General features: G+C 44.5%; 2 protein-coding genes across 2 annotated transcripts; one reads left to right on the forward strand and one right to left on the reverse strand.

Annotated features, from left to right (window-relative positions):
* The first annotated feature begins 18,626 nt into the window (after positions 1–18,626).
* Positions 18,627–57,110, forward strand: NAGS (N-acetylglutamate synthase). Its single transcript, XM_073607789.1, has 7 exons — positions 18,627–19,122; positions 30,864–31,126; positions 35,345–35,558; positions 35,636–35,816; positions 40,214–40,385; positions 46,466–46,648; positions 52,938–57,110. Exons 1-7 carry the CDS (start codon positions 18,796–18,798, stop codon positions 53,080–53,082), a joined length of 1,485 nt encoding a protein of 494 aa, XP_073463890.1. The 5' UTR covers positions 18,627–18,795; the 3' UTR covers positions 53,083–57,110.
* Positions 57,111–64,510: 7,400 nt separating this feature from the next.
* TMEM101 (transmembrane protein 101) lies at positions 64,511–87,876 on the reverse strand. The gene is made up of 4 exons (XM_073607790.1): positions 87,583–87,876; positions 85,187–85,367; positions 76,213–76,359; positions 64,511–75,361 (listed from the first exon to the last, which is right to left on the reverse strand). Exons 1-4 carry the CDS (start codon positions 87,711–87,713, stop codon positions 75,053–75,055), a joined length of 768 nt encoding a protein of 255 aa, XP_073463891.1. The 5' UTR covers positions 87,714–87,876; the 3' UTR covers positions 64,511–75,052.
* Between the last annotated feature and the right edge of the window lie 56,303 nt (positions 87,877–144,179).

Here is a 144,179-nt window from a genome sequence, read left to right on the forward strand (position 1 = left end):
TTATTTTTTGGGGCACTATTGGTTAATGCACACTTAGTTTATATAAATTATATAATTTATTGGATATCATTCACAGCAGCTTATTTAGCTCATATGTTTGCAATTTATACCAGTGTTGTTTGACAGGTATTATTCACATCAGCTGATGCTATTTATTCATTGACTGTATCTCTTTATACACACCTTCACATACATATTCTAGATTTTTGCACTTTTTTATCTTTTACCTTTTGCATATTATAATTTAAGCACATGTCACCTTTTCACGTGCTAGGGAGTACGTGGTTTCTGCTATTGATACACAGTTTGTACACGTTATGTATATGATTATATGCATATAATTATACATATATATGTTTATTTGGGGGTGAACACACCATCAATAGTTACATACACATAGTTTTTGTCAGTAAGTACAGTGCCATTTCCCTTTCTACGTTTTTATAGATATCAGATATTCCAACCGCTCACAAGCACAAAACAAGACAATACTTGTTTATTTGCTGAACATGGACTGTTTTATTAGAACCAAAATACAAGTCTTATATACAGTAGAAGAGGAGGTCCCTACTCCTGCTCATATTACTCTAACAATACACCTGTAACCAGAAACAGAATTAACAGGAGCTAATTAACTAATCCCTTAAAGCAGCCGATGTGACTCCGTGCCCTCCTGAACATTGTTATGATTAATCAGGATTTCACTACAGGTCAGACTTGTTGTCACCGAGCTTCACACAGTAGATTATACATTATCATAAGTATAACACAGGATACCTTCTCACAATAGCAGGAGCTCCAGCAGGAGTTGGCCCGTCTCCTACATTGTACAGAGGCCAATGTGATCAGCTCTCTCAACTAACATGTTGAGTTCAGAATCAAACAAACCAAGAATATTCTTTACATATATCCTGGGAGATATTGTAGATAATAATTACTGTCCCATTTTAAGTAATCCAAGATATATTTTTTCAGTCACTCTGTGCCAGGATGGCACAGGGTGACTTAGACATAAGAGGTGCATGGGGAGCTGAAACATGGGTTTCCAAGGGATTCTTGGTTCCACGGGCCCTCCCGTCACAGCAAGTAATAGGACTAATGCATTATATGCATTCCTGAAGTGGGTAAGTTCCAGGATTATGATATTGCAGATAATAGTACTCGTGCTCTATATCTTTGCCTGAAGTAGGTACTTTCCAGGATCATCCGATTGCAGGTAATAGGAATATATCTATACCTGAATGAAAACTGTACTGACAAGGCAGATGAATAGGTTGCTTATGCGGGTCCTTTTGTTACATAGTTTTGGTAAATATAAAGGAGATTGTGCATCACATTTTAATATGTTTGGCCATGTAAAATCTCCTTTAGATCTACCAACAACTGCAATGCAAGGCCTGTCTGGTTGGATACATATTTAATAGATTGTTTAGGATGGTCATCAGATTACATAGTTGTTTGTCAATCTAAAGGAGTTTACGAAGAGATTGTAGGATCAGATTGTAACATGTATGGCCAACCTAAAGCCAGCCATACACGGTTCGAATCGCGGCCGGTTCAGCAGGAACCAGCTGAAATTTGAACCATTAATAGGCAGGCTGAATGTACCAAGTTGATTGAGTGACCAACTTGGGTACAACCAGCCTGCTGGATTCGCTTGCAATTATCGCAGACAGCTGCTATAGCCGCTAGCGATAATCACGGTGTTCTCCCAGTGGGGACGGCTTAGCCTGCCTGCTCCCGCTGGGAGAGGACAATTGCTCGGCAGGAGGAATTCCCCTATCAGGACTGTCTGTGTTTTATTGGGGAATCATGTGAATTTCTTTCTTGCAACCCGTGGCTGCAGGAAGAAATTTGCACCGTCTATGGCCTGCCTAAGACTTTCCATTCTCTGGCAGTTACACCACTATGAAGGTAATTGAGTACAATTTTTTTCTCTGTGTGAACTCCATGGATTATTATAAACTATTATAGGAGATTGTGAGTGGTGAGAACTTAATCTGAGTTACTATACCTAGTGTTCCCAATCAGATTGGGTGAGGGGAATTCTGGGACCTTCTTTCCTTTGTGGTGGGGTGGGGCGGGGGTAGGGGGGGGAATGGTGAGCGGTGGACGGCGTACACTTATTTGAAGTTGAGAATTGAACAGGAATATAACGTTCCGTTTTATCTCCTCCCAATCCCTTTTCATGTCCTGTTACATCCTCTACATTCCCCAATAACCTGACATCCAGCCAAAATCTATTTGTTTATACGCAACTTGGAGCGAATTCTGTGTGACCAGGGCCCCAGCGCGTGACTGTGTAATCATATGTTGTTGTATCAGCAAATACCATGGGAGGGTACATGGAGGAGGGGGGTGCCAGGATAGAGACGGGTAGAGAGGACAACAAAAATGTCCTTCTAATTGAGGAACCAAATTACTTTACTTTAAGGGATCACAGACACAGGTGGTGTAGTCTTGGGTTTGAAACGCACGTCAGACGCGGGTCAGAAAATTGCTGTTGACTTTAATGGAGCATTTCTCATAGCAGGTCAGAAGCTGTGTTTGACATGCTTTGGGTTGGGCTGCTTTTCTTTGGATGCAGCATGACCTACTGAGGTGGGTCTGAAATACGAAAGCTGATCTGTTCCACCTATATGTATTGAACTGTATCAAGTTACCTTTGTGTTGATGTGTGGTGACATCTACTGGCGGCTTTGAACCACCTACAGCTTTTTTGGTTTCTTCTTCTGTCCTCCCATACTGTTTAGTGCTAGTTAATGTAGTCCTAGCTAGACCTTCATTTTTTTCCCTATGTTCCATTAGGCTGTATTCACACCTGAGCGTATCGTTTTCAGGTGGAAAGTCACGCTATTGTACTGCGATTTTGTACAGGTCAAAAGGTCACCAATGTAGAAAAGCAGTAAAACCCAAAGAGAAGCTCATGTACTTTTAGGAGCTTCAGGCGTTTTGCTTCAGGCGACAGAACGCTCAGATGTAAACAGGGGCCATTTAAATGAATTGGATTTTGCTTGTTGGGCGTTTTGGAACTTTTGAGATGAGCATTTTCCGAGCTGAAAACTCTCAGGTGTGAATGGGCCCTTAGTGTCAATTCTTTGCAGAGACCAGGTATATGAATTTGTTATGGTGATTGTCTTTTTATGCTTCAGATGACTGTATTGTGAAAGAAGGACTGATGATGTGAAGGGGGGCTAAGGACACTGATGTGAAGTAGGAGGCTGTGACAAGAAAGGGGGACTGAGGACACAGATGTAAAGGGGGCTGTGATGTAAAGGGATAGGATTGTGATTTGAAGGGGGCACTGAGGATAATGGTTTAAAGGAGGGGGGGGCTGTGATGTGAAGGGGCATCTGACTACATTGATATAAAGGAGGACTGTGATTTTAGGTGGGGTGGGGGGCTGCGATGAAAAGTGAGGGGATTGTGATGTGGAGGGGGGACTGAGGCACGCCGATATACATCCTAACTTTGAAGAGGAATATCGTTGTTATGGCAGCAGCTAGCTGCCATAACCCCCGGTATCTTATTCTTCGGCCGGCGGTCCGCTTTCAGATAAAAGTGGTCTCCGCGGCGGATTCGCCGCGAGATCACTTTTATCGGCGATGGGAGAGGGGCCCCTCCCGCTGTGCTCCGGTGCCCTCCGCCGCTTACCGGAGCCGTCGGCAGCGGCGGAGGCGATCGGATGTTGCTCCTTCCTTGGCATGGAGACGAGTGAGGGGAAGATGACCCCGACCCATCTCCATACCATTGCAGTGCGAAAGCGACATCAAAACGTCACTTCCGCCCATAGCTCTTAAAGAGCCCATTTTTCATATCTATTTTTTTAATGACAATTTTTTTTTTTGTTTTTTTTTTTTACTATTGCATTTTAGTGTGAATACAAGATCTGAGGTCTTTTTGACCCCAGATCTCATATTTAAGAGGTCCTGTCATGCTTTTTTTCTATTACAAAGGATGTTTACATTCCTTGTAATAGGAATAAAAGTGATAGATTTATTTTTTTTCTAAAAGAACATTGTAAAAATAAAAAGGTAAAATAAATAATGACATTTTTTTTTTAAATGCGCCCAGTCCCGCCGAGCTCGTGTGCAGAAGTGAACGCATACGTGAGTAGCACCCGCATATCAAACCAAACATGTGAGGTATCGCTGCGATCGGTAGAGCGAGAGCAATAATTCTAGCCCTAGACCTCCTCTGTAACTCAAAACATGCAACATGTAGAATTTTTTAAACGTCGCCTATGGAGATTTTTAAGGGTAAAAGTTTGTCGCCATTCCACGAGCGGGCGCAATTTTGAAGCGTGACATGTCGGGTATCACTTTACTCGGCGTAACATTATCTTTCACAATATAAAAAAAACTGGGCTAACTTTACTGTTGTCTTATTTTTTTAATTCAAAAGTGTATTTTTTCCGAAAAACTTGTAAGACCGCTGTGCAAATATGGTGTGACAGAAAGTATTGCAACGACCGCCATTTTATTCTCTAGGGTGTTAGAAAAAAAATATATAATGTTTGGGGGTTCTAAGTAATTTTCTAGAAAAAAAAACAGTTTTTAACTTGTAAACAACAAATCTCAGGAAAGAGGCTCGGGCCTTAAGTGGTTAAAAGGGGGGGGGGGCTGTGATGTGAAGGGGCATCTGACTAAATTGATATAAAGGAGGACTATGATTTTAGGTGGGGTGGGGGGGGGGCTGCGATGAAAAGTGAGGGAATTGTGATGTGGAGGGGAGACTCAGGATATTGGGGAGGGGGGTGTAATGGGGGGGCACTAATGTGAAAGGGAGACTGAGGACACTGATGTGAAGGAGGGCTGAGAATACTGCTGTAAAGTGAAGGGGCAAGGGACACTTTGTAAAAGGGGGGGGTGGGCTTTGGTGTACAGAGAGGACTGAGGACACTGATGTAATAGGGGACTGTGATGTGAATGCAATGATATGAAAAGGGGACTGAGGACACTGATGTAAAGAGGGGACTGTAATGTAAAGGAAGGCTAGGAATACTGATGTAAAGGGGAGCCTGTAATGAGAGGGGGCAAGAGACACTTTGTAAAGGGGGGGGGGGGCTTTGGTGTGCAGAGGAAACTGATGTAATTGGGGACTGATGAGAAGGTAGTGATATGAAAGGGGGACTGAGGACATTTAATGTGGGGGTGTAATGTGAGGGGTGGGGATGTGATGTTAAAGGAGGGGGATCTGAGTCATAGCACAAACGTTTGATTTGGACCTCTGCTGAAAGAAAATGTTACTGACTGGACCTCCTTGAATTTCATTCAATACCCCTGTACTACAGGAGGGGGCGGAGACAAGATCAGTCACCCTGCACAAGGAGAGAGCAGAGCAGTGAGCGGTCTTTATTACAGGAAGGTAAAGTCTCACACCGGATCTGGAAGAAATACACAAAGCTCACCAAGATTCATGCAAGAATACACTTGAATGCATTTAGAATATGTTTGTTTTGCCTGGAGATCAGCATTAAAGAGAAATTTTTTATGCTATTCTGTCCCTGTTGAGGAAGATTTCTCCTCTCGTACTGTCTAAATTCCAGAGCTTTTAACTTCTCTCGAAAATTCTCTTTGACTGGAGTTCAGCCTACTGAAAAAGAGCACTCCTGTAAGTCGGGAGGGAAGACGTGTGGGGTAAAAGTTATGAGGATCTATGTAGGGGGGTTAACAGATGGGGATGTTTGTTGCTAGGAATTAGGGATGCTATGTTTGGAACAGTGAGAATTTGACTGAATGTATGGGGTTCTGATTTGTCTTATTTTGGGGTCCAGGTGTTTGACGCTACACCCTGGTCACATATTGGTTCATATACAATAATATACAGTGCAAATATATAAACCATAATATCCTCCAGTGACCAAAAAGATCAATACAAATGCATAAAAGGCCACGTGCAAAAATGAAAATCCTTCTCTTAAGTGTTATCATACACATGTTTATAAACATCCATCACCCACATACAAATATATTCCGTGAAGCCACCACCTCTTATGGAAAAAGTGTGAGCTTTCCAACTGTGTATGATCCTCTGATTTAAAGAGGGGTCATCAGTGCTTAGAACGAACAGCCCAGCTTGGATCAACAAAGAGCAGTTCCAAGGCAGATGGTTGTGGGATAGTTGTCAGCTCAGCATCATCTCATAAAGTTTGTATTCGGGACATAAAAAGAAACGCTCCAATAGTGTAAAACCTTACTATTGAATTTATTGCAATTAGAATCACACTTGCATCATATCGCTATACAATATGTTCCTCGCTGGCCAAACACGAACATAGCACCCGCACTTCTGGGAATTCGAACACGCAATGACTTCAGCATGTCGCTCCGCCCTACGTGCTTTGTCACGCGTGGCGTCGTTTGTGCCCCGAAATGCGTCGGTCCCTGTTCAGTAGCCAACTACATCATCTTTCTTTGGGTTAGGTGTTCAGATAAAGCAGAGAGGGTGGAACACATTTCAGGAACCAGACCCTCCCAAAACACTTGCTGGATATACTTAATGTTCATTCCCCAAATTTACCTGTCCAGTATTATTGTACATAATTGCCAGTATACAAGCCCTAATAAACATGGATCTGAAATGCGTTGGACTATACTTTGTATAGAACGCATAGACTCTATGATAGAGGCCACATGGCAACTCCCCTCCACTGATGCAGCTGAAATATGGTGTTGTCATCAGTTATTCAGTGTATTTTGGCCCTTAGGCCCACTTCCATTGTTTTAACATTATGGTCATATATCTTCACAATTTTTTGTAATTTACTGCCATTAATGTAGGGGGAAAAAAATGTAAATCTGTATATGCCAAACCTTTTAATTAAAACCTGCAGAACAAATTGAGATCCAAGGTTCAATTGCAGGACCTGCCAAGCGGCATCTCCCCCTCCCTGCTGGGACCTTGCAGCCATTTATCTCTGTTGACAGTAAATCATTATCAGTTTTATACTGATAAGGAAAAAGGGTTATTTTCATGTGAAGCTCTAACAGATGCTTGTTTTAGGGCTTTTTGCTGTGATTTTCCGTGACAAGGCAAATATACGTATGAGCACAACACCTACAAATGTACATAGTGTTTATATACATAATAGGAGCAATTGATGCCGAAATACGCTTTTTTTTTTTTTTTTTTTAATGGTTCACTACGTAATTGTATAATAAACTCTGGGAACACACTCCGCATACTGAGTACTTCGGTATTTAAGCAAATATTGCTGTAGTGTGGCAAAACTATAGCATACGTTGCTCCTAAGGCCGGCCATACACGGTTCAAATCTTGGCTGGTTCAGCAGGAACCGGCCGAGATTTGAACCCTTAATGGGCAGGCTGAATGTATCAAGTTGATCGATTGATTAACTCGGCTACAACCAGCCTGTCAGATTCTCTTGGGGTAGTCACTGAAGACAATTGCCGATTCCCCTATCATCACTGTCTGTGTTGATGGAGGAACCATGCAAATTTGCAGTGTATGGCTGGCCTGAATCAGTTCACCTCTAGGCTTCATTCACACGGGTGTACTAATCTATACACCCGAGGCAAAGGGCCATCTTCCCCCGAGCAGGATGTATAGGTGTTCTGTCTAGGCAGCCTGTGCAAGTCAAATGCGTGCGGCTGCACGGGTCTTCAAACGCATCCCTGACTCTACATCCGTGCAGGGCCAATCCATGGATCAGAATACAGTCTGTGTTCTGATTCAAGCATCAATCCTGCAGGGATGTACAGTTTGGGATGCGCTTGGAGATCTGCGCAGGTCCGTGCAGCCACCTGCCTGTCATTGATGAGTGAACAAGCTATAAAAAAAAAAATATCCAAAAATAAGTCCTAGGAGTGGAAAAACTACACCCGCTTCACGGGAAGTGCATCCAAAAAAAACATGCATATAAAAATAGACCTTTTCCCTTTAATCAATTGCATTTTTTCCAGCCTGGCCAGGTTTATTGGGCTCACTGCCCTCTTTTTTCGAATGTTTTTGAAAGTTTCCACTGGCCAGTGGAGGGGAAGACTGGGTTTTTAGGGGAGATTAGGTGATTGGGCTCACTTTTGGGACATTGGAGTGGGGGGAGGGTCCTCTGGGTGGGGGAGCTGCTTGGGTGGGATGGGGGGTCGGGTCAGGGGCGGGGGGCTGTTTTGGGGGGACTGGGGATCCACCTCCATGGGTTAGCTGACTGACTTGGCCTATGAGTTTGATGTGTTTTTTGTACTTTTGATGTCCAATAAATTATATTGTATACCTCAATAGTGGCATTTGAGGTGCTTTATACTGGTGGAGTATATTTTTATATGAGTGAACAAGCTGCCTGCATGCACAGGTAAAGACAGCCCTTCACAAGGGTATAAGAATGGGTGTGCCCAGGTGAATAAGGCCATATAGAAGATCAGGTGCTGGATGCCATCAGGAGCTTTTTCAATGCCCCACAGACTGCACAAATCCAGAGGAAAAGAGTGGCTGCACTCCAAAGAAAATCCAGATGGCCTCCATCATACAGGTACTGTACAAGTCCGACCCATTCCATTTTGTCTATAACCTGCTGATCCTGGAACACACCTGCTGGTGATGATGGAACACCCTCCTAGAAATGCCTCTCACACTCAGAAAGCTTGATGAAAAAAAACGCCCCTAGTAAAAGGCCCTTACAATGACCAATAAGATTCAAACCTGTCTTGGAAGTTTGAAGGTGATTGGTGATACAAAAATCAGATAGAGAATGTTATACAGTACATTCCTACTGACCCTTTTTTTTTGGAGCTGTGTGCTTATTCCCCAGGGGCATTACTCAGAACTGATGATATTAACCACTTCAATACAGGGCACTTTCACCCCTTTCCTGCCCAGGCCAATTTTCAGCTTTCAGTGCTGTTGCACTTTGAATGACAATTGTGGGTCATGCAACAATGCACCCATTATTTATCATTTATTTTTTTTAGATGGATAGAGCTTTCTTTTGGTGATATTCAATCACCACTGAAAAGACCGCAGATTAAAAAAAAAACAAAAAAAAATTTTTTTCTTAGTCTGTTATAAAATGTTGCAAATAAGTAATTTTTCTTCTTCACTGATGTGCGCTAATGAGGTTCCACTGAGGAGGCGGCACTGTGCCCTGACGTACTCACTGTGCCCTGAAAGACTTGCCAGTTATCGGCTTTCCTTTCCTCACACAGAGACAGTGTGATGGAAAAGCAATGCCGATAACTGGCAAGTCTGTTTACATGTGACCACCTGTGATTGGACACAACAGATCACATGGTAAAAGGCTGCTGTGATTGGCCCTTTACCTCTGTGATTAAAGGTGTCCAAATAACACAGCGGTCACAGAGTGCGTGCACATCTGTGGACGTCCTCCCAGAACTAGAAACCCGTGCTGTAGCCGTCTTTTGGCTATAGCGCATGCGGGAACCAGTTAGAGGAAATTCACGCCTCTATTTCATATTTTTTTTGTAATTCCCCACTAAACTGTTTTGGTGGTTTATACTCAGAATATAAACAGTATGTCACAAAAGTGAGTACACACCTCACATTTTTGTAAATATATTTTATTATATCTTTTCATGTGACAACACTGAAGAAATGACACTTTGCTACAATGTAAAGTAGTGAGTGTACAGCTTGTATAACAGTGTAAATTTGCTGTCCCCTCAAAATAACTTAACACAGCCATTAATGTCTAATGCCGCGTACACACGGTCGGACTTTCCGGCATAATTGGTCCGGCGGACCAGAGTCCGCCGCACAATCCGACCGTGTGTAGGCTCCGGCGGACTTTTTATTCACAAAAGTCCGCCGTACCTAGATTTAAAGCATGCTTTAAATCTTAGTCCGCCGGACTCAGTTCCTGACGGAAAGCCCGTTCGTCTGCATGCGTCTGTATGCTGGTCCGACGGACCAGATATGACGCAAGGGCAGAGTACTGCATCTCGCGCTCGCTGCAATAGGAAAAACAAATTTTCCTATTGCGGCCAGTGCGGGGCATCCCAGGCCCTTAGGTCTGGTATGCATCTTAAGGGGAACCACCTACGCCGAAAAATCGGCGTGGGCTCCCCCCCAAAATCCATACCAGACCCCAATCCGAGCACGCAGCCCGGCCGGTCAGGAAAGGGGGTGGGGACGAGTGAGCGCCCCCCCTCCTCAACCGTACCAGGCCGCATGCCCTCAACATGGGGGGGTTGGTGCTTTGGGGGAGGGGGGGCGCCCTGCGGGGCCCCCCACCCCAAAGCACCTTGTCCCCATGTTGATGAGGACAAGGGCCTCTTCCCGACAACCCTGGCCGTTGGTTGTCGGGGTCTGCGGGCGGGGGCTTATCGAAATCCGGAAGCCCCCTATAATAAGAGGGCCCCCAGATCCCGGCCCCCCCACCCTATGTGAATGAGTATGGGGTACATGGTACCCCTACCCATTCACCTAGGGAAAAAGTGTCAATAATAAAACACACTACACAGGTTTTTGAAGTAATTTATTAGACAGCTCCGGGGTGGTCTTCTTCCGGCTTCGGGGGTCCCTCCGGTTCCTCTTCTCCCGGTGTTCCAGTTCTTCGGCCGGCACCTCTGCTATCTTCATGCCGCTCTCCTGCCAGTGGAGGTCCGGACTTCTGGCTTCTTGTCTCCTTCCCTCTTCTCTTCTCCAGATGTTGACACGACGGTCTCTCCGGCTGGACTGGTCTCTGAGCGCTCAGATGTGACTTATATAGGCGGAGACCCCGCCTCCTTATGCCGACACATGTCCCTGGGCATGCTGTGACTGGGACGTTACAGGGGGCGTGGTCACCGGGTGATGTTGACCACTTATTATTGCCCACTTATTATAGGGGGCTCCCGGATTCCGATAAGCCCCCCCGCTCGCAGACCCCGACAACCAACGGCCAGGGTTGTCGGGAAGAGGCCCTTGTCCTCATCAACATGGGGACAAGGTGCTTTGGGGTGGGGGGCCCTGCAGGGCACCCCCCCTCCACTAAAGCACCCACACACCACCATGTTGAGGGCATGCGGCCTGGTACGGTTCAGGAGGAGGGGGGACGCTCGCTCGTCCCCACCCCCTTTCCTGACCGGCCAGGCTGCGTGCTCGGATCGGGGTCTGGTATGGATTTTGGGGGGGACCCCACGCTGATTTTTCAGTGTAGGGGGTTCCCCTTAAGATCCATGCCAGACCTAAGGGCCTGGTATGCCCCACGACGGGGCTTGCAAGGTGTCAATCTCGCCAATAAAAGCGGCGAGATTGACTTCCTTTTCTAGTCCCGTCGTACCCGAGTCACGTTCAAAATGAATGGACTTGTCCGTGTGGGGAAGTCCGTTCATTCTGAAAGTCCGCCGTAACTCCGGTGAAAGTCCATCAGAAAAAGACGGGTGGACCTAGCCTGCCGGAAAGTCCGGTCGTGTGTAGGCAAGTCCGTCCATTCAGAAAGTCCGGCGGTAGTCCGCCGGACAGTCCGGCGGGAAGAACGTCGGACCAAGTATGCCAGAAAGTCCGCTCGTGTGTACGCGGCATAAACCGCTGGCAACAAAGTGAGTACACCCCTAAGTGAAAATGTCCAAATTGGGCCCAAAGTGTCAATATTTTGTGTCGCCACCTCTATTTCCCAGCACTGCCTTAACCCTCTTGGGCATGGAGTTCACCAGAGCTTCACAGGTTGCCACTGGAGTCCTCTTCCACTCCTCCATGACGACATCACGGAGCTGGTGGAAGTTAGAGACCTTGCACTCCTCCACCTTCCATTTGAGGATGCCCCACAGATGCTCAATAGGGTTTAGGTCTGGAGACATACTTGGCCAGTCCATCACCTTTACCCTCAGCTTCTTTAGCAAGGCAGTGGTTGTCTTGGAGGTGTGTTTGGGGTCATTATCATGTTGGCATACTGCCCTGCAGCCCAGCCTCCGAAGGGAGGGGGATCATGCTCTGCTTCACTATGTCACAGTATATGTTGGCATTCATGGTTCCCTCAATGAACTGTAGCTTCCCAGTGCCAACTCATGCAGCCCCAGACCATGACACTCCTATCACCATGCTTGACTGTAGTCAAGACACACTTGTCTTTGTACTCCTCACCTGGTTGCCGCCACACACGCTTGACACCATCTGAACCAAATAAGTTTATCTTGGTCTCCTCAGACCACAGGACATGGTTCCAGTAATCCATGTCCTTAGTCTGCTTGTCTTCAGCAAACTGTGTGCAGGCTTTCTCGTGCATCATATTTAAAAGAGACTTCCTTCTGGGAGGACAGCCATGCAGACCAATTTGATCCAGTGTGCGGCGTATGGTCTGAGCACTGACAGGTTGACCCCCCACCCCTTAAACCTCATCAGCAATGCTGGCAGCACTCATACGTCTATTTGCCAAAGACAACCCGTGGATATGATGCTGAGCAGGTGTACTCAACTTTGGTCAATCATGGTGAGGCCTGTTCTGAGTGGAACCTGTCCTTTTAAACCGCTGTATGGTCTACTCTTGGCCACCGTGCTGCAGCTCAGTTTCAGGGTCTTGGCAATCCTCTTATAGCCTAGGTCATCTTTATGTAGAGCAATCATTTTTTTCAGATCCTCAGAGAGTTCCTCGCCATGAGGTGCCATGTTGAACTTCCAGTGACCAGTATGAGAGAATGAGAGCGATAACACCAAATTTAACACACCTGCTCCCCATAAGCACAGCGTCGCTGTGTGAAACACGTCTACCTGTACTTGTTTTTCTGTCCTGTGGTGTTATTCATGTTACGGATTTTACAATAAAGAGATTCATCATTATCTCGGTGTGCAGCCATCTATTCCTTTTTGTCCAATTGCACGGCCAGCAAGCCAAGGCTAGCACCCCTGGGAGGAGTCAATTCCCCAGCTCACCTGGTTCCATTATTCACCTGGAGCGGCACTTTCTTTTCCCAACACTAACAAGTCACATGACACCGGGGAGGGAAAATGGCTAATTGGGCCCAATTTGAACATTTTCACTTAGGGGTATACTCACTTTTGTTGCCAGCGGTTTAGACATTAATGGCTGTGTGTTGAGATATTTTGAGGGGACAGCAAATTTACACTGTTATACAAGCTGTACGCTCACTACTTTACATTGTAGCAAAGTGTAATTTCTTCAGAGTTGTCACATGAAAAGGTATAATAAAATATTTACAAAAATGTGAGGGGTGTACTCACTTTTGTGACACACTGTACTCACAGGTCCAGCGCACCCAGCATTGTCCCATTGCAATCTTCCAGTTTCACGCTGGAAATCAGGTCCCACTCCACTCTTTTCTTTAACTACGTCATCAGGTGGTCACCATCACTTCCAGGTGCTTGCTGATGACATGCATTCACCACATCATCAAGGAGTTGGCTGCAAAAACCAGGAAGAACCAGAATCCCCACCGATGACGCCATTGGTGCATATGAGGTACAATAACTGTACAGTAACGCAAACCCTGTAATCAGTGACATGGGTATTCCAGGAGGCTTCAGTTGAGGTGGGCGTCCTCCCCTAGGCGAGAATTCTGGAAGCGATGGGTAATGTGCCCTCTGTTGGAAGAAATTTCTCATCCTGACAGGGGTCAATGGTTTGTGGCTAAACTGGTGTTTAAGATGAAGGTTAAAAAAGTGGATAAGTACCTGAACTCTGGGCGTCTTTGGGAGAAGCATTTCCAGCACCAGTTACATTTTTTTTCCTGCCACCATAGCGTTGGTGTGAATGATCATGGTAGCACTGTGCCACCATAGTATATTGTATGACCGCTCACTGTTTCTGCTTTGTCTACTCTTCTGTGAATCTTAGATTTCTGTTTTGTTGGGTTATGGAGAAGACCACACTTGCATTCCTGCTACCCAGTGAGTCCACCTTCAGCACCCTAGGTTCTAGGACTTCATACTTTAATAGAAGCAAGACACAAATATTCCGCGCTCACAGACTAGCAGGTCTGCAGCCTCCCCTAAATCGCACCTCCCAAGGGGGTGAGAAAAAATATATTGAAACAAAGAAGGTGGAGTATTATTATTATTATTATATGAGATTTATATAGCGCCAACAGTTTACTCAGCGCTTTACAATGTATAAGGGGGACAACACAATTACAGTACAGTTCAATACAAAAGGTACAGGAGGGCCCTGCTCGTAGAGCTTACATTCTAAAGGGAGGGGGGTGGTGGTACAAAAGGTAATAGCTGCAAAGAATGATTTGATGGGGGTGGCTCAGGGACAGTTATGAGGGTGTGGGATAGGCTTCCCTGAATAAATGAGTTTTCAGGGATCTCCTAAAGGTGGACAGGGTAGGGGCTGATCGGACATACTGGGGCAGGGAATTCCAGAGGATGGGAGAGGCTCTTGAGAAGTCCTGAAGGCGAGCATGGAAGGAGGTAACAAGGGAGCTAGAGAGCAGAAGGTCCTGGGAGGAGTGGAGGGGGCGATTTGGGCGATATCTGCAGATGAGGTTGGTGATGTAGATGGGGCGATGTTGTGAATGGCCTTGTATGTTATGGTTAGCATTTTGAATTTTACACGGTGGGGTAGGGGAAGCCAGTGAAGGGATTGGCAGAGAGGAGCAGCAGTCACGGATCGATTAGTGAGGTGTATTAGTCTAGCAGCAGCATTCATAATAGACTGAAGGGGGGATAGCCTGCTTAAGGGTAGGCCATTAAGGAGAGAGTTGCAGTAGTCGAGGCGGGAAATAATCAAGGAGTGAATAAGTTGCTTTGTGGTGTCATTAGTCAGGAAGGGTCGAATTCTGGAGATGTTGCGGAGGTTAAGGCGGCAGGATTTAGCCAGTGATTGGATATGGGGGCTGAAGGAGAGGTCAGAGTCAAGGATTACACCCAGGACCCTGGCATGTGTGGAGGGACCAATGGTTGTGTTGTTGATATTAATGGTGAAGTCACAGGAGGGGGACCGTGAAGGAGGAAATATAACAAGCTCAGTTTTAGAAAGATTAAGTTTGAGGAAGTGGTGTGACATCCATACCGATATGTCATGCAGGGGTAATAGGCATGTAGCAGCAGACAGTAAATGGCGTCCCACTTCTCCACCCTTTTGCTTCCAGCTACACATGTTCTCTTCCTTTTTCTTAATCCATATGGTCTGCGTTCCACTTACAATCTTTAGAAAGTAGCAGACCCTTCAGAAAACACGTGCAGAGAACAACAGCAACAAGATCTTTTCCACAGGACGTGAATAAGAGACTGATGCTACATCCACTATCTGGAGCTGAGACACCTGGTGACGGCTGCACTGGATCTGGGACGCCATTTACTGTCTGCTGCTACATGCCTATTACCCCTGCAAGGGTTTAAGGAGCTGGTGAGTGGGGATCCTTGAGGGGGAGCACCAAAGTCACTGGAAATCATCAGTTTTCATCACAGGGTCACTAATTACAAGAACTTTGTTGCCAATCTGGAGCTTCACATCCACAATTTTTTTAACACATTTTTTATTTTGCATTTTTTCATTTATTGATTTAATTTTTATTTACTCACAGTGTTGCATTTAATTATGTTTACCTGATGGGACTGCTGTTCATTATAGGCTCTAGATTTATTTGATTATATATATGATTTACTTATTATTTAGTATCACTTTAATAGACACTGTTTGTACCATTTGTTGTGGGACATTGGGGGAGACTTTGATGGGTATAATCTCTCTCAACGCTAATGCGAGGGGTTCACATAATTTCACATATATATATATATATTTTTTATAATTTTTTTATTTGGTCATTTATAAATGGTTTTATTAGTTTTGAGTGTAGAGGCACGGCATAGATATTATATAGGATGCCCCGGCACAGGTAGCGCCACATACCCCACCTTCTTTGTTTCAATATACTTTAATACAACGTTACTATCTTGAGTCCAGTCAACATAAGGTGACCAGATTTTCTGGGACATTTTTTTTTTTTTTATTGGCAAATGGTATACTATTTTATAAGCATATTTCATCAAATTATATATGCAGTGTATGTGGTATGTGTTTATGGAATGATTGTATGATATATACGATATTTCTCACATTTCGTCCATGAGATTAAAAAAAATATATATTTCTTTGATTTTTTTTGGGATATGTTAGGAAGATGAGATAGAGAAAAAACTTGGAGCAAAAATTCAAATCCAATCCGGGCAGGGGAGGCTCCAGACAATTTTTTTTGGCGGTGCTTGAGGTAAAAGTGAGGGTGCTAATCCGATGTGCGAAGCGCGCCGCTGCTACTACACACGTGGGCATGGCCAAAAAGTGATTGTGGCCAGCAAGTGGAGGTTTCTTCATTTGTGTTCAGTATGTTCTGGCCTCTGTATTTATTTGTAAGAAATGATAAAAAACCATTTATCATTTTTCTTCCACCTCAATTCTTCAACCCAATTTTGTGGCAATTTGTGTTGGTCTATCACATAAAATCCCAATAAAATACATTTACGTTTTTGGTTGTAACATGACAAAATGCTAAAAATGTAAAGGGGTATGAATACTTTTTCAAAGGGACTGTACATGCAGATCAGATTGCTTTGACTTCATTCTGGATTTACTTGCTGAATGATTGTGCCAGGTCAGAATTTTGTGGTGGTGGTCTGACAGCCTCATATTTCTCTTAGTAAGGTTTTCTTTACCAGATTTGAATAGTTCAGAAATATTTTCTAATTGTTGGATGCAGACAAGACTGACTGTTTCTTCTGCTAATATAACTGATACGTTAAAATGTCCCTAGCAGAAAAATCCTTGACAACTCCTAATCTGGTAATTTGTTAAAAACTCCTCTTTGAGTAGACACCCTCTGCTTTAAAGCCATATGGGACAAACTTTTATGCTGCTGTCTGAACCCACAGAGAAGCTGGAATGGGGTTATCTGGAGAGATACACATCTAGGGTACAGTGCTCTACGGCAGTGGTTCTCAACCTCAGTCCTCAAGTACCCCCAACGGGCCATGTTTTGGGAACTTCACCTTAGATAAAATAGCTCTTATCAATACCATTTCATTGATATTTGATTTAAGCCAGCTGTGCAAAGTAAAGGAAAACCTGAAAACATGGCCTGTTGGGGGTACTTGAGGACTGAGGTTGAGAACCACTGCTTTACAGCAATGGTCTCCAAACTGTGGCGATTGGCTTGCCTTTATATGGCCCTTGAGGCAGTATTCCAGCCATTGACACCAACAATAGGGCACTATTCCTCCCACTGACACCAACTATTTCTTCCCCCATACAAACAATCGGGCATTGTTTACTCCCACTGGGGCACAGTCTGGCCCTTTTTTTTTAGAAAGTTTGAAGACCCCTGCTCTACAAAACTAAACCCTGAAGTTAAAGCAGGTAGTAAACTTTTTACAAAAAAAAAATTTCCCTGCAAGGTAAAGCCATAATGTGCTAGTATGCATTGCATACTAGCACATTATGAAAGAACTACCTTGAAACGAAGACCTCCAGAGGCTTCCATCTTCACCCGGCGTGTCTTCCGGGTTTACGGGCTGTGGCCACTTGAATGGCCAAGCCACAATGACGTCACTCCTGTGCATGCGTGCTGGAGTCATGCGGCACAGATATCTGAAGGAACACCAATGGTATGCCATTCCTTCAGAGCGCATGCGCTATGACGTCACTGGCTGCTGCTCACTAGAATATCTCCTAAATGTTGTATGTTTAGGAGATATTCATTTAACCTACAGGTAAGCTTTATTATAAGCTATGCTCCCATGCTCCTTTGGGTGTTGCAGCTCCTCCAGCTACATTCTCTATAATATAAAATAACTCATAATGTCCACAGCATGCATACCCAGGGACTGGAGTCCAGATATACTATCAATAATAAGAGATACCGTATAATAAATTTGCTGGGTGTCTGAAATTTCCAGCAGTAGAAAAAAACTGAACATCTTTATAGCTTTGGATGACCCCTAAAATTTACTCATAATAATCTAGCATCAGGCATTTAATAAATGTTAGTAAAGCAAATTTGCCATGTAAATGAGGTAACATGAACCTGCCTGCAAAAAGCAGCTACAGGCTTCCAAAGGTATCCTGGGACCCCCGATACTAGGGCCAGAGTCTTATGATAATATTGACTATGAAGTCAGCGTTTTGCCCCACCTTCGTCTGTGCTTCACTATTGGTCCATAAGGTCATCCATCATGCCTAATAACCAAGTAAGCAAGGGGAGTTAAAAGAGCAAAGCATCCAACTTCCAGAATTGGTATTTGCATTACAAAGTGTTCATGAAAAATGCTAAAGCTACATACTGCTATATGGAATGTGCTTTTACACGGCAGATTTGATATATTAACAGGTGAGTACAGGTTTGTGTTACATTGGAATTTAGGTTTAAAAAAATGTTTGTGTTTGTAGCCTCTGAGCAATTTAAGCCCTAGGTGATGCAATGTATTATACTTCTGTACTAGTAAAAGATACCAGGCTGAGCAAAACTACATACGGTTGGCATTTTTTATAATAGTATAAAAAGAGAACATTGTACTAAACAGATTCCAACATAAAGTGTCAGATTTGCAACCATTATCCAGGATAAGTATGCTATTGCTTTTGTCTTCATCTGTTAAATCCATCCAAGCTCCTGTTTTAGCATCGCTGTACTTTTCTTTTCCTTTCTTACACAACAGTGAACTGTTGGCCTTCATAGAAGCCTCGCTGACCTGCTGCATCAACCTCTGTCCATTTCCCACAGCCAAACCGCACCTTCCAGTGATGTCACCAGCCCTACTCATATAAACTAAACCTAAGAGAGTGACACAACATTTTGGCTGCCAGGGTGAAAAGGGTGAAAGGATTACTAGGGACAATACAGACATCAAACTTAGGGTGAGAAAACGTAAAGGACACAGCATCTGTTCTCCATGACAACTGTACCTGGGATCTCGTCTCTCCCTTTCCGTAATACGCGCTTTCTTAGCGTCCTAGGAGGTGGAAGTGGCTCTGTTCTCCACCAGCAGGTAAGGACCAGAAATGATCCCACCCAGGAAGAACCGAAAAATGCACCCAGTCAACAGGATGGCATCAAAGAACAAGGTGGCATCTCCTCAATGGTGGACCGATCCCTGGTGCGGAGGGACATTCGCGCTTTTCTGAGAGAATGTGGTGGCACACCTAGCGAAGCCCGTCATTGGCTGGCACAGTTCCAGGAGATGCATTCAACATATCAGAAGGCCTTTGCGGTTGTGGAGGTGAGTGACATCAATGGCCATACTAGCACAGGACTTTCCTGAACACTTCTTAATTCCAGACTATTAACTGTACACTAGGGGAATATATATATATATCTATATATATAGATATATATATATAGATATATATATATATATATATACCCTGTTTCCCCGAAAATAAGACCTAGCGTGATTGTCGGTGATGGCTGCAATATAAGCCCTACCCCCCAAATAAGCCCTACCCTGTTTCCTCAAAAATAAGCCCTACCCTGAAAGTAAGACCTACAAGGACTTTAACTAGGGCTTATTTGGGGGGTAGGGCTTATATTGCAGCCATCACCGACAATCACGCTAGATCTTATTTTCGGGGAAACAGGGTATATAAATAGATATATAGATATATATTATATATACACATATATATGAGAGAGAGATATACTGGGCAACCCAGGATATTTTTGAACAGGTTCACTGCTCTCAGAGAAGCCAATTAAAGTGGAACTTTAGGCTTGCCCCTTTTGCAGGTATAGCCATGTAAAACATTAAAAATAAATACCTAAATAGTTTAAAATCCAGTAATACACTGTCTCACCCTGCTCTGCACATGCTCAGGTGCTCTCCATTTTTGGCATTGTGCCAAAAATCAGAGCGACTAGAGGCCGATCTGCTGACAGCCTAAAGATTTACTGCTGATCAGGGGCTCTGGGCTTCAGCAAGTTGTTAAGGGGAAAGTTTCACTTTTTGGGGTAGACAAACCTCTCTATAAGCCATTCATATGTCACTGTCAATGAACAGGAGAGGAAGTAGAAGGTAGGTGAGGTACAATGGATCTCTTAAAGCAGTTGGTGTTCTCAGTTAGGTCTTATACAGCATAGAGGGAATGATTCCCCTTAAGCAACTCTGCCAGGAGAGGGAGCTGAAGGTCGGCTCTTTGCTGCAGTGGAGACTGGGTGTGCAAGGAAGAAGACGCCAAAGCCAGAATGCAAAGTTCAGACTATACTTTATTCAAACTCCTATATCTGTTTTAGGAGTAGCCTGGCTTAACCAGTACCTGAAGCAATCATACAGTCAAGGTACCAGCAATTTTATTAGTTCAGTATGTACACAATTTTTAAAAGTGTGCCAAACCCTGACAAAGTGGGCTCCCCTGAACCCCCGAAAAACGCAAAATTAAAATTTAATCTGGACTTCATATGTTCTGCTTCTAGCGCTTTCCCCCTTGCACACCCAACATGATCATGAGATGTTCATGCCAACTATGTTCCCCAGGGTAGCTGCAATGATAACTCCAAGTTTTTTTCACTATTTTTTTATTTTTTTTTAATTGGCAAATTTTGTGCAAGGAAATGCTGAATGTTTCCATTTTTATGGAGTAGAGGAAACACAGCCAAGTCACATTCGCTCACTAGCCAAATGGAGGAGATCAAACAATCCTTACCACTATTGCCTCTCTATAACTCCGACACTGCCAATCTTTCTCAGAAATCTGCCCATTACCAGCCTGCTGCCATAGAATTATTTTAGCCTGACCCATCCATAAATGAAACAGTGAGGGCATATCTACTGAAGGGTCCCTTCTCCATAAGCACGGACATTTGTTTTTCTTCAACTTTAAAGTGTATGTTTGCAAAAAAATTTTTGTCAAGTTGTGATTCCATAAACCGACATCTAATGTCTGTAGGAAGCTTTAAGTTCAGAGACGAGATCTGTAGGATAAAACTAAACAGACAATAAATGAAAATCCATATATAATGTATACCTTTGTGTCCAGCGACTTACCCCTTTAACTGCAGAAAAGCCGACTAAGAGCTCTCATCTTTCATAAAATTCTAGATTCACGTCCTCGACCTTTGCGTTTTTAACCTCTCCCCTACTGGAGTACGGCTCTATATCTGAATGTATGGGAATGTCATTGAACTTTCCCTTTATATTTACCTGTTGACCCAGCCAGAAAATCTTCAACCTTAAACACCTGAGTTTTGTGGTTTTTAAATAGACTCCCAGCTGCTATATGGGCCAGGAGTGCGTACATTTGTAAAGTCGATTCTGGGCTTTCATGCGGGAGAGAGCCAACCAATCGCTTCACAACCGCTGCATTTTAACTCCTTCCCTACCATGTATACTGGGCTATGCTGCCCCATTTTTGGGCCCTATGCAGTCATGGCACGTGTCGTTGGTAAGGGTGGCGCGAGCCCTACTAATGAATGCAAATGAATCCCCCCCCTGCGATCAGACTAGGAAGTGGCGTATATGACATCACTTCCTGATCCAGTGCTGCCATTCTCTGGGATCAGAGCCTGGGGGAAGCAGCTGATGGAACACGATGGAGCACAGGGGATACATCATCCAGCCTCTACTAGACCCTGGATGTCTCCAAAAAGAGAACCTGTCACCTATATGCTATCGTATAGGGGTTATAGATCCCCTGTTTGATAGCAATAAAGTTTTTTTATGTAGTAAAAACGTTTTAAACATTTAAAGAGACACACATATACACACATCATACAAAAACGCATGCGTTTGGGCGCATATATGCAAAAATGGCGATTGCCCCACACATTCTATAGCACTGCACACGCCAGGGTGATATCAATAATTCAAGCACCAGAGCTCCTGGATAACTCTAAACTGATGACCTGTAGGGCTATTAATGTACCACCTATGGAAAATATAGGGTGCTGAAGGTTTTCACCATTCCACGGACACACACACAATTGTAATGCCCTGTACACACGGTCGGATTTTCCGATGGAAAATGTGTGATAGGACCTTGTTGTCGGAAATTCCGACCGTGTGTAGGCTCCATCACACATTTTCCATCGGATTTTCCGACACACAAAGTTTGAGAGCAGGCTATAAAATTTTCCGACAACAAAATCCGTTGTCGGAATTTCCGATCGTGTGTACACAAATCCGACGCACAAAGTGCCACGCATGCTCAGAATAAATAAAGAGATGAAAGCTATTGGCTACTGCCCCGTTTATAGTCCCAACGTACATGTTTTATGTCACCGCGTTCAGAATGATCGGATTTTCCGACAACTTTGTGTGACCGTGTGTATGCAAGACAAGTTTGAGCCAACATCCGTCGGAAAAAATCCTAGGATTTTGTTGTCGGAATGTCCGATCAATGTCCGACCGTGTGTACGGGGCATAAGGCTTCATATGATGAGCATCTATTCACTCGGTGTAACCTCATTTTTTATATTTTACAAAAAAAATGGGTAATTTTATTGTGTTTATGACCTAAATTTAACCCTGGTGTATTTTTTAATGAACTTTTGCCCTAATATTGTGTAACATAAAAAAATTGTAACTACCACTATTTTATTCTCGAGGATCTCTGCTTTCAGGAAATATGTTTGGGGGTTTTAAGTAATCTTTGAGCCTAAAATGATTTTTAAAACCTGTAAACAAAAAATGTAAAAGAAAATGATAAAAATGGCTCTTGGACTCAAGTGGTTAACAAATCAAGCCATCAACAAAAGTAACAATTACAGGGTTGGGACAAGCTATTGAACACTGTCAGGGGTATGTACAATGATCAGCTTTTATTGTTAATGTAAAGTCTTTATTAAAAAAGGAACAAAAACGTGTCGTAGCTGCTTATGTTTTAGCTGGGGTTCAGGTTTAACCACTTCAGCCCCAGAAGGATTTGCCCCCTTAATGACCAGACCATTTTTTGAGATACGGCACTGCGTCCCTTTAACTGACAACTGCGTGGTCGTGCAACGCTGTACCCAAACAAAATTGATGTCATTTTCCCCCCACAAATAGAGCTTTCTTTTGATGGGATTTGCTCATCTCTGCGGTTTTTATTTTTTGCACTATAAACAAAAAGAACGACAAATTTGAAAAAAAAAAAAAAAAAATGTTTTACTTTTTGCTATAATAAATATCCCCCAAAAAATGTAAAAAAAAATTCTTCATCAGTTTAGGCCAATATGTATTCTTCTACATATTTTTGATAAAAAAAACTGCATTAAGCGTATATTGGTTGGTTTGCGCAAAAGTTATAGCGTCTACAAAATAGAGAATAGATTTATGCATTTTTATTATTTTTTTATAGTAATGGCGGCGATCTGCATTTTTTAGCAGGACTGCGACATTGTGGCAGACAGATTGCACACTTTGACACTTTTTTGGGACCGTTGACATTTATACAGTGATCAGTGCTATAAAAATGCACTGATTACTGTATAAATGTCACTGGCAGGGAAGGGGTTAACACTAGGGGGCGATCAAGACGTTAAGTGTGTTCTAACTGTGAGGGGATGTGACTGACTAGAGGAGGAGCCAGATCGCTGTTCCTACTTAGTAGGAACACACGATCTGTCTCTCCTACCCTGTCAGAACAGGGATTTGTGTGTTTACACACAAAAATCACCCTTCTGGCTCTCGCGCGATCGCCGCCGGCCACCCACAATCGTGCCCCCCAGCCACGCGAATCGGGTCCCCCCTCTTAAAGGAGCCGCCATACAGGTACGGCAATTCACGCAGCGGTGCCTCTTTGCCGCCGTATATCGTCATGATCTGGTTGTCAAGTGGTTAATTTGTTAGTTATGCCTATTTAAATCTGTTAGTGCATCTAACAGTACCCTCTCCCCAGATTAACAATGATGCTGCCCAAAAGTATATCCATTGCTTCTCCATCCAGAACGAAGACACCCTAAGACAAGGAGTATTACTGGCAGGATCACCAGGTGGAAATAAAAAAACTTACAAAAAAAAAAAGAAAACAAATGCAGCACATGTAACGATTGGTTGTGTTACAATATATTACATATATTTATGTGTTTTGAGTTTAATACTGCTTTAAAGGCATTCCTGGCATTCATAAACGTTGCTAGTGTTTGTACTGTACAGTGGGGAAAATAATTATTTGATCCCCTGCAGATTTTGTAAGTTTGCCCAGTTACAAAGAAATGAAGGGTCTATAATTGTTATCATAGGTGCATTTTAAATAATAGAGACAGAATATTGACTAAAAATCCAGGAAAAACACATGATACAAATGTTATAAATTGAGTTGCAGTTCAGTGAGTAAAATTAAGTATTTGATCCTCTACCAACCAACAATAATTCTGGCTCCTACAGACTGGCAGTATGTGCTCATGATGTACACAGATTAGTCCTTCAATTTAAGAAGGTGCTCCTAACGACAACTCGTTATGTGTATAAAAGATACCTGTCCACAGAATCTTTCTTCCATTCAAACTTCACCAACCATCATGAGCAAGACCAAAGAGCTGTCAAAGGACACTAGGAACAAGATGCAAGATTTTGTCTGATGGGGTAAGGATGATCATGAGTAGGGATGAGCTTCGAGTTCGACTCGAACATTGGCTGTTCGCAAGTTCGCCGAACAGCGAAGAATTTTGGGGTGTTCGCGGCAAATTCGAATGCCGCGGAACACCCTTTAAAAGTCTATGGGAGAAATCAAAAGTGCTAATTTTAAAGGCTAATATGCAAGTTATTGTCATAAAAAGTGTTTGGGGACCCAGGTCCTGCCCCAGGGGACATGGATCAATGCAAAAAAAAGTTTTAAAAACGGCCGTTTTTTCAGGAGCAGTGATTTTAATAATGCTTAAAGTCAAACAATGAAAGTGTAATATCCCTTTAAATTTCGTACCTGGGGGGTGTCTATAGTATGCCTGTAAAGGGGCGCATGTTTCCTGTGTTTAGAACAGTCTGACAGCAAAATGACATTTTGAAGGAAAAAACTCATTTAAAACTACCCGCGGCTATTGCATTGCCGACAATACACATAGAAGTTCATTGATAAAAACGGCATGGGAATTCCCCAAAGGGGAACCCCGAAACAAAATTTAAAAAAAAAATGACGTGGGAGTCCCCCTAAATTCCATACCACGCCCTTCAGGTCTGATATGGATATTAAGGGGAACCCCGGCCAAAATTAAAAAAAAAAAATGACGTGGGGTTCCCCCTAAATTCCATACCAGACCCTTCAGGTCTGGTATGGATTTTAAGGGGAACCCCGCGCCAAAAAAAAAAAAAAAACGGCGTGGGGTCCCCCCAAAAATCCATACCAGACCCTTATCCGAGCACGCAACCTGGCAGGCCGCAGGAAAAGAGGGGGGGACGAGAGTGCGCCCCCCCTCCTGAACCGTACCAGGCCACATGCCCTCAACATTGGGAGGGTGCTTTGGGGTAGCCCCCCAAAACACCTTGTCCCCATGTTGATGAGGACAAGGGCCTCATCCCCACAACCCTGGCCGGTGGTTGTGGGGGTCTGCGGGCGGGGGGCTTATCGGAATCTTGAAGCCCCCTTTAACAAGGGGACCCCCAGATCCCGGCCCCCCCCGTGTGAAATGGTAAGGGGGTACAAAAGTACCCCTACCATTTCACTAAAAAACTGTCAAAAATGTTAAAAATGACAAGAGACAGTTTTTGACAATTCCTTTATTTAAATACTTCTTCTTTCTTCTATCTTCCTTCATCTTCTGGTTCTTCTGGTTCTTCTGGCTCTTCTGGTTCTTCCTCCGGCGTTCTCGTCCAGCATCTCCTCCGCGGCGTCTTCTATCTTCTTCTCCTCGGGCCGCTCCGCACCCATGGCATGGGGGGAGGCTCCCGCTCTTCTCTTCTTCATCTTCTTCTCTTCTTCTTTTCTTCTCTTCTTCATTTTCTTCTCCGGGCCGATCCGCACCCATGCTGGCATGGAGGGAGGCTCCCGCTGTGTGACGGCGTCTCCTCGCCTGACGGTTCTTAAATAACGGGGGGCGGGGCCACCCGGTGACCCCGCCCCCCTCTGACGCACGGTGACTTGACGGGACTTCCCTGTGACGTCACAGGGAATGCCACAGGGAAGTCCCGTCATGTCCCATGCGTCAGAGGGGGGCGGGGTCACCGGGTGGCCCCGCCCCCCGTTATTTAAGAACTGTCAGACGAGGAGCGCCGTCACACAGCGGGAGCCTCCCTCCATGCCAGCATGGGTGCGGAGCGGCCCGGAGAAGAAAATGAAGAAGAGAAGAAGAGAAGAAAAGAAGAAGAGAAGAAGATTAAGAGAAGAACGGGAGCCTCCCCCCATGCCATGGGTGCGGAGCGGCCCGAGGAGAAGAAGATAGAAGACGCCGCGGAGGAGATGCTGGACGAGAACGCCGGAGGAAGAACCAGAAGAGCCAGAAGAACCAGAAGATGAAGGAAGATAGAAGAAAGAAGAAGTATTTAAATAAAGGAATTGTCAAAAACTGTCTCTTGTCATTTTTAACATTTTTGACAGTTTTTTAGTGAAATGGTAGGGGTACTTTTCACACAGGGGGGGGGCCGGGATCTGGGGGTCCCCTTGTTAAAGGGGGCTTCCAGATTCCGATAAGCCCCCCCACCCGCAGACCCCCACAACCACCGGCCAGGGTTGTGGGGATGAGGCCCTTGTCCTCATCAACATGGGGACAAGGTGTTTTGGGGGGCTACCCCAAAGCACCCTCCCAATGTTGAGGGCATGTGGCACTCTCGTCCCCCCCTCTTTTCCTGCGGCCTGCCAGGTTGCGTGCTCAGATAAGGGTCTGGTATGGATTTTTGGGGAGACCCCACGCCGTTTTTTTTTTTTTTTTTTTTTTGGCGCGGGGTTCCCCTTAAAATCCATACCAGACCTGAAGGGTCTGGTATGGAATTTAGGGGGAACTCCACGTCATTTTTTTTTTTTTTTTTTGGTTCGGGGTTCCCCTTTGGGGAATTCCCATGCCGTTTTTATCAATGAACTTCTATGTGTATTGTCGGCAATGCAATAGCCGCGGGTAGTTTTAAATGAGTTTTTTTCCTTCAAAATGTCATTTTGCTGTCAGACTGTTCTAAACACAGGAAACATGCGCCCCTTTACAGGCATACTATAGACACCCCCCAGGTACGAAATTTAAAGGGATATTACACTTTTATTGTTTGACTTTAAGCATTATTAAAATCACTGCTCCTGAAAAAACGGCCGTTTTTAAAACTTTTTTTTGCATTGATCCATGTCCCCTGGGGCAGGACCCAGGTCCCCAAACACTTTCTATGACAATAACTTGCATATTAGCCTTTACAATTAGCACTTTTGATTATTCATGTTCGTGTCCCATAGACTTTAACGGTGTTCGCGTGTTCGAACAAACTTTTTTCCTGTTCGCATGTTCTGGTGCGAACCGAACAGGGGGGTGTTCTGCTCATCCCTAATCATGAGAAAAGTGAGGGATCAGCCCAGAACTACACGGGAGGAGCTTGAGAATATTCTTAAGGCAGTTGGGACCGCAGTCACCAAACAAACCATTGGTAACACAATATGCCGTCATGGATTGAAATCCTGCAGCACCCGCAAGGTACCCCTCCTCAAGAAGGCACATGTACAGGCCCGTCTGAAGTTTGCCAATGAACATCTAAATGATTCAGAGAAGGATTGTGAGAAAGTGCTGTGGTCAGATGAGACCAAAATTGAGCTCTTTGGCATTAACTTGATGACTAGCCGTGTTTGGAGCAAGAAAAATGCTGACTATGACCCGAAGAACACCATCCCTACAAGTCAAGCACAGAAGTTGAAAAATTATGCTTTGGGGCTGTTTCTCTGTTAAAGGTACAGGCTGACTTTATGTATTCTAAAATCTTGAATGAGAACCTTCTTCCCTCGTGGATGGGTCTTCCAGCATGACAATGACCCAAAACATACCACCAAGGCAACAAAGGAGTGTCTCAAGAAGAGGCACAACAAAGCGGAGTTCCACCAAAAAGTGGAACTCTCGCTTATATGCTCCCCCCATCTGGTTCCCTTATCAGGAATGGCGACGGCAGCACCTGGAAGTTGATCCGAAGATCAGCTGGGGTGCCGAAATCACAGGCTCCCTGGACAGGTAAGTGCCCTAATATTAAAAGTCAGCAGCTACAGTATTTGTAGCTGCTCACTTTAAATTTTTTTCACCCAGGCTTGACCTCCTCTTTAAAGGGGTTGTAAAGGTAAAAATTTTTTCACCTTAATGCATTCTATGCATTAAGGTGAAAAAACTTCTGACAATACCGCCGCCCCCAGCCCCCCCGTTTTACTTACCTGATGCCTCGAAAGTCAGCTTCTCGTTCCCAACATCTATTCCTCCGCTCACCCTGGCCGCTGATTGGCTACAGTGGATGGATTGGAAGCAGCGCAGCCATTGGCTCGCGCTGCTGTCAATCACATCCAATGACGCGGCGCGCTGGGGGGCGGGGCCGAGTGATACAGTGAGCGGCTATAGCCGCCGGCTGTATCACGGGAGCGCGCCCGCAAGCACTAACCACCATGCGAGGGAGTTCGCATTAAGGTGGTTAATGCTTGCGGGGAGGAGCTGAAACAGCCGCCGAGGGACCCCAGAAGACCAGGTTCGGGGCCACTCTGTGCAGAACGAGTTGCACAGTGAAGGTAAGTATAACATGTTTGTTATTTTTAAAAAAAAAAAAAATTTTACCTTTACAACCCCTTTAAGGTCATGGAGTGGCCTAGCCAGTCTCCAAACCTTAATACTATAGAAAAATAAGCTGAAACTTCGAGTTGCCAAGCGACAGCCAAGAAACCTTAAGGATTTAGAGAAGATCTGTAAAGAAGCGTGGACCAAAATCCCTCCTGAGATGTGTGCAAACCTGGCCACTAACTACAAGAAACATCTTACTTCTGTGCTTGCCAACAAGGGTTTTGCCACCAAGTACTAAGTCATGTTTTGCTTGGGGATCAAACACTTATTTTACTCACTGAACTGCAACTCAATTTATAACATTTGTAATATTTTTTTTTTTTTGGGGGGGGGGGATTTTTGGTTGATATTCTGTCTCTATCATTTAAAATACAGCTATGATAAAAATGTTATATATATATTTTTTGTAAGTGGGCAAACTTACAAAATCTTCAAGGGATCAAATTAATATTTTCCCCACTGTATATATCCATAGGATGTAATGGTTATAAAATGATGACTGGTGTAGAGGATGCTGATAGGATACCTAACACTTGCTATTTATGAATGTGTAAGTCTATCTAAAACTTCTTTTTTGGTTTTGTATACAGTGGGGGAGGATTTGAACCCGCATTGGGTTTTTACTGCAAACCAGGGCTCCGTTAGGGTGATTTAGGGCTTGTTCACACCAGCCTTCTTGAGTTGCCTTGGCTAGTGTTGCCCTGTGATGTCCCAATGCAAAGAAAAAGGGCATGTTCACACCAATGTTCTGTATTGGTTAGCATTGCTATGAAATGATACAGGCATCGTTTTATCAAAATGTGTTACAACACGTGGCAGCACAAAAAAGGAAAAACAAGCACATCACACACCTATTATATGCTATGTGTTATGCACTGTGTACGAACCCTCGCCCTTGCTTACTGTCCTAGTGATAATGGTCTGGGACTCAGACAGCAATAAAAAGGTTGTACCCTTCCCCTTCTCTACATGGGGGACATTTTTATTTATTTCTGTCCGTCTATTTTGGAGATTTCTTCATCACTTCTTATCTAATTACACTATTGCCACCCTCGCATACACCCTAAACTAGAGCGTAAGTGGCCCAGAAGCATCCCCACATGCTTTTCGTGTCTTCCACATGTCTGGTATTTAATCTTAATTGTCATATTAGTTATGTTATTTTGCAATTTGTTTTTATATAAAATTCTGCACCATTTACATTTTGGCTTTAGAAGACCTACCCAAGCCAAAAAATGTTGTTTTTGAATGTGGAAAGGTTATAGCTAAAAGTGCCCATAGATATTGGATGACGTCTTCCACTCTGGCCTTTTTTTTATGTAGGATCCAGTGACCAATTACCATCTATGGGGCAGCACCCAACAGCAATAAACAAGCATTTTTGGCTAGCAGCTAATGACCCAAAAAAACACTTCATGATCGCCTTTGGCTTTTTGAGGTGCTCCCCCCACCACTCTGCATTGCCATAAACAGGGGTGCTTGTCCGTTTGGCACATTTCTATTTCTATAAAAGAAATTGGCTCAAGATATCACTTAGATTTCATTACCAGCTCAATTTAACTCTGTGGCTACATTGGAAGTACAAAAGTTTCAAACATTAGACTCAGCAGTTTTGAATGCTTGTGCACGAGCTGATCATATGCAGTGAAATCTGTCCTTGTACTATAGCAGTACAGGCAGCAGTATCATCAGAAGGAAAATTCCATTATACCTGATTATCCAAATGTCAGAGTGCCGTATCAGCTAAGTAAACCAATGTACTAAGCAAATATGCCTACACATCGGACAATGAACTATATCCTAGATTGCTGTTTATGTTATCACTGATTTAATGGACCTCCACCATGGTTTTAATATCTGATTTTAAAGTGCTCCTACTGAAAGTTGTACCAATCCACTATAAGGCTGGATTCACACCTATGCATTTTCAGTGCTTTTTGCATTTTGCAGATTTGCACTACAGAACGTGTTCCATAGGAAACCATGTTAAATGGACTGTAGTGCAAATCTGCAAAATGCAAAAAGCACTAAAAATGCATAGGTTTGAATCCAGCCTTAGTGCTTATACTGATCGACTATGATAACACATGCCAATCTTTATATTAATTGGCTGTAAATGCTCATACTGTTAAGTGTGCATGCTGCATGTTATACTGATCGTCTGTAAGTGCTCAAACTGGACTTTATACTGATGAGCTGTAAACGCTCATATTAAACAATATACTGATCAACTGTAAGTGCTTATACCGAATGTGTGCATAAATCAATGCAGAGTGTTTCAGTGTCCAGTCCTACCTTGTATTAGGCATGTATTTATATTCGTCTTCTCTTCAGGTGGATGAGAATGTGTTCAGCTGCAAGAGATCCCTGAACAGCGTGGCCTTTGCACTTGCCTTTCTGCAGCGAATGGACATGAAGCCACTGGTAGTAATGGGCCTGCCCAGCACGTACTGTTCTCGCCCTTCAGCCCATGATGCCAAGTCTCTGTTGGTGCACAACTGCCAAATTCTAGTTGACGCCCTTCATGCAAACTCGGGTACAGTATTACCCTTCTTCAATGGAGGATCTGTGCTGGCAGCTCAGGAACGGGATGACTGGTATGCTTTAGTGCCTTCTTTACCAGTGCTTCGGTGTGAACACTGAGGAGCTAACCCTAAAGTACAGTTTCTGTAGGGTCATGAATCACAGCTAGTTAGTTCTATGCCAGGAGCAGAATCGCACCCTAATGCCCTGTACACGCGATCAGATTTTCCGACAATAAAAGGTTGGATGTGAGCTTGTTGGCGGAAAGTCCGACCATGTGTATGCTCCATCAAACATTTATTGTCGGACTTTCCGCCAACAAATGTTGGCTAGCAGGTTCTCAAATTTTCTGCCAACAAATTTTTGTTGTCGAACTTTCCGATTGTGTGTACACGAGTCCGTCGCACTAAAGTCCACGCATGCTCGGAATCAAGTACGAGCCGGAAGCGCTCAATCTTGTAAAACTAGCGTTTGTAATGGAGATATCACATGACTATTGAACTTCCTTTTTATTGGCTCACTGTATGTCTTGTATGTCACTACGTTCGTAATTGTTGGCCAACATTTGTGTATGCAGGACAAGTTGGAGCCAATAACCTTCGAACAAAATTCCACGGTTTTGTTGTCGGAAAGTCCGATCGTGTGTACGGGGCATTACACTTAAAAGCTAACGTGTTATAATGCGCATGCAAACACAAGTTACTCATTAGGGGGAAAACCTTTGGGGAAATCCAGGATGGAAAAAGATCCGGGGGTCGTAGTAAATCACAGACTCTGTAATAGCATGCAATGCCAAGCTGCAGCAAGCAAAGCTGAGTATTTCGTCCAGTTCTGGTCAGCAGTCCTCAGGGTGAATGTGCTGGAACTGGAGAGTCCAGAGAAGGGCAACACCGCTAATAAGGGGACTGGAGGACCTCAGTTATGAGGAAAGACTACAAATGTTAAACTTATTCTCCCTGGAGAAAAGACACTTGAGAGGAGGTATGATATCGATATACAAATACCTCAATGATGATACTAGCATAGGGAACAAACTATTCAGTCTCGAGGAGTGTAATAAGACACAGGGCCACTCACTGAAATTGGAGGAGCAGTGGTTTAACCTTAAACTGCATAGTGTTTTTTTACTGTTAGAGCAGTAAGGGTGTAGAACTCCCTTCCACAATCGGTGGTGTCAGCAGGAAATATAGTTAAAAAAATAAAAAATCATAGATGGGCATCTTGGTAAACACCATATACAGGGATATGGGAAATGGTTTTTGACATTAACATAAACACCCACAAAGGTTGAACTGGATGGAATGATGTCTTTATTCAACCTTACCAACTACGTAATTATATAGAGCAAGTCTCCCAGCAGCACGTACTCACCTATCCTTTCCTTCCCTTATTGCTCCATGTCCCAATGGGGATAGAGATTATAACCCCCCCTTACCCTATCCAAATAGAAAAAAAATCCCTTTATTTCTACTTTAAGTCCTGGTTATGGATTAAAAATTTGACAGGGGATTATACACCAATCTTTGAGAACACCTTGTATAGGAACTGTATTCTTGATCTTTCTCCTTTTCTATGTCTGGTCAGAGCACTCTGCAATGTGATGAGAGCCTGCCCATAGGTATAGTAGTAATAGGTTGAATAAATTACAACACTAACAAAATTATACTGATAAAGAACCACTTCTAAACCTTGCAAAAAGATCTGAACAAATGAATGGGTGGGCAACTACATGGCAAATGAGGTTCAATGTAGAAAAATGTAAAATAATGCATTTGGGTGGCAAAAATATGAATGCAATCTATACACTGGGGGAGAACCTCTGGGGCAATCTAGGATGGAAAAGGACCTGGGGGTCCTAGTAGATGATGGCATGCAATGCCAAGCTGCTGCTAACAAAGCAAACAGAATATTGGCATGCATTAAAAAGGGGATTCATTCCAGAGCTAAAACGATAAATCGCCCACTCTACAAGACTCTGGTCCGGCCGCACCTAGAGTATGCTGTCCAGTTCTGGGCACCAGTCCTCAGGAAGGATGTACTGGAAATGGAGCGAGTACAAAGAAGGGCAACAAAGTTAATAAAGGGTCTGGAGGATATTAGTTATGAGGAAAGGTTGCGAGCACTGAACTTATTCTCTCTGGAGAAGAGACGCTTGAGAGGGGATATGATTTCAATATACAAATACCGTACTGGTGACCCCACAATAGGGATAAAACTTTTTGCGGAAGGGAGTTTAACAAGACTCGTGGCCACTCATTAAAATTAGAAGAAAAGAGGTTTAACCTTAAACTACGTAGAGGGTTCTTTACTGCAAGGATGTGGAATTCCCTTCCACAGGCGGTGGTATCAGCGGGGAGCATCGATAGTTTCAAGAAACTATTAGATAAGTACCTGAATGACCGCAACTATGTAACTGCAAACAATTGGCCGTTCTGCCATTATGGTCAGTGTTGGTATAAAGTTTGTCTAAATTTTGTGATTTGTCTATAATTCTTTGGATTGGCAGTCCTGAGGAATCCTGCCCACTGTTGTAGTGTGGATATTTGTAAGTGGTATAATTACAGATGCAGCACCTATCCCTAATGCCTCGGACATTGATCAGACATCCTGACAACAAAATCCATGGATTTTTTCCGACGGATGTTGGCTTAAACTTGTCTTGCATACACACAGTCACACAAAGTTGTCGGAAAATCCGATCATTCTGAACGCGGTGACCTAAAACACGTACGTCGGGACTATAAACGGGGCAGTAGCCAATAGCTTTCATCTTTTTATTTATTATGAGCACGCATGGCACTTTGTGCGTCGGATTTGTGTACACACGATCGGAAATTCCGACAACGGATTTTGTTGTCGGAAAATTTTATAGCCTGCTCTCAAACTTTGTGTGTCGGAAAATCTGATGGAAAATGTGTGATGGAGCCTACACACGGTCGGAATTTCCGACAACAAGGTCCTATCACACATTTTCCGTCGGAAAATCCGACCGCGTGTACGGGGCATAAATGGAACATCTGCTAGGTATCTTATTGGGTTTGTGCCTTCACCTGAAACAGCCTATGCTGAAGTTACCATAAATTAAATAAATTAAGAGCCTTCCATGTCATATCTTCTAGAAAGGACTGGATATGTTTCCAAATGTAGAAAATACATCTGACAAATGTTAATCCAGGGAGTATCTAGTCACATTTGTATATTTGGAAAGGAATGGTTTCCCTGTTGGAGCAAATTGGACAACACTTTGTGGTTTGTTTGTTTTTTGCCTTCCTCTGAACCAACTTTGGGTTTAGGGTTCTGAGGATGCAAAGGGTGGATTTACTAAAACTGGAGAGTGCAAAATCTGGTGCAGCTCTGCACGGTAGCCAATCAGCTTCTAACTTCAGCTTGGTCAATTAAAGCGGAGTTCCACCAAAAAATGGAACTTCTGCTTTAAGTACTGGTGACTCCCTGACATGCCACATTTGGCATGTCATTTTTTTGGGAGGGAGCGGGTATGCAGTTTTTACAGGCACCCAGCTCCCATTTCCTCCCCTGGTGCCGTGGCACCGGAAGGAAGTTTACCTCTCCCCCCTCCCTCCCTGCAATCTTCTGGGACACGACACAGGTCCCAGAAGATTGCCCGGCCATTCACAGCTTGTGGATGCGCAGTACGCGCCCAGGTGTGAAGCCACAGCTGGGCGCCCACAGTTAGAATGCCGGTACAGCGGCAAAGAGGGGGAGAGGAGCGGGGCTTTGTGCGCTTGCATCGCTGGACTGTGGGACAGGTGGATGTGAGCTTGTTGTCGGAAAGTCCGACCGTGTGTATGGTCCATCGAACATTTGCTGTCGGACTTTCCGCCAACAAATGTTTGCTAGCAGGTTCTCAAATTTTCTGCCAACTAAACTTTGTCGTCAATAAGTTCGATTGTGTATACACAAGTCCGTCGCACAAAAGTTCACGCATGCTCAGAATCAAGCAGAAGGAGCCGCATTGGCTGTTGAACTTCCTTTTTCTTGGCTCGTCGTATGTCTTTTACATCACCGCGTTCCCACGTTCGCAATTGTTGGCCAACATTTGTGTGACCGTGTGTATGCAAGACAAGTTGGAGCCAACAACCTTCCATGGTTTTGTTGTCGGAAAGTCCGATCGTGTGTACAGGGCATTAGACTATCCTCCAGGAAAGGTCTTATTGCAGCCATGAATAGCTCACCTAGAAAAACCCACAGTAGAAGCCCAACATGAGCAGGTCTTGGTGTCTGGATTTGTCAGTCCATGATTCTATGTATATATTTTCCTCTTTACACACTAGTTATGGATCGGTTTCTTCGGTGGACACTGAGCTTCTTACTTGGTGTATCAACTCTGGTAACATTCCCATCATCTGTCCCATTGGTGAGACACCGTCCAGGCGGTCAGTACTTCTGGACTCTATAGACGTGACCAGCAGTATCTCCCGGGCACTGAACCCTCTTAAAATCATCTTCCTCAATACAGCTGGAGGACTGAAGGACCTGAGTGAGAATGTAAGTTGCTTTAGATTTTACCCCTGTTTTATTTGTAAGATGTTGCCCATAACCCTTATGAAGTCATGTATGTGCAGGTGGTGGAACATGTCAATCTCCCAGCAGACTTGGAACTAATGAGGAATGCAGTGTGGATGAGTGAGAGGCAACGTCAGCAAGTGACTGTCATTGTGGACCTCCTGAACCGCCTGCCCCCTTCTTCTACTGCTGTCATCACCTCTGCCCGTATGCTCCTGAGTGAGCTCTTCAGCAATAAAGGTGAGATGGTGGAGAGATGTGGAAAGCTTTCCCCTCTCTATGTCATTGGTGAGATTTTCCCTCAGCAACATTTATGTTTGTGATGTTTTCTAATGATGCAGGCCTAACTATATAAAATTAATATTGATACATTTTTTGTAGGAATTCTCAATTCTGATAATATTGTCTATCTGTAAAGTTGCTGTGAGCAAATTCCCATATTTTGACAACTGCTGCTGAGGGAAAAAAAGTTAAATGCAGGGATGTGCAAATCTCATCACCCAACGCCCAGAACATGTAATTCCAGGCGCCAGGCAGGTGGGGTTTTTTTTTCTTTTTACATTTATCCCTGCTGCAAGCAAACAGTCCCTTTTTAGCCTGGGTTAACACAAGCGTGCCGATTTAGGCATGTGTTTCTTTGTAAACACCATTCAGTTTGTGTGCGATTTTTGCTGGCGCTCTCTCTCCACAACTGCCTCCCATTGACTTTCATGCAAAAATGCCTCCCACTGACTTTCATGCAAAAACACCTGTCGATAGCAATCCTATGTGAACACTTCTATCCGCATGCCATTATATGCTATTGCCCCTTTCACATGGGCAAACCTATCGGATCCACCTGTCATTTTTTAGGCAGACCTGATCGGACCATACATTGCCCTCTATGGAGCTGCGGATGTAAACCGACATGGGTCCATATACACCCGCCGACATCTGATCCGCTAAAAACAGAGGGATGGGGGATCCGTTCCCCATCTGTCGGGTGGATCGGTTGACAGTTGGATGTAAAACGGACAGCCATCTTACCGCTCGTAGAAGAAAGCAGGCTGTCCCTGACACGGATCTGTCATCCGCCTGCTCAGTGGGGATCAGCGGATAGATCGCCCACTGAGCAGGCGGATCCACTGGCTGGCTCTGAAAGAGCCCTATCGCTTGCGAGTCTGGAATGCACCACTCAAAACTCTCATAGGACCCTTTTCAAAATCTCACTCAAAAAACAATGTGTGCGGATCGCATCTGTGTGAACCACCTCAATAGGAACACATAATATCTAGCCTGTTATGTGAATCTGTGCATTCAAAAAACGCATCCAGAATCGCATGTGTGTGAACCAGGGCTGAAACCTTGATGAAATAATCATCCACTTTTTTTTGCACACTAGTCTCATATCAAAAATTAAGAGGTTACGAAACTTACGAAAATTCTCATAAGACTGAATACAATTTTGGAAATTATATAATGTATTGTATTGTAATGTAGTCTTTCGTTTCAAAGCATGCGCAGTCTTGGTCACTCAATTGTTTTCGGACAAATACTGTACATTCTGGTATCGTACAAGAAAAATTTTCGTGCTTGTCCCTTTGGATAAAATTGCGTGAACTGTCGTGATTGGCTCTTGAAAGATTATCGAAAGCGGTATTTTTTGTCTTATTTTCTCATCGTGTGTACTAGGCATTAAGCTGCATTCACACCTGGTCGTTTTGGGATCACAATTCCGCCCGCAAAAACGCACTACAATCGCAAAACAGGTTCAGGTGCCATTATTTTCAGTGGCCCCTATAATGGTTCTGCCACGATTGTCACGTGGCAATCACAGCAAATTACATCACGTGAAGCTTGTCCTCCAACAGAAGCTCCTGCACTTTTTTTGGTGACATTCTGCACACAATGCGATTTGCTGCGCAGTACATTGCAATTGTAGTGGACTTTGAGATTGCGGGCAGAATCACAGCAAACCGTCCAGGTGTAAACGGGGCATAATGGAGCGGACCCCGGAGCTTGATATGACTGCTCAGCATGTGCTTGTACTGAGCACCCAAATGCTTCCATGTGGGAAAGTAACCTAAAGGAATAAACAACTGTCAGACGGTGGAGCAGGCAGTCGTCAGGAGCCTTTGTCTGGGCCGGAATTTAGCTTTTTTTTTTTGTTTTCTTCTTTTTCGGGTTCGGTGGTACGGCAGGCGTCATAATTGACGTTGGATCTACACTTTTTTTTTTAAATAAAGGAATTGTCAAAATTGTCACTTTTTTTGGTGAATGGGTAGGGGTACAATTTACCCCATTTTCATTCACATGGAGGGGCTGGGATCTGGGGGCCCCTTGTTAAAGGGGGCTTCCAAATTCCAACAAGTCCCCAGTTCGCAGATCCCCACAACCACCGCCAAGGGTTGTGAGAGAGAGGGCATGTGGCCTGGTATGGTTCAGAAGGGGGGGAGGGCGAAGGGCCCTCGTTTGAACCTTCCCTTTCCTGACCTGCTGGGCTGCATGCTCGGGTAAGGGTCTGGTACGAATCTTGGACCGTTTTTTTGTTTAATTTTGGAGTGGGGTTTCCCTTAAAATCCATACCAGACCCAAAGGGCATGGTATGCGTTGGCGGGGGGCACACTGTTTTTATTCCATAATTTTTAATTCCCAGCATGTTTTCTTTACATTCAGGTGTCAGCAGAAAACCCGCTGACAGCTGATAAGTCATCTGTTGTTAAAGTGGAGTTCCACCCAAAAATAGGTATAAACCGTATAATCCGGATATTTGCTCCCACTTCCGGGCATAGATAGTCGCAGTATCCACGGATATCTATGCCATATCCAGCGCCTCCTCCGTCACCCCCCCCCCCCCCCCCCCCGCTGTCTTCTGGGAGACACACAGGTCCCAGAAGACAGCAGGGACCAGTGGGATCGCGCATGCGCAGTAGGGAACCAGGCTGTGACGCCGCAAGGCTTCACTTCGTGATTCCCTTACTGAAGATGGCGGCGCCTCCACCCGAGAGCCGAGGGACAGATCGGCTTCGGGTGAGGACATCGCGGGCGCCCTGGACAGGTAAGTATCCTATTATTTAAAGTCAGCAGCTGCAGTATTTGTAAATATTAAAAAAAAAAAAATTTTTTTTAATTTTAAAATTGGCAAAACTCCACTTTAAGGACATGGTGGCCGACTTCCCAACCCACTCCTTAGTAGCCAGCTCAGTGCGGTAATTGCCGCATTATCTAAAATTTACCGCAGTAATTATTTACCACACAAATCTTAGTGAATTGAACATTTGCCCAATTATTTCCGCATTCATTATTTTGCTGCATATTTTTCAGCGTTCTTTAACGCTTAGTAAATTGACCCTTTAGTCCCTTGGACAAGTAGTTTTTAAAAAAAAAAACAGTCCACACCCCTGTAAGTGGACTTGTTGCTTGTCCATACATGGGCAAAACACTTAAAAAAAAGTGAAGTCCACTTTGTGCAAGAAAAAAAAAAAAATAATAAATGCATATATATTTGCAGAAAAAAATTGCATTTATTATTTTTTTTTTTGCTAATGAGCCTGCAAAGCAATGCAACCACAATTGGTGGATCACAGGTGAAATGCGAGGCTCCTACAGACTCTTATTTTAGCTCTGTCTGTATTGCGCTATGGACTTTCAGCTAGAGAGTCGGGGGAATGTCAATGACTACAAGTACAGTAATCACCACCCACACTTGTGTTCCATTGGGAACTACAAATCTGCGTCAGATGGGACTTGTAGATTACTCATAGATCTTTGTGACTGGATGACAAGACTGTGCAGGCAGAGCCACGCTAATTTTTAAATCTGATAGCTGCTGCGGGGAAGAGGAACCCCTGCATGCGGTCACTGTGGGGTTGTTTTGGAGGTGGGAGTACCATGCTACAGCCTAAATATGGGTGTAACTTGGTCTTAAATCTTAAATGCCCTGTACACACGGTCGGATTTTCCGCTGGAAAAAGTGCGATCGGATTGTGTTGTGGGAAATTCCGATCGTGTGTGGGCTCCATCTGACTTTTTCCGTTGGAATTTCCGACACACAAAGTTTGAGAGCAGGATATAAAATTTTCCAACAACAAAATCCGACTGTTTAAATTCCGATCGTGTGTACACAAATCCAACGCACAAAGTGCCACGCATGCTCAGAATAAATAGACGAAAGCTATTAGCTACTGCCCCATTTATAGTCCCGACGTACGTGTTTTACGTCACCGTGTTCAGAACGATCGGATTTTCCGACAACTTTGTGCGGCTGTGTGTATGCAAGACAAGTTTGTCCCAAAATCCGTCGGAAAAAATCTGATGGATTTTGTCGTCGGAATGTCCGATCAATGTCCGATCGTGTGTACAGGGCATTAGCCTTTAACTTCACATAACTAACTACCAAGCTGTGTGAAAGGGGTGAGGCTGACAACATAGCAGTTTATGGAGTGGCTGACATCATAGGAATGCTATGCCTGTTTTACAGTATTACATTTGTCTAAAAACCATCAAAAATGGAAGGTATTCACAATAGACAGATTGCTGTGGTCATTTCTACAAAAATTAAAGGAAAACAATCGAACATCTGATTGGTTACCAAAGGCAAAGGAATTGCCTACAGATTTCTTACAACCCTGTGTGTTGACTTTTTTTGCTTTTCACAGGGTCTGGCACTCTGTTCAAAAATGCAGAACGAATGCTGAGGTTTGATTCACTTCAAGAGATCGACATTGAGCGGCTGGTCTTCCTAGTGAACAGATCCTTCCAGAAAAAGCTGAAAGATAATTATATCAGCCAAGTGGCCAAGAAACTACACTCTGTCTACTTGTCTGAAGGGTAAGTGTATGCTGGCAGCACTGTGTTGGGTAGAAAAAATGATCCGCACTCCGGTTGTTGCTCTTAAGATTTCTTCATTTTATTGAATAGGCACAGTGAACAAATGCTGATTAAATCAGTTGACGCGTTTCAGCCTATAAGGCCTTAGTCATATGAAAAAAAAAAATAGAATAGAAAAAAAAAGAATAGAATAGAAAAAATAGAATAGAAAAGAATAAAGTAGAATATAACCTTATTCCGAAATTCGAATAGAAAAGAATAGAATTAAAAAAACAATAGAATAGAAAGAATATAACTATTTCCCAAAATCGAATAGAATGAATTAGACTTAGAAAAGAATAGAATAGAAAATAAAAGAATAGAATTGACTAGAATAGACTAGAAAAAACTATAGAATGAAATATAATCATCTTCCGAAATTCAAATTTCAAATAGAATAAATTTGAGTAGAATAGAAAATAGAATAGAAAAGAATAGAACAATAGAAAAGAGTAAAATAGAATCGAAAGAATATAACCGTTTTCTGAAATTCGAATTGAATAGAAAAGAATGCAATAGAAAGAGATACCCATCTTCCAAAATTCTAATTTTGAGTAGAAGAAAATTTGAATGGAATTGGATTCTAATGCAATTCGAAATAGATTTGAATTTTCCAGGTTCAGTCAAATTGAGTTTAATTTGGGCAAATTTGGAAATTTTCGAATAAACAAAATGAATTCTGAAGACAAATTGAACAAATTTATGTACATAATGAATCAAAGCAAATTTTTTCGTTACGCACATGTCTAGCTTTAAGTGCAAAAGGTCTGCGTCTGACGGAGGCTCTTTACCACTTGATCAGCCGTGTCCAATCAGGGCTGATCACAGTGTAAACATCATCATCCATCATGCAGTATTTCACAACAATTTATTCATAAACAAACGTAGTAACTTACATTTAAAATTCCAACAATCCGACTACAGTAAGAGTACTTCCGGTCTCGTCCGCGGCCGGAAGTGATGACACCTGGCTCCTCCCTGGCGCGTTGCTATATGAACTGCTATATGGGGATCTGCTCCCTTCCTATTGGAGTTCGATTGCACCTTTTGCATATTGCACTTTATTATGTCAAATGCACTTTTTGAGATGTTTGTACATTATTAGAGTGTATTATCACATCTGTGTTATTCATTTGCGCTTTATGTACTTTATTGCACTTTATATTGCTACCACATATGTTTTATTGAAGATTTGTCACGCATAGTGGTTTTACACTTGTTGTTGCAGCACATCCCTGTCAGCCGCTGACAGTGTGTTGTATATATTTATATTTTTTATTTTAGTTAGCGCCACATACAGGAAGTCCCCGAGTTACGAACACAATAGGGACTGTAGGTTTGTTCGTAAGTCGAAGTTGTTCGTAAGTCGCAACACCGCATTTGTAAGTGTAACTTCCGGTCGGAACAATGCATTGTAAGTGTAACGTCCGTCTGCGCATGGATATGGGATGTTCCCGACGCTTGTTGATGTTATCTGGGGCTCTTCTGGCCATCCAGTACATGTAGTACTGCAGTATGGGATGTGTCCGGAGGTATCCAGGACCAGCGTGGAGCACAAGTGGCCGGCATTTGAGGTCGTTCATAACTCAGGTGTTCGTAACTCAGGTGTTCGTAACTCAGGGGCTGCCTGTACCTTTTTAATACAATACTTATTTCTATGTGGGAACACTTTTATATATGTTGGCGGCTTCTCTCATCCAGTATATTTATAATTTTACCATTCGTAGTGAGTTTGGTTTTGCGCATTAGTTCACCCCCCTTTTTCACAAATTGTGTACTATGTGTCCCCTGGTCTGTGCAAAAATTTGTCTTCTGCGAAACCAGTCCCTGGTGCCAAAAAGGTTGGGGAATGCTAAAATTCTCAGTTGTATTCCACATACAGTGTGAGATTTGGTCTTCTGGGTGCTGCTGCGACATCCTGTTTTGTAGAGTGATAATATAGGGCTGCTCACTCTGTACCATGTCCATTTTGTATCCTTTTCAATTAATACGATTTAATACAGGGTATTCTGTGATTGGACAAGGGCAGATCATGTTTTCCTCTTCTCCGCACTGTCCAATCACAGAACACATTGTATTCATTGAAAAGAATACAAGATGTTTTCTAAATGGGCAAGATGCAGACCGAGCGGCCCTCAGATCATCACTGTACCAGATGGGAAGTCACAACAGCTGTGCCCAGAAATTCAAAGCTTAGATACCTACTATTACTGGTAAGTAAGCTGGCCCAATATAACTTCTAAAAAACTTTTTTTCTTCCCTGGCATTTCACTTTCAGGAACCGATTCACTAGAAATAAATATAAATCAACCTGGGAAATAAAGAGTAGCCAATCAGCTTCTAACTTCAGCTTGTTCAATTAATCACTTAAGGACCGAGCCTCTTTCTGAGATTTGTTGTTTACAAGTTAAAAACAGGGTTTTTTGCTAGAAAATTACTCAGAACCCCCAAACATTATATACTGGTATTTGTTTTTTCTAACACCCTAGAGAATAAAATGGCGGTCGTTGCAATACTTTCTGTCACACCGTATTTGCAAGCGCACTTTTTTTTTGGAAAAAATACACTTTTTTGAATGAAAAAATAAGATAACAGTAAAGTTAGTCCAATTTTTTTTATATTGTGAAAGATAATGTTATGCCGAGTAAATTGATACCAAACATGTCACACTTCAAAATTGTGCCCGCTTGTGGAATGGCGACAAACTTTTACCCTTAAAAATCTCCATAGGCGACGTTTAAAAAATTCTACAGGTTACATGTTTTGAGTTACAGAGGAGGTCTAGGGCTAGAATTAATGCTCTCCCTCTACCGATCACGGCGATACCTCACATGTGTGGTTTGAACACCTTTTTCGTATGCTTTCGCTTCTGCACGCGAGCTCGGCGGGATGGGGTGCGTTTTAAAATTTTTTTTTTTATTTATTTTACCTTTTATTTTTTATTTTTACACTCTTCTTAAAAAAAAAAAAATTGTGTTACTTTTATTTATTTATGGAATGTAAACATCCCTTGTAATAGAGAATAAAGCATGACAGGACCTCTTAAATATGAGATCTGGGGTCAAAAAGAGCTCACATCTCATATTTACACTAAAATGCAATAATAAAAAAATAATAATTATCTTGTCGTTTGAAAAAAAAAAAAAAAAAAGGCCCTTTAGGATCTATGGGCGGAAGTGACGTTTTGATGTTACTTCCGCCCTGCAATGGTATGGAGATGGGTGGGGGCCATCTTCCCCTCACTCATCTCCATACCCAGGAAGGACAAGCATCCGATCGCCTCCGCCACTGCCGGCGGCTCTGGTAAGCGACAGAGGGCACCAGAGTGCGGCGGGGGGACCCTCTCTCGCCGCCGATAAAAGTGATCTTGTGGGGAATCCGCCGCAGAGACCACTATTATCGGAAACCGGACCGCCGGCCGAAGAAGAGGATACTGGGGTTATGGCAGCTAGCTGCTGCCATAACAAAGATAGCCCTCTTCAAAGTTAGGACGTATATCGGCGTGAGGCGGTCCGGAAGTGGTTAAGCTTTGACAAAAAAAAAAAAAATGGAAGCTAATTGGTTTCTATGCAGAGCTGCACCAGATTTTGCACTCTCCAGCTTTAGTAAATCAACCCCATTGTGTCCTTGCAAGATATTAGACTTACCTTACAGAGTATACTAATGCAGCAACAGGATTATCAATCTATGTTTTCATGAAAGAACTCCTATCTTGAAGGAGTTGATATAGAGGAGTTCAGTTATGGAAAATGAATTGAAGACATGACATGTGCTTTCAAAGAGAAGCACTATAAACATTGGTATGTTAGTTAAAGATAATAATGGTGAGGAGTACAGACCAGCCATGTTCTTTCAGAAAATGATATTCAAAATTTACTAGAGATATGCAGATCTTTGAGAACTTTATTGTATTAACGGGAAAAAAAAAGGGTGAGAACTTGTGTCCTTGTCACTTCATCATCTCTAATGCCCTGTACACACGAGCGGACTTTTCGACCGGACTGGTCAGACGGACCAAATCCGTCAGACAATACGATCGTGTGTGGGCTTCATCGGACTTTCGAAGGACCTTTTTGGTCAAAAATCCGACGGACTTTAGATTTGAAACATGTTTCAAATCTTTCCGCCGGAACTCCGCCGTCCCTAGTTCCGAAGCCCGTTCGTCTGTATGCTGGTCCGACAGACCAAATATGACGCGAGGGCAGCTACAGCACCTGCCCTGCCGGTGTCCGGTTCTTCTCCCGCTCTCCGGGCCTCTTCTCCGCTCTCCACGTGTGTGGGCAAGTCCAGAAGTCCGCCGTAACTCCGTCGAAGGTCTGTTGGGAAGACCGTCAGACCTATTCTGCCGGAAAGTCCGGTCGTGTATGTGCAAGTTCATTTGGAAAGTCCGTCGGAAGTCCATCGAAAGTCTGTCGGACCAGTCCGGTCGAAAAGTCCACTCATGTGTACACGGCATAATGCTTCTTGTTGTAGAGCATAATGGCTCTCTCTCTACTTCTTGTTAATTTTTAACTCACAATGTTGGTAATATTGCACAAACTATTGTATGTTATTCTAAAAAGTGGTTGTATCTCAGACCATTTGTGTAAAAAGAAAAAAAAAAGTAATATTTAATAATTTATGGCAAATTGCTCCATATACACTCATCGGCCTCTTTATTAGGTACACCTGTTCCATTGCTTGGCAACACAAATTGCTAATCAGCCAATCACATGACAGCAACTCAATGCATTTAAGCATCTAGATGTGGTGAAGACAACTTGCTGAATTTCAAACCGAGCATCAGAATGGGGAAGAAAGGGGATTTAAGTGACTTTGAACATGGGGCATGGTGGTTGGTGGCAGACCGGCTGGTCTGAGTATTTCAAAAACGGATTACCTACTGGGGTTTTCAAGCACAATCATCCCTGGGGTTTACAGTGAATGAGAAAATATCCAGTAAGCGGCAGTTGTGTGAAGGAAAATGCCTTGTTGATGTCAGAGGAGAATGGGCAGATTGATTTGAGATGATAGAAAGGTAACAATAACTCAAATAACCACTCGTTACAACCAAGGTATGCAGAATACCATCTCTGAATGTACAGCACATCGAACCTTGAAGCATAGGAGCTACAGCAGCAGAAGACCACTCCTGTCAGCTAAGAACAGGAAACTGAGGTTACTTTTCACACAGGCTCACCAAAATTGGACAATAGAATATTGGAAAAAACATTGCCTGGTCTGACCACACCGGGTGTCACTTCTGTCAGCTAAGAACAGGAAACTGAGGCTACAATTTACACAGGATCACCAAAATTGGACAATAGAAGATTGGAAAAACGTTGCCTGGTCTGATGAGTCTCGATTTCAGCTTTGACATTCAGATGGTAGGGTCAGAATTTGGCGTGAATAACATGAAAGCATGGATCCATCCTGCCTTGTATCAACGGTTCAGGCTGGTGGTGGTGTAATGGTGTGGGGGATATTTTCTTGGCACACTTTGGTCCCCTTAGTACCAATTGAGCATTGTTTAAACACCACGGTCTACCTGAGTATTGTTGCTGACCATGTCCATCTCTTTATGACCAGAGTGTACAGTGGCTCCTTCCAGCAGGATAATGCGCCATGTCACAAAGCTCCATTCATCTCACCACTGGTTTCTTGAACATGACAATGAGGTCACTGTACTCCAATGGCCTCCACAGTCACCAGATCTCAATCCAATAGAGCACCTTTGGGATGTGGTGGAATGGGAAATTGGCATCATGGATGTGCAGCCGACAAACCTGCAGCCACTGCGTGATGTTAAGTCAATATGGACCAAAATCTCTGAGGAATCCAACACCTTGTTGAATCTATTCCACAAATAATTAAGGCAGTTCTGAAGGCAAAAGGGGGACCAACCTGATACTAGCAAGGTGTACCCAATAAAGTGGCCGGTGAGTGTAGAATAGATTTAGTTGAACCTGAAGGAGCCCATTATACTTAGTTTAGGGATTTTTGCTCTGTACATATATAGCATTCTGTCTAAAATGGCTAATATATTTTAAATCTTTCTCCAGATACAATGCAGCTGCTATAATCACAACGGAGCCAGTGTTGGGAGGGACCCCTTACCTGGACAAGTTTGTGGTCAGCTCTGGTCGGCAGGGTCAGGGTTCTGGGCAGATGCTATGGGAGTGTATCAGACAGGACCTGAAAACCCTTTTCTGGAGATCACGAGCTACGAATTCCATCAACTCCTGGTGAGTAGAACACTTCAGTCTACAGGTATTAATAGTGGTCAGGTATCGAATAATGCTTGCCCGCAGGGCAACCCATCGAGCATTGTTTGCAATAACAATAATCAGATTGAAGGCTCAGTCTGCCTAAAATTTCAGCAGAAGTCGGGCTGAGTCACCCTCCAGGCATTGTAAGTTTTGGACTACTGCAGCAAGACGTTTAAGGAACGAGCCTTTTTTAGATGTGTTGTTTACAAGTTAAAAACATTTTTTTTTGCTAGAAAATTACTTAGAACCCCCAAACATTTCCTTTTTTTTTTTTTTTTTTTTTAACATCCTAGAAACGGTTTTACAAGCGCACTTTTTTTGGAAAAAATAAAATTTTTTAATTAAAAAATAAGAAAACAGTAAAGTTAGCTCAATTTTTTTATATTGTGACAGATAATGGTAAATTGATACCCAACATGTCACGCTTCAAAATTGCGCCCGCTCGTGGAATGGCGACAAACTTTTACCCATAGGTGACATTTAAAAAATTCTACAGGTTGCATGTTTTGAGTTACAGAGGAAGTCTAGAGCCAGAATTATTGCTCTGGCTCTACCGATTGTGGCGATACCTCACATGTGTGGTTTGAAAATTTTTTTCCTTTCTTTATTTTACCTTTTATTTTTTATTTTTACACTGTTCTTAAAAAAAAAATTGTGTCATTTTATTCCTATTACAAGGAATGTAAACATCTCTTGTAATAGAGAAAAAGCATGGCAGGACCTCTTAAATATGAGATCTTGGGTCAAAAAGACCTCACATCTCATATTTACACTACAATTCAATAAATAATAAAAAAACAAAAATTTTGTCATTTGAAAAAAAAAAAAAAAGGCCCTTTAAGAGCTATGGGCGGAAGTGACGTTTTGACATCACTTGCGCCCTGCAATGGTATGGAGACGGGCGGGGGCCATCTTCCACTCACTCGTTTCCATGTCAGGACAGGGAAAAGATCCGATCGCTCCCACCGCTGCCGATGGCTCCGGTAAGCGGCGGAGGGCACTGGAGCGCGGCGGGAGGGAGGGGCCCCTCTCCCGCCACCGATAAAAGTGATCTTGCAGCGAATCCACCGCAGAGACCACTTTTATCGGAAACCGGACCGCCGGCTGAAAAAGAGGATACTGGGGTTATGGCAGCTAGCTGCTGTCATAAGAACGATATTCCTCTTCAAAGTTAGCCGTTGACAGCAATAGGCTGCGATTTGGCATAGCAAATTGCATGGCAAATCGCCCCAATGTGAACGGGGGCTGACTCATCTTTTATAAGACCTGGTTGACCATACAAGGCTCCAATTTCAGCTCTGGCACCACCTGGCTCAACAGAGAAATTTAAGAGGAGCTGGACTGAAAACTGTTGACGGAACAGTAAATGCATCCTACCTTTCAGATGCAGTCACTGTTTGGGTATTCAGACGGCTAGGTGTCATAGCTGCTTGAATACAATAGCCGGAAGTGGAGATTCCTACATCCATGCTGTTAACCGCTTCAGTCCCGGAAGATTTTACCCCTTTCCTGATCAGAGCACTTTTTGCAATTCGGCACTGCGTCGCTTTAACTGACAGATATGCTCCCTAAAGACCTTGCAGATATACATATAAAATTCTTCTTCAGTCTCTTCTACCCGCTAGAGTTTTATTTGCGTATACGCTAGTATGACTTTTACACACAAATTGAATAAACCCCCAAACATTTTTTTTATTTTACAGCTCTGAACACATTGCTGCATTATGGATCTTCATGCCTTGTGTCCAATAGACAACAATTCACCTGTGTTCAGATATGTAGGCATGTAGCTCTTTTTTGTATGTATGTGTTTCATTTTTTTTGCAATAAGTCTAAAATTTCAGAATAGTAATTAGATCAAAGTCAAAATCTGTGCATCTTTCGGGGACATTTTACCTCCATTTCCCTGTACTGCGACAAGGAGGTGAGAGAAAATCCATCCACTTGGCGCACACTGCAACATGACAGGGGTTCTAACACTTCCCTACTCAACCTAAATGTGAAAAAAAGTTCCAGTTTCAGGTTGATCCAATGCTCCCTAGGCCAGGATGTTGCTTACTTTGCTGAATCTGCCAACTTTCTCTTTAACCACTTGCTTACTGGGCACCTAAACCCCCCTCCTGCCCAGACCAATTTCCAGCTATTAGCGCTGTCAGTCTTTGAACGACAATTGCGCGGTCGTGCTACACTGTACCCAAAAGATTTTTTTTATCATTTTTTTCCCCACAAATATTTGTTTTTGGTGGTATTTGATCACCTCTGGTTTTTTTATTTTTTGTTAAAAAAAATGTAAAAAGACCAAAAAAAAAAAATACAAAACAGTTTTATATTTTGTTACTAAATTTTGCAAACAGGTAACTTTTCTCCTTCATTGATGTACACTGATGAGGCTGCACTGATGGGCACCGATAGGCTGCACTGATGGGCACCGATAGGCTGCACTGATGGGCACGGATAGGGTGCACTGAAAGGCACCGATAGGCTGCATTGATAGACACTGATAAGGCAGCACTGGTGGGTACTGATGAGGTGGCACTGATCGGCACTGGTAGGTGATAATGATGAGGCACTGATTGGCACCACTGGTGGGCATTGATAGGTGGCACTTGTGGGCATTGATTGTTGGCACTGTTATGCACTGATTTGTGGCACTGTGGGCACTGGCAGACGGCTTCACCCTCTTCCCCTGCTGGACCGATGTCCCTTGCACAGAAGCCGGTGATCAGCTTTTTTTTCGCGTGAGAAAAAAAAAAAACGATTACCGATCTTCTGTTTACTTCACATGATCAGCTGTCATTGGCTGACAGCTGATCACGTGGTAAGGGGCCGGGATCGACCCCTTACTCTGATCTGTGTTCACCCGAGTCTCATTGACTCTGTGATCACAGCGCGCAGGGAGCGTGTAAAGGGGAGGACGTCTATTGACGGCCTCCCGACAAAGTAGGTCTGCGCTGTAGCCGTCATTCGGCAATAGCGTGGATCTGAAGGGGTTAAGGTGCAGGCGCCAGAGGCATCATCCTTGCTTTTGGACCTAGTAAGTTACTCTCCTGAAACAAATATGCAATTTGGAATGTATCTTTTCAGGTCTGTAACTCTCTGTGCTGTGAAGCCGGGATCAGAATGAAAGAACTTGACCTGTGCCTTTAAAACATAAGCCAACTACAGTGGGTATAGAAAAGAATCCCCCCTCCCCCTTTTTAATCAGGTAATCAAATAATCTGATTTTATTGCTTTGCAGCCTGAAATAAAGACAGACCATTTTTGTTTTATCCAGCTGTATTTACTAGTGCAACTTATAACATCCAAGTGAAAGAGAACACCAACATGTCAGGAAAAAAAAAATCAAAAACAGAATCACTAAGTTGGAAAAAGGATCACCCCTTAAGTCAGTATTTTGTTGAACCGCCTTTTGCTTTAATTCCAGCCTTTAGTCTGTTGGGATATGTCTACTAACTTTTCACATCTACACTTTTCAATATTTGCCCACTTTTCTTTGCAGAACTGCTCAAGTTCAGTTAAATTTAATGGTGACCCTTTGTGGACTGCAGTCTTCAAAAAACTCCACAGATTTTCAATGATGTTTAAGTCTGGGCTCTGACTAGGCCATGCAAGGACATTCTCCTTCTTCTCTTTCAACCACTATGGGGTCATTTTTGCTGTGTGCTTTGGGTCATTGTCATGTTGGAAGGTAAACCTTCTTCCCATTGACAACTTTCTGGCAGTGTGCAGCAGATTTTCCTCAAGAATTTGATGGTATTTTGCACCATCCATTTTTCCTTCTATCCTGACAAGTGCTCCAGTCCCTGCTGCAGAGAAACTCCCCCATAACAGGATATTACCCCCTCCGTGCTTTACTGTAGGAATGGTGTTATTTGGATGGTGAGCTGTAATGGGTTTTCCGCCAGACATATGGTTTGGTGCTGAGGCCAAATAATTCAGTTTTAGTCTCATCTGACCACTGTAAACGCACCTTGAAGATTCAGAGGCCACATGGAAAAAGGTGTTATGATCAGATGAGACTAAAATTTAATTATTTGGCCTCAAAACCAAACCAAATGAGCACACAGTGGTGGAAGAAAAAAAGGTGAATGTCCTTGCATGGCCTAGTCAGTGCCCAGACTTAAATCCCATTTGAAGATCTGTGGAATGACTTTAAGACTGCAGTTCACAAACGGTCACCATCAAGTTTAACGGAACTTAAGCAGTTCTGCAAAAAAAGAGTGAGCAAATATTGCAAAGTTAGTAGAGACATCCCAACAGACTAAAGCAAAATGTGGTTCAACACAAAATGCTGACATAAGTAGTCCTTTTTCCAACTTATTGATTGTTTTTTTTTCTAATTTTTTTTTCTGGCATGTTGCTGTTATATCTTTGACTTGGATGTGCGTTTTATATACCGATCCCTGCTGCCTCGGAGTGTAAGGAGGGGACAAGCGCCGCTGGATTGCACAAAGATCCGCAATCTTCTGTGTATCCGGCGCTCAGTCCCGCCCCCTTGGCCCGGCATTGGACCACTGCTCTGTCCATCATATGAGCCGGGCGGGACTGTGAGTGACTAAGTGGCGGATACATAGGAGATCGCGGATCTGTGTCATCCAGCACTGGCGTGGCTGAAATCATCTGCAAAGGCGAGTCTGTGGATGTGTACTAAACAAGCTATATTCATGGGCATGCTAGAGGCTGCAGATGGGCATGCTAGAGGCTGCAGATGGGCATGCTAGAGGCTGCAGATGGGCACTAAACAGGCTGCAATAATGGGCATATTAGAGGCTGCAGATGGGCATAGATCAGGCTGCATTGATGGGCACTGGTGATGCTGCAGAGCACTGACCCTTATTTTAAAATTTAGGTTTTTTCCCCTGAAACTTCCCTCTTAGGCTCGATTCACATCTATGCATCTTGCTTTTGAGCGTTTCTGCAGTGCTTTTTGCGGTGCTTGCCGCGTTTTTGAACATGCGTTTTTGCCGCATTTTGCGTTTTTTTTTTTTTTTTTATATACTGTATACAGTGTTAAAAAAAATGAAAGGAAAAAAAACGCAAAACGCGGCAAAAACACGGTACTTGTGTTTTTGGATGCAGGTCCATTGAATTCCATTACATGCAAAACGCTGCATTTTGCATGAAAAAAAGTCCCCGACCCTTTCCAAAAATGCAGAGGCACAAAAATGCATTGATGTGAACATGTTCCATAGGAACCCATGTTAAAAAATTCCCATGCATTTCTGCAAAATGCATAAAAAAAACGCATTAGTGTGAATAGAGCCTTAAAGTTAAGGTGCGTGTTATACGCCGATAGATACGGTATTTAAAAGGGGGGTGATTTTTTTTCTATACCCACTGTAAGTCACCTTCCACATTTTGATTCTGACTACTACAATTTACTGGAACATTGCTAATTACAGAAATCCCCAAACTAGCCCTGTTTTCTGTTAGTTTGCAACTGACACCCAAAATATACAGAGTGCTTACTGCAACCCAACAGTATTTTCGGCAGTGATATTTGATGTCCTAATCTGATCTCCTCCAGGGTAATGTCATATGACAAAGAAATAAAAAGAGAGAGGAGTGCACCGGCCATGTGCATTATCTTTTGTAAAACATTTATTGAATAAAATAATAATAAAAGAAATTACTCACAAGCAGTAGTAAAATCTGGTGCCATAAAACTCGAGCAACAACAAGCAGCAAGTGGTAGTGATGATGAGTGAAGCCTTCCAAAGGTCTTAGAGGAACATAAAAGCTTCACTACTAGCTGACGCGTTTCGAAGGGCACGTCCCTTCTTCATCAGAGCTCAGCAGTGAACCCTCCTTCAACAGTCTAGACTACACTATTTATACAGGGACTGTTGAAGGAGGGTTCACTGCTGAGCTCTGATGAAGAAGGGACGTGCCCTTCGAAACGCGTAAGCTAGTAGTGAAGCTTTTATGTTCCTCTAAGACCTTTGGAAGGCTTCGCTCATCATCACTACCACTTGCTGCTTGTTGTTGTTCGAGTTTTATGGCACCAGATTTTACTACTGCTTGTGAGTAATTTCTTTTATTATTATTTTATTCAATAAATGTTTTACAAAAGATAATGCACATGGCCGGTGCGCTCCTCTCTCTTTTTATTTCTTTGTCTGCTAGGATTCCCCATCCTTGAGGGCAGCAAGGCCTGTGTCGTCCTTCCACCTATCTGGTTGACCACTTGTGCGCAGGAGTCAATTTCTTTTTTAATGTCATATGACTCAGGCCTATTACTCATACAAGCTCTTTCCTTCAACAGGTACTTCAAGAACAGTGATGGAAGCTTTTCTAACCAGCAGTGGATTTTCTTCTGGCTGGGCCTCGCTGATATCAGAGACTCCTATGATCTGGTGAACCATGCAAAGAGTCTGCCTGACTCCTTCTGTAAAGGCTCGGTCTCCTGACCTCCTGCTCCCCATGACGGACAATAGTCTGTTTTACAAAGCCACCACTGTCCAATACCATTGATGGCACAAATTGTTGTCTTCCTGCAAACACAGGGTGGTGGACTTGGGTCTAATCCTGACATGCACTGTCAATCAGCTGGAGATCCCTCCCCCATCACCTTTTTTTTCTTGGTGTCAGAAAAACTTGTCAGAAGGGTTTCATGCTGATAGAGGAATGAAGCAGCAGACAGAAATGACACTTAGTGCTCCTAATTGAGACAAGTACACACTATAGAGGGGTATGCTTTGCTCATATTTCATGTCTGAGGTTTACAACCACTTTGAGAAAGATTTATGATTACTGCTTTATTTTACTTTGCTTTTGTCTGACTCTTCACCTTAAAAAAAAAAAACTCCAGGCATCATCATTAGAAAACCTTTAGAGTGGTTGGTAGATGGTTACCTTTGTTGTGTCAGTTCAAGCTTTTAAATTTGCAGCTTAAGGCCTCATTCACATATGCATCCATGCGCTGTGTGTGGGCAATATTTACCCATACATCCCCAAGTGGGCAGTCCCATTCAAATCAACTGGGACGCAGCAGATGCATGGGCAAAGCCATAGCTCCTAATGTGACATCTATGTAGGTACGGTCAAGGCTGTGCACCCACACGGATGTCACATTGGGAGCAGCCCCTGCGTCCCAACTGATTTGAATGGGACTGCCCACATGAAACACTTGTACCATCCCCTTACGGGCAAATGCAGCACTCACACAGGGAATGGTCGCAGATTCCCATGTGAACGAGGCCCCAAGGCTTTTCGTTGTTCTGAATAGTAACAGCCCCATTGTACTTCCAACCAGCACTGGTGTCAGGAATCTGCCCCATCTATTTCTGGTTAGTCATGAAAAACACAATAGGGTTGATTTACTATAACTGGAGAGGGCAAAATCTGGTGATCCTCTGCAAAGAAAACCAATTACCTTTCAGGTTTTTTGTTGAAGCTTAAAGTGTTAATAAACCCAAAACCGTAAAATCAGTCTGTATATGCATGCTTGTTATACTCATGAGGAACCTAAGGGCTTAATACTTTGCATTGCATAAAAAAGGCTGTTTGATCCTGTATGCACAGGTCCTCCTTCTTGTATTGTCCCCATAACATGTCCTGATAAGACAGTTACTGGAGTCAGGCTGCACATGCTCAGTTTGTTGTGTATTGCAAGAGTTTTTTTTTCCTTGGGAGAGTGCATGTTATCAGCACTGTCCAGACAGTGTCAGGGGTCCTGCATCCTGATAGGCAGCCAGTGCAGTATGAAAACTCCTCCTACAAGCTTTAACCAGGCACTGATAGAAGTCACAAGACTGCTATATACTGCTGACCTTGGCACTACAGCTGTTGTGGAACTACAAGCCCCATTAGGGACAGCAAGACCGCCTTTTGGAGTTATATTTGAGACATGATTGGAGTACAAAGATTTTCTGCCTCTGGAGTAGGGAATGAGTAGGACCTTTGTCGAGGTTTTTTTTTTTTTTTTTTTGCTGTGCCTCATTGGAACATTTACCTTCACTTCCTATCTTGGAAACACAAAAGGAACCAAGCCTAATGCCGCATACACGCGATTAGAAATGCGGCCAGAAAAACTCAGATGAGAGCTTTTTGTCGGAAAATGCAACTGTGTGTATACTCAATCGGTCTTTTGCTGGCAAAGATTGAGAGCAGGTTCTCTATTTTTCGGATGGGAAAAGTTCCTATCCGAAAATGCGATCATCTGTATGCAATTCGGACGCGCGAAAAATGGCGCATGCTCGGAAAGCATTGAACTTCATTTTTCTTGGCTCGTCGTAGTGTTGTACGTCACCGCGTTCTTGGCGGTCCAAAGTTCAGAGAACTTTTGTGTGACCGTGTGTATGCAAGGCAAGCTTGAGCGGAATTCCGTCGGAAAAACCATCCAAGATTTTTCTGACGGAAATTCCGCTCGTGTGTACGCGGCATAAATCCCCTCTTAGACAGTTGTCAATGAAACAAGTATCCCCCCATTGGATGTTCTCCGTTCCTGTTACCAATGACAACAGTAAAATGTTGGATTTCCCATCACTTTTGTTTGTTTTGGTGACAGTGACCACCGGAACAAATCTAACAATATAGTCATTCTATTAGGGGGAGAGTTACTAAAACGGGTGCAATCAGAATCTGGTGTAGCTGTGCATGATAGCCAATCAACTTCTAACTTCAGCTTGTTCAATTAAGCTTTGACAATAAAACATAGAAGCCGATTGGTTTGGTTTCTATGCAGAGCTGCACCAGATTTTGCACTCTCCAGTTTTAGTAAATCTCCCCCTATGTGTCTTCCATGCACATATATAGTGACAGCACAGCAGCACTATCTTCTCCACTTGTACTTGATCTGACTCCTAGTTGGCAGATTAACCATACCTTCCTGCTCCCTCAGGGTCAGCAGGAACCTTGCCATCCTATAAAAGAGAACCTGCACGAACAGAAGTATGCAGAAAGGGAAGTCACACTTCCCAACCTGCATTTTTTTTCCCCCATCTAGGAAAAATAAAACTTGTACTTTGGAAACAATTCTACTATGGTGGTGGGGTCCATATGTAGTGGGTGCACCCGCAATTGCTGCAGCCTGAGACTTGCATTGGCACAGCCAGGCTGGCAGAGGTTCTTCTGTTAGGGAGAAATTAGCCTGTCATGTCTGTGGGGGGGATTCCCCCCCTTTTCCTGTTTTACTGACTGAATCTAATGTAATGTGAGCTGACTCACATAGAACTGATGTTCACCCTGCAGCCTCCCCTGTGTCCCTATTGGCAGGAGGAAGAAAGCCAATTAAAGGCGCAGTTATAGGAGCCAATCAGAGGGACTTTAACAAGCTGCAGGAAGCCGCTGAAAAGGACTCTGGAATATGAAGTTCCAGCACAGAGCGGCCCCATAGCCTTGTATAGTGACAGAAACTACCAACACCAGCATTCTCTGTGGGCAGGAAAGAAAAAGACTCCATTTCAATTATTGAAGAGATAGTCAGCATGAGGTGGTGTAAGAGATCAGACCTGAGGGAGATGCTGTCTCTCAGGTAACTTCACTGTGCGATTCAGGCCTCCGCCTCCAGTCAGAACATCCAGCCTGAGAGAGGGGGATCCCAGGTGCACATCCAGACGCACCGGCACCGACGATGAAGCGTTCCAGTGTGAGGTGACCAGGAGAGCCTGCCTGTTCCAGGACGTTCGCTTGAGCCTTGACCGCAGGATTTGTTGAGGGGGCTTTGCCCATTTGCAGGAAACAGACACTGCACTACAGAAGGAGTTAAATGAACACTGTATACAGACATCATTGCTGGTAGTTATCTTGCTGACACTTGCAGTGCCACAGGGATAAAGGATAAGGCTATCCATTTCCAGGGACACTGTATACAGACATCATTGTCCTCTCACCTTGCTGAGAAAGATCCTGCCTGCTTCACTTGATAATCTGAGCCAGTTGTGTTCTTTGGCCCTGCTATTCAGGAGTTTAAGTGCACCAACGAAAGTGGCTAACTGTAGACACCAAATCTTATCTTTTCTTCAAAAGGACTGAAGCTACTAGTGCCATACGGATCCACACAGACATACATGTTCAGGGCTCTGTATATGCAGTGGGTGGGTGTGAGACAGTTTATCTAGGAAGTTAAGCCATTGCATGTTGATTTGAATAAAGTTTTTAGAGTTGGGCCTGTGGTGTTGGAGAGAAGAGAGAGGCCTGACACAAAACAGGTCATTCCTCTGCTCTCCTCCTGGCTGGACTCAGAGCCAACCTGAGTAAAGGCAACCAATCCGACTTAAAGTGTTATATTGTGCTTTATTTACTATTTAAGTGTGCCTCTGCTTTTGGGGGCATTCTCAGGTTTGGAATCCCCTAAAAGCAGCTTGAATATAGGATTAGGAGCTATATCGCTCTTAAATCTCAGTTACTGCTCTCTAGTTGATTACCTGATTATATACTGGCTGTCATCTTTCCACAGAAATATTGCAGTAAAGACAATTTCTGTGTTTTATCATAACGTGTGTGTTTCTCATTGGTCATTGCACTTACACTATTGCCAGGTGTGCCAGAGGGGGCTGAGGCTGTTATTGGGGTTGAGAGGCAGAGTAACCGACTGAACTAACAAAAGCAGCTCCTTCGGGGTATCGCTACACATATATCTATGATGAATGGTTCCTTTGAACAGCAAGGCTCGGTTCACCTGCGAATCAACTGCAGGTTCCCGCATCGCATGTCTCCTGGTGGCAGTTCACACTGGCTTATGCAAACTGATTTGGGGGTGACACTCCTAGCAGTTCGCATATCGCAGTGTGAACTGCAAATTCGGACAGGAATCGGATCGCAGGGGAGTGTGCACACTCCCCTGCGATCCGATTCTGCTTCAGACCCAAAAAGGGTCCTGTGTGAGTTTGGTCCAAATGCAATGCGAATTCAGCCATACTATCTGCATGGCTGAAATTGCATCGCACAGAGAGTGCATGTGATTTGGCAGTGCGGTGCGAATCACATGTGATGTTGGACATCGCACCAGTGGGAACTGGCCCTGAATGTCGTCACAAGTGTCACAGCTTGTTCCTGCCAATATAAATAGGGACAAAGATAGACATCCAACCATATTGTAAGGTCATTTTGTCCTGAAAGAGAATTCACGCTGTGATGCTTTTTTTAAAAAAAAAAAAAAAAAAAAAAAAAAAACCAACAACACATTCTAGAAAAACAATGGAATCTCACTTGTAACTATAGCCAAAAGGCAACACTTCCAGGTACGCTTTAACTAGTGTGTATATACATTAATGTCAGCATATTAAATACCATATATTGTGGAATATGTAATATTTCCTGGAAATTTGCCTATGGACACTTGCATACAGTACTGGTCTGTGTCCCAAGTTTTGACAAAAATATGACAGACAAGGTGGTTTGAAGTAGATCTGTATGTTGGGATGTAGGAGCCAGAGTGCAAGTAGCATGAAAAAGATATTTTATAAGTCAGATGTATTTTTAAGTCAGAAAACATGCCAACATGTCACAATGCCCCCTTTCTTGGGATAGAAAGCTGCCATTAAAGCCCAACTGAAGTGCAGCAGTTCAGCACCGGCCCCTCCGCACAGTGCTCCAATCAATGCGCTCATGTTAACTAATCAGCCCTAGTAATTGGAGCTCTGTACAGGGAAGTGTCAGACTGCTGTGTGGGAACAGAGGTCTGCCTCTTCAGTGTGCTGTCAACAAAGACCAGCTTCTACAGTAGTATACTGTATAGAACTTGGGTACTGAATTCAAATTCACAGAGGTCCGATCAGTAACATTTTCTTCCAGCAGAATTCTGAATCGCATGTTTGTCCAATGACTCCTTCACATCACACACCCCCTCTTGTATCAATATCCTGTTTTTACATTTGTGTCCACTGTAGTGTTCTGTATCCCCTTCACATCACCCCCCCCCCCCCCCCAGCTCTGTCCTCTACCCCTCTTACATCACCTTCCCCCCCACAACAGTGTCCTTTGCTCCTTCACATCACTTTAAATTACCCCCTCAACAGCACTGCCCCCCTACAGCAGTGCTCTGTCCCTTTACATCACCAAACCCCCCCCCCAGTAATTCTTTCTGCCCCTCTTCACATCCCCTCCGCCCCCATGACACACGCACATGCCCTGCCCCTTTACATCACCCCCCCCAAGTAGTCCTTTCTGCCCCCTGGGTCCGGACTGCGGTCTGCCATTTAGTGATGCCTGGTATAGAAGTCCTATATTCTTTACGTGTTAAGTCTTTAAAGTGATTGTAAAGGCTCTTATTTATTTTTATTTTAAATAACAAACATGTTATACTTACCTCCTCTGTGCAGTTGGTTTTGCACAGAGCAGCCCAAATCCTCTTCTTCTCGGGTCTCTCTTTGCTGCTCCTAGCCTCTCCCTCCTTTGAGTGCCTCTCAGCCAGCAGCTTGCTACAGGGGGCACCCAAGCAGAGTCCGAGCTCCGTGTATCCACTCAGACATGGAGCCCTGACCTGGCCCCTCTCTCCCCTGATTGGCTGATTGACAGCCACAGAAGCTAATGGTGCTGCTGCTCTGTCTCAACCAATCAGGAGGAGTGTACTGGATGGCTGAGGGGATCGTGGACATCGCTGGAGAGAGAGAGGGAGCTCAGGTAGGTAATGGGAGGACTGCTATACACAGAAGGCTTTTTTATCTTAATTAATAGAATGCAGGGATAAAAAAAAACCTTCTGCCTTTACAACTACTTTAAGACAGTGTGCCCAGCCACCAGATTGCTTCCTTTCCCAGCACTCCAAGCTGTAACACCAGTGGCGGCTGGTGCTCAAAATTTTTGGGTGGTTGCAAACTGAAAAATTCTGAAAAAACCCCATCAATTGCAGCCACTGTGCCCCATCAAACGCAGCCACTGTGGCGCCCGCACTTACCCGTCTCGGTAGGACAGCTCCTCGATGACTTCTCCCGTCCTCTGCTATGATTGCACGCCTGGCGTCCAATCACAGCGCCTGTCGTTTCAGCCAATCAGGTGATGGGTAACAGATCCAAGCACCTGATTGGCGGCGAGGCGGTTTTGTGTTAAGAAAGTGAATATTTATTCACTTTTCTAACACAGCTGAGTGACCTGCGAGCGCCCAGCATGGCACGCACATGCCAACTTTTCTGACGCCTATTAGAGCCTATGGCTCTAATCAGGTGCTTCAAAAACAACCAGCCCTATCTCTTGGTGCTAGAGGGGAGTGGCAGGGGAAAGGGGGGCAGCGCCTGTGCGCCCTTAGGGATGTACCGTCACTGTGTAACACACGAAACTGAGAGGCCCCAGGAGCCTTCACAACACAGCGATTTTCAGGTTGCAGTTCTAAGCCTTGAGGAAAGCGACATTGTGAAACATGTTGGCAGCTTTTATTACAATTTTTCTACAAAAAGGACTTAATTTTAGCTGCTACATTTACAAAACTTCTTGAAGGATGGCACTCCTAAATCTCAACACACAGATCTGGTTCAAGGTTCCTTAGGAGTAGCCTGAAGTCGATGAAAATCTAGATGATCTATTGTGATAAATCACCACTGAGTTTGGATATTCCCCAAGTAAAAGTGATCCAGTGCGACCACCACGAGACAAGAATGGGGTAAAGACACAAATAAACCTACAGCCTGCTATGCATACACCTAGGCAGCATATCCTCAGGTATGGAATGGAGGATAACCATTGACAGAAGTAACAGAGGGGCAATTGATAGCACATCTTCTAAGTTATGGTAAATGCATTAACCTTTCAAAACTGCCCCCCCACTATTTAAACAACACGCCTCCCTGAGATCATGCGGACTTGTTTCTCCATGCGTACACTGGCCATTTAAAAAGGTACAGCAAGACAGAATGTAAAAAAACATGTTACGTTTATCTCTATAATACATTCACAATTCCCTATGTTTTATCCCTTTAAACACAACAAGGGCAGAATAACTGTTTAAGAGTCAAAAATATAGCATGTTCTTACTTTCCTCTTCAATGTGACAACATAGCGATAAAGTTCCCAACCATGTGGTGTCATCACTGCCTACTACATTTCTGACCTATTACAAAGGCCACAGATCTCTTCTCCGTATGCACAGGAAGTTATCAGCTCAAGATTTCTAGTAAAATCAGCAAGTATTTTTGCACTTAGCAGACCAAAAAGGTGAAAATGCAAGAAATTCCTTAATCCTTTGAGAACCAAACAGTACAGTGAAGTGAGGCGCCATCTTGTTGTAGACCAGAAATGTACTGTTAAACCAGCCAGAGATGGATCGAATTTCAGCTGGTTCAGCACGTGCTGACTGAGATTCTGATATACCCCTCTGCCAATCCCTCCATTGGCTGCCACTCAGCCAACACATTAAATTCAAGATACTAACTATAACTTACAAAGCCATCCACAACCTGGCCCCCAGCTACATCACTAACCTAGTCTCAAAATACCAACCTAATCGTTCTCTTCGCTCCTCCCAAGACGACCTACTCTCAAACTCCCTTGTCACCTCATCCAATGCTCGCCCCCAGGACTTCTTCAGAGCCTCTCCCATCCTCTGGAATGCTCTACCCCAATCGGTCAGATTTTCTCCTACTTTATCCACTTTCAAACGATCACTAAAACCTCATCTCTTCAGAGAAGCCTATCTGGCCCCCACCTAACAACTGTACATTTATCTTCTCAATCAATACATCACCCACAGTTATTACCTCTTCTATCTCTTGACCTTCCCTCTTAGATTGTAAGCTCTAAGGAGCAGGCACTCTGATTCCTACTGTATAAAAGTGTATTGTATTTGTACTGTCTACCCTCAAGTTGTAAAGCACTACGTAAACTGTTGGCGCTATATAAATCCTGTATAATAATAATAAATAGGATCCATGAGCAGGTTGGTTGTACTGAATTAAATGATTTCAATATAAACAGCTTGTTTGCATGCGATCACCGACGGCAGCTATAACGGCTGGCAGCGATCATTGCATTCCGCAGGCCATGAAGTATCCCTGCACCCCCCTGCTGGCAGAATACAATAGAGCTGCAGGAGAGATTCCCACTGACTGTGTTGAAATCAAGCGATTCTCTACTTATACCCAAAATCAAAAAAGAAAAAAAAAAAACTGTTTAATCTATGGCCTGCCTAAGAGTCTACAAAATCTCAGACCTGTCAGAGAAACGTGGAGGATGTCATTGTTGACCTTTGCTTCCTAGCATTCTTGTTGCCTGGCTGCCATACCGACCCTCTCCTTTAAATACCTAAAGTCACTAACACAAGCTAAAAATAAGAATCGATGACTTTTCTTTAAAAAGAGGAACTAAACTCATCGATTTAACGGTTTCATCAAACAGCAATCCCAGCATGCCAGGAATGTAACTGTGCTATTTGCTTGTGCTCTGAACCAAACCATCTAATGGCTGGTGTCATAACTGATCACATGTTCAGCACTATGGCAGCTGCAGATCAAACATAGGCCAAGATGGCAGCTTCCTTGGCTGAAAAGGATAAGAGGGTTTAGTTCTCTTTTGACTCTCTCAATCTCCAAACTTTTTCAGCATAATTAACTCAAATGATTAAATTGGATCTTTCGGTAATGTTACAAGTTTACAACGAAAAAAAATTCCTGATACATCACAACATACAGAAATAATATAATTTCTCCAAAAAGCCATCCTTTATCTCCAGTCCAGAGACTTTGCCTAGGCTGAGATGATGCCATCAATTTGAAGCAGACATTCCCTCCTCTCTCTAGTGATCAGACTGTACATTGCAACTTTGCAGCAAGTCACAAAGTAAGAGGCTGCTCTGTGTCAGACATCAATAAACACAGCCAACAACAGTAGAGGCACGAGGATTTCCACGACTTTGTGATCATCTCTAAGGCAAACCATAGATTATACAATTTTCTTTCCTTCCACCACAGAGACTTTGCCTAGGCACAGGTGGAAGGAAAGAAAACTGCTTGTTTCCCTGCTATTACCACAGTCCGTGTTGATGGGGGGATCCCTCCTGCAGAGCTACTGTATTCTGCCGACGGTGAGCCTTCCCTGCCAGGAGAATACAATGATCATTACTAATGGTTATAGCTGCCAGCAGTGATCTCATGCAAAAAATACAATAGGCTGGTTGTACTGAACTCAATTGATGGAACGACTTCAGTACAACCAGCCTGCTCATAGACGGATCGAAGCTTGACCAGGCCCTGTTGAACCAGCTGAGATTCGATCCATCTATGGGAGGGCTGAAGTCATCAACCCAATCCAGGAAGTAAATACGAACCCTGGATGCTGTCCGAACTCCATCCTTCTGGTACCCAATGAGAATTATTATCATTCTGCTTATGGGGTTATCTATAAAGTTAGCCACAGCTGTCTACAGTTCCCCAATGGATATCAACAACATTTTATCATGCATCATCTACAACAGGGGTCGGCAACCTACGGCCCGCCGCCACTAAATGTCCGGCCCATCAGTGCACGTGATGAATTCCCCGGACGGCTTTCTTGGGATAACAACTGATGCGGTCAAGAAGCCACTCGGCTGTTATCCCAAGCAGTGGGAGGGGATGCCTCTCCCCCCGCTGCCTTCCGCGGCTCACTCTGGCTCTCCAGTCCCACCAGGAGACCCAAGCGACCAGCCGGCACATCCGCCGGCTGGCTGGAGACCCAAATGAAGCCAGAATCGGCTTTGATCGGGTCTTGGATCTAGCAACCCGGAAGTGATGTCATGACATAATTTCCGGTTTACAGTAGACTTAAAAGGTGCCAAATTTAAATGTACAGTATTCAAAACTGCCAAACTTGGTATTTTGAATGCTTTTAAATGCAAGGAAAGATTTGGGGTCTTATAGACCTCGGTTCCCTCCATAAAAAGAATACCTGTCACTGCCTATTACTGTCACAAGGGATGTATACATTCCTTCTGACAGCAATAAAAGTGATCAAAATTATTATTATTTTTTTTTTTTTTTTTTTAAAGGGACAGTGTTAAAAAAAAAAAAAAAATATTTGTGAGGTATTGCTGCGATCGTTAGAGCGAGAGCAATAATTCTAGCAAAAGACCTCCTCTATAACTCTAAATTAGTAACCATTAAAATGTTTTAAACGTTGTCTATGGATATTTTTAAGTACCGTAGTTTATCGCTATTCCACGAGCGTGCGCAATTTTATAGCAAAACGTGGGGGGGGGGGGCTGTGTGATGCGAAGGGGTCCAGAGGTAGGGGGGCTGTGTAATATAATGGGGTGTAGAGGTGCGGTGGCTGTGTAATGTAAAGGGTTCCAGATTATTATATTAATTTATTATCAGGTGAATGCGGCCCTCCATGCATTCACATACATTGAATCTGGCTCTTAGACCCCCTTCATACTGCCGCAAAGCATCCTGAAAGAGCCGCTGTTGTGTGTCCAATGTGAAAGCCCCGAGGGCTTTCACACTGCAGCGGTGTGCTGGTAGGACGGTAAAAAAAGTCCTGCTAGCAGCATCTTTGGAGCGGTGAAGGAGCGGAGTATACACCGCTCTTGCCCATTGAAATCAATGGGGCAGCGCAGCTATACCACCGGCATAGCACTGCTGCAGCAGCGCTTTGCGGTGGTTTTAACCCTTTCTGGGCCGCTAGTGGGGCGCTTTTACCCCCCCCCCACACCCCCGCTAGTGGCCGAGAAAGGGTTAAAACCCACCGCAAAGCGCTGCTGCAGCCGAATAGCGCAGCGAAATTGGCGGTAAAAATAGCGGCGTTTTACCGCCGACGCACCAACCGCCCCAGTGTGAAAGGGGCCTTAAGTGGAAAAAGGTTGCGGACCTCTGCTCTACAATATAAAACCTGCTAGTTGGAATTACAATTTAAAGACACTTTAAGGCTGTTTGTATGTAATATTCAGAGACATTACTCACATTTCAAACAGAAGATTGACAGACACGGGACTTTCCTTTGGATTTTATTTTTTTAGTTTTGTTTTCATAAAAACGTGAAAATAAATATATTCAAAATAACAAAAGGAAGAGCAAAGTTAACAAAAATATTTATTTTTCTCAAAGCAGTGAATTCCAGAGCTTGTGATTATGCCCCACCTTGATTTAAGCTCATCTTTGTAACAGAGAAAACATACATGGCCATAAAGACCACCTAGAGAATAAATATAGCTCTAAGCGGTCAGGAATTGTAAACTCTGAAAAGTCCCACCTAAGACCAGATATCACAAGATGCCCGCTATCACTGGTTAGCCACAGAATCCTCTGCTGTGCACCCCTCTGACACTAGTTTCACCTTATTAGTAAATGCTTAAAGCGGAGTTCCACCCAAAAGTGGAACGTCCGCTCATCTGATTCCTCCCCCCCCTCCGGTGCTACAATTGGCACCTTTCAGGGGGGAGGGGGGTGCAGATACCGGTCTACCTTCCGGGAATAGACTGCCGCAGGAGTCACGCCCCCCCCCCCCCCCCCCCCCGCTGTCTCCTGGGAAACACACAGGTCCCAGGAGATCGCGGGGACCACTTAGGACGCACAGCGCGACTCGTGCATGCGCAGTAGGGAACCGGGAAGTGAAGCCGCAACGCTTCACTTCCTTATGCCCTCACTCGAGAATGGCGGCGGCAGCAGCCGAGAGCCGAGCTATTACTCAGCTTCCGACATCGCTGGACTCCAGGACAGGTAAGTGTCCGTTTATTAAAAGTCAGCAGCTGCAGTATTTGTAGCTGCTGGCTTTTAATATTTTTTTTTCAGGTGGACTCCCTCTTTAACATGTCTCACTTCAGGACTAAAGTGGGGTACACACTATAAGAAAATCAGGCGAACGTTCGTCCGATTTTTCTCGATGCTTCACAGAAAATTGGAATCGTTGCAAGAAAATTCGTATGAAAATTCTTACGAATATTCTCGTAGGACAAAGGCTTTTTTTTTGGTTTATTGTTTCTGATCATGCGCAGTCTCTTTTCAGATTTTTCTTGTACAAAAATACGGTACACATTAAACGAAAATCGTTCGTTCTGTTCCCGTACGAGTAAAATTTAGGAGTTTGTCTTGTCGGGAATTTTCGTATGAAAATTCAGAATCGGTTGTTGAAAGTTGTGTACACACTATATGACAATTCTTTGGACGAAAATGTTCGCCCGATTTTCTTATAGTGTGTATGAGCCTTAACTTGTTCTTACTGAATCCTGAAGAGCAGAGCAACCATTAAACTCTATGCAGATCGATTCCACGCCGAATCCTCCCTCACTAGAAGTCTGACACTATGGGATTGATTTATAAATCTGGTGCAGTTCTGCACAGAAACCAATCAGCTTCTAGGTTTATTCTCTACACTTAATTAAACAAGCTGAAGTTAGAAGCCGATTGGCTACCATGCAGATCTGCCCTGGATTTTACACTCTCCAGTTTTAGTAAATTAATCCTAATGTATTTAAAGGGAACTCCAGGCAGATCACCAGTAATGTGGTTGTAAAACCTCAGACACGAAATATTAACAAAGCATATCCTTTTATAGTGTGTACTTGTCTCAGTCCAGAGCACTGAGTGTCATTTCTGTCTGGTGCCTTGTTTCTCTGCTATCTGCACGAGTCACCTCTGACAAGTTTTCCTGACACCAAGAGAAAAAAGGTGACAGGAGAGGGATCTCCAGCACACAGTTGCGACTGACAGACTCTGCTCTGTTCCTGTGTGTTATGTAGGAGGATTTGTTTAATCTCTGTGTATCACTTGAGGTCAGTCACTTAACTGGGTATATGGAAAGGTTTACAACCACTTTAAAAAAGGACAATCTCTGCCCAAACTAGGTTTAAATACATACATGAGCGTTTTTTAACCACTTCAATACCGGGCACTTTCTCCCCTTCCTGCCCAGGACACTTTTCAGCTTTCAGTGCTGTCGCATTTTGAATGACAATTGCATGGTCATGCAACACTGTACCCAAACTAAATTTTTATCATTTTTTTCACCACAAACAGAGCTTTCTTTTGGTGGTATTTGATCACCTCTGCGGTTTTTATTTTTTGCACTATAAACAAAAAAAGGCCGACAATTTTGAAAGAATAGAAACTAATGGGCACTGATAGGCGGCACTGGATAGGCAGCACCGATGAGGAGCTACTGACAGACATGACTGAGTGGCATCTGAAGGGCCACTGGCAGGCGATTATTATGGGGCACAGGCTGGCAGTGATGGGCACTTATTGGCAGCTGGATTGGCACATCTGATGGAGGCTGCACTGATAATCAATGTGCTGTTAATCAGCACTGACCCCCCTTTGACAGGGAGAGCCGCCGATTTGCTCTCCCTATCAGCGTGAACCAAGGAAAGCAGTTTACCGTCACTTCCTGGTTCACGCGATGATCAGCTGTGATTGGTCACAGCTGATCACGTGGTAAATAGCTCCTGTCAGAGGCTCCATACCACGAACGGAGTTGCGGTGTGCCAGACTGACACACTGCACCTCAGATCGGCGCTCCCCTGCTGGCGTGCGTCGGCTTGTTATCCTGATCACGTTATATGACATCCGATCAGGATAACTAAACCACTTTGCCGACGCCATAGTGCTATATGACGGGCGGCAAGTGGTTAATCTTCAGCTATAAAAAGCAACTCTAAAAGACCATGGTGTGTTTCCAGCATTTATGAAGCTTTAGCAGTCATAAGTATTTAGGAAATGTTTGCCGAGGTAAATGCAAAGTAAAGCGCAGGTTTTGCCATAAGGCCCACAGGGCCAGTTTGTCGCAGTTTGTCACTCCAAGTGGTGCAGCATCCATCCCCACTACAGGCAGCCTGTCAAAGTCTATGCCAGACTTTGACATGCTGCCTGTTGCAGGGCTGGACGCTAGATATGTCCCTTCCCAGAAGCTCTAAAATGCCAGGATGGATGCCCTGCACCTAGATTGTTAGTATGCAAGAGGCTGAAAATCTATTTCTTAGCATTTCCTGCATCACACATCATATATACAGTTTTCTTAAGCAATTCAATGTTTGTAAACCTGCTACAAAGTTTCTTACCTGGAAATCCTGCCAGCAACAGGCTTTCCTGTTGCCAGCTGACACACTAAGGTGCTGCCCTGCAATTAGCAGCAACGTTACCAGCCTGCTGTATGGACTTCTTTACTTGGCTATTGGAGGCACCTGGCAGGTCTATTAGAGTCTATTATATAGGCAGCCCCATAGCCACCCATAACAAGCTGGCAATGCAGCGGCTAATTGCAAGACAGCAGCTTAGCATTTGCACTATTGGGATAGTATAGGGTAGCGCAGCTAATTATTGTCCAAATAGCTTAGCGTTGTCAACCTGCAACAGGAAGTGCTGTTACTGGCAGGATTTCCAAGAAATAAACTTTATAACGGGTTCATAAAAGGACATTTGTTTAACCACTTGCCGTCCGTACAACTTACTTATACAGCGCCAAGATGGCAATACTGCGCCAGATCACATACGTAGTACGTGATCCGATACTTCAGGGTCTGGGGCACATATGCGCGCCACCGGTGGCCCGCTCCCACTGCGATTATACACAGTGGGAGCTGATCTGCGGGTACTGCGGATGTGATGTCCACCAACACCCACCTATCATTCAGCATAGTGGCAGTCTGTCTATGTAAACAAGGCAGATCACTGTTCTGTCAGTAGGGAAGGCATTGATCCTGTGTTTCTGCAAAGCAAGGACATGGATCCATATCTTCTCCTAGTAAAAGCACCCCCCACAGTACACAAAAACAAAGGCTAGGCACACAGTTAACCCTTTGATCGCCCCTGATGGTAACCCCTTCCCAGCCAATGTCATTAGTACAGTGACAGTGCATAATTTTACCACTAATCACTGTAGACAGTGCATATTTTTAGCACTAATAACTGTATTAGTGTCACTGGTCCCGAGAAAGTGTCAGTGTCCAAATCGTCTACTGCAACATCGCAGTCCCGCTTTAAGTCGCTAATCGCCACTATTACTAGTAAAAAATAAATAAAAATGTCCCATACTTTGTAAATGGTATTTTAGCGCAAACCAATCAATATACACTTATTGGGATTTTTTTTTTTTTACTAAAAAAATATGTAGCAGAATACATATTGGCCTACATTTATGAAGAAATTGGATTTTTTTTTAATTTATTGGATATGTTTGATAGCAGAAAGTATAAAATACTGAGGTTTTTTTCAAAATTTTCAGGGTTTTTTTTTTTTGTTTTTAGTTTATAGCGCAAAAAAAAAAAAAAACGCAAGGGTGATCAAATACCACCAAAAGAAAGCTCCATTTGTGGGAAAAAAAGAACATACAAGTTATATGGGTACAGCGTCGCACAACCACGCAAGTGCCAGTTATAGTAATGCAGTGTCATATCGCAAAAAAAACGGCCTGGTCACGAAGGGTAAACCTTCCGGAGGTAAGGAAAACTGTACACAGAGAGGCATGATGCCAAGCATAGAGAAATATATTATATACACCTTGAGGGCCCGTTCACACCACATGCAGTCCAGTGTTTTTTTTTGTTTTTTTCCTGCATCATAAACACATGGAGAGTAGGTTATATGGTTTTCAATGGCATAGTTCACACCAGTGCTGTCAGTTCTAGAAAAAAAAAAAAAAAAAAAAAAAGGATTTTTCCTGCACTGGACTGGAACGCTGTAACACACATCAAAAACACACTGGAACGCACCAAAAATGCACTGGAACACATGTCCTTATTTAAAAAGTTAAGAAAAAAAAGAAGGTGGACAAAAAATGCACTGGACTGCATCAAAAACGCACATGCAGAAAAGTATCTGGAACGCATCCGGATTGCGTGTCTATGGTGTGAACTGGCCCTAAAGGGTTTCAAAAAAATGTCCAGATTTTTCTGAAATGCCTTGCAAATTGTTTGCTCTTCATTCTTCAGACAAGGACTTACTAACGAGTAATAAAAAGTAATGCATAGTTTGTTCAGCTGTAGATGTAGTGTGAGTAACTATATACTGGCCGGCCCCATCCAGTATTGCGATTTCCTCCACCAGCCCCCTCCTCTCCCTTCTCATACAGCTGATCAGCCTTATCTACGTATCTGCCCGTCAAGTACAGCCGGCCACAAGGGTGCAAACGCCAAAAAGAGGAGATCGCCAGAGGAACTACACAACACTGGATCTTCACTGGTAAAAAAAAAAAAAAAAAAAAAAAAAAACATTTTAGACGATTACAAGACATTCAAAAATAAATGAGATCTGGCAGATTTTCCCTTTGAAAATGTTTATCTGCAATTTTCTGGCCTAAATCTAAGATTCTGTAAAAATGGTTGAAGTCCTCCCTTGAAAATCAATTCCATTAAACAACCCATTCCAATGCCGCGTACACACGATCGGAAATGCCGCCAGCAAAACTCCGATTAGAGCTTTTGCTCGGAAACTCCAAGCATGTGTATGCTCCATTGGACTTTTGCTGGTGGAGTTCCCACCAGCAAAAGATTGAGAGCAGGTTCTCTATTTTGTGGTCGGAAAAAGTTCCTATCGGAAAATGCAGTCTGTATGCAATCCTGACGCGCAAAAAAGTCGACGCATGCTCGGAAGCATTGAACTTCATTTTCTCGGCTCGTCGCAGTGTTGCACGTCACCATGTTCTTGACAGTCGAAAGTTCAGAGAACTTGTGTGACTGTGTGTATGCAAGCCAAGCTTAAGCGGAATTCCGTCGGAAAAACCATTCAAGATTTTTCCGACAGAAATTCTGCTCGTGTGTATGGGGCATAAAGCAGCAGGAAGAAAGGAAGCCTAAAAGCTTGGTCATGGAGACAGTTCTCAAGAGACAACCTGTTTCCAGAGATAACTTTGCAAAATCCATTTACTGTATACCTGGCAGTGGAATACAACCTCTCATGTTGGGTCACTCTTGCACGCTTTGTTCTGTACATGGTTATACTGTTTCACCTTGTATAGGTGATAAAGGAACTTTACTAGAATGAAAATAAGTATAAAAAAGGTGAAACAAACACATTTAGTTTCTATTTATCTTCCCTTTCATAATGGTTATATATATATATATATATATATATATATATATATATATATATTTTTTTTTAGTTTCTTTCACCCAGAGAATGCAATGACATAAAAAAAGAGATCAGAATCAATGATTTGCATCCTAGAAATGAACAAATTTGCAGCTCTACAAGAAAAAAAAAGTAGCTTAATTAAAAAAAAAAGGCACATGATTTCAACTATATAAAACTAAAACATACTGTGTGTATAGTGATAGAGGTTCATAGGGAGCTCTGCTGCCCCCAAGATGTGGTACTGCAGAAGTGCAATTAAGGCTGATTTTCAGCTGTCCAGACTCTACAACAATCAGAAAATTAGAGTTAAATAAAGCATGGACAGTATGTATTGCACAGCTTCAAGATTTAAGACATTAAAAAATAAATTAAATCATACAAGAACCTTAAATTTAGAGACGTCAATATAAAAAAAAAAAAAAAAAGTAGCAGATTTCACACTTATTCACCTGCCACAAAGAAACACCATGTGTGGCATGTGGTTAAAGCTTAACTGGATTTTCAGTTTAAAATGACCTAAATATATTCCAGGTTTAGCAAAACAAAAAGTGTGCAATGGTTTGGTGTGTATTATTTAGAAAGCAGCCACATCTGGAGCAGGAAAGCCTGTCCACTGCCAGTATGGTGTAAAGGGGGACCCTTGCTCCCTGTGTGGAAGCCGTGGTCTCTCTTCAAAGGTTCAACATGCCGCCCTGCAGAGCTAAATGTATAGCTCTGCGATCAACACAGTTCATACTGCCCGATGACTGGAGGGCACCATCTAGCTCTGGCTTAGCAGGGGGTTTGTGAGGCCACTGCACTGCTTGCTCCTTACACCTTACTGGCAGGGGATAGGCCTTTTCTTTTTACGCAACCTGTTTTTTAAGACTACGAACACCTTTTATTCTGATGCACCCGAAATATTTAGTTAACATCTACTAAAAGTTCAATTAGGCTTCAAAAGGAAACTTTGCCAAGAATGGAGGCTGCTATTGCTCTCTGTAACTTTGGTCCTCTTACAATAATACTTGGAGTCACTGACCCGAGGCAATTATGCCCATAAGGTCTGATGGCCTTCCCCTGCTAGAAGCAAAGCCCAATTCCTGCATATCCTGTATAAAAAGAAAAAAAAAAAAAGAACAAGATCTGTGTACTTCTAATGCCAGGGGCGGCCTGTCCATTAAAAGGGGTTGTAAAGGCTCGTGTTTTTTCACCTTAATGCATCCTATGCATTAAGGTGAAACAACACCTTGCAGTCACCAACCCCCCCCCCCCCCCCCCGTTTTACTTACCTGAGCCCCGAATTTCCGTTGGCGCGTCCCCACCGTCCCTCTCTCCATGGGTTCCCGGCTCTTGATTGGATAGATTGATAGCAGCGCAGTCATTGGCTCCCGCTGCTGTCAATCAAATCCAATGACCCGGGCGCCGGGGGTGGGGCCGAGTCCTGCATTCGGCCTCTATGGACACCAAATGCTGGACTCGGGAGCGCCATGAGAGCGCTTCTCCAAGGGGTTATCTAATGCAGGGAGGAGCCGCAAGAGCTGCCAAGGGACCCCAGAAATGGATGTTCGGGTCCACTCTGTGCAAAACGAGCTGCACAGTGGAGGTAAGAATAACATATTTGTTATTTAAAAGAAAAAGGATCCTTTAGTATCACTTTAAGGGTGCACAGGCACCGCCCTCCCCATCCACAGCAGACTATGGGTGATGACACAGGTCCCGGAAATCACAGCCGTTGTCAAGCACTTACACGGGGAAGCTGGAGATGCAAGATCACGTGACCAAACCGGATTTAGAAAAAAAGGTAAGTATACAGGGGATGCAACGTTTTTCAGCATAGTGGTAGGCTTTACACAGCAAACTTGTCCAGGTCAGTGACTAAAAATATTAAAGTCAGAGGACCATTATTCCCTGGAAGGGATCAGCCATGGCAGTCCCATATTTCTCGCATGCGTTAAAGAATTACCCATAACAAATCTGATAGTGTAAGACAGATATACGAAAAACAATAACTTTGTAAACATAGCTCCATTATGCCAGAACAAGTCTCTTTCACATATCCAGCACCCATTAGGAGGAAATATTTGCTGCTTTGTCAGTCCTTCAACAAGTGACCGAACAACAAAACACGCCTTTATGTCTACATTATAAATCAAGAAAAATGTGCATATTTCATAAAGCAGGTTTGAATATCTTTTAAATGCCATTAATGCCAGGTTCACACTATCCCACCTAGTGAAACGCAGCGTTTTACCTGATGGGCTAATGTTAGTGTTGGCTCCCGCAGAGAGCAGCGCAATGCGCATTTCAGCGCATCACATTGCTTACTTGATTATTTCTTTTTAACATGGGGCGGATCAGTGATGATCCGCCCCGTGAACATCCGCTTGCTGATCGGCGGCCGATCCCCGCTGAGCAGGAAGATGACAGGTCCATCGCTGCACACTGTGCAGCGACGGACCTGTCAGAGCGCCGCTCTCCCCTATGGGGGATCGGATGATGACGAACCGTAGAGTCCGTCGTCACCCGATCCGATAACGGATGGAAAAGTAGGGCTTTCCTCCGTTACACTTTTTCGGATGGGAGCGGGTCGATGTCAGTGGACATGTCACCGCTGACATCCGACGCTCCATAGACCTCCATGAAGTGTCCGTTCAGGTCCGCCTAAAAAACTGACAGGCGGACCTGAACGGACAGTCCATGTGAAAGAGGCCTAACTTTATTTGAAGTGTCACACAGGGGTTCATTTACTAAAACTCGAAAGTGCAAAATCTGATGCAGCTCTGCACAGAAACCAATCAGCTTCCAGGTTTTTTTTTGTCAAAGCTTAAAAGGATAAGGCTCACGTAAAAAAAAAAAAAAAAAAGCACTTTTTTTACAGGTAAAAAATGTGCATTTATTATTTTTTTTAGTAGGAGCCTGGAAAGCATTGCACCAGCAGATTACTGTTAGTGTGTCAGTTTACCTGTATGGTCAATGAACTACCACAGCGTTGTGGAACTACAAGCCGACGGCCGCAAAGGATATTGATGCTTGTAGTTCATTCGCAAAAACAAAGCTGTGCATATGGATGATGTGGCTGTGTGGGCGGAGCCCCGCATGAGCGCGCTGTTTTCAAACAGTAGCAACATGGGGGGAGGGGCAGCCGGTGGCGGCTGCAGCAGCACTGGGAACATGTTACACCCTAAAATCAGGTGGAACATGTAGCATATTCCCAAAGGTGAACTTATCCTTCAATTGAACAAGCTGAAGTTAGAAGCCGATTGGCTACCAAAGCGACACTCGATTCATGTCTCTGCACAGCAGCTCATTGCGTTGGGCTGCTGTGTGGTGACATTCGGTCTAATGCGCTGTGGAAAAATGCAGACAAGCTGGATTTTTCCACACCACCCATCAAACCCATGTTCTGGTGCGTACAGGCCACATAAAAAACAATTATGACGTGCGTTTATCCAGTGCAAAAAAATGCAGTTCACCGAAGATCGTATGAACGAGCCCTAAAGATGGCAGTGTTCTCAGCTACACCCACCACAACCATTACAAGGACAAGTCACAGAACCTTATTGCTCCTGCTACAGTCTTTGCAATATAAGGTAAATAAACATTTCAGTGACAACATTGGGTCGGTGGAGCTGGGAACTCAGGTGTGGAGACCTTCAGCCAGAGTACCTAAGACACATTTAAGAAGCCAATAGTCGGTACATTTTGTCAGCATTCACTAAAAACTGGCATTGCTCAGGACTGAGGAAGAGTTCTCCTAAAAGAAGCATCAGTACAAGGGAAACATCATACTGTCAGGTATGTCCCTTGTGCTGATTTTTATGGTTTTGATTTTAGCTAATGAGCTTGGGGCTATCAATCTCTTCCCAGGCATATTCTGTGAGTGAATAGGAAAGAGCTCAAAACTTTCCAGAAGAATCCCCTACACCTGAGCACTGAACTGTGTTTGGTGACATGCAGTTTGATGCCCAATGCTTTGTTCACGTCTATAATGAACATGGGTAGTCACAAATATACATCGCAGCTCAAAATTTTAACTTTGTACAGTCTGTAGCTGCCAAATGGGACCAATCTTCATAATATGTTGTCTGTTTATGTGGTTTATCCTGTACATGCAAACCCACAGCAGGGTACTGGCCATCAATTTATGTTTTTTTTTTTTTTTTACTCACTCTGTCCATTGGAGGCTAATGACCTTCAATACTGCAGAGCTTTCACCCACATGAACAATCAAGATACATATAAAAACACTTCTAGACTCAGCATAGCAGAAATATGGAATGTAAATAAAATGGTGCATCCCTCATGCCATCAGACCACAGAGCAGAGGATTCTGGGTGATATGAACAATGATTTATGGGACCTGTTTTACAGATACCGAGCTATTCCAATGAAAAGCTCCCGTGAAAGTCTGAGGACGATATAAAGAACTTGAAACAGTTGTGTGCCATTGGTTTGCTGCTGAATTATGAACCCCCTAATAGATTTGTTCTCAACCATCTGTGGCCAATAGGACAGCAGCTCCAAAAATGCCGACATTCTGTCCGATCATTCGCATCTGGTTCCAGAATTCCACCCGACGGTCCTTGTGCCAGAAGCCAATGTTTCCATCTACGAGGAGCAGAGAGAAGGGGAGCAGGACAGCGAGTACCTGAGCAGAGAACCTCACGTAGTAGCCGGACAAGAAGGACAGCGCCAGCACTCCATACAGGACAAAAAGGATCTGCAGGGTCGGTTCGCCTCCTGGGAGGAAGTCCAGGTAGGACTGGCGATCCTCCTTACTGTGCTGTAGAGTGTATGCCTAGTAGAGACAACAGAGACTTTAAGAAAAAAACTGATACACAATGTAGAAAGCCATCCACAACACTGCCGCCAGCTACATCACCAACCTCATCTGCAGATATCACCCAAATCGTCCGCTTCGCTCCTCCCAAGAGATCCCGCTCTCTAGCTCCCTTGTTACCTCTTCCCATGCCCACCTCCAGGACTTTTCCAGAGCCTCCTCCATCCTCTGGAACTCCCTTCCGCAGTATGTTCGGTCAGCTCCTACCCAGTCCACCATTAGGCGATCTTTGAAAACTCCAGGAAGCCTACACCACCTCCACCTAAGAACTGTATTTGAGTCACCTCCATCAGATCATCCCCAGCAGCTATTACCTTTTGTACCACCTCCCCCTCCCTTTAGATTGTAAGCTCTATGAGCTCCTATTCCCTCTGTATTGAACTGTATTGTAATGCCCCCCCCACCCCCGAAAACTGTTGGCTCTATATATGGTAAATCCTGAATAATAATAACAACTACTGATTCTGTCCTTTAGTCAGCACCAAGCTTTGCCCAATGCTAGATAAACATTTGCTGCAGAACATACCTTGACTTTTATATGCAAACACTCCACTACACCCTTGCCCCCTACAAATCCTCCCCTTGCAACCACAGAATTTAGAGATCGGGAGCACAGGCGCCTTCTCTCTCTCTGTGGCAATGTCCAGTCCTATGAATAGATATTCAGGCATGGATCATTGCATTGTGGCATGCAGAAAGGAAAAGCATGGAAATGCAAACTCTCCTTATAAACAGGGTTATAAAAGTATTCATCCACCCTAACCCAATCAGATGTGCTCATAGTAAACACTATGAACCAGTCTACATACCAGACAGATGAGGTAGATGCCCAGGAAGACCTGTCCTGTGGTCTGCATTGATCGGCTACGAGGCTTCTGTCTGTAGATTTCTCCAGCTCCGCTGGCCAGAATGAGGAAGCCCCCGATGACAGCAATGATTCGAGAGTACATTCGTACCTGAGTAACATGGAGGAGTGGAAACCATTAAAAATCAGCCTTTGGGAGACCAATTATTAGGACAACAATTAAAAAAAAAAAATGTAAGTGATAAACCCCTGCGCCACTAAAAATACACATGAATAAATATTTTAAAAAATGTGTATATAAAAACATAATGCTGCTCCCCTCAAAAGAGTGATGTCCTCTCAGTGATGAGTGAAAGATTGAATCCAGGGGGCGCTAATTGTGAATAGTATGTGCCAGCTAATTAGTATTGATATACCGACTAACTAAAATAGATGTATGTATGTATGTATGCGTATGTATCTAGGGTCCCGTTGAGTTTAATACCGGACAATGTAGGCACCGGACACTTGAGTATCTTTTCCAATGCTTTAATAAATTTTAATTTTGAAAGAAGTAGCAGGAAAGAGGTAGAAGAAGAGTTGCAGGGAAGTTGAAATACCTTTTCTTAGTGTAGTATTAGTAATTGGAATCTTGTAGATGAATGTACTCTCTTTTTGGAGGTGAATCTTTGCCCACCTGGATAGGTTTCTCTCACTAACCTAGTAGCCAGTACGTAGCACGAACAAAAGTCTCTGCCACAGACTTGAATGGAATAGAAACCCGTATGATCCTCTGCCACAGGATGTAATGGTTTACGATGAATAGCAAACACAGCACTAGAACCTTTAAGCCGACCCGGCAGTACTATGCGATAGGATTACTTTAGGATACGTCCTCCAACTGAGTCACCGGGCCCCTCTCCAGACCAGCACTCTGCATGATCCTTCCATGATGGGTCCTCCCCTGGGATCTTCTCAGTTGTCCAGCTTCTTCCCTCTAGGACAGACAGCCCAGGACCATTCCCTTGCCGCTGTGGTAGGCCCCAGACAGGCTTCTGGGCACACGCTGCAGCAACGTGGGCCCCCCGGTCGGAGGACCACAAGGTAGTACTCCTAGCACATACCTGTCGGCCAGGAGGGCCAGCAGGTGGAACGAAAACAAACCCTAAAACATGGCGTCTGTCCCATAAATACCTTCTCCCAGAATGCAACTTGGAGGACCACCTCCACCCAGTTATCTCCGGGACAGAGGAACACTCATACGCTTTAACGTGTTGCCTTTCCAACACCGACCCATGGTGACAACGACACCCACAGGCACAGTGCGAAACTACATGCAACTCAGCCAAGCTGGAACAGAGGCAAATCTGACTATGTATGAACGTAGATTGAAAATCTACCAGTGTGATATATATATATATATATATATATATATATATATATATATATATATATATATATATATCCACTCTCCTTTCCAGCGCTTACTGCCCGCTGTCATACCCTCCGCATTCCTCTCTGGTATATACTACATGCTGTTACACCCTCTGCATTCTTCTCCTGCAATTACGTCTTACTGTCATATCATACATTCTGTTGGTACATACTGTCATACACTTTGCACCTCTCTCCTGCCTTACCCTCCATATTCCTCTCATATACATACTACCCTCCACTAGCCCTCCTGCATATACTGCTTGCCATTCTACCCTCTGAACTTATTGGCCATGGTCATTCCCTCTGCTCTCCTCTCCTGCATACACTGCCCATCGCTATACCTTCCGTACTCCTCTCCTGCACTTACATCCTGCGGTCATACCATCAGTACTCTTCACCTGCATGTACTTCCTGCTGTCATACCCTCTTGTACACCTCTCCAGCACTTAAAAGCTGAATTCCAGGTAAGTATATTTTTTCACAGTTACATTGATCTAGCTTGGACCAATGTAATTATACATATGTCATTGCTGTGCAATCCCTAAAGAAGCTGGAAATCACTGTAGTAGGCACCTCTACTACTATGATCACCAGGAGGTCATTCCCTCTGCATGGGTGCCTGTCAGAGAACACTTTGCACTTTTTTAATGAACTCAGAGAATTCACTGACTGGATGAGGTGAGGCGGTGACATCAAGATCATGGGACAGGACCCAGAAGTGAGTAGTAGTGCCTACAATAGTATGCATTAAAGTGGATGTAAATCCTTCATATACCCAGTGAAGTGAACAGCCTCAGATGATACACAGAGATGAAACAAATCTCCCTATATAAGTTTTACATGTATATCTGCTGTCTTCAACTTTATACAGTGCCTTGCAAAAGTATTCACCCCCCCTTGGCTTTTTACATTACATACTTTAGTTAAATGTTTTTTTAATCTGAATTATATGTGATGGATCAGAACACAATATTCTACGTTGGTGAAGTAAAATTAGAAAAATATATAAATAAAACTATTTTTCAGAAATAAAAAAACTGATAATTGGCATGTGCGTATGTATTTACCCCCTTTGTTATGAAGCCCATAAAAAGCTCTGGTGCAACCAATTACCTTCAGAAGTCACATAATTAGTGAAATGATGTCCACCTGTGTGCAATCTAAGCGTCACATGATCTGTCATTACATATACACACCTTTTTTGAAAGGCCCCAGAGGCTGCAACACCTGAGCAAGAGGCACCACTAACCAAACACGGCCATGAAGACCAAGGAACTCTCCAAACAAGTAAGGGACAATGTTGTTGAGAAGTACAAGTCAGGGTTAGGTTATAAAACAAATATCCAAATCTTTGATGATCCCTAGGAGCACCATCAAATCTATCATAACCAAATGGAAGGAACATGGCACAACAGCAAACCTACCAACAGATGGCCGTACACCAAAACTCACGGACCGGGCAAGGAGGGCATTAATCAGAGAGGCAGCACAGAGACCTAAGGTAACCCTGGAGGAGCTGCAGTTCCACAGCATAGACTGGAGTATCTGTACATAGGACGACAATAAGCCGTACACTCCATAGAGTTGGGCTTTATGGCAGAGTGGCCAGAAGAAAGCCATTACTTTCAGCAAAAAACAAAATGGCACATTTTGAATTTGTGAAAAGGCATGTGGGAGACTCCCAAAATGTATGGAGGAAGGTGCTCTGGTCTAATGAGACTAAAATTGAACTTTTTGGCCAAAGAAAACACTATGTCTGACGCAAACCCAACACATCACATCACCCAAAGAACACCATCCCAACAGTGAAACATGGTGGTGGCAGCATCATGCTGTGGGGATATTTTTCAGCAGTCGGGACTGGGAAACTTGTCAGGGTTGAGGGAAAGATAATTGGTGCTAAATACAGGGATATTTTTGAGCAAAACCAGTACCACTCCGTGTGTGATTTGAGGCTAGGACGGAAGTTCACCTTCCAGCAGGACAATGACCCCAAACACACTGCTAAATCAACACTTGAGTGGTTTAAGGGGAAACATGTAAATGTGTTGGAATGGCCTAGTCAAAGCCCAGACCTCAATCCAATAGAAAATCTGTGGTCAGACTTAAAGATTGCTGTTCACAAGCGCAAACCATCCAACTTGAAGGAGCTGGAACAGTTTTGCAAGGAGGAATGGGCAAAAATCCCAGTGGTAAGATGTGGCAAGCTCATAGAGACTTATCCAAAGCGACTTGGAGCTGTGATAGCTGCAAAAGGTGGCTCTACAAAGTAGTGACTTTAGGGCGGTGAATAGTTATGCACATTGACTTTTTCTGTTATTTTGTCCTATTTGTTGCTTGCTTCACAATAAAAAAAAAAAATCTTCAAAGTTGTGGGCATGTTCTGTAAATTAAATTATGCAAATCCTCAAACAATCCATGTTAATTTCAGGTTGTAAGGCAACAAAACACGAAAAATGCCAAGGGGGGTGAATACTTTTGCAAGGCACTGTATATACTTTAGAAAGTCTAGATCGCGTTACATATTTTCGCTTCCTGTTCATCACTGAGTGTGGAGTATGGGCACACAGCCAAGACAGCTGATTGGAGGAAAGGCACACCCCCCCACTCAACATTGGCAAAGGAAGGAAGTAATGTGCAGAACTCTGCTGTGAGAGGCAAGCTGTCTGCTAATCTATTTATAGCATCCCACGACACAAATTTCAGGCTCCTTTTATCTTCGGTCTCTGAGAACTTGTCAGAAGTTATTAGGCTGGTAACAGAGCTACGGAGCAAGAGAAAGCCACGGAACTCAGTGCTTTGGAGAGGGATAAGAAAACACTGCAGATACCCTGTTTCCCCGAAAATAAGACCTAGTGTGATTGTCAGTGATGGCTGCAATATAAGCCCTACCCCATTTCCCTGAAAATAAGCTCTACCCTGAAAAAAAGACCTACAAAGACTTTAACTAGGGCTTATTTGGGGGTAGGGCTTATATTGCAGCCATCACCGACAATCACGCTAGGTCTTATTTTCGGTGGAAACAGGGTATATGTGCCCAGCCCATTCTTTTTCTTACCTGAGCCCGATCCGATCAAGAGATGTGCATAAGAGCAGTAGCTCTCATGGCTGTCTCCCTCCCCATTGGGCAGATCAATAGTAGCGGGAGCCATTGACTCCCGTTGCTGTCAATCAAATGATGTGATGAGGGAGCGGGGGCCGAGCCGCCCACTCTGTGTCAATAGATGCAGACAGGGCGGTTCGGGAGCGAGCCCGCATGGGTGCCCCCATGGAAAGGGACTTTTTGTGTGGGGGGGGGCCTCCTGCCGAAGAGGAGGGGCCTGGAGCGTCAACGGGGGACCCCAGAAAAAGAGGATTGGGGCTGCTCTGTGCAAAAGCATTGCACAGAACAGGTAACTATGACAAGTTTGTTATATTCATTAAAAAAAATAAATAAATAAATAAATAAAAAGTTTACCTTTAAAAAAAAAAAAAAACAAAACTGATTGAAAACTACAGTTCTAAGATCTATGCAATGCTTTTCAAAAGCAAGTTTGCCCAAAGTATGTTTCTCCTGTTTTTGCGCACTTGAACAAGAGACCTATTACCCTGGTGTACATATGACATGCTATACTATTATATGCTATACTACTATTCCTGTATACCTATGAGCCCAATAGAGAGGGCAGTCACCTCTGAGAATATGATGGGTGGATAAAACCTGAACTGAGAAAAACATAGGAGATGATATTATTGGCTACTGGCTAAAAATACTAGTTGCCCGAACATCTCTGTCTCAGTCACCAAACCCAGAAAAAAAAACAAACATGCAGATTATTAAGTCATAACCCCTGATCTGCAAGCGTTTTCCAGATCAGAACCTGATAAAGCCACTGTATCAGCATGAAAGCCAGGCAACCAGCATATTCTAAAGGAGAGGCCAGTAATTGCAGGTCACTTATTCTATCAGTGCAGGTTTTCATTAAATACAGGCCAGTGACAACATCCACTGCAGCTTTTTAACTAGGCTCCCTGCCATAGTCATGCCAATCAGGGGACCCCCTCCCCCCACCATGCTCCCAGACATGAGGAAGCACCAGTGGGCAAACAAGCCCTATTCCTAACAACCCCAAAAAGAGAAAGACATACTGGGCAAAGTTGCTTACAACAATAAATGTTCATATCCTGCCCCATATACAGTATATATGTGATCTACAATCAGTCACCAAACAGTGGGCAGTGATTCAAGGTTTAGCACTTAGGGCAAAGTGGAAGAGTCTCTTCAAATCCCACGGCTGTTGCAATGGCCCCTCTATCCCTCCGCAGTCCCAAACCTGTGTAAGCTCTGTGTCAAGTCTTATACAGGGTTGAGGATGTGCTCCCCCCATACCCAGAAGTACTAAGTATTCTGCAGCAGCCAGGACTGCTGTTAAAAATCATGAGAGGACCCATACTGCCTACCTGACAGGACCCCGTTGTCAGGTGCCTGGGCCCTCCTTTTGAACTGATGGGGCCTGGGCCCAGTACAGGAGGGCTGGTTGTACTGCCTTAGCAGCCACAACAGGGACATCAGGGGAACAAAAGGAAGATAAATATAATTGGGTCGTCTTTAAAATGTTTAGGGATCTCCAGTTGGAATATAAGATTCCCAACAAGCACTTTTATAGTTTCCTGCAATGCGACATGCAGTAACGGCTCAGTTTGGATTGACAGCGGTGTCACTTTCCCATTTTAGATTGGAGAAACTGCTTTTTGAAGATGACCATACTAAACTTATTTCTAGATACTCTTCTCTTCTTTTGACCTCCTCCTCCTCCCAGAGGATGGAGAAAATAGCTAATGGACATCTGACATCCCAACCCTAACAGACGAAACATGGTCTGAGGTAGTGGGGGCTCTATTGCCAGGGGGAGGAGTCGCAGTGGTGATGTCATCTCACGAGCATCTTGCTGTTTTATGTATCCTGAGCCCGCACTGCCTAAGTGCTTCATTTGTGAGTAACGTTTTAATGTTTTATTTGATGAAATAAATCCTTTGGTATACAGACAGCACTAGATTTGGCTTTTTTTATTCCCATGTTCACCGGATCCATTTGAGGGATTATCCCACTGGTTGGTAGCCAGGCAATCAGCCTTTGGCTGCACGGATGAAATTGGAGCTTCACGCCCGGCTGATCCTTTTGTATCCCTGAGAGGGAATCTGCTAATTTTGACCTACTGGTGAAACAGGGGTCAGAATTTGAGGTGAGTGGCTAGGACACTGAGGTGGAAGAGAGCACCAGCACTTTAGAATTATTTCCACTGATTGGTGTATTTTCGTTTGGAAGATATTGAGGACTGCTATGGACTTTATATCACATTGAATTTTCATGTCACTTTATTAGTGTTGTTAATTGAATGTTTTCTACTGTGTATTATCTCAACATAGGGAACACTAATTGATTGTGCACCTTGTTTCTTGCTATTTTTTGCAAGTTTATCACTTATTCTTGTGAGCATTAACATTCAGCTATTTCAGTTTCTTATTTAGGCAGCGCAGCACTGTTTTGTTATTTAAATAATGAAAAAAGTTAGAAGAATTCAGGGAGAAGGTCAATGGCAGGAGGTAAGGAGAAAGGGGATGCACAAGGGGGGGGGGGAGCTTATTACGGTACAAGCACACTGCTGCAAGAGGACCATGTAGTGCATAATAAGGTGAACGTCTTTACCCAGGAGCCACAGGTGCAGTATACAGCCTGCTTCCAGCAGCCTGTCAAAATCAATGACAGGCTGAAATATGCATGCATATGAAAATTGTGCGCTGCATGACCCTCTTGCAGCCATGTACCCTAATAAACATGACAGATGGACGGCATCTGAGCCATCAAGAGATAGAAGGCAGCAAAGAGTGACGTACAGCGGGGATGGAAAGTATTCAGACCCCCCTTAAATTTTTCACTCTTTGTTATATTGCAGCCATTTGCTAAAATCATTTAAGTTAATTTATTTTCCTCATTAATGTACACACAGCACCCCATATTGACAGAAAAACACAGAATTGTTGACATTTTTGCAGATTTATTAAAAAAGAAAAACTGAAATATCACATGGTCCTAAGTATTCAGACCCTTTGCTGTGACACTCATATATTTAACTCAGGTGCTGTCCATTTCTTCTGATCATCCTTGAGATGGTTCTACACCTTCGTTTGAGTCCAGCTGTCTTTGATTATACTTGATTAGGAAAGCCACATCTGTCTATATAAGACCTTACAGCTCACAGTGCATGTCAGAGCAAATGAGAATCATGAGGTCAAAGGAACTGCCTGAAGAGCTCAGAGACAGAATTGTGGCAAGGCACAGATCTGGCCAAGGTTACAAAAAAATTTCTGCTGCACTTAAGGTTCCTAAGAGCACAGTGGCCTCCATAATCCTTAAATGGAAGACGTTTGGGACAACTAGAACCCTTCCTAGAGCTGGCCGTCCGGCCAAACTAAGCTATCGGGGGAGAAGAGCCTTAGTGAGAGAGGTAAAGAACAACCCAAAGATCACTGTGGCTGAGCTCCAGAGATGCAGTCGGGAGATGGGAAAAAGTTGTAGAAAGTCAACCATCACTGCAGCCCTCCACCAGTCGTGGCTTTATGGCAGAGTGGCCTGACGGAAGCCTCTCCTCAGTGCAAGACACATGAAAGCCCGCATGGAGTTTGCTATAAAACACCTGAAGGACGCCAAGATGGTGAGAAATAAGATTCTCTGGTCTGATGAGACCAAGATAGAACTTTTTGGCCTTAATTCTAAGCGGTATGTGTGGAGAAAACCAGGCACTGCTCATCACCTGTCCAATACAGTCCCAACAGTGAAGCATGGTGGTGGCAGCATCATGCTGTGAGGGTGTTTTTGAGCTGCAGGGACAGGACGACTGGTTGCAATCGAGGGGAAAGATGAATGCGGCCAAGTACAGGGATATCCTGGACGAAAACCTTCTCCAGAGTGCTCAGGACTTCAGACTGGGCCGAAGGTTTACCTTCCAACAAGACAATGACCCTAAGCACACAGCTAAAATAACGAAGGAGTGGCTTCACAACAACTCCGTGACTGTTCTTGAATGTCCCAGCCAGAGCCCTGACTTAAACCCAATTGAGCATCTCTGGAGAGACCTAAAAATGGCTGTCCACCAATGATTACCATCCAACCTGACAGAACTGGAGAGACTCTGCAAGGAGGAATGGCAGAGGATCCCCAAATCCAGGTGTGAAAAACTTGTTGCATCTTTCCCAAAAAGACTCATGGCTGTATTAGATCAAAAGGGTGCTTCTACTAAATACTAAGCAAATGGTCTGAATACTTGTGACCATGTGATATTTCAGTTTTTCTTTTTTAATAAATCTGAAAAAATGTCAACAATTCTGTATTTTCTGTCAATATGGGGTGCTGTGTGTACATTAATGAGGAAAAAAATGAACTTAAATGATTTTAGCAAATGGCTGCAATATAACAAAGAGTGAAAAATATAAGGGGATCTGAATAGTTTCCGTCTCCACTGTAACTTGCCAAAAACCACCCCAAGCTGAACTATCACTTTGGGTATCACATGAGACATTCTCACCTTCAGCCAGTCACCATAGTGGACATGACCTCCTACGTGGGCCGCGTAGGTGCTTACAGCAAGCTGCATGGCAGAACCGAGGGCAAACCAGCGGCGCTTTACACCGAAAGACATAAAGCTGGCGAACAGCACTGCTGCCCCCAGATCGAAGTACAGATAAGGCACGGGGATATCCGGTTTCCTAAAAGAACACAAGAATAAATAATCACTCAAAACGGGGAGGCAAGTTATAGAAGTACAAGACACAATGAGGGGAATTTACTAAAACTGGAGAAGAGAGAGTCTGGAGCAGCTGTGCATGGCAATAAATAAGGAAGAAGGGGGTTCAGGGACTTTTTTTTTTCCCCGCACTGGAATCGGATTGCATGGGTGTTCTCACCCATGCGATCCGATCTCTGTTCGAATCCACAGTTCACACTGCAATCTGTGAACCGATCTGGGGGCATCATTAACATTGTATTGACACCCGCAGCGGTTCACAGAGGGCAGTGTGAACTGCCTGCTGGAGAGATGCGGGAACCGGCACATAGCAAGAGTGTGAAACTAGGCTCACTGAACAAGCTGAGGACAGAAGCCGATTGGTCGACATACACAGCTGCTCCAGTATCAGTAAATTCCCCCAAAACAATTTCACTTACTAGTAGTTATGGCGGCAGCACACGTATCACTATGATCAATGAATCATTCAGTCTGATCAAATTGAATAAAGAAATAAAAATCACACATTAATGCAAGTTCTTTGAATCAGTACAGTGATTTACTGGTTGATTTCAGCTCTGCCAGATCGATTAGCTGTGGAGGAATTTTGACGATCACTTCAACTAAACAATGATTTATAAAAGTTAATTTAAATTTATGAATCATTGATTGCATTTTTCAATCAATACGTAAAGAATGGTACCGTGTGTGTTTTGATTATTTGAGATCGCTTGTTCCTTGATCAATCGCTGCCACTGGCAGCAGCTATCAGAATACCCAAACAGCAGCTTCTTCTGATTGGATACAGATGCTGTTTGACTGAAAATCTCCTAACAGGCTCCTTTGTGGCAGGACCACCCAAGAGGAGCTGAATGAAATTTGCTTATTATATAGCCAGCTTTTTTTTAACGATTGTATGTCAAAAGATTTACTGTCCAATCAGAAATATGATCGGACGATCAAAAAGATTATTCAATGCAACATACTGCCTGGCAGCAGGCATTTTATTCCACAAGCGTCATGCAATGTCCCCTCTACAATACCTGTAGCGGCCGGTCCCATCCCCGTGTGCCGAAATCACTGGCTCCCGCGCATGCACAGGAGTGATGTCATCCCGCACCGGCCAATAAAGATGGCAGAGACCCGGTGTTCTGTCGAGAAGTGCCCGGTATGTACTGCGCATGCGCCGTACGGAACAGCACAACAGCTGATTTGCCGATCGGTTGGGCTGACGTAACCATGGTGCATGCGCACATCGTAGGAGGTATCTCTCGATGGGAGATACCATTTCACAGGCACAATGTAAACCTATACAAAACAGCGGGGGGGAGACAGTAGTCCTCAGATTGTGCATCGCTGCAGCTGGAGGGCGGCTGATGGCTGTGTTGAAGTCCTGGTTTTGTCTGTGTTACAACCCGCCCTTTGACACTGGCAAAGCCGCCCCGCAACAGCGAGGCACAATGTGAGAACTACGGTCTCCCCCCACTATTTGTATAGGTTTCAATTGTGCCCGTGAAATGGTATCTCGAATCGAGAGATGCCTCCTACGATGTGTGCTTGTGCCCTGGTTACGTCACTCCTGCTGATCGGCAAATCAGCTTAAGTGCGGCTCCGTCTGGCGCATGCGCAGGCACTATTCGATGGGGGGCACTTCTCGACAGAACACTGGCACACAAGAGAAGATGTTGGCACTGGCGAGGGAGCGTTGGGAAGAGGAGGCTCCTCCCTTTAGTTCCGCTAGTTAACCCCTTCCTGACCAGCCACCTGCACAAGGCATTCAGGCAAGGTTGGTCGCCCCGCTGAACGTGACCCATTTAGGCGACTGGGGCCACATCACAACCACATGCAATGCAGGTGGTGGCGACACGTGGCCTGGGGGTCTTATGGGTTAAAGCAGGCGTCATATCACCACTTGTCACACGCCTTTGAAAAGCGATCCACCGCTGCTTTTTAGAGAAGCACACATGAACGAATCCTCAGTTACCAACAGCCAATCGCCTTTCTTCCCAACCATCACCGGGCGAAGCATGGCGCTCGCCGCCGTCCCAGTGGAAGAGGTGGACAAGCACCCCTCCCATCCCCCGTTGAGACCTCTGCCCTACTATGGGCTCCTCATGGCGCTCACATATACCGGGGGGACCAGCAGCTGAGAGTCCCTGGAAATGAATGGGAGGGTCAGTCATGTACACATTGGGTACCTTTTGGCCTCTGCTCGCTCTGCATACAGCATAAGCTGGCTGAAACAAAACCAGAACGGGCACCGGGTCAGCAGGAGCACCCCAAACCGGGTCACCAGCTGCAGAAGTCTCTTACGTCCACTGACCGCCATAGTCAAGGCACTGACACCCGGACCAGGTCCTGACTTCCGCCAGGACAACTCACTTCCGACAACCAAGGCACAGGCTCTTCCGGGTACGAGTCAGCCAGCCAAACCATAGAGTTCTGACAACTGAGCGGTAAGACACTTCCGCCTTCTTCCCCGCTGTTGTAATTCTATGCACGGGGCCCGCCCCCCTTCTCTAGAGCAGGCTAGGGGCGTATTAGGGGCGGGGTGGGGCTGGAGGCGGTGCTGACGATAATGTAATGATAATGTACTCGGCCCGCCCGCTCGAGTCTAAAGGAAAGGAGAGGCTGCGCACGCGCGGTATAGCCGCGGTGAAGTTGCGCATGCGCAGTAAAGCCCCGCCGTCAACTGTGTTCTGACGTAGACGCACAGGAAGTGACGTGATCGAGAGTCTGCATAGGTCGCAGGAATTCCGCCGACGCGACTATGGTGGCCTCTAGTGGCCAATGTTAACATTGACACAATGACTCAATATTACAAAGCCTAGTGTCCCCTGATGGCCAGTGTTTGTATTGACACAGTGGTTCAATTCACAAAGCCTAGTGACCTCTAGTGGCCAGTGATTATATTGACACAGTGGTTAAATTCACAAAGCCTAGTTACCTCTAGTGGCCAGTGTTTATATTGCAGTGGTTCAATTCATAAAGCCTAGCGACCTCTAGTGGTCAGTGTTTGTATTGCAGTGGTTTAATTCATAAAGCCTAGTGACCTCTAGTGGCCAGTGTTTATATTGCAGTGGTTCAACTCACAAAGCCTAGTGACCTCTAGTGGCCAGTGATTATATTGACACAGTGGTTCAATTCACAAAGCCTAGTGACCTCTAGTGGTCCGTGTTTATATTGACACAGTGGTTCAATCTGCAAAGCTTGGTGACCTCTAGAGGCCAGTGTTCATATTAAAGAGGAGGTCCAGCCTGGGTGAAAAAAAATTGAAAGTTAGAAGCTACAAATACTTTAGCTGCTGACTTTTAATATAAGGGCACTTACCTGCCCAGGGAGCACGTGATGTTGGCACCCCAGCCGATCTTCGGATCGACTCGCGGGTGCTGCTGCCGCCATTCCTGGACTGGGAACCCAGCAATGAAGACTTTCGGGTTCACAGCTGGTTCCCTACTGCGCATGCACAAAGTGTGCTGCGCTTTCTAATTGGCCCAGCGGCGGGGGAAGGGAGGGGGGGCGAACTTCCAGACGATCAGGCCGCAGCCCCGCCTCCAGAAGTGGGGTAGGTCCCCGTTCCCCCCTGAAAGGTGCCAAATGTGGCACCGGAGGTGGGAGGGGGGAAGAAGATAAGCGAAAGTTCCACTTTTGGGTGGAACTCCGCTTTAACATAATGACTCCATATTCCAAAACTTGGGGACCTCTAGTGGCCACTGCTCATATTGACACAATGATTCAATTTGAAAAGCTTGGTGACCTCTAGTGGCCAGTGCTGATGTTGACACAGTAACTCAATATTACAAACCTTGGTGACTAAAATTGTCCTAGTTGAAACTTTAAAAAACTTTACAGGTCATCAGTTTAAAGTTAACAATGAATGTTGGTCCTAGAAATATTGTTCTCACTCTAGTGTGCATGGCAATACAGACTATGTGTAGCACAATCTGATAAGCCATCTACAGTATGTAATAGCACAGTGGAAATGACAGATCCTCTTTAAGGTGATATCAGGGGTCTAGTAGACCATTGTTGTCTCCCCTGCACTTAATTGAAGCTTGATTACCTTCTTGTCTGGACACAGCAGCCGGGGTGTGAAACCAGATGTGACTACATGTTTGTCACTTTCAAATTTATTCACTGGAGGGGAGACCAGTAAGTCTAAGTACCTGTGTTAATGAAACAGAATTGTAGTATAAAGAAAATCCCTTTTTTATTCCTTGCTTTCCAATTTTGCGGCTTCTCCCCTGAATGAAGCCCAATTTGTGGGCATTACCAACACCGAGCTCAGGCAGAGCTCAGTTGTCACCACCCCCTGTTCAGTAAGCACGCCTGGAGGGCTATCGCCCAGTTTCTCAGTTTTATAATGGTCTTTTTATTGGTTGCTAGGACGTAGGCAACCCCTGCTGCTCAGCATCCTTGGTTGCTAGGATGTAAGTGGACCCTGCTACTCAGTGTCCTAGCAACCAAAGAAGCTGCATAGCCCGGGCTTCCTGCATCCTAGCAACCAAGGACACTGTGCCACAGCTGTTGCCTGTGTCTTAACAACCAATAAAAAGACAGAAAGGGTGGATCAGGGGAACTGACACACCTCCGCCCCTTTATGCTTAGTGATGACCAGTAGCGGCCAGTGCTGGATCGGTCGGGGGGGTGGCAGATGCACCCCCCCTCATCGCCAGCTCACTCCCCCTGTGCTGACAGGCGGCGGCTTCCTCCCTCAATCTCCTCTGTGTCCCAGGCTTCCCTTGTGTCTCCTCCTCCTTCCTTCCTCTGTGGTACATCTTCTCCAAAAGGGTGGCTTCTCCTTTTTGGCCAATCAGGAAATAGGTCTCACGACCCGCTTCCTGATTGGCCGGGGGGAGAATCAGTGTGACAATAGCGAATATTCATTCGCTATTGTCACACAACTGGGGGGGGGCTCGGAGTGCAGTGCTCTGCGCCCCGAGCCCACCCTTTTTTGAAGGCTATTAGAGCCTCTTTCTCTAATCACGTGCTTAAAAAAAAAAACAACCCCCCCCATTAGAGTCCATGGTCCAGAGCCCTGTATGTAGATCAGGGTCTGGACGCATAGATAGGGATCTCATGCATCTCTAATGGATGGGCCGCCACTGGTGACAGAACTTGTCTTATCCTAAAAAAGAGCACTGTCAATCATAGATTATTAAATATTTGTCTCTCCTGATCATATTTGACACATGGTCGGACAGCGGTGTGCTTTGTAGCATTAGGCCCCTTTCACACTGGGGCGCCGACACCGTCGGCGGTAAAAAATAAATAAAGTAGTCCAGCCCCAGCAGCTGTGTGATCAGGCTGCATTTCATTGGGCACTGGTATAGCTGCATTTTAATTCACACTGATCAGGCTGCATTTAATTGGCACTGGTAAGGCTGCATTTTACTGGGGGGGGCGGCGCCAGAGCACCCCCTTAAGGGCCGCAGATGAACTGGGATCCCCCACCCTGCACAGCCAGGCACACCAAATTTTCACAGGCACTCCAGAGACAGAGAGGAGTCCGTGACTTTGTGGTTTATTGAGGGTTAATAACTTAGAAGGGAATGGGAAGTTATGGGATGCCCACTTGACTTCAACAACAAAACTTAGGCAACATCGTCAGGGACATCTTCCAATACACAGTCTATATAAAGCCTCCTTGACACTCCTGCTGCACTTTACTTGCTTGCAGATTCCAGCTGAATCCCTGAAATGGATCTGACAGGCACAGTCAGATTTAGCAATAGCCCTTTGCAGGCAGGAACTCGAAGCCCCTTGTTATGTAGCAGAACACAGTGATCAGCTTGCACTCTCCCTCCTGTGGCTACTGGTCCCAGCACCGCCTCTTCAGATACTGCCAACCCACCTTGTTGCAGCTGCCCCTTTCACTAGCCCTCCTGGCTAACTTTCCTCCACAGTAGTCCTCCAGACTGACTCTCTCACCAGCCCATCCGGCTGACTCTGCTGGAGATCTCCCAGGGAAGGGATGAAGATTTGGCCCAATGCAGTCTTCAGGAAGAACTGGCTACGTGTGGCAGTCTCCCCCCCTTGTAAGTCCCCAGTTGTGCTGCTCTACTCACACTGTCCTCTCACTTGCTCACGTGCTTCCAGGAAGGGTTTCCTCCAAGTGTTGTGGCAGGATCCTTCCAGCACCGGAGCCCCGGCCCAAGGTCACCTCCTCCCAGACTAGGGGGTACCCCAGAGGGCCACTGACAGTCTCCACAACACTACATCCCCATCTTCCAGCCAACTGCCCTTGCTGGCATGGCCAATGCCTATTTATGAGGTAAGCTTTGCCCCCTGCCAGAGCTCCACTTGGGACTGGCTGAGGCCCTCTCCAAACAGCTCTTCCTAACCTCCACCCACTAGCTCTAGAAGTTTCTACAACCTTCTAGAAACGGGAGGAGGCACTAGAGCAGCTGTCAGGATGAGTCATCCAGCCCGGACTCACTGAACCCTGACCCAGATTCACAGCTCAGGCCGAGCCCTGAGCCAAGCTAAATTTTCCTAAACTAACAGACCTATACTACAAACCTACACTACCAACTAGCACACACTAGAGTGTGCTACACTATACTACCTATGTTCTCTTTCAGATGGATAGGCTTTCATCTCCCAATTGCACTAAGACCCCTTTCACACTGGAGGAGTTTTTCAGGTGCTTTAGCGCTAAAAATAGCGCCTGTAAAGCGCCTGAAAAATGCCTCATCTGCAGTCCCAGTGTGAAAGCCCGAGTGCTTTCACACTGGGGCACTAGGCTGGCAGGACGTTAAAAAAAGTCCTGCAAGCAGCATCTTTGGGGTGATTTAGGAGCGGTGTATACACTGCTCCTAAAGCGCCCCTGCCCATTGAAATCATTGGCCAGCGCTGCCGAAGCGCCCGCAAAGCACCCCGACAGCGGCGTTTTGCGGGCGCTTTTAGCCTTTTATTTGGCTGATAGCGGGGGTTAAAAGCGCCCTGCTAATGGCCGAAAAGCACCTCTGAAATTACAGTACAGCGCCGCTTTACCGCTAACACGGGAGCGCTGTCAGTGTCAAAGGGCTGTAAATGTAGGCTCATTTTACCATATGGTTTGTGAAAGACTATGTATTTAGGCTTATTGGTCTGAAATCACTAACCTCACTACCACAACACACCAAATCCATAATATTTGTAATCCATATTATGATATGTTTGAAGAGGATACTCTTCCTACATGTATGAAAAAAACTTCTAAGTTTCTAGTATTTTATGCCAAAAAAGCTTTACTTCTAACCTGGAAGTCCTCAACTTCTCTCTCCTTTTCATTTTGGCTCAATTTGATTAACCACTTCCCATCCGGACCTAGGGTTGTCACCTTTTCTTCAAGCCAAATCCGAACACTTTAGCGGCAGGATTTTTTAAAAAGTAAGCACTATAAGATTGTAAAAGACTTGGGACACTTTTGGTGGCCAGAAAGAGTAGTAATGCGGTGTGCATAGCGCGCCGTAGTGAACAGTGCGTGTGGCCAAATTGTGAGTGTTCTGCACAGAATGCGGGGGGGGTGTGAAATATTTAATATACAAAATGCAGGGGTCAGATGTGTGCTGGGGAGAGGGCTAGTGCTAGCAGGGGGATGGGGGGAGTTAGATAAGTGCTGGGGGGACTCTTTGGGAGGGGAGAGGGCTAGTGTTGGGGGGGAGTCAGATATGTGCTGGGGGGAGGGATAGTACTTGCAGGGGGGGAGGGTTGGATGTGTGCTGGGGGGATGCTTTGGGAGGGGAGAGGGCTAGTGCTGGAGGGGGGGTCAGATATGTGCTATGTGGTGCTTTGGGAGGGGATAGAGCTATAGCTAGCAAGGGGGCACTTTGGGAGGGGAGAGAGCTAGAGCTAGCGGGGGGGCTTGTATATGTGCTGGGGGTGCTTTGAGAGGGGGAGAGGACTTGTGCTGACAGGGGGGTCAGATATGTGCTAGGGGGATGCTTTGGGAGGGAATAAAGCTAGAGCTAGCAAGGGAGAGTCAGATATGTTCTGGGGGGTGCTTTAAGAGGGGAGAGGGCTCGTGCAAGGGGGGTTAGATATGCGCTGGGGGGTGCTTTATGAGGGGAGAGGGCAAGTGCAGGGGGGAGTGGGGGTCAGATATGTACTGGAGGAGTTCTTTGAGAGGGGAGAGGGATAGTGCAAGGGGGTAGAGGGTTGGATATATGCTGGGGGGGTGCTTTGAGAGGGGAGAGGGATAGTGCAGGGGGGGGTAGGGGGTCAGATATATGCTGGGGGTTGCTTTGAGAGGGAATATGTATAGTGCAAGGGGGGGGATGGGGGTCAGATATGTGCTGGGGGGGCGCTTGGGGGGTTGGATATGTGCTGGGGGGGTGCTTTGTGAGGGGAGAGGGCAAGTGCAAGGGGGGGTAGGGGGTCGGATATGTGGTAGGGGGGTGCTTTAAGAGGGGAGAGGGATAGTGCTAGAAGGGCTTGTCAGATTGCAAAGCCAACCCACACTTCTGGCATAAGTCCCTTCCTCTGTCACAGCTTTGATCCACTGACACCAGGTGGCAACCCTATCCGGGCCAATTTTGACACTTCGCTCGTAAATGTAAAAATCATATTTTTTTTTTCTAGAAAATTACTCAGAACCCCCAAACATTATATATGTTTTTTTTAGCAGAGACCCTAGGGAATAAAATGGCGGTCGTTGCAACTTTTTATGTCACACGGTATTTGCGCAGCCATTTTTTATTAATTTAAAAAAACAAGTTAGCCCAATTTTTTTGTACAATGTGAAAGATGATGTTACGCCGAGTAAATGGATACCTAGCATGTCATGCTTTAAAATTGCGCACACTCATGAAATGGCGCCAAACTTTGTTACTTAAAAATCTTCATAGGTGATGCTTTCAAATTTTTTACAGGTTACCTGTTTAGATTTACAGAGGAGGTCTTAGGTTAGAATTATTGCTCTTACTCTAATGCATGCGGCGATACCTCTCATGTGTGATTTGAATGCCGTTTACATATGTGGGAGTGACTTATGTATGCGTTCGCTTCTGTGCTTGAGCACGCGGGGACAGGGACGCTTTCATTTTTAAAAATTTTTTTTTTACACTTTCTCTTAAAAAAAATTGTAAACATCCCTTATAATAGGAATAGTGCATGACAGGTCCTCTTTATGGAGAGATGTGGGGTCAATAAGACCCCACATCTCTCCTCCAGGCTGGAAAGGCTGAGATAAAAAAATTAAATAAACTCTCTCTGCCTTTCCAGCCACATCCCCGGCATTGTTTACATCCGTCGGCCCGGCCGTGATGTCATAACATCACGCCCAGGCCTCAGAGGGTCATAGAGATGACTGGGGACCATCTGGTCACTGGAAATCTCTATACTCAACTTCCAGCAGCAACCATTTCATTCTTCGGCTCGCCGATCGCAGGGGCGAGCCGGTAGAAGCACCGGAGGGCGAGAACGTCCCCTCCCGCCGCCTGTAAGAACGATCAGGCAGATGAACTGCCGCTATGATTGTTTTCATGGTTCACAGAATCAGTGGCTGAAAAAGATGATATTTGGATGATGCCTGTAGCTGCACCCATCATTCAGATATCTCCACTCAAAGTCCAGGAGGTCATATGACGGTGGTTAATAAGGCTCTCCCTATATGTAAATTAACCAATGAAGCAAGAGGTTGTCCTAAGAAATTACCAAAGTTTGGTCCCCCTGGCTGGACTCCCAAGCTATGGTTGTTCCAGAATAACCCTTGGTTTTATTATATTTCTGCCTATATACTGCTATGTGCTATAAGATATGTTGTTCATAATTCATTTTTTGCCCTTTGTTTCTTTACTATGACAAGCTTTGGTCTTTCATTAAGCATTATTTGGTATAGATAAATGGATATCTCTTCTTTTTTCTTTTGTTTGTATTTGACCAAGCTGCGTCTTGGCGCACTGCCCTGTTTGGCAAGCTTTGTTTTATTACTACTAAGCTTTAATAGTTGCTGTAATGTTATGTACACAAGGGGGTGCTACAGGTATCAAACGGCAGAGACAATGAAACTACCTGTATGCTCCCCCACACTGGAGAAGAGAGATGAAAAGGAAGTAAAATGATCAATGAAATGAAAAGGAAATTTTATGGTAAATAACTCATGTTTACATATTTTATAGTTTTTGACTAATAGAAATGTGCTCTGACCATGATCGCATGCTTTGTATTGCACAAGCTTACATACGCTTTAACAAACCAATGTATGAACAAAACCGAAAAAAAAAATTCTGAGTTATGAGTGGAAATAAGAAGTGAAACTTTCCTATATAAAATTTCAGTGCATAGAATGGAAATTCCTTCATTGTGCCACAGATTATGATTAGGTAATAATACAATCAGTCATCACAAGTACATTAAAGAGCAGGGGTGTAGATAAGGGGGGATAGGAGGGTCCAAAATCCCCCCACCTCCCAGTGCATCCACAGAGACTTTCAACCCTGCAGCTGCCATTCCTGCTACATTACAAAAAGTATTGGGATGCCTGCCTTTACACACACATAAACTTCAAGGGCATCCCAGTCTTAGTCCATAGAGTTCAATATTGGGAAGGCTGTCCACAAGGTTTAAGAGTGTATCTATGGGAATGTTTGACCATTCTTCTAGAAGCGTATTTGTGAGGTCAGGCACTGATGTTATACGAGAAGGCCTGGCTCGCAGTCTCTGCTCTAATTCATCCCAAAGGTGTTCTATTCGGTTGAGGTCAGGACTCTATGCAGACCAGTCAAGTTCCTCCACCCCAAACTCGCTCATCCATGTCTTTATGGACCTTGCTTTGTGCATTGGTGCACAGTCATGTTAGAACAAGAAGAGGCCATCCCCAAACTGTTCCCACAAAGTTGGGAGCATGAAATTGTCCAAAATACTGATGCCTTAAGAGTTCCTTTCAGTGGAACTAAAGGCCCAAGCCCAACCCCTGAAAAACAACCCCACACCATAATCCCCTCTCCACCAAATTATTTGGACCAGTGCACAAAGCAAGGTCCATAAAGACATGGATGAGCGAGTTTGGCGAGGAGGAACTTGACTGGCCTGCACAAAGACCTGTCCTCAACCTGATAGAACACCTTTGGGATGAATTAGAGCGGAGACTGCGAGCCAGGCCTTCTTGTCCAACATCAGTTCCTGACCTCACAAATGCGCTTCTAGAAGAATGGTCAAACATTCCCATAGACACACTCCTAAACCTTGTGGACATCCTTCCCAGGAGAGTTGAAGCTGTTATAGCTGCAAAGGGTGGGCCAACTCAATATTGAACCCTACAGACTAAGACTGGGATGCCATTAAAGTTCATGTGCGTGTAAAGGCAGACGTCCCAATACATTTGGAAATATAGTGTATATTTATCAGATCATGAGTGCAATTATAGAGTCTCTTGAGCCGGCCCCTTTAATTGCTTTTACATACGTGTTTCATAGTAATTAATCATTGGAGTAAATATGGATCCATGACCCTGTCCGCTCCTATAACTACAACTAAACCTCGATAGGTGCGGACCCACAATGGAAGGACGCAGTTTGTGCTGTCCATCACTAAACCTGTAACCTGTCTGAATTTTGTGACGTCAATGGAGTGTGGTTCGTCCTTTTACAGTAATAGTAACAGTTTATTTATTTTTTTAAATGTAATTGGGGGATAGCTGGGGAGGGGTGGGGTAAATAAACTTTATTGGGGGATGTCCGAAGTTAAGCTGATCCTACACAAAATACAGAGTAATTGTGCAATCTCCTTTACATTTCTCAACTATATAGTACAAAAGTCTTGATTGGATATCAATTGGATGCCTTGGTTAGGTAGACCAATCTAAAAGAAATTCAGATATTGTACAATCAGAATATGGGTTATATATATTAGGCTGAGGCTTCATTTATAAATACAAACATTTAAGGGCTCATCTTGGTTTGTCACAAATTGTAAAAGATTGGATGCCACTGGTGCAGAACGTAAATGGCGATTGTGTGGCTACAAGCCCAAGAAGTGCTTGTGACACACAGCATGTGATGAGAATAGGAAGCAAATCTCTACCACATCAGTTTCCAGTTATGAAATTCATGTCTCAGTAAAATCACGTCTGTCAATAGCAGCATGTCATGTATTGCTGCAACATGTCACTTTGGCTTTTACCCTCCATACAAGTCCAAATGAAAGCACTGTAGAAGTAGAAGACACAACTCTAACTAGTTTCAAGTGCAATGCAAGCCATTTTTTCCAGAAGGCGACACACAGCACGTAATGAGAATAGGAAGCAAATCTCTACCTCATCAGTTTTCAGTTATGAAATTCATGTCTCAGTAAAATCATTCCTGTCAATAACAGCATGTCATGTATTGCTGCAACATGTTACTTTGGCTTTTACTCTCCATACAAGTCCAAATGAAAGCACTGTAGAAGTAGAAGACACAACTCTAACTAGTTTCAAGTGCAATGCAAGCCATTTTTGCTAGAAGGCCTTCGTGTCACATACCTGTCAATGGAGCTCAAGATCAGTGCCGGGACAAGGTCATCTAGTGCCCAGGGCGTAAATGCCAAGCGGCACCCCCCCCCCCCCAAATGTATAAGCATTATGTGTCAGCAAAAATCTTCTCCCTCCCCCCCCAAAATAAAATTAGAGCACCAATCTTCAAACTTACCCCTAAGCAAAAATTCCCTTTGCAAGCTAAAATTCTCCCGCTAAAATAATTTCTCCTCTTCCAGTACAAATCCTCTCCCTCCCCAACCCCTCTCCTAGCACTCCCCAAATTTCCCCTCCTAGTACAAATGCTCCTCTCCAAAATCCTCCTTCCTAACAAAATCCACTCCCCTTCAAATGTCCTTTCTGAGCCTAAATCCCCCCCCAATCCCCCTCTCCCAACACAAATCCACCCCAATCCCCTCTCTTAGCAATAATCCCCCCCCCCTCAATTTTTCCCTCCTTGCACAAATCCCTTTAATAACCCCTTCTGGCACAAATCCTCTCCCTCAAATCTTCCTTCCAAACATAAATCCACTCTGCTAGTACAACCCCCCCCCCCAAGTCAACCATTCTAGCACAAACACCCCAAAATCCCCACTTCCCCACTACACCCAGGGAAGCCCCAGAGAGCCCCCCTTACATCAGGGTCCCCAGAGAGCCCCCCCCTTACATAAGGAACCCCAGAGAGCCCCTTCCTTACATCAGGGTCCCCAGAGAGCCCCTTCCTTACATTAGGGTCCCCAGAGAACCCCTTCTTTACATCAGTGTCCCCAGAGAGCCCCCCCCTTACATCAGGGTCCTTAGAGAGCCCCTACTTACATCAGTGTCTCCAGAGAGCCCCCCCCTTACATCAGGGTCCTTAGAGATCCCCTACTTACATCAGGGTCCCCAGAGAGCCTCCCCCTTGCATTAGGGTCCCCAGAGAGCCTCCCCCACTTACATCAGGGTCCCCAGAGAGCCCGCCCTTACATCAGGGTCCCCAGAGAGCCCTTCCTTACTTCAGAGTCCCCATAGAGCCGCTCCTTACATGAGGGTCACGAGAGAGGGGGCGGGCAGTGAGAGATTATGTAATCTCTCTGCTGCCCATGGCTTCACAGTGAGAGCGGAACAGCGATGATGCAGGGCGAGCGGTGAGAGATGATGTCATCTCTCTGGTCTCTCGCCCGCCTGGCTCTCCCGCGCTGCCTGCCCACTCTCCTGTGCTGCCCGCCGCACTCGCAGCCCGGCTTCAGAGAGGCTACGGCCACCTCTGAGAGACTCGGGGCTATGGGTTCCAGATTCGGGGCTATAGCCCCAAAAACCACCCCCTAGCGACACCACTGAATAGCAACATACAAATCTAGAATGTAACCTTACAGTAACCATGTCAATATTATGCCCACTGCCTTTATATTTCCATTAACCCCAAACCACCCCGAAACACAACAGAATTGCTATCTAGAGACAGCAATAGGAAAACATACCAAACTGGACTTTACCATCACTGCGTGCTGGATGGGATCCAACTCAATTACTACCTGTGCAAATCACACAAAGAAAAAACAACACTGCTTATTTACGAATTTAAATGCAATTGTCCCCTTCGTGTATGCATAAAGTCATGGCATATGTCTAACCTATTAAAGCAATAAAAAAACATACCCATGATATCCAAAAAAAGGTGCCCACCAAAAAAAAAAATTTATATATATATATATATATATATATATATATATATATATATATATATATATTTTATAATGCCAACACATTACACAGCACAGCACTTCACATCAGCTCCTGCTCTCCAGGAGCTTTCAATTTAAGATCCCTATCTCACATAACAGAGTCAAATTAGCCTACCAGCATGTCTTTGGAGTATCTGAGGAAACCAGAGCATTCAGATTAAACCCATACAAGCATGACAACACCAAGACAATAGTGTTGTGGTTAGAATTTGATCTGATGACTCTAGTGCTAATCACAAAGCCACTGTGCTATCACAAACACTGGTTAAGAAAGATTGGCAAGACAGGAAACTTTCCAAAAGTTAAGAAATATATAAAAAAATAATATACCAGACTTGCTATCTTGCGGCAAAAAAAAAAAAAATACTAGCTAGCATTTAAATTAGAACACTTAGCCAGGGCAGACCTGGGTCTCGTAAACACCATACAAAACACTAGTTGATAATTACCTATACAAAACCAATTAACAGTAGGAAAAAATCTATGATAATAATAATACAATAAACCCTAATATCTAAATATGCAAAACTATTTTTGTAATACCATCTATACACCTAAAGAAAATCAAAGGTTGATAGAAAACCCATATCTAAAGCCTTGTATACACTACTATTTTTATTTTTTTTCATTCAATCCAGTGGGTTGAACGAAAAAAAAACCCTGACAGTTCAGGTCGTAGCCGCTGTACTAACAATCGGTTGTTAGTACAACAATCTTCCCTGCTGTTCTATTGTGTACTGACAGGGGGGTGGCCCCCACCAGAACTTGGTTCTGACCCTTTGACAGAAGCCAGCCCGGCTGTCATACACATGGGCCAAATGTCGACCGGTTTCTATTGAACCGGCTGATGCTGCCCGACATTTGGCCTGTGTGTACTAGGCTGAAGCCAAAGCAGTTTTTGCAAAATAAAAAATTCACACACGTTCAAAAAATCTTTTTAGGCCTGCCGATTATGCAACCCTCCCCCCAAATATTATATATTTTTTAAGTAGACATCCTACTGAATAAAATAGTGGTAGTTCCACATTTTTATGTCACACAATATTAGAATAACAAGAGAATAAGAGAAATGCTAAATATCAGTAGAAAATACACTAAAGTTATTTTAAGGGCACATAAATGCAATACATTACACAATTTTTCGGTAAAATATAAAAGATGAGGGTGTGCCAAGTAGATACCCAACATGTCACTCCTTAAAATTGTGTGTTCCCGTGTAAATTCAGTATCTTATATTTTCCATAGGTGAGGTTTTAAAAAGCCTTACACATTACATAATTTTAGAGATGAACCATGAATAATTGGCCTAGAATCACTGCTCTCACTCTGGCATGCATAGAAATATGTAACGTGTAGCACAATTGACGTTTTCCGGCATAGGCAGCCTCGACATGTGCATTTAAACTGGTGCAAGCTTGGGTTTTGTGCGGGTTAGGGACAGGACGCTTCCCGATGATGCATAACTTGATGCGAAACGCGTAAAGACTTCTGGGTAACGCCGACGTCACGTCCTGTCCCTAACCCACACAAAGCCCAGTCTTGAACCGCACACCGGTTCCTGGAGACGGAACGTCGAGTACAGGCTCTAAACGGAATGCTGGATAGACTTAGTGCCGGTCTTAAGGCACCATACCATGTGAGTGCATCTTTTATATATGTTTTTTAAGCAGAATAAAGTAAAAAATGTTGCGCAATGATGGCCATTTGTTTTCTATGAGATTTTAAGATCACTCAAAGGTGGAGACATATGGAATGATTATTGAGATACCGGTTGGGAAACCCCAAATACATCCCAACGAGAGAAGTAACTGATCCAGGCATAAACTGAGGCTTTTTGACTATTGTTTTCTGGTGAGTGTTCATTTTGGAAGGTGGAGGTGTATTACGGATTGGTGGAAGTCTTTTCAACACTGATTTAGATTTGTGCACGGGGGTTTGATTACCCATCTTTGAAGAGGATCACTGGGACTTTTTTCTTTAATATCTATATATTTTTATACAGTTTTTTTTCATGTTTATTTAACAATGAATGATATATAATTGATGGATGTAATTAGTATTCACTGCCACAGGTATATTGATTAATTTTCGGTGTTGGTGCAGTAATTGGCTATAATATTATATTGCTTATCCCACACCAATGGTGGGGAATTTATGACTGCAGCAGATCCGACACATATTTGAAAAAACACAATTCACATTTTTGCGCCGGTGACACAAACTTTGCACATTTAATAGAAAACTAAACACAAGATTAATAATGGAATACAGTGCAGCTTAAAGTCCTACAGATGTGGTGGCTGCATTCATTTTTTTTGGGGGGGGGGGGGGGGCGCTAAGTTAATTTTTTTTAGCAAATACAGAAAATACCTGTTGATTTTGCCAGAAATACAGTGTCCTTGTCACTGCCTATGAGTTGCACCAAAGAATCACTTTCTTCCTAGCTATCTTCTGTAATCAACCAATTTCCCTGCCCTCCTCCATGTAATGGAGATGAAGAGATACGGGCATGCCACAAAGGGACAGGAAGGGTGTCATTTGCTGGATTAGTAGGTGACAAAAATAGAAATAAAACCCTGGAAAAAGAAACCTAATGCAGCTACCAACCCAATCAGCCCCATCAACCCAAGGACTAACATTGCATTTTTGGTTTTGGGATTAGCTACATTTTAAAGAGAAAAGAGTCGAGTTGCAAGGGCAGTCTAATTACCAGCAGGAAAGGTGAAGTGCATGGAGAAGGTAAATTCCATACACAATATTTTTAAAGAAACTTCCTCAAGAGCTGAAATTTAAGTGTCTTTGTTGCACCACACATATCCTGCTGGACCAGAAAAAAGAGATTATAATGACCTGCGCTGACAGGTTTTTATATTTGCCTTAAGGGGGTTTTTCATACTCTTAAAAATGTATGCAATGAAGGTCAAATGTGCCTGTCAATGAACCCTGAAGGATCTGAAAAGCTTCTCAAACTGATGTCACATCAACACAAACCCAATGCCCATCATCCCTGGCCCCAAGACTTGGAAGGGGTCTGGGGGCCTGGGGAATGGCTACAAAAGAAGTGTAATTGCACCAGAGAAGCACAAAAAAGTTACACTAGTTGAGAAGTTAGGGCCAACAAATACAATGTTACAATTTTATTGTCGGATTGCATTTACTCTTGCATTTTCATCATGTGCCAAAAAAAAGGAATGATCTGCTATGACAACAGTTAAAGCTGAATTCCAGCTGAGTTAAATCCAAGGAGCTGCATGACATCTCCTGGACTTATCTCTGTTATTTATATCTGACAGTTGTACTGCTCTGCCTTCCATTCAAGAACAGGGCCACCGATAGGGGGGAACCTCCTGTCGGAGCCCGGGCACACAGGGGACCCATACAGCAGGGTGATGGGTGCGGCGGGACGGGAGGACAATTACAGAACAACGCACTGTGTCTCTCCTACCAGTAGCTGAAAGACGGTTTCTCTCCTTCCCACCGGCTTTCAGCTGCTGGAGGGAGGGACACAGACACAGTGCATCATTCTGTAATTGTCCTTCTATCCCACCCTCCTCCCTGTGCTGCCAACATCTGATTCCCTCATATGCCCAGGTACACAGGTGGATAGAGAGTGGGGGAAAGGGCTGGTAAATAAGTCATTCGCTGAATTCCTCAACTGAATTGGACACATCGCTACTTATTACTCCTGTGTCCATTATTAACTGAGTATAGTAAACTGTGTGTACTAGGCTTTAGTTTGTGAATAAACAGAAGCCTCTGTCTCCTGTTCATTCGTCTTCAGTGCAGCTGAGGCTACAGAGGAAGGAACTGAAGAATATGTGTCCTCAAGTCCTTTCTCAGCCTCGAAGGTGAGATGTCTGTTTAGACCCATAATATTTCGTTCCGCCAACATTATTGTAAAAAAATAAAAAAAGCTGTCAGATATAAATAAGAGAGCTAAGCCCAGGAGGTGGCATGCTTCTCACTAGACTTAACTTATAGTGTACCTGCATTTTTTACAAAGAAGCTGAATTCCTGGAATTCAGCATTAAAGGAAAAAAAAACATTGGTTTCCTTTTCTTTAGGAACCTGTTGGTGAGATACCTGTGCCTGTGCGTAGAGTCTTAGTGCATGTGTAGCGGTGCCCCCACCCTCCAGAGGCCTGAAGGTGACCTCCAGAGTCAGGGGCAGCTGACATTCCTCCTCAGGTGCAGGTCACTGGGCATGGTGGGTGTAATGCAAGTTGGAAACATGGGCGCCAGTCATTTTTTGAATGCAACGAAAGAGATTTTATTGTCTCTTAAGAACTGGGGGAGAGAGGGTTTAGGACCAGCACATCCTTAGGCAGATGCAAAAGCAATTGGCAGACTCCGCAGACCCAAAAATAGTAATAGGCAGACAGCAATACGGGTAGAGGGCCTTTAAGCTGGATGCAGCGCGTGGTATTTGTAGAACTACTGTCTCCTATAGCAACTGAACTTTCAACAGTCAATATAGATCTGCACACGTAACTCACAGTATCCCACTGTAGATCTTCACACTGAGCTCCCAGTCTCTCATTAGACTCAGTCTCTCAAGATCCCAGCCGCTGCTGGATCCCCTGAGCTCTTCCTCACCTAACCCACCGTATACTCCTCAAGCTTCACCCACGCTACCCGCTGGGTCCCTGACTTGACTCTGCTGAAGCTTTCCCACTTCTTCACCGTCCCCGGCTAGTGAAAAAGGCTGCTCTTCAAACTTCATGCACTGGCCTCTGATAACAGGAGAGGTTGTCCCTTGGTGGCAACTGTTTCCCCTTTAGCTCTGACCTTGATCCTCACTTGCCTCTGGTAACAGGAGTGGTCATTCCTTTTGGCAACTGCTTCGGCTTCACCTCTGGCAACATTCGGTTCCCCGTCCGGCTGACAACCTGCAACTTGGTTAGGCTCCTGACCCGAAGCCCCAACCCGGCGCTGCTTCTCACAGTCCTGGATAGGCCTTAGACAGCCTAGCAGCCAGGTGCTCCCGGATAGGCCTCAGGCTTTTGGCCTAGCAACTGGGAGCAATACAACTCCTGTCCACCCAGACAGCCATCCAGGTACCACAGAACCCCAATCACCTGACTCCTCCCAAATAAATAGGCTCCCTAACAGGCCACAGGGCCAAAGAAACCTCTACCAATTGGCTGGGACAACCTATCCATTCCTGACCTGAATTCACTATGCCCTTGTCATTCTAATACCACAGGCGGCAATGCCACCTAGTGACAGAAGAGAGAGGTGCACCAAATTCAGGTTTAGGGCAAAAGTCAGTGGATCACCCTAACAATTAGCCGGGCTAGTTACCACCTACCACCCAACAAACTAAATTTGTGACCAGCCCTGTTTAGGACCAGGGTGCTACAATAGTTATGGGTCACCCCTCCCTATTGACTCCCTCCCGGCATTACAGTTTACCACAACCAAGACACAGGAAACGGCTCCCCCCTGTTTTCTGGGTCAACCCAGTTGTATGACCCTGCCTGCGCAGCTCTGTTCGGGATTATCTCTCTGCTGGACATGCTCATTACAAAAGTATATGAACAGGTCCTGCAACAAGGGTCCAGTCAAGGTTATAAACATTGCAACCCATGGAACTATGCAAGTGCTTTTTCACTAATTCCTTCTATTTTCTGCGGCTATTAAATGCTAACTTGGTAACCCAGTAATCAGCAAAGCTTATGCTCCTTGATGATTGTATCACTAACTCATCAAGGGGTGCGTCAGACCTCTGCAGAAAAACTACTGCTTTCACACAGAGAACAAAGATTCTTGTCTGCAGCATGGGGAAAGGCTTTTCTACTCAGGATGTGGCTGCTTTGTAATGAAAAGGAATTGCACACCTTTTATTTTGATGCACCTGGCATGTAGTTGGCTGATTTAAACTGCAAGTTAATTTGCCCTTTAACCAGTTGCCCACCACAGCACGCTGATGTACGTCGGCAGAATGGTACGGGCAGGCATAAGGGCTTACCTGTACGTCCCTGCCTCCCAGCGGGCGTGGGGTCCGATCGCCGGGGGGTCCGATCGGATGAATGTCGGATTCATTACAGGAGCGATCGGTGCTGAGGGGGAGGCCACCTGTTCGTGGCCACCCCCTCGCAATCGATCCTGACGAATGGAATGCTTCCCTGTTTCTGTAATGTAACCAGAAGCAGAGGAAGTGATGTCATCTCTCTTCGTGTCGGTCTTTTCGTTCGAGGAGAGAAGACATCAAGTAAGTTTGCACCAACACTACACATACAGTAGAACACACAGGCACACAAATCACCCCCTAATCACCCCCGATCACCCCTCGATCACCCCCCCTGCACCCCCTGTCACAGTGACACCAATAGCAGTTTTTTTTTTTTTTTTTTTTTTTTTTTACTGATTACTGCATTGGTGTCATTTGTGACTGTTATAAGTGGTAGGGCAGTTAGTGTTAGGCCCCTTTAGATATAGGGTACCCCCCTAACCCCCCCTAATAAAGGTTTAACCCCTTGATCACCCCCCATCGCCAGTGTCACTAAGCAATCTTTTTTCTGATCGCTGTATTAGTCTCACAGGTGACGCTAGATAGCCAGGTAAGTATTTAGGTTCACCGTCAGCTTTTTATAGCGTCAGGTACCCCCATATACTACCTAATAAAGGTTTTAACCCCCTGATTGCCCTCTAGTTAACCATTTCACCACTGATCACCGTATAAGTGTAACGGGTGATGCTGGTTAGTTAGTTTGTTTTTTATACCCACCGTTTATTACCCATTAAAGGTTTAACCCCCGGGTGATATAAGTTAGGTTTTAGGGTCAGTTAGGGTCTGCATCGTCCCAGGCAGCATCAGGTTAGTGCCAGTACCACTAACACCCACTCATGCAGCATACACCTCCTTTAGTGGTATAGTATCTGAACGAATCAATATCTGATCCGATCAGATCTATACTAGCGTCCCCAGCAGTTTAGGGTTCCCAAAAACACAGTGTTAGCAGGATCAGTCCAGATACCTGCTAGCACCTGCATTTTGCCCCTCCGCCCGGCCCAGCCTAGCCCAGCCCACTCAAGTGCAGTATCCATCGATCAATGTCACTTACAAACACTAAACACACATAACTGCAGCATTCGCAGACTCAGGCCTGATCCCTGCGATCGCTAACAGTTTTTTTGGTAGCGTTTGTTACATTTGCTGACAGTCTAGGAGCTTTTTTACCTGTGAGTCTCACTACTGTACCAGTAAATTTAGAGCCTAAAATGACAAATCGAAGGTACACTAGTGAAGAGGCCTACACGTTTCTGAGCATGACAGATAGTGAAGAGGAAGTCACTCATCTGTCAGATTCAGGCTCAGAATACGAACCTGTAGACAGCAGCGGCTCCATAACAGATAGCTCTGACGACGGAGTTGTGGTCCCTGCCAAGGTCAGGCGTACCAGACCCCAATCTTCTTCTGCTGTTGAGGTGCAAGAACCGCGGGGCTCTCGTATGGAGCAGAGAGGTACTAGCACTATTCCTTCTGGTGACCTGGCAAGCACCAGCGGCCTAGTAAACCCTGGTCGTACATCCAGCACTGCAGTAACGGTTGATGACATGGCGAGTCCCATAAGTGCAGTTCAAGCTGGCGAGGTGGCAAGCACAAGTAGTGTCCCGCTGCCACCAAGAAGATGAACACAGGCCCGTCGTGCCCATAGTGCCCTTCCTGCTGCATTCGCCAATCCGAATTGGGAACCCACCACTTCTGCAGCACCCGTACTTCCCCCATTCACTGGCCAACCCGGAATTCAGGTGGAAACAGTTGATTTTACGTCACTTGATTTTTATTCGCTGTTTTTCACGGAAGATCTCTATAGATCTATTGTGGACCAAAGCAATTTGTACGCTGGTCAACACATCGCCGCTAATCCCCAGTCCTCCCTTGCCAGAGATTGGAAACCAATTACAGTTTCCGAATTTAAGATCTTTCTGGGCCTATCCCTCCTCATGGGCATAACCAAAAAGAGTGAGTTGCGGTCATATTGGCCCACTGACCCAATTCACCATATGCCCGTGTTCTCTGCTTCCATGGCCAGGGCACTATATGAGCAGATTTTGCGGTTCATGCACTTCAACAACAATGAACTCTATCGTCCTTGTGGAGACCCTGGATACGATCAGCTCTACAAAATTCAGCCCCTCGTAAACCACTTCAACCAACGTTTTGCAGACTTGTTTACTCCCCATCAAGTTGTCTGCGTTGATGAGTCCCTGATTAAGTTTTCTGGCCGCTTGTCATTCAAACAGTACCTTCCCAGCAAACGTGCCAGATATGGGGTCAAGATGTATAAGCTCTGTGACAGGGCCACAGGCTATACATGTAGTTTTATGGTTTACGAGGGAAGAGATAGCCACGTAGAGCCGACAAACTGCCCTGACTACATAGGAAGCGCTGGCAAGATTGTGTGGGACCTGGTGTCACCCTTATTCGGAAAGGGGTACCACTTGTACGTGGACAATCATTACACTTGACACTGACACTTTTTAGTCACTTGTTTGAACTTCAGATTGGAGAATGTGGCACCGTGCGATCTAATCGGCTGGGGGCGAGAGCCTGCTTGAAGTGTAATAACTTGCTCTCTATGAAGTGGAGGGACAATAAGAATGTTTTCGTTCTTACATCCCCTCATGCAGACACGACGGTCCAAATTACTACGGCGACTGGTGTTGTGGAGAAACCCCTCTGTTTCCACGAATATAACCAAAATATGGGAGGGGTGGACCTCAACGCCGTACCTAGTTGCCGTACCTAGTTGCCCGTAAGGCCAGACGCTGGTATAAAAAAGTGTCTGTTTATGTATTTCAATTGGCTTTGCTGAACGCTCATGTGCTATACAGAGCTTCATGGCGGCCTGGATCCTTCCTTAAATTCCAGGAAGAGATCGTCAGAGCCCTTCTGTTTCCAGACGGTGCTCCACCTCACCTTCCCGATCCAAATGCAGTAAGCCGGCTGCATGAGAGGCATTTTCCGTATGTCCTCCTGAGTACCCCTACCCAACGAGCCCCCCAAAGAAAATATTGTGTCTGTAGAAAGCGCGGATATAGGCGTGACACCCGCTATTTTGTCCCTCCTGTCCTGACAATCCTGGTAAAAAATAAAAAAAAAAAAAAAAAAAAATATAGAAATAACAGTTCCCAACAGGGAACCTGAGAATGCAGCGGTGGTTCCGCCAGCTGACCATAGAGCTGATCAGAGACCAGAACAGCTCCAATCATCTCTATGGCCTAAGAAACCAGAAGCTACGAGCATTTCATGACTTAGATTTCTCCGGATATAAACAGCGCCATTGGGAAATTGGGAAAGCGTTTTATCACACCGATCTTGGTGTGGTCAGATGCTTTGAGGGCAGAGGAGAGATCTAGGGTCTAATAGACCCCAAAGAGTACTTGTCGCTACCTATTGCTATCATAGGGAATATTTACATTCCCTGAGATAACAATAAAAATGATAAAAAAAATATAAATGAAAGGAGCAGTTTAAAAATAAAATAAAAAAGCAAAATAAATCATTAAAAAAAAAAAAAGCTCTCGCACAAAGGCAAACGCAAGCGTCGGTCTGGCGTCATATGTAAACAGCAATTGCACCATGCATGTGAGGTATCACCGCGAAGATCAGATCGAGGGCAGTAATTTTAGCAGTAGACCTCCTCAGTAAATCTAAAGTGGTAACCTGTAAAGGCGCTTAAAGCCTTTTAAAAATGTATGTAGTTTGTTGCCGCTGCACGTTTGTGCGCAATTTTTAAGCATGTCGTGTTTGGTATTCATGTACTCGGCCTAAGATCATCTTTTTTATTTCATCAAACATTTGGGCAATATAGTGTGTTTTAGTGCATTCAAATTTAAAAAGTGTGTTTTTTTTCCCAAAAAAAAAGGCGTTTGAAAAATTGCTGCACAAATACTGTGCGAAATAAAAAAATGAAACACCCACTATTTTAATCTGTAGGTCCTTTGCTTGAAAAAAATATATAATGTTTGGGGGTTCAAAGTAATTTTCTTGCAAAAAAAAAAAAATTTCATGTAAACAAAAAGTGTCAGAAAGGGCTTTGTCTTCAAGTAGTTAGAAGAGTGAGTGATGTGTGACATAAGCTTCTAAATTTGTGCATAAAATGCCAGGACAGTGCAAAACCCCTCCCAAATGACCCCATTTTGGAAAGTAGATACCCCAAGCTATTTGCTGAGAGGCATGTCGAGTTCTTGGAATATTTTATATTTTGACACAAGTTGCGGGAAAAATTTTTTTTTTTTGCACAAAGTTGTCACTAGCCTAGCCGCGTACTGGACCCCGAAACCAAGCACCGTCTTCAGGCTTTCTAGGTGTAAATTTTTGATTTCACTCCTCACTGCTTATCACAGTTTCAGAGGCCATGGAATGCCCAGATGGCACAACACCCCCCCCCCCCCAAATGACCCCATTTTGGAAAGTAGATACCCCAAGCTATTTGCTGAGAGGTATGGTGAGCATTTTGCAGATCTCACTTTTTGTCACAAAGTTTTGAAAATTGAAAAAAGAAAAAAAAAAAAAAATTTTCTTTGTTTTCTTCATTTTCAAAAACAAATGAGAGCTAAAAAAAACTCATCATGCCTCTCAACAAATAGCTTGGGGTGTCTACTTTCCAAAATGGGGTCATTTGGGGGGGAGGGGGGGGTTTGTGCCATCTTGGCATTTTATGGCCTTCAAAACTGTGATAGGTAATGAGGAGTGAAATCAAAAATTTACGCCCTTAGAAATCTTGAAGGCAGTGATTGGTTTACGCGGCTAAGCTTCCAAAAAGTCCCACAGTACTATCCCGGTACTCAGGAGAAGCAGCAGAATTTATTTTGGGGTGTAATTCCACATATTCCCATGGCTTTTGTGAGCAATATATCATTTAGTGACAACTTTGTGCAAAAAAAAAAAAAGTTTGTCATTTTCCTGCAACTTGTGGCAAAATATAAAATATTCCAGGGACTCAACATTCCTCTCAGCAAATAGCTTGGGGTGTCTACTTTCCAAAATGGGGTCATTTGGCTGGGTTTTGTAGTGCCTTGCCATTTTAGCTCCTCAAGAAATGAGATAGGCAGTCATAAAATAAAAGCTGCGTAAATTCCAGAAAATGTACCCTAGTTTGTAGACGCTATAACTTTTGCACAAACCAATAAATATACGCTTATTGACATTTTTTTTTACCAAAGACATATGGCTGAATACATTTTGGCCTAAATGTATGACTAAAATTGAGTTTATTGGATTTTTCTTATAACAAAAAGTAGAAAATATCATTTTTTTTTCAAAATTTTCGGTCTTTTTCCGTTTATATCGCAAAAAAAAAAAAAAACGCAGAGGCAATCAAATGCCATCAAAAGAAAGCTCTATTTGTGGGAAAAAAAGGACGCAAATTTCGTTTGGGTACAACATTGCATGACCTCGCAATTACCAGTTAAAGCAGCGCAGTGCCAAATTGTAAAAAGTCCTCTGGTCTTTGGCCAGCCAAATGGTCTGGGGCTGAAGTGGTTAACCTGAATAGAGAACTGCTGATCACATACTGTATTTCAGTTCTTGCTGCTATTTCATTACCATGTTGCAAAATCAATTTATACAGCTGTTACACATTTCCTCTTATTGCCCTAATTTGTGTTTTCCTCATTGATTGAAATTTCAACCTGCTTCTGTCCTTCAGTTTTGCACATCTGCCCTGTGGAATCACACTGACTATCTGTGAAGGCTAGGGACGAGCTGGGTGTTTGTTGGGATCCTAGTCCAAACCCACCTGAGCAGGCCTGCCAGGAACCCGTCACTGTACTGGGCAAATCACAAGTCACTGAGGCATTCCCCGAAGTCACTTGTATACATGTGGTTGCGTGGCAGGGAATTCACATGACAGCTTTCTGGGGGGCTCTCTCAGGTGGGTTCGGACTAGGATCCCAACAAGCCCAAGCTCATCTATAGTGAAGACTAGTCAATACTAGGAAACAAGTTAAATGACCTGGAACGAACATGCCTAACAATCAGGGTGAAGTCAGAAATTCCTGATCCATATACCTGTTCCAGGTCATTGCGTCCAAAAGTGTTGAAGCCATTGGATCAACATGATGACCAGAGAGTTAGAGTCCTTTAGAAGGAGAGGTCAGCAATGGCAGCCTGCAGATTTTTTCAGTTACATAGTTACAAAGTTAATTGAGGAAAGTGGAAAAATAGTGCTAGACCCAAAAGGTTTTCTTTTTGGTATTACTATCGTAAACTATTGATGTAAATAACCTAATTTCATACCCTAGAGCGTATGTGTCAAACACAAGGCCCGCCAGGCCATCTCATGAGGCCCTTGCACCCAGGGCTTTTTTCAGACTGAACATGGCGGAGCTCTGTTCCTCCATCTCTGGCTCTTGCCCTCCACTCCCCACTCACCACTGTCATTGTAAACACAAGTGTTTAAAAGGACAGCTTTCCTCGCAGTAGCTCGCGGCTCTCACAGATCCCTTCCTACCCTGTATGCACGCATGGTGGTGACAGATGCCAACCAATGATCTCCTTGCATAGCTTAGAAGAAAGAAGCCTGTGAAAGAGAGCTGAACCCTGCACTCTGTGCATAACACACCTCTAAACCCTGCACTCTGTATGTAGTGCACACCTCCACCCTGCACTCTGTATGTAGCACACTCCTGAACTCTGCACTACGTAAGTCACATACTCCTGAACTATGCACTCTGTACGTAGCATAATCCTGAACTCTGCACGTAGCGTACTCCAGAACTCTGCACTCTGTATGTAATGCACTCTTGAACACTAAGCTCTGTACATAGCGCACCCGTAAACCCTGAACTCTGTATATAACACACTCCTCAACCCTGCACTCTGTACACAGCGCACCCCTGAACTCTGCACTCTGTATGTAGATAGATAGATATAAAAATATATATTTATTGATAACAATTAATTGTGCAAACAGAGCAAAATAAGGGGTAGGAAGTTAAAAACATATATCACACACTAGACAAAAGTACTTGGTGCAGAAAGCATGTACCATGTAAACAACAGTGAGCTCCTGTGCGTCAACGCGTTTCGCTGTTTTGCTTCATCAGGACACGTTCAGGGGTTGTTGGAAGAAACAGGTCTCACTATCTTATCAAAAAGTCCTCAGAAGATAATCTCCCTGCTGGGTATCAAGCATCACCATATAAAATATTCAGATATTTGTAACCAAGGGTAAGTGACTCAAGATGTCATTCCAAGTATATATTAGTGCAGTAATAGATAGATGGGGAAAAAAACAAGAGGGGGGAGGAGGGGGTTGTATGGACACAACAACCATATAGGACTGCCTTTAAATCATAGTGTAAATTGTGTATATATTAGCCAGGCATAATTGCATCTTTATAAGTAGTAAAAAACAGCCCAACCTGCAGTTAGCAAGTAGGGATGAGCCCACGGTTCGAGTCGAAAGTAAGTTCGACCCTGAACTTTGGGTGTTTGTTTGTTCCAAAACTAACCGAACATATATGACGTTTGCGGAAAATTTGAGCTCTGCGGAACGCCCCATAATGCACTGCGAGATCGCAGTGCATTGCTGTATGATGATTGGCAAAAGCATGCACCTGACCTGATCTGCAGGCTTTGGCCAATCACAGCGCACTTTGCTGAGAGAGGCAGGGTGCCTTTGGCCAATCATGACTCAGGGGGACCAACTCTACGCCCCACACTATATAAGGCTGCTTACAGAGCGGCCGTGTGTAGTGTTGTTGGCGTGGACAGAGAGATAGCTTGAGTTAGATTAAGCAGGCAGGTTATTCAGTTAGTAGCAGTCTACTGTATATATATATATATATATATATATATATATATATATATATATATATTCTGCATTTAGCATAGATTATATTCAGTGTTTATTCTATATTCAGTCAGTGGAGGCAGTGTATTAATATACATATATATATATATACTGTCTCGTACACTTTGCTACAATGTAAAGTAGTGAGTGTACAGCTTGTATAACAGTGTAAATTTGCTGTCCCCTCAAAATAGCTCAACACAGAGCCATTAATGTCTAAGCCGCTGGCAACAAAAGTGAATACACCCCTAAGTGAGAATGTCCAAATTGGGCCCAAAATGTCAATATTTTGTGTGGCCATCATTATTTTCCAGCACTGCTTTAACCCTCTTGGGCATGGAGTTCTCCAGAGCTTCACAGGTTGCCACTGGAGTCCTCTTCCACTCTTCCATGACGACATCACGGAGATGGTGGATGTTAGAGACCTTGCGCTCCTCCACCTTCCGTTTGAGGATGCCCCACAGATGCTCAATAAGGTTTAGGTCTGGAGACATGCTTGGCCAGTCCATCACCTTTACCCTCAGCTTCTTAAGCAAGGCAGTGGTCGTCTTGGAGGTGTGTTTGGGGTCGTTATCCTGTTGGAATACTGCCCTGTGGCCCAGACTCCGAAGGGAGGGGATCATGCTCTGCTTCAGTATGTCACAGTACATGTTGATATTCATGGTTCCCTCAATGAACTGTAGCTCCACAGTGCCGGCAGCACTCATGCAGCCCCAGACCATGACACTCCCACCACCATTCTTGACTGTAGGCAAGACACACTTGTCTTTGTACTCCTCACCTGGTTGCCATCACACAAACTTGACACCATCTGATCCAAATAAGTTTTATCTTGGTCTCATCACAGTAATCCATGTCCTTAGTATGCTTGTCTTCAGCAAACTGGTCGTGAGCTTTTTTGTTCATTATCTTTAGAAGAGGCTTCTTTCTGGAACGACAGCCATGCAGACCAATTTGATCCAGTGTGCGGCGTATGGTCTGAACACTGACAGGCTGACCCCCCCCCCACCCCTTCAACCTCTGCAGCAATGTTGGCAGTACTAATGCATCTATTTCCCAAAGACAACCTCTGGATATGACGCTGAGCACGTGCACTCAACTTCTTTGGTCCACCATGGCGAGGCCTGTTCTGAGTGGAACCTGTCCTGTTAAACCGCTGTATGGTCTTGGCTACTGTGCTGCAGCTCAGTTTCAGGATCTTGGCAATCTTCTTATAGCCTAGGCCATCTTTATGTAGAGCAACAATTCCTTTTTTCAGATCCTCAGAGAGTTCTTTGCCATGAGGTGCCATGCTGAACTTCCAGTGACCAGTATGAGAGAGTGAGAGTAATAACACCAAATTTAACACACCTGCTCTCCATTCACACCTAAGACCTTGTAACACTAACAAGTCAGATGACATTGGGGAGGGAAAATGGCTATCTGGGTCCAATTTGGACATGTTCACTTAGGGGTGTACTCACTTTTGTTGCCAGCGGTTTAGATATTAATGGCTGTGTGTTGAGTTGTTTTGAGGGGAGAGCAAATCTACACTGATATACAAGCTGTACACTCACTACTTTACATTGTAGCAAAGTGTCATTTCTTCAGTGTTGTCACATGAAAAGATATAATAAAATATTTACAAAAATGTCAGGGGTGTACTCACTTTTGTGAGATACTGTGTATATATATATATACTCTGCATTCAGTGTAGCCTATATCTACAGTGCATTCCATGGTGTACAGTTGCTAATACAGTGCAGGCCGTGTACACAGTATCTAATACAGTGTGTACAGTTTCCACTACACTTCTGGTGGTGTACACAGTATAAAATACAGTGCAGTCATTGTACAATTTCTAATACACTTCAGGCGGTGTACACAGTATCTAATACAGTGTAGTGTGGTGTTGCAAAACAAAAAATACATCATGTCTGGAAGGCCACCAAGGAGAGGCAGACGCTCACAGGCCACTAAAAGAGGGCAAGCAGCCTCTGTATCTACAGTCAACAGTGGTATTAATGGACATGGTGCATTCTCTACAGGTGGCTGTGGGGCACGCTTCTTCTTTTTTGCTGCTGCTGGCCATGTTATTGAGCCACAACATGCAGAAGAGTTGGTGGAGTGGATAATGAAGACCTCCTCATCCTCCTCAACCTCTGTCACCCAGGCTCAGAGTAGTTTGTCTTCCAATGCAGCTGCCAAAGAGGCCTATTCCACTTGCTCCTTATGCACAGTCACTCATTACGTAGCCCCACCATCATGCACGGAGGAGTCCCCAGAATTATTTGACCACAGTGTCCTGCCAATGCTTTGATGTCAGTTGTCCATTCATGGATTAAAGCATTTTAAACTACTGCACAATGAAGCGCCTCTTTTTCTTTTAAAATATACTATTTCCTACTATGAGTGGTCTTGCTGGACCAGCTAATGGAGGAGAGTGTTCCTGATTGCCGCCTCTGAAATTTCAACTACCAGGCGTGGAGGGAAGTCTGTCTCAACTCAAAGGCCAGCTGTTCCTGACCCCGAGAGGAGTTTGTTCAGGCTCGCATGATCTCTGTGGTGGGGATCCATCAAATCTGGTAAGCAGCCCCCTTTTCCTATTTCTGCACTGTCTTAGAAGATCCATAGAAGATTTACTGAAGACTTAAAGAGGAATCACACCTCCGGTTTATGATACCATCATTTTCCATATGAACTATAATTTTTTCATTTCACATTACTATTTGGTTTTAATTTGAGTAGCGCACTGAACTTTTTTCTTTATTTTTATTGTTTTACTTTAAGCTTTATTAAAATGACTGCTCCCGAAAAAGCGGCAGTTTTTAAAACTTTTTTGCATTGATAGATGTCCCCTGGGGCAAGACCCGGGTCCCCAAACACTTTTTATGGCAATAACTTGCATATAATCCTTTAAAATGAGCACTTTTGATTTTTCACATTTGTGTCCCATAGACTTTAATGGTGTTCACATGTTCAAACAAATTTTTTGCCTGTTCGCATGTTCTGCTGCGAACCGAACTGGGTGGTGTACGGCTCATCACTATTAGCAAGTATCAGTAAGCTTGCAGCAAGTCCATTAGCCCTTAAGAGCCACCATGGTTAGTGTTGTGTCCAGTATGCCCCCCAAAAAAACATCCACCACCGTGGGTGGCATACTTGACACAACACTAACCATGGTGGCTCTTAAGGGCTAATGGACTTGCTGCAATCTTACTGATACTTGCTAATTGCAGGTTGGGCTGTTTTTTTACTGCTTATAAAGACGCAATTATTCCTGGTTAATATATACACCATTGACACTATGATTTAAATGGTATGATATGGTTGTGTCCATACCACCCCCTCCTCCCCCCTCTTGTTTTATTCCCCTATCTATCTTTGAATAACATTACCGCACTAATATATGCTTGGAATTACATCTTGGATCACTTACCGTTGGTTACAAATATCTGATTATTGTATAAGGTGATGCTTGATACCCAGGGGAGATTATCTTAGGTGGATTTTTTGATAGGATAGTGAGACCTGTTTTTTACAACAACCCCTGAATGTGTCCTGATGAAGCAAAACAGTGAAACACGTTGACACACAGGGGCTCACTGTTGTTTACACGTTGCATACTTTCTGCTCCATGTACTTTTGTCTAATGTGTTATATATGTTTTTAACTCTCTAACCCTTTTTTGCTCTGTTTGCACAATTAATTATAATCAATAAATATATATTTTTATATCTATCTTCGTCCGATCTGCCTCTAAAGTCCAACCCAGGGCTGTTTTTTGCCCCTTTTCTTTTCTCTTGAGTTACAATTTCCCATAGGAGTGCTCTCTTTCCTATTTTAAGCCGCTCTCCCCTCCCCCCCCCAAAAGGTGCCTAATGTGGCAGCAGAGAGGGGAGAGGCAGACAAGCTGAGCTTCCCTTTTTGGGTGGAGCACCGCTTTAAGGTTTTAATTTTTTTTTTAAACTTTTTTCTGTTGGTTAAACTAGATGAACACACACACACATATTTTTTTTCTCCCAGACATACACAAAAAAAAGTCTTTGTGATTGCCTGTCACTGCCCTTTATGTATAACTGTCACATAATACCACCTGCCACAAACGCCTACTATGTACAAAGATAAATAAGATATAGGTGATAAATAAATCTAACTTTAACTGCTCTGTCATTCTATATCTGTTTTAAAAATAGAGCATAATTGTATTTACTTAGCAATACAGTGTGGTTGATTTTCTAACGCCAAATAGATTGTGCACTTTGTAAGACCAGTTGTAGAGCTTAGTAAATTAAGTGAAGCTCTCCCGACTTCCATCATCCAATCAGGTACAAGCAAAAATGCTGTTTGTTTTTTATTTTTCCTTACATGTAATTGGGTATTCTTTGCAATGTGAAGCTTCCCCTCATTTACTAAGCTCTGGAGCAGAGTGCACAGCCTATTTCCCTTTAAGTGGTTCAAAAGGCAGAAGGTCTTACTTTAAACTGATTTAAAAGCCTCAGTTAAAAAAAAAAATAATTATAACACACATGTTATACTTACCTGTTCTGTTCAGTGGTTTTTGCACAGAGCAGCCTGGATCCTCCTCTTCTTGGGTCCCACGCCGGCGCTCCTGGCCCCTTCCTCCTGCCGAGTGCCCTCATAACAAGCAGCCTGCTCTGGGGGCACCAAAGTGAGCGTCCTCCCAACCCACGGCTCTGGGTGTCCACTTCCACAGGAAGCCGCAACTCGACTCTGCCCTTCTATCTCCTGATTGGCTCACTGGCTGTGATTGACAGTAGTGGGAGCCAATGGCTCACGCTGCTGCCAAAAGCCAATCAGGAGTGTGAGTCCCTGGAGAGGCAAGGCTCTTGTGGACATCGCTGGATTGAGAAGGAGCTCAGGTAAGCATTAGGGGGGGCTGGGTGGGCTGCTGCACACAGAAGGTTTTTTACCTTCATGCTTATGCATGAAGGTAAAAAACCTTGTGCCTTTACAACCACTTTAATGCATTCAGGTAAAAAAACTTTCTGGGTGCAGCTCCCTTCACAGCCCCCCTTAAACTTACCTGAGCCCTATCTCGATCCAGCAATGTGCATGAGAGCAGCAGCTGTCAATCACAGCCAGTGAGCCAATGAAGAGAGAGCGGGGGGGGGGGGTCAAGCCTCTCTCTAGTGTGAATGGATAATGTCCATTCACAGGAGAGCAGCTCAGGAGCGAGAGGCTTACTATTGGGGGCATTCAGCAGTGGGGAGGAGCCAGGATCACCAGCAGGGGACCCAAAAAGAAGAGGATCGGGGCTGATCTCTGCAAAGTAGGCAAGTATAATATGTTTATTATTAAAAAAAAAGACAACGTTTAGAATCACTTTCAGTAGATCAACTTTACTGTCTCCACCTGACAGATTAGGCTCTTCCTCTAAATAACTTCTCGTTTCTGTACATTTCAAAACTATTGTTTCTTTATGATGACACAAGTAATGATAATACTGAGGAAGAGAAAGTCCTATAAAAGAGTCTCTTATTTTATATACATGTTGAAAAAAAGGGATAAAAAGGGACTCAGTTCTCCATTGCTGAAAGATTTGACTCCTGCGCTTATGTACAAATGAAAATTACATGTAAAATATGTGAGGGGCTGCAGCCTCTATCAATAAATTTACCCTAAGGTAAATCTAGAAAAGTATGAAAAAAAGGGAAGGATAGATGTGGCGCTGCTCTGTTTAGGAGGTAATTTGCAACCTCTAGATACTTGAGGGGCGTGTATACCACGGGTGCATATAATGCAAAAAGTGAAGAAATAAGTGCAGAAAATAAGAAATGTAAAGGATATCCTACTGTGTAAACTTCCTGATGGCTTATTTATAATGCATACTGTTAGAAGCTATGTGCATTCAAACACACATATGCACATAGCTTCTAACAGTATGCATTATAAATAAGCCATCAGGAAGTTTACACAGTAGGATATCCTTTACATTTTTTATTTTCTGCACTTATTTTTAACTTTTTGCATTATATGCACCCGTGGTATACACACCCCTCAAGTATCTAGAGGTTGCAAGTTCCCCATTGCTACCCAATATAATATATATACACATACAGGAGATTGCGCAATTATAATCAACCACAATGAGTCATCATTATGAAAGAAGTGCAACTTATTACTGTAACCAGGGCTTTTTTTCAGATGGAACTTGGTGGAACTCAGTTCCACCACCTCTGGCTCAGACCCACTGCTCCCTGCTCAGCAGTATCACTTGTAAACACAGAAGTCCGACTTCTGTGTTTACAAGTGACTGCTTGTCTCTCAGCAGCTCCCACAAATCTGGCCTCCTGAGTGGCTCCCACTGAGTGCAGGATGGGGACAAAGGAGATGTGGGTGCCTGGGGTGCAGTGCAGATGCCGGCATCCCCACTGGATGATCTCCCTGCAAGTGAGAGAGGCGGAGCCATTTACATTGTGTGGGGAATTCCCAGAACTGGCTGGGAAGAGGGGTAAAAGTGAGATGTGGATGGGGGTGCAGAGGTAAACAGCTGTGGAAGAAGGCTGAACTCTGCACTCTGTGTGCAGCACACCCCCGAACTCTGCACATAGTGCACCAGTGAACTCTGCACTCTGTACATAATGCACTCCTGGTATTTAATGCCCCTTTAAAATCCTCCCACTGTTAGTGAAATATGACCACACCCAGTATTTGATGCTGTTTGAAGGAGGAAGTAAAGCCTAAAAAAAAATACACCCTGCAAGGCAAAGTCATAATGAGCTGGTATGCGTAGCTTACGTCAGATCGAAGCCCCCGAAGCGACCCTCGTTCGTCTCCTCCGCCGTTGCCATCTATCCCGGAGTGACTTCCGGGTATCGCGGCTCCGGCGCTGTGACTGGCCGGAGTCACGATGACGGCATGTTCGTCTTCACTAACGGCATGCTCAGTGCGCCTGCGCCGTGTCTACGGCGCACATGCGCCGTAGACAGCGGTGCCCGGTTTTTGTAAAATATCTCCTTAACCGTACAGGTTAAGGAGATATTTCTTGCACCTACAGGTAAGCCTTAATCTAGGCTTACCTGTAGGGTAAAGTGGTCCCAAAGGGTTTACAACCACTTGAAGGGTGTGTGTGTGGGTCAAGGGGGTTTTGAGGGGTCATGGTTGAGTTCCTGCACCTATTTTCTGAGAAAAAAAGCCCTGACTGTAACATAAGTGAACTAATCACCAATACATAAATATGATGAAAATTGTGTGAAAAATTATTATTTATTATTGAAACGTTTTGATATGTAAATGTAATAGTAAAAAAAATGAACCAACCAAAAGTTTTACTGTTTCTATCTGGATCTGAAGCATTGGAGCAATCCTGCAAAGTGGAGGGGCGGCAGTCAAAGACATCTTTATCTCTTCGCTAATTTGTTTCAATTCGGATATTCTTTTGATACATTCATTTAGATATTTGTGTGGATTTGTAAGGTTTACCAGTTCACATGGGATTTTTTTATCATCACATTTACATATCAAAACGTTTCACTAAAAAATAATAATTTTTCACAAAATTTTCATCATATTTATGTATTGGTGATTAGTTTACTTATTTTATAGTAATAAGTTGCACTTCTTTCATAATATTCACTCATTGTGGTTGATTATATTTGTGCAATCTCCTGCATGTGTATATACAGTATATCCATTTTAATTGAGTTTTCAATTTGCCAGGAGATAGCTGCATTTAAAACCTTTTTCACAAAAAAATGTTTTACTTAATTAGTTTATAAACATCACCTGCACATAGGGTTGGGCAAGCGCAGGAGAATCAATACAGTATATACCCAATATAATAGCTGGACTTTTTATTTTAAAGGCTCATTAAAATATTGAGGAAGAGAAAAATTGGTATGCTCTGCTCTTGGTTCCCTATACAGTACAGCGCTTTATAATAATATGTTCTTTTTAATTAAAGTGACATAATGCAGGAGGTGTGTTACAGGCCAGATCACCGGGAAAAAAACTAATTAAACAAAATAAAATAAATGCAGTCACCACATCTAATGATTGGTAAGCTGCAATTTATTACATTTTCGGTTGGGTTTAATACCTCTTTCAGTAATAATCTGCATCCTTGTATATGTTGCATGTAAGATGCAATAAAAAATGCATTCACAACTATTAAACACCTAGTCTCTCATATTCTATATTTTTTTAGCGGCTAAAATGACCATTGTGAAAGCATGGAAATGCCTGTCATCAAGATGGTCAAAATGAACAATAAAATCTCTTGGATAATGCTTCACAAAAAGTTGGCTAGCATTCTTCATCTTCTTCAGGGCAAACAAACCAGATTTGGAAAGACTTGGAATCCCTGGTTACGATACCCATAATCCAGATCAAGAAAAGCAACTTATCCACGTTTTTCTTTTCCTTCTTATTTTGTACTGCTCTCTTTCCTTTTTTTTCCCCTCGCTCTCTCCCTTTTTCACCATTTTTGTGAGTTTTACATTTTTACACAGTTGAGGATCATAGGTAATCTTTTTGATGTTATGAATGTAGCACCCTCCTAGTTAGGTGATAGTAAGAGGTAAATGTAATCATTGGGCTTTGTCTGCTGTAACCAGTGGAGCTCGAGGATTGCTTTTTGACTACTCTGGGTTCTGCAAATGTAGGCTTATCTGGTGCAATGAAGAAATATGGGAATACAGTGCATCCAGAAAGTGTTCACAGCGCTTCACTTTTTCCACATTTTTTTATGTTACAGCCTTATTCCAAAATAGATTACATTCATTATTTTCCTCAAAATTCTACAAACAATACCCCATAATGACAACATGAAAAAAGTTTGTTTGAAATCTTTGCAAATTTATTAAAAAAAATCACATGTACATAAGTATTCACAGCCTTTGACATGACACTCAAAATTGAGCTCAGGTGCATCCTGTTTCCACTGATCATCCTTAACCACTTGACCACTGGGCACTTAAACCCCCTTAATAACCAGACCAATTTTCAGCTTTTGGTGCTCTCACACTTTGAATGACAATTACTCAGTCATGCAACACTGTATCTATATGAAATTTTTGTCCTTTTTTTCACACAAATAGAGCTTTCTTTTGGTGGTATTTAATCACCACTGGGTTCTTTATTTTTTGCGCTATAAAAGAAAAAAGACCAAGAAATCTGTAAAAAAATGCATTTTTCTTTGTTTCTGTAAAATTTTGCAAATTAGTAATTTTTCTTCAATATTTTGGCCAAAATTTATACCGCTACATATCTTTGGTAAAAATAACCCAAATCGGTGGATATTATTTGGTCTTTGTGAAAGTTATAGAGTCCAAAAGTTATGGTGCCAATATCTGAAAATTGATCACACCTGAATTACTGACAGCCTATCTTATTTCTTGAGACCCTAACATGCCAGAAAAGTACAAATACCCCCCAAATGACCCCTTTTTGGAAAGAAGACATTCCAAGGTATTTAGAAAGATGCATGGTGAGTTTTTTGAAGTTGTCATTTTTTCCCACAATTCTTTGCAAAATCAAGTTTTTTTTTCTTTTTTTTTTTTTCACAAAATTGTCATATTAGCAGGTTATTTCTCACACACAGCATATGCATACCACAAATTACACCCCAAAACACATTCTGCTATTACTCCCGAGTATGGCGATACCACATGTGTAAGACTTTTACACAGCGTGGCCACATACAGAGGCCCAATATGCAGGGAGCACCTTCAGGCGTTCTAGAGCACCCAGGCCAATTCTGACATTTCTCTCCTACATGTAAAAATCATCATTTATTTGCTAGAAAATTACATAGAACCCCAAAACATTATATATTTTTTTTAGCAAAGACCCTAGAGAATACAATAGCGGTCATTGCAACTTTTTATCTCGCATGGTATTTGCGCAGCAATTTTTCAAACGCGTTTTTTTTGGAAAAAAAACAGTTTTGTGCTTTAAAAAAAAAAAAAAACAGTAAGGTTAGCCCAATATTTTTGCATAATGTGAAAGATGAAGTTACGCCGAGTAAATAGATACCCAACATGTCACCTTTCAAAATTGCACACGCTTGTGGAATGGCGCCAAACTTTGCTACTTAAAAATTCCCATAGGCGACGTTTTGAAATTTTTTACTGGTTACATGTTTTGAGTTACAGAGGAGGTCTAGGGCCAAAATTATTGCTCTCGCTCTACCGATCGCAGTGATACCTCACATGTGTGGTTTGAACACTGTTTTCATATGTGGGCGGGACTTACGTATGCGTTTGCTTCTGCATGCGAGCACACAGGGACAGGGGCGCTTTAAATTTTTTTTTTTTTTTATTGTTCATTTTACTTTATTTATTTTAGTTTGACACTTTTTTCCCCAAAAAAATGTTTTTGATCACTTTTATTCCTATTACAAGGAATGTAAACATCCCTTGTAATAGGAATATGGCATGACAGGTCCTCTTTACAGTGAGATATGGGGTCAATAAGACCCCACATTTCACCTCTAGGCTGGGAAGCCTGAAATAAAAAAAATAAATAAAAAAAAGATTCTGGCTTCGATCGTAGCGGTGAGTCAGTAGAAACACTGGAGGGCGGCGGGAGGGGGGGAGTCCCCTCTCGCCTACCGTAAGAATGATCAAGCAGTGGAACAGCTGCTATGATCATTCTTATGGTGTAGGGAATCACCGGCTGAAAAACCTGATGTCTGAATGATGCCTGTAGCTGCAGGCATCATTCAGATATCCCCGCACAAAGTCAAGGACGTCGTATGACGGCGGGCAGGAAGTGGTTAAAACGCATTTTTTTTTAACACAAAGTTGTCCATTTATACAATATTTCTAACACATAGCATGTACATACCAAAAATTACACCCCAAAATAGATTCTCCTACTCCTCCTGAGTACGGCGATACCACATGTGTGAGACTTCCACAGCCTGGCCACATACAGAGGCCGAGTACAGACAAGTTTTGCCGAGTATGGCTGAGCATGGCTGGGTATGGCTGGGTATGGCTGAGTATGGCAGGGTATTGCAGGGTATCGCTGAGTATGACTGGGTATGGCAGAGTATGGCTGGGTATCACCGAGTATTGCAGAGTATGGCTAAGTATTGCACAGTATGGCTGGGTATGGCAGAGTATTGCAGAGTTTTGCAGGGTATTGCAGAGTATGGCAGGGTATTTCCGAGTATGGCTGAGCATGGCTGGGTATGGCTGGGTATGGCAGAGTATGGCTGGGTATCACCGAGTATTGCAGAGTATGGCTGGGTATGGCAGGGTATGGCAGAGTATTGCGGGGTATGGCAGAGTATTGCAGGGTATTGCAGAGTATTGCGGGGTATTGCAGAGTATTGCGGGGTATTGCAGAGTATTGCAGAGTATTGCAGAGTATTGTGGGGTATTGCAGAGTATTGTGGGGTATTGCAGAGTATTTCGGGGTATTTCAGAGTATTGCAGGGTATGCAGAGTATTGCACAGTATTGTGGGCTTTGCAGAGTATTGCACAGTATTGCAGGGCATTGCAGAGTATTTCACAGTATTGCAGGGCATTGCAGAGTAGTGCAGGGTATTGCAGAGCATTGAGGGATGGCTGAGCATGGATGGATGGATGGCAGTTGTCACTGAGCAGCGCTGTGGGCACTACAGATGCAGCCCACATCGCTGCTGCCATCCGATCCCTCTCCGCTCACAGTGTACCGATCGGTACAGAGGGGGAGATGACGCCGGTTTGTTTACATGTGATCGCTCCGTCATTTGACAGAGCAATCACATGGTAAACGGCCGCGATTAGCGGCCATTTACCGGGATCCGTGATGCGCCGGGTCCAGAGGTCACGGATGCTCTCGCGTGCGTGCCCCAGGGGGCGTACGAGAGCGGAATTCTGGGAGGATGTCACTGTACGCCCTCCCAGAGTTCCCTTCATTTGGCTATGGGCCGGTTGTTAAGTGGTTAAAGTGGATGTAAACCCAATTTTTTTTTCTTTTCTTGATGTCATAATGTAGAGCATAAGATTTCCTATCATTTGAGTCCAGTCTTGCCACAAAGAATTAATCCAGCTCTGAGCAATCCTCTTTTATTGTTCAGTGAGATAAATCTTTACAAACAGAGAAAAACTTTGTCAAATCCTCCCTCTTGCTGTGAGTGACAGGTGATTTACATCTCATGCACTAGCCTAAGACATTCATTATTTTTTAATTCCCACCCCCACTCCTTTCTTCAGCAGCTCTGCAAGGATTGGCTGTTCCACACCTCAGCATGATTTGGCATGCTGAAGTTATGTGATTACTTTCCTGTCTTTTCACTGGATGTTAGAGATCATAGCAGAAGTTCAGTGTTAGAAATACACAGGAGAAAATGCATATTGACAAGGGGAGTGTAGAGGTGGGCGGGGAGTCTACTGACATCACGACTCCACCCACCGAGCTCCAGACAACAGACCCGCCCACAGAATCTGCAGTTTTTTGGGTCTCATAACAGACAGAGGGGAGACATTTGACAGGTAAAGATACATGCAGGAGGCATGTATATCCTTATAGATAACCCCTATGGCAGTAGTTTAGAAAAGATGACATTGGGTTTACATCCACTTTAAGATGTTTTTACAACTTGATTGGAGTCCACCTGTGGCAAATTCAGTTGATTAAACATGATTTGAAAAGGCACAAATCTGTCGAATTACATTTTTGTAAAAATACACAATTGTATATAACAAATGATTTGAAAAGTCACACATCTGTCGAGTTCTGTTTTTGAAGAAATACACAATTGTATATTAAAATAATTTCTAAGTATTGTACTACTAATGTTTATCCTTGCATTCCAGTGAATGAATTTGCATTGTCCCTTCCTCACCCCCCCCCCCCCCCCCGGGTGAATGCTGGCTTCAATTAGGCTTCCCGGTACAGTGGGGAGACGTGAAATTCATTCACGATTCTCTCATTTGTCATTCTCTCCTACTGTGTGGTCAATCCATCTTTGGCCACCAAAGGGAGCATCACCATGGCGGTGGCGGTCCTTGATCACCGCTGAACGTCTAATGATGCTGTGCGCCCCCCTTAGCCTCAGCCCAGCATGTGTGTGACGTCACGGCGTCACGCAATTGCGACAGAGGAGACGGCAATGGCTGGAGCTTTAGCTTACAGGAACGCTGAGGGAGCAACACGGTGGCCGCATCATTGGTGGCGAGGATGGGGAGGGGGGGGGGGGGATTGGATGACACCTGTCAGTAATTGTCTTAGATATTATTTAAGCACCAAATCTCCTGTGGATCTTGATGTGATCCCAGGAGAGGTCCCCACATACACACATAGAAAGGAGTGGAGTTACTATACTGAATATACCAGACCAGCCTCTCCACCAGCGAACAGCGCATCAATGCATATCATATAATCATGATACACTTCTTAGCATTTCAGTGTTTTTCCTTATTTCTGTTCATTACTCTTTATATTAAATATAGAAACTTTTTGTGCATCACTACTTGGGCCACACACCTATGCCAGTATGGCACCAAGATTACAGCCATTGGTCACAAACAATTCACTACATTGGGCTATGTATTTGCATTTCTTTTGAATTTATCACTTTACGCATTTTCACTTTTTAGTCCTCACACTGTTTTGTTACATTGCTTATTTCACACACACATCCCCAACACATTCACATATGAACCAATAACACAGGTTATTTAATATATATATATATATATATATATATATATATATATATATATATATATATATATATATATATATATTTCACTCACAAAATATGCACCATATCACAAAGTCAAATCTTTTTTAATCTGTATTGGTCTTATGGTTTATTACTTAAATCCCAATATGTTATTTGATTACATATTATCACCAAACTCATCTACAACACTTTTCTTTGTGTGGTACATTAATAATAAAATTCTTAGATATAGCAATAACAATATAATATAATACAGTTTATTCTTCTTAACATATGTTGAGGTTAATATTCAAAGAAACTGATGTATAGGGGGGACTAGTCAATCTGATGCCAGGATAGTGCTGACAAATCATATTATCTCTGTGGGGAGAGGAAAACCTTCCAGAAGAACAACCATCTCTGCAGCGCTCCACCAATCAGGCCTGTATGGTAGAGTGGGCATTAAAACAAAGTTTGAACTTTTTGGCCTGAATGGCAAGCCTCATGTCTGGAGGAAACCAGGCACAGCTCCTCAATGGGCCAATACCATCCCTACAGTGAATCAAAGGGGACAAAGGTTCATATTCCAACAGAACAATGACCCTAAGCACACAGACAAGATAACAAAGGAGTGGCCACAGGACAACTCTGTGAATGTCCTTGAGTGGGAAAGCCAGAGCCCAGACTTGAACTCTGGAGAGATCTGAATATGGCTGTGTGCTGACGCTCCCCATCCAACCTGATGGAGCTTGAGAGCTTCTGCAAGAAAGAATGGGAGAAACTGCCCAAAAATAGGTGTGTCAAACTTGGCGCATCATACTCAAAAAGACTTGAGGCTGTAATTGGTGCCAAAGGTGCTTCAACAAAGTATTGAGCAAAGGCTGTAAATATGTATGTACATGGATTTTTTTTTTGTTTTTTTATTTTTGATAAATTTGCAAAGATTTCAAACAAACTTCTTTCACGTTGTCATTATGGGGTATTGTTTGTAGAATGTTGAAGAAAATAATGAATTAAATCCATTTTGAAATAAGGCTGTAACATAACAAAATTTGGAAAAAACTGAAGCTCTGTGAATACTTTCTGGATTTACTGTACCTCCATGTACCAAAACCTCATTGCCACCCTGGATTTGGTGAGTTCTGGAAGGACTTTGTCAACGTTAAGAAGAGTTGGAATTGGGGTCGAACAGTTCACAAGGAAAAAGTGATTATCAGCTTATTAACTTTTTCAGCAATTTTAGCTACAGTAGCTCCTCTTTTGGATTGAGCTACATGGGCCAGCCTTCGCTCTCTATGTGCATCAATGAGCCTTGGCCGCCCATGACTGCTGCAAACCGGGAACATCCCACAAGAGCTGCAGTTTTGGAGTTGCTCTGAGCCAGATGTCTAACCAGTACAATTTGGCCCTTGTCAAAGTCCCCCAAATCCTTATACTTGCCCATTTTTTTCTGCTTCCAACACATCAACTTGAGGGACAAGATGTTCACTTGCTATCTAATAAATCCCACTCACTTTCAGATGCCCCTGTAAAGAGATAATCAATGGTATTCACTTTAGCTGTCATTGGTCATGATGCAATAGCTGATCGGTGTAACTTTTCCATTGTCCATTTGGTACATGTATTGTACATGTTCTGAGACTCAATACTTTTCGCAAAAACATATTTTTCTTTGACCTCTGATCTGAGTAAATCTCTGTACTTTTGTTTATTGTGAAATCAGTAAAAATATTCCAAAGGAAAAAAAACTAGCTTTTAAAAAGAAAACTCCTGTTTATCCTGAAGACATATCTGACCTGGTAAAACCTGTAATATTGGAGAAAAATTTTTTTTGTGGGACAGCCACATACCACTTGTTATTTACAGAGTCATGAGATTTTGCAAATCTAAAAACTTTTTAAGCAGAACAGTTGAACACGTACACATTAGGATTGGAAAATCAGAAGAACAGAGACAGTCAGATGCGCACGGGTAAGATCTAATACAGCTAAATACAGGGGGGGGTGATTTACTAAAGCTGTGCGCCATCACATTTCCATATTTACGACATGGTGGGCCGGTAACAGAGCTTGAATCCCCCATTTACTATAGCGATCTTGGCACACGGGAGAATGCAATCTGTGCACCACTATGGACATGGCGCACAGAAGATGGAGGTGCCAATATTATGGGGTGATGTGAGGAAGTTTAGTAACAACTGCCCAAGTAACAAATATGCCCAAAATAGAATGAGAAAGAAACTTTTTCAGAGAAATCCTGCTGTGCCTGCAAGTATGTTTAGAACTGCATGAGATCAATGTAAGCAGTGAGCATGCGCAAGCAGCTCTTACGCTCGTTCACATGAGTTTGTTCATTGCGCAGCCAAAATCTTAGTAAATATTAAGCAACGTACATGCAATTGCATGGGTTGAATGGGCGCACCTCTAATCTTGACAATTTTTATGTTTAAGCTGGTTCACCTTTATGGGTTTTTTTTCTTAAGGAGATTTGCACACAGGTCATATGAACATGTTACGTTGCCAACATGTGACATGCACCTTGTTAAAATTAGCTCCTCTAGCTCCTTTTTTAAAGCCTAAAAGGGCATTTAACCTTCCCCCTCTAATGCATATGATTTCCTTGGGCTAGCTTTTGCTTTCAAAGGGGAACTCCACACTCCATTCTCCAATGCTCTTGCCTCCTCCCTCTAATCCCCTGGATTTCCTTGGGCTAACTTTTTCTTTAAGGGGAACTCCACACTCCACTCCTTTCTCAAAAGGTCATGAGCTGCCTTCACCAATCCAAACCACATCCTTTTCCAGAGCATACAACAGGGCCAGCTAGGAAAGGGGCGAGAAGAGCAAGCACCCAACCCCCTCCTGAACCATACAAGGCCACATGCACGCTACATAGCTGTCTGCCTTTGGGGCATGTTGGGCTCAGACCAATACCAACCACAAAGCACCTTGTACCCACTAGTTTAAAGGGGCTTTCCATATCCTGTAAAGCACCCTGTCTGCAGCCCCCCACAACCCCAGCCTAGGGCTGTGTGGAAGAGGCCCTTGTCCCTTTGAATATGGGAACAAGGTGTTTGACTTTTGGGGTGCCCCAGTCCCTCCTGCCTCCAAACATTCACCCCCCTTTCATGGCTGGATTGCTGTGTGTTTGGGAGGGGCACAGTCTTTTTTATTTTGGGGTGTTTTTTTTTCATGTGGGGTTCTCATTTAAAGCCTTAAAGGAACACTAAAGATACATTTTTTTTTAAACAACAAACATGTTATACTTACCTCCACTGTGCAGCTCGTTTTGCACAGAGTGGCCTCCGAACCTGGTCTTCTGGGGTCTCTCGGCGGCTGTTTCAGCTCCTCCCCGCAAGAACTAATCACCTTCATGCGAACTCCCTCGCATGGTGGTGAGTTCTTGCGGGCGCGCTCCCGTGATACAGCCGGAGGCCATAGCCGCTCGCTGTATCACTCGGCACCGCCCCCGGCGTGCCGCGTCATTGGATGTGATTGACAGCATCGCGAGCCAATGGCTGCGCTGCTTTCAATCCATCCACTCTAGCCAATCAGCGGTCAGGCTGATCAACGAAGAGGATGTCGGGGGCCAGCGCGGGACTTTCGAGGGCTCAGGTAAGTAAAACGGGGGGGCTGGGGGGGCCGGTATTGTCAGATGTTTTTTCACCTTATGTATAATGTTTACCTTTACAATCCCTTTAACTGCTTGCTGACCGCCGGCTGCCATATGACGGCCAGGCGGCGCAGCTCTCGTTGCGGGTGGGCGTCATATGATGGCCTCGCTTTCCCAGCCCACCAGGGAGCGCGTGCGCGCCGCCGACGGCGATCGCACGCTCGCCGTGTCACTGGGCACCCCGTGCGCGTGCCCGGCGCCTGTGATGTCCGCCGGGCACCCGCGATTACCGGTAACACAGCAGGACCATGGATCTGTGTGTGTTAGACCTCAAATTTGTCCTCTGGCCTCCAATGCAGCCAATCACACACAGATCAGCTACTTTCCTGGCCACTTTCTGGGGTCACAGAGAGGGAGGAACAACGTTGGTTGCTCTCACTTTGTGTAGTGCAGCCGTTGCCACCGGTCGCACAGCTCCTAGGCTTTGGGATCAGACGGTAGAGCCCGGGAAAGGGGGCGGGAAGAGGGGGGCCCCTTTGGTCGCCTGCAGAAGTGATAGAGTGGCTATTCAGCCACTTGGATCATTTTACAGGGAATCCCAGCTGCAAATTTTGATGCCGGGATGATGCCTTTTGCTATTGGGCCCTTTTTAAAAAAAATGTTATTGCACTCATATTAATATGCACATTTTAGGCCTTAAGACTACTTAAACCCCCCAAATTAAAGTTTAATAAACTAAATAAAATAAACACCCATCAGGTGCATACTAATTTAAAAAAACAACTGCTTCACACATATTAAGTATCGCCATGCTCTCTGGAGTGAGTACAATAATTATGGTGTCACCAAACACTGTTCTGAGGCTTGGCATATTTGATATCTAATTACTCGATGCAACTCCATCTTTTATACTAGACCCAAAAATTGCTTATTTTATTGTGTTTGTGTGCACTAAAATGAATGAGTGTATTTTTTTTTACTGAAGAGATAGATTTGATAAACAGTAGTACAGTCGTCGCATTGATATCGCCACCATTTTATCCTACAGGGTGTCTTTCCTTTAGAAAATATTTATTTTTCTGGTTCAATTTTTTTTTTTATTTAAATTTTACATAACAGAAGTATGGTAAGAAATGATACATCAACAATCCAAAAATGAAACGTAAACCTTTAAAATGTTTTTTTTTTTTAACTTGACTTCATTGTTATCAATGGGGCTGATAAGCCTATAGGTGATAGTATAGTGCAGGTGACAGGTCCTCTTTTAAGGGCACATGCTGAAGTTTGTAAAATCACTTCTACGAACTAGCTAGCTGGTAGAAAATATGTAAACAAACTTCTGGCTGCTACAGCGGCCAGAAGTCTGTTGGCACGTCCCCCAACATAATAGGTCGGTGGCAGCAAAATGCTTAAAACCCAATTAAACTTTCAGCCTCAGCCAGCTAAACATGTTCCGTTTACATTAAACAAGTGTGCAAAATGTACAGTCTGTTTTTTTAAGAAAGCAGCCACAGCCTGAGTACAAAAGCCTGTCCCTTGGCAGTATGCTGCAGAGAAGGACCTTTGCTCCTTGTGGGGAATCAGTGGTCTCTCTGCAAAGGTGTGACACACTTCCTGCTGAGTCAGACCTATAGCTCTGCAATCAGCAAAGCGCAGGCACCCTGCTGCTTGCACAGTTATTGATCTGACTCACTGGGGGCAGGTCAGAGCTCTGCAAAGGGACCACTGCTTCCACATAGAGAGCAAGGTTCTTTCTCTGCAGTATGCTGGCTGGTAGCAGGCATTTATGCTCATGCTGTGGCTGCTTTCAAAAGACAAACTGTTATGCCCCGTACACACGGTCGGACTTTATTCGGACATTCCGACAGCAAAACCCTAGGATTTTTTCCGACGGATGTTGGCTCAAACTTGTCTTGCATACACACGGTCACACAAAGTTGTCAGAAAATCCGATCATTCTGAACGCGGTGACGTAAAACACGTACGTCGGGACTATAAACGGGGCAGTGGCCAATAGCTTTCATATCTTTATTTATTCTGAGCATGCGTGGCATTTTGTCCATCGGATTTGTGTACACACGATCGGAATTTCCGACAACGGATTTTGTTGTCGGAAAATTTTATATCCTGCTCTCAAACTTTGTGTGTCGGAAAATCCGATGGAAAATGTGTGATGGAGCCTACACACGATCAGAATTTCCGACAACAAGGTCCTATCACACATTTTCCGTCGGAAAATTCTACAGTGTGTACGGGGCATAAGACTGTAACTTTTTTAATCTTTTCTTTAGTCGCCCCTGGAATGTATTTCGTTGATTCTTGTGCTTCTTTTGGGCGTCGGGCCTCCTGCGATTCTGTTTTTGCATTTTTACCTCGATTTTACCGCGATTCGTTGGACGACAATCACGGCAAAATCGCGCCACGATTTGGTGCCATTCAAAATAGCAGGGATCGCAAGGGCGTCCTGCAATTTGCAGCGTTTACTAATCGCGGGCGGAATCGATGCAATTCCACCCACAAAACAGAAAGCCATGGTGTGAATGGAGCCTTGTGAAAGAAAAGTTTCTTACCTTCCTTTCACAAGATTCTTGGTGCCATGCGCATGCTCAGGAGTTACATCAATCCAGCCTGGTCAATAAACACTTCTTACCTTCATCCTCAAAAGATGCTTTAGAATGTAAACTGAGCTGCGCGTACATAGCTCTGTATTTACAGTGCCCTGAAAAAAGTATTCACACCCCTTGAAATTTTCCACATTTTGTCATATTACAATCAAAAAAGGAAATGTATATTATTGGGATTCCATGTGATAGACCAACACAAAGTGGCACATAATTGTGAAGTGGAAGGAAAATGGTAAATATTTTTCAACATTTTTTACAAATAAATGTGTGAAAAGTGTGGCGTGCATTTGTATTCAGCCCCTTTACTCTGATACCCCTAACTAAAATCTAGTGGAACCAATTGCCTTTAGAAGTCACCTAATTGGTAAATAGAGTCCTGTTCTTTGAAGCCCTCAGAGGTTTCTTAGAGAACCTTAGTGAACAAACAGCATCATGAAGGCCAAGGAACACACCAGACAGGTCAGGGATAAAGTTGTGGAGAAGTTTAAAGCAGGTTTAGGTTATAAAAAAATATCCCAAGGTTTAAACATCTCACTTGAACTTTTTGGCCTAAAAGTAATCATGTTGTGGGGATGCTTTTGTTCAGCAGGGACAGGGAAGCTGGTCAGAGTTGATGGTAAGATGGATGGAGCCAAATACAGGGCAATCTTAGAAGAAAACCTGTTATGCCTCGTACAAACGATCAGACTTTCCGACAGGAAATGTGTGATGTCAGACTGTTGGCAGAAAATCCGACAAATGGACAAATGTTGAATAGCATGTTTTAAAATTTTCCGTGGACAAATGTCTGTTGCCGGATTTTCCGAGCGTGTGTACAAAAGGCCGTCGGACAAAAGTCCAAAGTACAAACACGCATGCTCGGAAGCAAGGACGAGCCAGAAGTAGCTAGCGTTCATAATGGAGAATTAACATTTGTGACGTGGCAAATTATGAAATCCCGAAATGCAGCGCACAATTCTCTTCTTCTTTAATGGGATAATAATGAAGCTGCCTTTCCTGGTGATACTGATGGAGTTATTGCAAACAAATTTTCAAAGGCTTTTTTTTCTAGTGATATCAAGAATATTATTATTATGCCTTTTTTTTTATTTGAGCAAGTTACCACAACACCATTATCCCCTAGTTTTTAAGATCAAAGATACATGTTGGTGTCCCTTGTCAATTTTACATTGTATTTTTTAAAATGCAACTCTCTACTCCCAAACTGTCATTTGAAGTAAAACACATGACTGCTGAGGTGCAATAAACCCAGGTCCACACCATGATCCAACCAACTTAGACCCTACCCCTTCTTCCCATCCAATAAAGACCACTTACCACCATTCATGTTGGAAAGGGCAAGGCCACAGCTTTTATTAAATTCAACTCTTTAACAACTTAAACATACATTTAACATTCCACAGTGCCAGTCACAGTAGCACTGTGAGCACTCAGTTCTGACTGGTGGAAAGGGAGATAACTGAGGGGCCTGTCCTTACCATAAGTGCCGGACTGCCGTCTATCTCCCAATTAGCGTGAAGGGCGTACCTCTTACCGCCGTGTTTTGCTGGCAAGGTCACCAAAAACCGCAGCAAGCTGTGACGTACCAACCATATAAAGGGGCGGGAGGGTGGGCAGCTCTTACCGATCTTCTTCACCAAAAAGGCCCAGAATCCCCTGGGGCAACCACCTTAGTGAGCTCAGGCCCAACCCCACTCCGTCCCCCCACCAATCCACCGTGACCCCTAGTCACCATACTCCGCCCTGGTTATGCCCCCAACAGTCAGGGCTCTCTTTCCCAATGGGTTCAAGAGGCCTGCATGACTGCTGAGGTGCAATAAACCCAGGTCCACACCATGATCCAACCAACTTAGACCCTACCCCTTCTTCCCATCCAATAAAGGCCACTTACCACCATTCATGTTGGAAAGGGCAAGGCCACAGCTTTTATTAAATTCAACTCTTTAACAACTTAAACATACATTTAACATTCCACAGTGCCAGTCACAGTAGCACTGTGAGCACTCAGTTCCGACTGGTGGAAAGGGAGATAACTGAGGGGCCTGTCCTTACCATAAGTGCCGGACTGCCGTCTATCTCCCAATTAGCGTGAAGGGCGTACCTCTTACCGCCGTGTTTTGCTGGCAAGGTCACCAAAAACCGCCACCCGCCTGTCAGTAAGCTACTGACTGGCGCCCCACCGCAGCCAGCGCCTGTTCCACGCCCCTCTGGAAACCCAAATTAAAAATATCCAGCCCGATGTCATTCAGATGAACTCCATCCCTCCGCAACAAATCGCTATTATCACCCTCCAGGTCCCTGTGGCGGACCACTACACCCCCTATCTGGCGCACAAACTTAGCCACTTGGGCATTGACCTTCCTACGAAAATGTTCTAGAAGGGGGCCAGGGACATCACGCACCCATACCGAGTGGGGCACGATTTCCGACCAAACAACTGTCAGGTTATTAAAGAAAGCACAACACTGGGCAATGTCACTTTTTACAGCAGATATGATGTCCACGGATCGCATATATCCAACGTCATTCCCACCCGCATGTATGACCAGGATGATGGGACCAGAAACGTGGGCACGAAGTTGCTGACATTCCTGAAGAACCTGAGTCCAACGTAACCCACGCAACCCGATCCATCATATCCTCGCCACATCGTATGAGAATCCCAAGTTCCTGCCGTAAGTTCGGATCTCTGCCCGACGAGCGGCCCAGTATACGAAAGAATCCCCGAGGATCCAAATCTGTGCCGGAAAAGAACCTGGAAATCAACACAACAGATGTGGTCGGACATACAGAGAAAAACGAGAAGACTCCCATCTACCCAAACGCTGAAGTTCCGTATCAGAGAAACCCAAACCCGACGCGGCGGTCGCTGCGCCAATGCGAAAAGAGTGGGTGGAAAATTCCTTCGCAGGAAAACCCAAAATCTCCAGACAACGACGAAAAACGCGCAAAAATTGAAAACGGCTGAGAGAAGTTGCATCAGCATGGACAAAAAATGTAGGGGACAGGGGGCGCGAAGGCACGAAAGAGAGGGCCAGGGACACTGGACAAAAGGGGCCGCCGCAATAATGCAAGACTACCCGGCGGCCCTTGCCAAAACAATCAGTCTTGGATGAACGCAAGAAAATCGTGACACTGCGGTGCGACAACGCCACGTCCTCCCATAGGATGCCCCCCGGAATCAATTTTGACTTTGACACCAATTCGCCAATTCGAAAGGCACCAAAGAAAGCCCAAGAAAAAGCTACCCTGAAAAGGAGAGTCTCATATTCCGATGAACATACATTCGGAAGAAGAGACAAGATGCCCAAAAGAATCTGAATAGATATAGGGCGTCTGGTATCCGGGAGGTGCGTAACCCGCTTCCAACCCCGGATAACCCGCCGGACAAGAAAAGCTTTCGTTACATCCTCCCACCCTAAGAGCTGGAACCAAAATGACAGGGCCGACAACGCGGATGAAACCGTCGACCCGGAAACGCCTTTTTCCGATAGAAATAATAAATAGGCAAATAAGGTTAAACGACGGTCATCCGGAGAATAAATGTTAAACTCACCGCCCGACGCCTGGACCCACTCATGCCAAACCCGGCAGTACGCCGCCCACGTCCGCGAGGAAAGCGACGACCGGAGGAGCTCAGTCAAACGCCGGAAACGAGGTTCCATAAGTGGGCCAGACAGGGGAGGCCCTCCAAAGAAGCCATCGGAGCCAGTGTTCGAAAATGGCAAAACTGTTGACAAGAAAGAGCATCGGCAATATCATTAGAGGTACCCGGCACATGCCTAGCCCTAACGCAGATGTTGAAATGTAAACATTTTAAACCTAAAAACCGTAGCAACGAAACGACCGGAGGAGAACTGGCTGACTGTTTTTCACCACCTGCACCACACTCATGTTATCCGACCAGAAGACCACCTGGTGATTGCGCAACCTTTCACCCCAGAGCTCAACAGCAACAATAATTGGAAACAGCTCCAGCAGGGTGAGGTTGCGCAACAAATCCATGTGGGCCCATGAGGCCGGCCAGCGTTCAGCAGCCCATTCCCCTTGAAAGAAAGCGCCGAACCCACAGGAGCCTGCAGCATCGGTATATAGCTCCAGCTGTGAGTTCGGTACTTCCTCCCGCAACCAGCACGACTGTCCATTGTAAGTCTGCAAAAATGTTAGCCATATCCCTAAGTCATCCCTCATAGGCTTGGTGATCCTGACATAGTGGTGAGGGGCAGTTATGCCCTTCGTGGGCCATGAAAGTCGCCTACAGAAGGCCCTCCCCATCCGGATGACCCTACAGGCGAAAACCAGATGACCCAGCAACGACTGTAGCTGTTTCAGCTGTAATTTCTTCGCCCCTTTCGCCAAGCGGACCAACGAGAGGAGCCTGGACAACTTGTCACTAGGCAACCTAAAAACCATCGCCACCGTGTCTATCTCAATACCTAAAAAAGACAGGACTGTGGCGGGACCCTCCGTCTTGTCAGCGGACAGCGGGACGGTGAAAAGCCGGCATGTATCCTGAAAAACAGTGAGCAGCCGCAGACACCGCCCACTGCCCGCTGGACCCACAAAAAGAAAGTCATCAAGATAATGCAGAATGGACTGAATACCCACCTCCTGGGTGACCACCCAGTCAAGGAAGCTACTAAATAGCTCAAAAAAATAACACGAGATGGCACAACCCATAGGGAGGCACATGTCGAAAAAAATAGCTACCCTGAAAGTAGCAACCCAGGAGGTGGAAACAGTCCGGATGGACTGGGAGAAGGCGAAATGCGGACTCAATGTCCGCTTTTGCCAGAAGGGCAGACTGCCCCGCTGCCCTGACCAGCTGAAGCGCCCTGTCAAAGGACGCATAGTGCACTCTGGATTCCTCCCTGTCAATGCCATCGTTCACCGAGGAGCCAGAAGGGTAGGAAAGGTGATGAATGAGGCGAAATTTTCCCTCCGCCTTTTTTGGGACCACACCGAGAGGAGATACCCTCAGGTTGTGGAAAGGAGGGAGGTCAAAGGGGCCTGCCATTCTTCCCAGTTCCAATTCCCTCCAGAGCTTCTCGGCCACGACGGACTCGAATTCTTCCGCCGATTTTAAATTATGAGACATGGTCGGGGCGTCCGACGGGGTAAAGAGGATCCAGAAACCGCGGTCCAAACCGTCCCGCAGAATCAGGGCCTCTCTACGAAGGGGGTACCGGTCTAGCCAGGGAAGCATCTTTATGACGTTCACCGGCGTCCTCCAGCTTAAGAAGGTCAGTCTTGGCTCCGTGTCTGGAAAACGACTGTTTTCCCTTTCGAAAACACTTACTGGCGGGGTGAGCCCCTCCACAACTGGAGCAGTCATGCCTGAAACGACAGGCGGAGTACCACTTGCAGTGGCTTTCGTTAAACAGCCAGCAGATACCCTTCTTTGGAGCGGCCGACGCTCCGGACTGAGGGTCGCCGACCGCGGACTGAAAGGACGAAGGCCTGTGAGGGCACATAAGCAGCAACCACAGGCTACCGTCCTGACAATCAAAACGAAATTCCCGCCGTGCCGCCATTTTCTGCCGAAATTGAGTGTCATAATGGAACCAGCACTGACCCCCATAGACCTTGTATGCACCCCAAATAAGGTCTAAATAGCAAAATAACGAAGTGGCCAACTCCGGGAACCGCTCACTGAGCACTCCCGCATAGGCACAAAACCCCTGCAGCCAGTTCCCGAACGTCCTAGGAAGCTGTTTGGGTTTGTCACCCTGCGCCGATACGTCAACCCGTCGAGATTTGTCGATCGTCTCCCTGTCCGGCGGAACGAGGGTAAGAAAGTCGACGAATTCGCGACGCCATATCTTTTCTTTCGTCTCGTCCGCCAAGTGGGTACCCGTCGGCGACACTGCCCATAACGCACCCCCATAAGCGGAGGTGGGGTTGGGAGATCCCGAGACACCCATACTAGAGAGAACTGATTTCACAACCGACGCTATGCGGTCATCCGGGCCCGATACGGAAGCATCAGCACCTCTACCCCAAATTAACTCACAGTCATACTCACTTGGACGAGGAGGCATCGCGGGTGATGGACGATCGGCCACCGGGCCCGGCAGCGAATCCGGCTCCAAGGCGATCCCAGAGGACTGTAAGCGTAGGCGGGCCGCGTAATCTGCTGGGCTGTCCCGACTCAAGGAAAGGTCCAAGGGCGGGGGTCCAACCACGGACCTGGTCGAATCTGACTGACTATGGACAGAGGCTGAGCAGCGGCAGGTACACCTGTCTGCTCCTCTTGCTTGACCCGGGGCGGATGCCGCCGCCAGCCCGGGTCTGGAGCCGAGATCCCCCGCCCTGGCGGGCGCAGGGGGATGAGGTTGGGCAACCGATGCAGGCATCCCATCAGGACCGCCAGCCCGGACGGGCGCGTAGGGAAGCGGTTGCCCCACCGCTGGGGTGGAGGTCAAACGCACCCGGCTGGCCTCCGCCCTGCGGGGCGCGGGAGGCTGCCGGTGTGCACGGGGTATCAGCGGGGGAGGGGTTAACTGCACATTGCCCGCCCTGTCGGGCGCAGGGGAAATGTGCCTTCCGCCAATCCCCGCAGCCTGGGACGTGGAGGGAAGAAACCTGTCCCATGCCCTGCCGGGCACAGAAGGATCTCCGCAGGATAGATCTTGCACTAGTGATCTCATGCCCGCCCAGGCGGGCGCAGGGGGACAGTGCTGTGGCCAATCATGTCCATCTCCACACACCACACTGCTGTGCTGCCCAACGTGCCTAGTATCCAGCTGTGGTGTGTGGAGATTCAAATCTCCCGCCCAGTCAGGCGCAGGGAGCGTTGCGTCCACCAGATGGCGCCGGTCCCGCTCCAAGCCTCCGGCGGAGCGAACATCGCCAGCGCCGAGGACAGCTGCAGAGGACGCAGCAGCGGCCGGCCGACCGATCCGCCTCCTCCTCCCTTTCGTCCCGGAGGGTTGCCCGGCGGAGGAGAAAACGGATCTGCCGCTCAGTACCCCCCCGCCATCCGCGAACGAAGGCATGCTGTCACCACACTGGGGGGGAAGGGGGGGCCGAGGAGCGCTGCGGCTCCAGCCCGGCCGCCTCCTGTATTAGCAGGGGGGGGGAACACTGGCGCGGGGGCTGCGTGAGCGGGGACAGCGCGAGGAGGCCCGAGTAGAGGCCTTAGCCCACGCAGGGGACCTCCGCCGCGCCGGCAAACTACGGGGGATGACAGAGGAAGAGCCCTTCCCCGTCGGGGCAGGCAGGGGGGAGACAGGCAAAGGAGGGGGAGAGGGGGAGGAAGGATGTGGAGGATAGCAGTAGGAGGCCCTAGAGGGGCTGGGGCTGAGGCGGGAAGGCGGACGAGTTCGCCTTCTAACCCTGGGGGGGGATCCTGAGGGGGATCAGGTGTGGGAATAGGAGAAGAATCCCCAGGAGTCAGGAGGGAGAAAAGCCACCCTGCCTGACCCTGAAGAGCCATCTCTCGGACCCTGGCCAGAAGGAGCTCGGTATCCATGGTTGGAGGGACAGGGTGGGGTTCAGCCAAAGCTCTTACCGATCTTCTTCACCAAAAAGGCCCAGAATCCCCTGGGACAACCACCTTAGTGAGCTCAGGCCCAACCCCACTCCGTCCCCCCCACCAATCCACCGTGACCCCTAGTCACCATACTCCGCCCTGGTTATGCCCCCAACAGTCAGGGCTCTCTTTCCCAATGGGTTCAAGAGGCCTGCACAGCCAAGTATTATTCTCCACTATTTTTTTATTGTGCGTTAAAAAAAGAAAACAAATAAAATTAGACATGCTATTTGCCAATAGAACTTAACCAAAAAGTGCATTCTATGCATCCAAAAATATAGAAAATTTACCAAATCAAATCATTATTCAACCAAAAAAATAATGTCAAAGCAATAACTCCAATGCCAATAATAAATAACATGTTATCTCCTCAGATTCCACAACATGGCTGGTTGAAGAACGGCTGTTCAGAAACAAACTGAAAAGCGTGAAATGAAAAGTGCAAAATAGGGGGGCGTGGCTTGCGTTGCGCTCGATGATGGCTGCTTAAGCCCGAGCTCTGAGCCGTGGATCAGACACATCCTGCACTACAGTGCCCGCATCGGTCCCTCTCAGCCCGGATTCTCCCTCCTGACACCCCAGAGACATGGCCGCGATTACCTTCCGTAAAAGAAAGGAGGGTCACCACCCGAAGAAGCTCACAGCCTTTTTCCTCAGGCCGGCGCCACCGAGTGAGCAGGCCCAAGATGGCGCCGGCGAGCACACTCATAGCTCTCCCTCAGCCTCCTACACCGATCTGCCAGATGCAGACCCAGATCACCTCACAGGAGGACAGACATCCCCACTCTCTACAACATCCTCTCCCAGCAGCCCTACCTCAGGCAGCCCAGCGAAAGCAAGGATGAAGATGGATTCCCCTCATCATCCGGCTCCAGCGGTGAGTACAGACATTGTCCCACTGCACAATGACACTGCTCTGCAATCATCCATTGCCTCATTCCCCACCACTGGGCAGCTTGTACTAGACTCCACAATGAAGGACATGCTCCTTTCTCTCCAAGCCTCCCTCATGTCTAACCTCTCCTCCCTCATCCACACATTCTCTACAGACACAGCAAATGGGGGATAGAGAACAGTATATAGAACACAAAATGGAGGAATGCACTACCACGGTCAATGACTTGGTTGACGCATACGAGGACTCCAAAGAAGACACTCTATGGATGAAAGCGAAATTAGTGGATTTAGAGGACCGCTCAAGACGCAATAACGTAAAATTGCGTGGGGTTCCAGAATCAATTCCCCCGCAGAGCCTACAAAAATTTGCCCGTGATCTTATTTCCACCATGCTGTCTGGCTTATCACTGATAGAAATGACTATAGACCGCATCCCCAAACCCCAACACCTAGCTGACACTATCCCCAGGGATGTTCTCATGAAAATCCATTTCTTCCCGGTGAAGGAACAACTGCTATTTAAAGCAAGACAACTTCAGAATCTCCCAGCTCCTTTCGAGGGACTGCAGATATACGCTGATCTATCACAGTACACTCTCCAGATGAGAAGACAATTAAAAACCGTAACTAAGGCGCTCAACAACCACAAGATCACATACAAGTGGCGCTATCCTGCGACTCTTCTCATCACCTATAAAGGTACACCTCACATAATCTCAAACCTGAACAAGGGCATGAAGTTACTCCACACCTGACCAACCTCAAGATACTCCCCGCCTACCAACAACCAACAGGCAATCATCGAATGTCGGCTTCCATTCCAAGGAGATCGACCCCACATTCAAATTACGTTCTCAATGGCACCATCAAACATCGCCTCTTATCCGGTCCAATGCATAGCTCACGCACTACTGCTCAAAGACTTTCCCCCCTCATATACTTCAGCAGCTTAACCTTCGGTCAGCTGCCCAGTTGTTTTTCCTTATTTTGATTGTTCTCTTTTTTTTCTTTGCTTCCTTTTGTTAAATACCGCATTCATACAGACCTACTTAGCATGTCTGGAAGTATATTGCAATAACTAACCATTTAACTTAGTTCCAGGTACCAAACCCCACAGAATTACCGCTTCACCTACTTCGCATCTACAACCTACAGATCCCCTTGACTACCAGGATTCTACAAATATCTGAAACCCACTACGCTCAAGACCACTAACTGTAATGCCGCGTACACACGGTCGGACTTTTCGTCTACAAAAGTCCAACGGACGCCGACGGACTAAAGCTGGCTGGTAATCCGATCGTGTGTGGGCTTCTCCGGACTTTCAGCAGACTTTTTCAGCCTCAAATCCGACGGACTTTAGATTTGAAACATGCTTCAAATCTTTACGTCGTAACTACGACGGACCCCGAAATCCGCTCGTCTGTGTGCTAGTCCGACGGACAAAAACCCATGCTAGGGCAGCTATTGGCTACTGGCTATCAACTTCCTTATTTTAGTCCGGTGTACGTCATCACGTACGAATCCGTCGGACTTTTGTGTGGTCGTGTGTAGGCAAGTCCGTTCGTTGGAAAGTCTGCTGCAAGTCCGCCGAAAGTCCGCCGGAAGTCTGTCGGACAGGCTGTCGGACTTTTGTAGACGAAAAGTCCGACCGTGTGTACGCGGCATAAGTTCTCATTTACACTTTACACTCTCTATTGCTCAAACAATGTCCCTCACAGTCCTATCCCTAAATGCCAGAGGCCTGAACCATCTGGCCTCACTATGGAAAACGGCATTAGCCCACAACAGTGATGTGCTCTGTGTACAGGAGACGCACTTCTCATCAGATAGACCTCCAACATGCCAGCACAGACACTTCCCGCACCTGTATAAGGCAAATTTCACAAAAAAAAAAAAAACGAGGAGTAATGGTTGCTATTAGGGACACGGTGTCATTCCAACTGCACCAAAGCATTCTTGATCCAAATGGTCGATATATAGTCCTTATTTGCTCTATCAACGCAACCAGATATACTTTGGTAAACATCTATGCTCCTAACCAACGTCAAATATCTTTCCTCTCCAAGACTCTAAAAAAAATAAAACTGATCCAACAAGGTAACTTGCACCTATGCGGAGACTTCAACCTAGCTCCTGACTATCACATGAATACCACATCCACCTCCAAAAGGACCACCCCTTCGTTGAACTCTTTCATCCGTGAACATGACCTATACGACACGTGGCGATAAAGCCACGCCTCGGAATGAGACTACACATACCTCTCACCAAGACATAACTCATATTCCCATATAGATCTGTTCTTAATGGACAAATGGTTACTCCAAAATGTACAATCATCGCACATCCACACCACCACCTGGTCTGACCACGCACCAATCAGCATCACCCTCCATGGGAAAAAGTCACAGCCTAACACATTTATATGGCACACTAATAACTACCTCCTGCAACATCCTTCCTATACTAAAATTATATCAAACCATCTTGAAGAGTTCTCCAACAACACAGGCTCTGTGGAGGACCCGATGGTGGTGTGGAATAGGCACAAAGCATA

The sequence above is a fragment of the Aquarana catesbeiana genome, linkage group LG12 (assembly GCF_042186555.1).
Source record: "Aquarana catesbeiana isolate 2022-GZ linkage group LG12, ASM4218655v1, whole genome shotgun sequence".
Taxonomy (NCBI): domain Eukaryota; kingdom Metazoa; phylum Chordata; class Amphibia; order Anura; family Ranidae; genus Aquarana; species Aquarana catesbeiana.

What these genes read in the sequence shown, in the direction of transcription:
- NAGS (XM_073607789.1), top strand. Translation starts at nt 18,796, where the DNA reads ATGACAACTGTACCTGGGATCTCGTCTCTCCCTTTCCGTAATACGCGC. An exon ending in AGGCCTTTGCGGTTGTGGAG is followed by an intron (nt 19,123 to 30,863) that starts GTGAGTGACATC and finishes TCTTCTCTTCAG; the next exon opens with GTGGATGAGAATGTGTTCAG. An exon ending in GCTCAGGAACGGGATGACTG is followed by an intron (nt 31,127 to 35,344) that starts GTATGCTTTAGT and finishes TTTACACACTAG; the next exon opens with TTATGGATCGGTTTCTTCGG.
- TMEM101 (XM_073607790.1), bottom strand. Translation starts at nt 87,713, where the DNA reads ATGGCGGTCAGTGGACGTAAGAGACTTCTGCAGCTGGTGACCCGGTTT. An exon ending in GAGCGAGCAGAGGCCAAAAG is followed by an intron (nt 85,368 to 87,582) that starts GTACCCAATGTG and finishes GTGTTCTTTTAG; the next exon opens with GAAACCGGATATCCCCGTGC. An exon ending in GCATCTACCTCATCTGTCTG is followed by an intron (nt 75,362 to 76,212) that starts GTATGTAGACTG and finishes TGTCTCTACTAG; the next exon opens with GCATACACTCTACAGCACAG.